Source organism: Arvicola amphibius, chromosome 10 (assembly GCF_903992535.2).
Source record: "Arvicola amphibius chromosome 10, mArvAmp1.2, whole genome shotgun sequence".
Taxonomy (NCBI): Eukaryota; Metazoa; Chordata; class Mammalia; order Rodentia; family Cricetidae; genus Arvicola; species Arvicola amphibius.
Genome location: NC_052056.1, coordinates 64,278,593 through 64,420,758, shown reverse-complemented (window position 1 = coordinate 64,420,758; position 142,166 = coordinate 64,278,593). Strand labels below are relative to the sequence as shown.

Below are 142,166 nucleotides of genomic sequence, written 5' to 3'. Positions count from 1 at the left end.
GCTCAGCTACACAGGGGAAGCCAGAGACAGAGCAGATTCAGTAGGAAGGCACAGTTAGCATGCACTTCCATCGAGAGGGTACTACCCTAGCCATTCCATACAATGCCCACTGTGGCTGATACTATGCTGGTCATGCTCACTTGGCAGATGAGGAAACCTCGATGCAGAAAACAAGCAATGTGTTTAAATGACAACAATGATCCAGTGGTAAAAGGAGCTCTTGAACTCAACCAAAACGGTGCAGCTCTCTCAATCCATTTTCCTTGTGACTCGGACAGCACCATTTCTACAGTTTAGTTTAGCATATCCAAAGCGCTCAGCAAGGATGCTGGGCTTTTGTGACCTGTAGCGCCTCTCCATGGAGGGAACATTTGAGAAAGAGCTATAAAGTGGACAGAAAATTATTGAGTAGATGGAGATATGGGGTCCAGGGCAGGGAGAGAGGTCATGGGAAAGGGCCCTTGAAGCAAGACATGCATGGTAACCAAGAAACACAGATTCTTTGTGCAGAGTCGTTGTCTCCTCCTTTGCTGCCCATACACAGGATGTACGGGGAGCAAGATGTGACTAGAAGCACAGAGAAAGTCATCCTATGCAGGTTTTTGAATCCTGGACCTGGGTCTGGACTTAACACGATGAACAACGATAACAAAAATAAGTGTAGTTTGTTCTGTCAGCCTGTGTGGTCGGCATGGCTACAATTGCATATGTAATCTTTTTACAACCTGTGACTGATGAAGAACAAAGCTTCTTCTGGAACATCACGATGATGCTCATCACTTTGTGTAATTCATATTGCTGTTTGTCTTTAAATATGTAAGGGAAAAATGACCTTCAATAGTTAAGTCTCCTGTGGAAGCGAGACCAACACCAAAATCCCAAATCATACACAAGGTTTCTAAGAGTGGCAGAGGAATCACAAGGAGAGAGGGAGGTCTGGGGGGGGGGGAGGTTGTGAAGGAAGGGAGTTAGTCGGATGTTGTCCTGAATAAATTGAGATGGCTACCAAAGATACTGTTTACCAGGGAGGCTGAAAGCAGGTCTGCCACACCCATTCTAGAAACTAAGAGTTGTGTCGATAACTGGGATCTGAGAAGAATGCCCAAGAGGGCAAGATGCTTCCACTATTCTCTGATTATTCTCTGATTCCCTCTCAGCACTCATTTCTTCTCAAATATTCTGTGCCAAGTAGGACAGAAAAGTGTAAGGAGAAAAGGGGTGGGGGAGTAAATAGCCACCTCTTGGCCGATCCGGTATCTCCTGCCTCGCCTTCCTTTATCCCGCGAGGAGTCTTCAGCCTCTGGAAGCCTCTACTAGCTGGTAAGTAGGGATAATGGTGGCACTGGTTTCCCTGCCAGGTTGTGAGGTATTTCACTCGCCTGGCCCATGCAGACGGTGTGAAGATAAGTCCCTGTCACGTTTCGTCATATGCTAATTTCCATCTTTCGTCTGAGAACCTCACAGAATATTACAACATTCGTCCTTGCAACACCTCTGTGAGGCAGGGCGGTGAGTAATATATATCATTGCCCCCGTTTGAAAGCTATAGGAACTGACTCAGAAAGAGGTCACAAAGAACTGTTCAAGGTCACGCGGCCTCAGCATGCCGCAGAACAGGAAAGAGGAGCACCAATTCTGTCCGGTCATCACTGGTGTTCAGCTGGCTCAGGCTTCCTCCTCAGTCCTCGGTGCACAAACCTGGCATGTGCAAAGCTTCACAACAGGGTCTAAACTCAAAGGTTTATTGTTGTTATTAATTATCCTAATCTGCACTAATATATACTTGGTACACAATACTGTAACAAGCAAAGATGAGATGTCCCAGGGAGGAATTACCTGCCTCAAGGTGGTGGTGGGAAGTTTAATTGAATTAATTAATGTTTGTAAAACATTCAGCAACGCTAGGATTAAAGGGTTTAATACAAAGATTCAAGGCCTCCCCATTAATTACTGAAGAAAAGAGCAAGCTAATGGTTCTGCTTCTAGAAGAATTGCTCTCAACTTTCTGGGCTCAGGGTTGACCCCTGACCTTCATGACAGCTTGAGGAGGCCTGTCCCATAGTCATAAAAATGTCCCTTGCTAGTTGTTATTTTAAAAAAATTAACATAAAAAACTGCTCTCTGGAGGCAAGAAAATTTCCTTCTGTAAACACTGTCTTGGTAGGTGACTGTTAGGACAATTAATTCCAGGTCACTAAACACGGTCTTTATAAACAGAAACCAAGACTGGATCTTTCTGAAGAATCGCCATAATGACAGTGTATTTAATTTTGAGAATTTTTGAAAATCTGGATATAGAAAGCAGTATGGGTTAGAATATGTCTCGTAAGTTTCAGAAGCCATTACAACTTGCTTGGGCCTCCCCATTGCTCAGGTGGAGCAAGAGCTCCAGGGAAACTGGAAAATGGTTTGTCCTGCTCTCTGCAAGAGCCAAGTCATACACAAAGGCTCTCACTTTCCATAGTGGGCTCACCCCAGCCACATGACTGCTTGGCTTTTTTAAAGGGACTAGCATAAAAATATTTTGGGGAAAATCTTGTTTGAATATTTAAAAAAAAAAAACCTTCTCGTTTGCAAAGCAGAGATTTAAGCAGAATATTCCAGAACCAAACAATTGATTATAGTAAAGGCAATATTATAAAATTCTGTGCCAATTCCAATTATTCATGTAGCATGCAGAGGGCTTAGAACATGGCATTCCCTCATCTCTGGGTTAAAAATGTCCAGTTGGGGAGCTAAGAAAACTTAGGGTGTTAACAAAGAAGTCAACCAACCAGGCAATTGGGGCATGTGGTAGTTTTTACTTCACTGCGAGTAGAGCACGTGACCAATGAAGAAGGAGTAAAGAAGCTGACGTGTACAGACTGCAGGAATGGGACTGGCGGTACTTGGAAATACACCCAGGAAGTTAACTCCACAGTCACGTTCTGCTAGGAGCTAAGCTCCAGTGAGAAACTTTTGGCCTGGGGTAATGCTCCAATTTGGGGTGGTAGCCCAGCAAGACGAAGGTGATTGTCTTCTCATAAGGGTCTGGGTTCAAACTGTCAGTCAGAGGCTGGGGAACAGTAGTCCCCACAATGAACCTTAGGTTTGGGATGTGTAAAGCCGGACAGAAGCCAATTAACACAGCATTAAATCTGATGGGGTTCCTTCCATTTCTCTGCCACAAGTCTGGAGTGACTAGGAAGGAAACAGAACAAGCGAGCGAGCTGTGAACAGGAGAATGAAGAATAAGCCCTTGCTGGGGATGGAAATAAAGCAAGGGCTGAGGGTGCCCTGGATCTCTGTGTTTGCTGTCTTTTCAACAGTCTACTTTCAGGTGCTGGCTCCTCTTTTCCAAGTCGTCAGCAAGTGGGATGATGTCAGAGAGATGTCAAGTAGATAAATTCATGATATTTTCGGGAGAAATAACTTAAATTACCGATGAACACAACTCAGTTTTTGTTTCTATATGACACGTCTTTCTATGCCCTAAGTAAGTCAATAATGGGAGATGTTATTTCCGACCCGAGTAAGGGAAAGTGAACTCTGTTGGTCAAGCCATCCCCCGGTTAGTATGGCATCAAAGGGAAGCTGTCCCCAAGCTCTCCAATAACTCTGACAAAGCACCTCAATTAAACAGGTCATTTAAGGGGGCTGGAGCAATGGCACCACTGTTAAGAGTGCTTCCTGCTCTCCCATAGAACCCAAGTTTGGTTTCCAGAACCTAGATGTGAGATGGGGTGGGCTCACAACAGCGCATTACTCCACCTCCAGGGGATCCGAACCCCTCTGACCTCCTTGGACACCAGCACAAACACGGCACACACACACACACACACACACACGCACACGCACACGCACACGCACACGCACACGCACACGCGCGCATATAAATAATTAATTAAAAATTAATCATATGCAGATAACTTTGAAATGTACTTTCAAGGCAAGTGCAACTTTAAAGCAACAACTCGACTCCCAGCACCTCCTTCTGTCAGAAGCATGTGTGGCTGTGGCTGACTCAGCACATGCTGGCCTGCATTCCCCTTTCCTACCTGAATCTGCTACCGAGTGAAGCTATATACTTCCCCACCCCTGGGAATGGAGCCAACTTCTCCTCATCCCCAACCAGTCTCTCTGGCACCAGGAGTCTTGTTCTAGGCAGGTCACATGCTCTGTTGTTTGTTCGGCTTGTTTTTTACCTTATTCATCCCACAGGAGATGGCAGAAAACAGTTCTTTACTAGTGGGGTGTGTCAATGACCCTAAGGCTTTTAGAGATCCTGCATCTGGTTTTTGTACAGTGATAAATACATCTTGGTGTGTGATGTGGTACATATAAAAATATTTAGACAAAAGAGTTTTTGCACTTGGGATTGTAGCCAGCGCTCCCTGTTCTCTCTGCCATTCATTTTCCAAAGCTTCGCTACAATGAGACTGAGTCTGCCCTAAGAGTCAAACATCTTATGACAGAACCACCAGTCCATGACCATGGAAAATTTGGCAAGATACTTGATTACCCTCGATTTGCACTTTCTGACCTATGAAATGAAATAATACTGTAACAGTATCCTGTGGGATAATTGTGGGGGTAAATAAAATAACACAAACATGTCCAGTGCAATGTCCAATCCTGTGGAATAGTCACACTATTCAAAAATCAACTCAAAATGAATGAGAAACACCAATATAATACCTAAACTTGGAAACTATTGGTGGGAAAATTGTGGTGGAAACACTTCAAGATCTGAGCATACAATATTTTCCAAACAGAGCTCTGATAACTCAGAAAATCATTGCAAACCTTAACTAATGGGATTCCCTTGTATTAAACACTACTGCACAAGAAAACACTAAAACATATAATCAGCAAAGTGGAGAGGCACCTAAAGCAAATTTTGGCCAGATATTCACCTTGTTAAGAATTTATATTTAAAAGACATGAAGAACTCAAAAATTAAACAAGTGAGCAAATAAACAAGTCAATAAGGTAGGATTTGAAATAAATGGATTTTTAAAATCCATTCATGTTTTTAAAATGTGTATGTGTGTGTGTGTTTAAGTCAGAGGATAATCTTTGAGAGTCACTGCTATGGGAACTCCTTCAGCCAATAGCCTTTAAGATACCAGCCCACTTGGGCATGGTCTCTTGTACTATAACAGCTGACATAAAGCTTGTGTGGCCTTTTAGCTGTTCGATTTGGTTTCTCATACAAATGACTGTGATCTATGAGTATATCCCTAAATAAAGAACCCTTTACTATACTCAATTCTAAGCTAGTGTGGGACTACTTTATAGTGTCCATCTACCTCTGGCACCCAACGTGGGGCAACTGTGTCCACATAAAACCTGAGAGAGCTTGGAAGGAGCAGTCTCCACCTACAAGTCAGTTTTTACCTGCCGTCCTGTTGATTCCTCAAACACTCTCCATCTAATTTTTGACACAGGGCCTCTCATTGAACTTGGAATTTACCAATGCAACTAAATTGGCTGGATGGTTTGATGGTGGATGGAAGGATGGATGAAAGGGTAGATGGATGGATGAGTGGATGGAAGGATGGAAGGATGGGTGGATGAATGAATGTGTCAGTAGGTAGATGCTAGTAAGCTCTAGGGATCTATGTGACTCTCCCTCCCCAACCTTGGTATTTCAGGCATTCATGACTATACACAGTTTTTTATTCATAATCAGCTTTGTTCAGTTTTTAATTCAGTTTTATCAAAAAATGGGCTTTTCCCCTTATTTGTTCAAAAATCCTGCTAAGCCAAGCCATTTTAATAGATATATGCATAAGTATGATCTTCTTTACTACATCCTACTGGCTTTTGTTATGGTTTTGAGACAGAGTCTCCTGTGACCTAGGCAAGCCTTGCCAGGATGTATCTTCCCAGAATATTCAGTGAGGAAAATAAAGCCTTTGCTGTATAGAATCATCCTGCTCCCCCTCCTGAATGTTGGGATTATAGGTATATACAACTATGCACAGTTCCTTCTATTGTCTGGGAATCTGAAATCAGGTCCCTGTTTGTATAAGCACTTTACCAACTAAACTCTCCCAGTCTCCCAGTCTCCCAGTCCTCTCTCTCTCTCTCTCTCTCTCTCTCTCTCTCTCTCTCTCTCTCTGTGTGTGTGTGTGTGTGTGTGTGTGTGTGTGTGTGTCCACACCTGTGTGAAAAACTAATTTTGACGGGCTAGAGAATCATCCAGATCTTCGTCAAAAATCCCAGAGTGAGATGAACAAGCTGACAGTGAAGTTCACCTTGGTATTGTGAAATGCAAATGTAGGAACTTATGAAAGCACTTGTCTGGAGGAACGGGAGATGCGCAGCACAGGCTGGTCATCTCCAGGTATGCTGACTTCTCAGCACCTAAGACACTGATGGTTTGTTCTCAAGAGCAAATCTAGGATTAACAGATGGAAGCTGCTGTGTTCATTATGGTCATGATTACACAGATGCGTCTGTGGTATGTGTCATAGCTGCTGTGTGAGCATGTTACTACATTTCTATCTTTTTTTCTTTGGGTTTGTTTTTCAAGACAAGCTTTCTTTGGGTAGCTCTGGCTGTCCTGGAACACATTCTGTAGACTGGGCTGGCCTCAAACTCACAGAGATCTGCCCGTCTCTGCCTCCCTAGGGCTGGAATTAAAGACATGAGCAATTACTGCCTGGCTTGTTGTATTTCTAGTATACTTCTTCTTCTTCTTCTTTTTTTTTTTTTTGGTTTTTCGAGACAGGGTTTCCCTGTAGTTTCTAGAGCCTGTCCTGGAACTAGCTCTTGTAGACCAGGCTGACCTCGAACTCAAGAGATCCCCCTGCCTCTGCCTCCTGAGTGCTGGGATTAAAGGCGTGCGCCACCACCACCTGGCTTCTAGTATACTTCTATGAAATGTCAGATCATTTTGGTCTCAGTTACTGCTTTGTCTTACTATATGATCCTAGACAAATTTCTTAGCCTCAAAATAAGCCCTTTGGGGTCACTATGAGGTGAGTTGATAATATATATGGGTGGAAAAACGGACTGTGACCACTAGGTACTCGGGCTTCTGTGATGTTCTTAACTTTTGGATGGCTTAAGCCTACTGAACCTAGGAGGGAAATCTTAGAGCCCCGAGTTTCTGCTACCATGGAAAGGGCACTAGAGAGTATCAGAAAAGGGGAGAATCATGGCCCTCTTCTAGAAGCTTTCCTGCCTGAATTGAGGCAACCCTCACTGAGCAAATGAAAAAACCTGAGAGCAAAATGAACTGGGCCTTAAAAGAGACGTTAGAGACTGGCTGCTCCTATTCCCAGCCACGTTACCCACTCTGTCCACAAGAGATTCCCACAGTCTTCCTCTTTTTAGTTAGCATCAGGAAGTTGGGAGCTTGCATAAATCATACCTTATTTAGAGGGTCAAGTATTTAGGGATGGACAGTAGGACACACCCCCTGTCCTTATGTCCCATTGTGAGATCCACAACAGGTCACTTCACTGTCTGAGCAACAGCTGAGTGAGAATGGATGGAGATGATGTTATTCGCTCCACTCCCGAGACATTATAAAGCTTGAGTCCTGCTCAGTACAGGGGCACATACCCCTTGGATGCCCAGGTATACACTGTCATGAGCATTGTGGGAGTTGGTAGTGGTACAATCAGTAGATGTAGAGCAGAGTGTCCATGTTCTCAGCTCACAAACCTGTGTAGCAGCTGAAAGAGACCGGGGAGGGTGGTTCCCCCTGGGTTGTAGCCATGCATTTCATTTCAGGGTTTTTTTTAATTTTTGAAATTATAATTACAACATCCTTCATTTACTCCCTCTAACCACCCCCCCATATGCCCCTGCTGTCTACCCTTCAAATTCATGGCCTCTTTTTTCACTAATTGTTATACTGAGGTTCATGCATGTGTGTGTGTGTGTGTGTGTGTGTGTGTACTTATTCTTAAATGTAATCTATCCAGTCCTTATAATATTACTTGTATGTATGTTTTCAACGCTGACCATTCAGCACTGGACAACTGATTGGTATGCTCTTCCCTGGGAAAGACCACCTCCTCTCCTGCTCCCAGCTTTCTCAGATGCCTGTAGTTCTTTGGATAGCTGAGGCCTCCTGAGCTTTTCCCCATCTGCTCTGGCATGTCTTTTAGTGTTGTCCTTGTTCAGCTCACAAACACACCTTAGCAGGAGGCTTCCTGGAAGTAGTCTACTCACCTTTTTTTCTCTCAACCTACTCTTTTTGCTCATCCTTTATTCTGATTTCTCTTACTGAAACTTAATAGCTCAGGGATTATCCTTAATTACAACTCACTAGGCTTTCCTTTGATCTTTTTAATGATTATAATGCGACAGATGATCTTCTGCCTATATATTCTTCATACCTGAATAATTAACACATGAGACTACTAACTGCCTTGCCTCCTTATGCACTATAAATGTAACTTACGGGTCTTATACTCTGTCTTCAATAGTATGTAATCTTGTCTGGTGGTCCAGCCCAGAACATTTCATGCCAGGGTCTAAAAGCCTATAAAAGATGTCGAGCATCATCTGAGCTTCGTTCCGTTCCTCTTTCTTCTCCAAGCCTAGGTACTAACACACTAGGCTGAGACTGGATCACCCATGACCTGCTATCTTGCCTCAAAGTCACTCACAAAGCTGACTATTGTGAGTCACAGAATTGTCATTTTAAAATATTTGATTCTTAAAATATTTGCTGTTAGACCTTTGTTAAAAACAAAAATGAATGTTCTGAAATATTATTTGCTAGTGTTTATCATGTAGTGTACACTGCAATTATTGCATCTACTAGGAACATCTGGCATCACCCCACACTGCTGTAAGTTACCACAACTCACTGTCATGACATCAGCTCGGTGAAGCATACACTGTTATTATAGGCACTTGATTTTACTTCTAGAGATTGCTCCTAAGGAAACCTTCTTTGGTACATTTAAAATCTATGTATATAAAAATGTATCAAAGCATTGTTCAAATTAAATATATCCATATGTCAGAATATTATAGTCACCAAGCATAAAGGTTTTCTGTAATACCAAATAATGAGATGATAACATATTAAATGTAAAATGATGTATGTAAATTATCATATGCAACATCAATTTTATTGAAAACATGAATCCAATGGGAGACAGAAATAGCAGACATCCTAACAATGACTGAAATTGGGAGGAGTTGTTTGTTTGTTTGTTTGAACATGTCATCTAATCTTCTGTAAAAATTTTGCTTTCCAACTTATTATCAGACAAAGTAATATATTAAAAATGTATTTCACAGCTGGAGAGATGGCTCAGTGGTTAAAAGCACTGGCCACTCTTCCAGAGGTTCTGAGTTCAATGCCCAACAACCACATGATGGCTCACAAACCATCTGTAATGACATCTGGCACCCTCTGCTGGCTTGCAGGCATGCATGCAGACAGAACACTGTACACATAATAAATTTTTTAAATATACCAATATTTCACTGTAATAAAATGTCTTTAAATTGCAGTGAATGACCACTAGAGCCTAAGTCTTTTGTCTTGATGAGGCATATCACAGACTCTTTGACAGAGCCCATGAACTACACATTCATATTATTCCCAAAGACAGTAAGACTAAAATGTAACAAAGTTTATTCTAATTATATAAGAAATATCAAACTGAAAAAAAAAACTGTGTGTGGTTGATATTCCAACTTGAGAAGTGGGAATTTTTCTACCAAAGCACCATCTCCCAAGATTTCTCATCTAAGTGTTCACCTTTGATTGTTTCTTTCCAGCTGGACCCTCTGCCTCCCAAACATGATTGATTGACCCTGGTTCTATTTGAAGTCAGCCTGGCAGTTTGTTCTAATAGACTTCCCACTTCTTATCTTGTGAGTCTGGATAGAGTGGCAGCACCATGTAAGGTTGATGGTGGCACCCTAACTTAAACAGAGACCCTTGAAATGCCTTGCCCACTAAGTTTTGACTGCCAAAGAGCTTCAGGGAACTGCTGATTTTTGGAGAAAAGCTAGTTCTTTCTTTGGGAGGTGAGAAATGAGACTAGACACAAAACCTGTCAGCAAACTACAGATAACAATGACATCTTCCACATTAGCTAGTATTTTGTACATAATGTCACATGGCACCCCAAATCTTTGCTTGAAGGCCAGGTTCCACACCTACCTAGGGGACATGGAAGGCTGACCAAACCACAGAGGTTTCTACCAAACAGGGTTCGTAACTGACAGGTCTCACACAAGAATGAAAGGTGTGTTCAAGTGTGTGCATAAGTGTATGTAAACCTGGCATCTGGCTCTTTCTCACACCTTACTCCAAGAAGGGCAGCTGAGGGAAATGGTTCCCTCCAGGAATAAGATGTAGCTGTAATCGATGAGCCTGGGGCCTCTTACGGAAGTCAAGTACTAAAAACTTGGTGGTGCATGCTAGTGGGTACAGGAGTGACAGGGAGAGCTTTAGAAGGCCAACGCTGGAGCACTTTGAGCCACAAATTTATAAGTAGTCATACTGAATTGCAATTCAAAGTTGAAAATAAATGCTCATTGTCCTCCCTCCTAGGGATGAAATACAGAATAAGTGAATATATGAGGGAGAGGAGACAATTTCTCATGGAGAATCCAAATAGTGTGTGCAATACTGACCCCTGAAGGAGGGTCACACACTTCCCATCCTTAAGTGTAGACTTTTTGTGGTAGTTTCCTTACAAACAGTACATCACAGAAAATTAAAATAGTATGCTTTGAATAGGAAATGTCCCCCCACAAGCTTACATGTTAGAGCCTTAGTGAAGGAAATGAGAAATGATTCAATCATGAGTTCATTGCCAAATGGACCTGCTGGGGGGTGGTGGAGCCTTGTGGGAGGACACGGGCCACTGCAGCAATGCCTTTGAAGGGTATGTCTTGTTCCTGCACAGACTGCTTCCCCCACACCCTCTCCTTTCCCCTCTTTTTTTTCTGGCTGCCATAAGGTGAGCATCTTCCTCCTTCTACCACAAGACTTTGCCTCAACACAGTCCATAGCAATAAAACCAGCCCATCACAGGCTGAGATCTCCAAAACTGGGAGCCAAAATCATTTAAGATGATTTGATCGAGGTTTTTTTTTTTATTATTTTTTAACCCATAGAAATATAAGGTAGCTAATCGTGGGGTAGGGAAGATTTGCAGTCAGGAAATTTGAGCAAGCCCATTCTACTCAGGTAAGTAGATTAAGTCAATGCCCAAAATAGCCAGCCATGCCAAGTGTGCATCCTCATCCTCAATACATGAAGAGGAGCATGGCACCTCTGAGATCTGCCCCCATTAACCCAGCATTCCCATTTGAGCATGTAAGAAGCATTGTTTGGGACAATGGTCTATAACCTGTCACTTGTATTTTAAATAAACGCTCATTGGCCAGTAGCCAGGCAGGAAATATAGGTGGGGTGTCCAGGCAAAAAGTAGAGGCAGGGCAACAAGAATTCTGGGAAAAGGGAAGTTTCAGTCGGCAGTTGTCACTGAGGCACAGAGGAAGCCAAACACAGAGCAAGCAAGATGTGATTGTCTTGCCGACAAAGGTACCTAGCCACGTGGCTAACACAGACAAGTATTATGGGCTAATATAAGTTATAAGAGTTAATAAGAAGCCTGAGCTACTAGGCCAATCAGAGCATAATTAATGTAGACCTCTGTGTGATTTCCGTGGGACTTAGCAACTGCAAAAACCAGGCAGGACAGAAACCTCAGTCAACGGCTTAAAGCTTAAAAGCACATGCTAACAGTTTTGTAATTTACACATGTGTGTTTGTCTGTGTAACTATATGTTGTGTGTATGCTAGTATCCCTAGAAGCCAGAAGAGCGTGCTGGATTCCCTTGAATTACATGCACTTGTGAGCTACCTGGTGTGGGTGCTAGACACCAAACTCAAGTCCCTTGGAAGAGACCAGATCAACCCCTCCAAACTGCCAAAGGCCTCAAAAGCAAGTAAAGTTTGAGAAATGTCAGAGCCAGGAAGACAATAAGGATATATGACAGTTTAATGCAATGTGATATCATCATGAGATCCTGGAACACACAGAGAATAATAAAGTAAGAAATATAAATAAATTACAGACTTTAGTTAAAACTAATTACCAACATCAGTTTAATCAACTGTGTTAATAACATGACATGAATATTATATATTGTCTTCACATGTTTTCCTTAAACTTTAAACTATTCCATAAAAAAATATTTACTGTAAAAAAAGAGGGGATACTTTAAAAAACGCTTCATGGGCTGGAGAGATGGTTCAGTTGGCCTGGAGAGATGGTTCAGTTGGTAAAAGTTTTTTCTGCACAAGTTCAATGACTTGATTTAGATTCCCAGAACCCATATGAAAGGTCAGATGTGATGCACATCTGTAGTCCCCAGCAAGACGGGAGGGAGCAGGAGTAGGTGAGCTAGTCTGGAGAACACAATGCAGTCTCAGAAACAAGAAAGACACAGGTTCAAACTCAAGGTAGAAGGAAAGAACCAACTCCTGAAAAGTTGTCCTCCAATGTCTGCATGGCATACACATGCCTCCTCTCTCACACACATACATACACACTCATGTACATAAACACCACACACACATTCACCACACCACACACACACACACACACACACACACACACACACACCATCCCACAACATACACACAATCATTTCAATGTTTTATAGACAATGGAACATAATTTTTCCTCATTTTCTCTCTCCTGAGATAGATTATTTATAGACTATTATTACAGAAAATGTATTTCTTATCATATATCAACTCATTATAAAAATATATAAAATCAATACAGTTCTATTGATTTTTTGCTCTTTATTTTTTTTAACTTTTTATTGATTCTCTGTGGCTTTCACACCATATATCATGAGTCTGTCCCTTGATCCACCTCACTGTTCCCTTGCATCTGCCCTCCACCCCTGCAACCTCCCCCCAAAATAAAATGAAGTAAAATTTAAGAAAAAAAAGGACAAAAATAAAAGGAAAAGGGAAATCTCATCATGGAAGCTGTAGTGTGACACGGTGAGTCACATAGTAAACCCTTTAGTCCATGTATCTTTATTTGCAAGTGTTCATTACAATGAGTCATTGGTCTAGTTCAAGGCCTCTGCCGTCTGCTACACTATCAATACTGGGACCTCATTAGGACTCCTCTTGGATATCCTGTTGTTGCCCTGTGGTCCTGGAGATCCTGCAGTTTGGGATCTGCAGTACAGGCCCCTTCACATGCTCCAGCAGATCATAGATGAGGTGGATGTTGGGATGGGCCAACTCACAGTCCTGGTTCTGGGCCTGGGTGTGCAGGATTGGTCAGCCTGCCAGCTCTCCCTATCTTCACCATTAGGGTGCGGCAAGCCCTGCCCCAGCTAGTTCACTCCAGGCAGCAAGCAGCAAGGGGCGTGTCCACTTCTGCTTTCATTCCCTTGGTGCTGCTCACTCCTACACCACCAGAGTCAGCTCTACTATGCTGCCCAGGAGACGTGCCAAGGTTCAGGGACCACTCTCCCCAGTGCTGCAGCTCTCCTGTTCTCATGACCTCAGGGCCTGCTCTCCCACCTGCCACAGGCAGGGGGCAGGGGGTATCTCTTCCTCACCCACGCCACCATACGGCAGATGAGGGACAAGGCCAGATCTCACATGATTACCTTCTCAGGGCTCACCTGTCCCCCACCCCCCTCCCAACCCCCCATCTGCTCAACCCCATCAACAAGGTCAGCTCTATTACTGCCCAATAGAAGTGCAGGGCCCACTTTCCCAAGTGCTGCAGCTGGTGAGGGGCCGAGTCAACTCTCACCTGCCACAGGTGGCGAGGGGCAAGCGGGGGGGGTTGGGAGGGGCATTTTTCATGATTTTTGAAATGTTTATATCTGACAAATCAAAACAGTAAATTAATAAGGTGTTAATGAAGAGATGTAAGAAGAAAAGATTGGGTTCCAGGCCTCAAACAAGCATAGCCTTCAGCTATCTTACAATCCTTAACCTTAACTCAATCTCTTCGCACATCCTGTTCTCTAACAAAGGCTGTGAAAGGTGCAGGCTTTGACCTTTCTCCAAGCAGGGCTTGTACCCAGGTTAGCAGTGGCAGGGCCAGAGGAAATCATTTGCCCCTATCAACTTCAAGCTTTTCATTTGCAACTAAAACAGCAATTCTCAACCTGTGAGTCCAACCCCTTCCGGGAGTGGAGGGACCATTTCACAGAGATTGCATATCAGATATTTACAATTCATGTCAGTAGCAAAATTACAGTTATGAAATAGAAATGAAAATAATATCATGGTTGAGGGTCACCATAACATGAGGAACTGTACTAAAGTGTCCAATATTAGAAAGGTTGAGAACCACTGGACTAAAGGATATGTCTTCCCTCGGGATTGTTGCTGAATTAAATGAGATAGTGTTTATAGAATGGCTCCTGGCACAGGAACAGCCATATCTCTAAACTCTCTGCTGTGGTAGCTATTATCACTAAAAGTGCATTAAACTTTGCCAGACAGACACAGTAGAAAAAACAAAGTACAAAATATATCCATAGGTCCGTAGTGGTTAAATAATAGAGCAAGTAAATAGGTGAGAATAGATAAGTCTGTACAGAAGATTCCAGATAAGCCGTGCAGCGCCCCTGCAAGAGCAGCACAACTCTATTTCTTGGTGTGAGCTCTGCATAACGACTTCCTTCCAAAGAGTATAAAATATAGGTCAGCGGCGAAGCCTGACAGGCATTTCTCAGTGAGGCAATCAAGGTTAAAAATCAAAATTGTTATGTCATGCGGATAAGTTATAAGAATAGCCCTTTCTTTCTTTGTGATCCATGTTCCATGTCCCAGAATGCCATGGAAATGTGAGTAATAACATCAGACAATGTGAACTGAAAGACAGTGCATAAAGTATCTCATCAATGTCGTTAAGGTCAGCAGAAACGGGTTCTGAGAAAATGCTAGTCTCGAGGAAGTGTGGGCAACGCAACATGGTGTGGTATGCTGGATGCACATTTGCTTTAAAAGGCCAAACTAAGGGGTTTAGTTAGTACTACCATATCAGGACTGGTCCCTTACGTGTGTTTACTGTGCTGTGCTGATATAAGATAACACCAGGCCAAATCTGGTTTGGAGCCCATGGGAACTCCCTGGACTATGTTTATAATTTTTTTTTAGAAAGCGTAAAACTATTCTTTAAAAGTGTAGTCAAATGCATTGTGAATAGAATGTGTTATTACAGTAACTTATTTTATCAACTTATTAAGACAATCAAAGAAGCCTGGAGGCCAAAGTAAGACCTTAGATTTAGATTTGCTATAAACTGACTCAGGGTTTTAACTAAATAAACCTTGGTTTACTGAGACAACTTTGCCTCCTAGTGGCGTAATGATCTATCTACATTTTGTGGCCAAGAACTTCCTTTTTTTCTAAGAATCAAGATGGGAACAGGGAAGGGGGATTGGAGGGAGTGAGGATAGAGAGAGAGAGTACTGGGAGAGACAGGTGGAATCTGAGGCATCGCTGAGGTGAGCTAGGAACCTAGAGCAATGGAAATGCTCAGGAATCTAGGAGGGTGACCCTAGCTAAAACTCCCAGCAATGAGGGAAACAGCCTGACCTGACCATCTCCTGTAACCAGACTAGACTACAAGGGGCGGGATTGGGACACCAACCCAGCCACAGACCTTCTCCATTAAAGTGTTTTGGTGTTTTTTAATCATGAACCAGCTAACTGTATGTATAGTTACTTTTAGCTGTTATCAAAATATTTACTTTGAGATTTATTTGATCTCAGGATATCTATGGCCTTGACTGGCATAGCATACATAGTGCCTAGAGCATATAGAGTAGGAAGGACATTTACCTCCTGGTGTGTAGCAGGCTTTTTCTTTTAGGCCACCACCCAATTCCCAAATCATGATATGGAGACTTCTTATGAGTTATAAATGCTTTGCCTAGCTTAGGCTCATTTCTGGCTAGTTCTTTTAACTTAAATTAAGCGGTTTCTCTTTGTCTACCTTGTACCTCAGAGCTTTTTACTTTTTCTTCCTTCTGTATATCTTACTTTCACTGCTTCTCCAGTCTGGCTGGCAGCTGCCTGACTTCCTGCCCCAGGCGTCGCCCTCGTTCTCTCCTCCTCCTTCTCTCATCTTTCTTCTCTGAGCCTAGATTTCTCCCCTACTTATTCTCTCTCCCTGCCAGCCCTGCCTATCCTTTCTCTGCCTAGCTATTGTCCATTCAGCTCTTTATTAGACCACACAGGTGCCTTAGGCAGGCAAGGTGAAACAAATGCAACACATCTTTCCATAATTAAACAAACGCAGCACAAACAAGTGTAACACATCCTTACATCATGAAACAAATGCAGCAAAAACAAAAGTAACACACCTTTACACAGTTAAAGCAATAGTCCCTAGCATAAACAAAAGTAACACACCTTTACACAGTTAAAGCAATAGTCCCTAGCATAAACAAAAGTAACACACCTTTACACAGTTAAAGCAATAGTCCCTAGCATAAACAAAAGTAACACACCTTTACACAGTTAAAGCAATAGTCCCTAGCATAAACAAAAGTAACACACCTTTACACAGTTAAAGCAATAGTCCCTAGCATAAACAAAAGTAACACACCTTTAAACAGTTAAAGCAATAGTCTCCGGCATAAACAAATATAACACATCTTTGCCTACTTAAAATGATATTCTACAGCACTAGTGTACGGGAAGCGGAGTGGAACAGTAACAAGACGAGGAGAGGGCAATGATCCCAATGATTCTACATGCTCCACCATCTTCCACAGCTATACCACTTCCTAAACGTCTCTTCAAATACCGAAATCCATCAAAGAGTTAAACTGATCATTAGGTCAGACCCCTTTTTATCTCGGTGTGCCCAGAAACACACAGATATACTCAGGGGTAATTTATTGTCTTCTATGCATTTCTTAGTGCAATCAGATTGTTAAGATTAGCCATCATGCTGTGGGAGCTCCTTCAGTCAATAGCCTTTAAGATACCAGCCCACTTGGGCATGGTTTCTCAAAGTATAAATACAGCTGTAAAGCATGCGCTGGCTCTCTTGCTTCCTGCTCTCCTTCTGGCTGCTAGATTCAGTTCCTTTTCCCTATTTGTTCAGAGGCCTGTGATCTGTGAGTCTCCCCCTAAATAAATAGCCCTTTATTACACGTAATTCTGAACTAGTGTGATATTATTTTGTAACTTTCGGCATCACCATCACACCATACAATTTGAAATCTATTTCTGAATCCTCTATTCTTGTCCATGGGTGTATTGATCCTTATACCTACCACACTGTCTTCTTCCCAGTTGTTCTATAGTAAGTTTTTAGGTCAGATAGTCATATATGCTCCATCCTCAAATATGTTTTTATAACATTTTTTTTCTATTTCTAATTAAATTTTAGAATATTACAACTTCCTATAAAGATAATAAACACATGGGTGAGGGCTAGAGAGATGTCTCAGTAGTTACCAGAGCTTGCTGCTCTTGCAGAAGAGCTGAATTTGTTCTTAGCATCGACGCTCAGAAGTTCTCAACTGCCTGTAACTCCAACTCCAAGGCTGCCCTCTGCCGTCATGCTCGGGAAGCTGAACATACATAAAATACAGACATGGACACAAAGCATGCTTATAAAGAAGAGTAAAATCAATCTTTTTTTAAAGAGACTAATTTGAGGAAGGGCACCATCCTAACAATTTCAAGTCTTTTCATACATGCATGCAATACTGATGAGAAGATGACATGTCTGCAGATGAGTGTAAAATGCTTTCCTGGGCACTGGGAGAGTTTGATCACGACGACCTGCAAATGCATTTGTCTTCGGATGCTTCTTTCTGCAGGAAACCACAGATGAAGAATGGAATGCCAGGGACCTTGAACACCTTCCAAGATGAACTCTGCAAAAAACAAACAAAGTTAATAAAACCTTAAATTCACACCCATGGACAAGCACAAATGTCTAGATTCCCAATAATATTTCTTTACTCTTTTTAAAGATCTCTGACTCACTGGATAACAGAACAGTATTGCCTTGCACAATAAGGTGAATGCTTTGAGGGTTTTAACTGCTTGACTGTTCACTTCCTAACTGGACCTGAAATCTTAGTTTAGTAGTAAAATTATTCCATGACTTCTAGACCAGAAGATATAGTTAACATCTTTGTTTGTATTAATAGTATACAAGTTAACAAATAAAAACAAGGATAGTTCTCTCTCCCACTAGGAAGCAATGAGTCCTTTCCTCTCTCTGTCTTTTACAAAGACTCATTAATCTAAATAATCCTTGGGTCGCGTGTGTAATGTGAACGAGTAACACATAAGTATTTGTTGTATATCACATTCAACTATATTCCTTGAACATGACATGGTTTACTTGTGTAGCTATGTTCTTCTCTGGGGGTAGGATTTTTGTTGCTTTAAAAAAAAACCAGTCCCTCTAAGTACATCAACTAATAATTTTTCGACATAAACAATGGTTTATATTTTAAAATTCTCTTGAGTTTTCTGAAAAAAAATAAAAAAATAAAACCACAATCACTTCCGATTGCCCGCAAGATGTAGAACTCTCAGCTACCTCTCCAGCACCATGTCTGCCTGTATGCCACCATGTCCCACCATGATGATAACGGGACTAAACCTCTGAAACTGTAAGCCACTGCCTCAATTAAATGTTTTCCTTTGTACGAGTTGCTGTGGTCATGGTGCCTCTTCACAACGATAGAATCCCTTACATGCTCACAATAAAAACACTAGTAGACAGGTGGCAAAAGTGTCTGACATAAGTACTATTTTATAGAGTGTTGAATAACACGTGTAATTATTATAGAATACTGAATATAGAAAAAAAGCTGTTAAACAATGACATCATGAAATTTGAAGACAAATACATGGGACCAGAAAAATTCATCTTGAGTAAGGTAACCCAGACCCAGAAAGACAAACATGTATGTACTCACTTGTGAGTGGATATTAGTTGTGAAGGATAATGGTGCTACAATCTGCAGACCTGAAAAGGCTAGGGAACAAGGAGGGCCCAAGCTGGGAACATGGATTTCCCTGGGAAGGGGAAATAGAAAAGATCTCGTGGGTGGACTAAGGGCAGGTGGGGACAGGAACATGAGGGATTAAGTTGCAGGGTGGGTGGAGGAGGAGAACACTAAGAGAGATATTGGAAAGAGGGGGTATTTCGGAGTCATTTAGAAACCTGGTGAAAGGAAAAATCCCAGGAATCTACAAGGATGAGCCCAGCTAAGACTCCTAGCAATCGCGGATAGTGTAGCCTGAACTGGCCATCTCCTGTGACCAGGCAAGACTTCCAGTGGAGAGATTGGGACACCAACTAGCCACATAACCTTTGACCTGTCCTGCCTGTGGACTGTGCTGGGATAAGAGTAACACAGAAATTGTGGGAGTGGCCAACCAATGATGGTACATCCTGAGTGAGACCCATGCCATGAGAATGAGCCCCCACCCACCCCCACACACACTACCTGGAGCGCTGGGACCCAGATTCTGGGCGGTCAAAGACCTAGGATAGAACCAAACAAGATTGGAGGGAAAAAATGTCAATGTAATGAAGCTAATGATACTCTGCTATACTCATAGATTGGTGATTACCCCAATTGTCATCAGAAAGCCTTCATCCAGTAACTGATGGAAACACATGCAGAGACCCATAGCCACGCATTGGGCTGAGCTTGGAGAAATATACTGAAGAGAGGGAGGATTATATGAGCCAGCCAGGGTAAAGACGTTACAAAAAAAAAAAAACCCACAGAAACAACTAACCTAGGCTCATAGGAGCTCATGGAGTCTGAACCAACAACCAGGGAGTCTGCATGGGACAGACCTAGGCTCTCTACATATATGTGACAGTTGTGTAGCTTGGTCTACTTGTGTACTCTTAACCATGGGAGCACGAGCTGTCTCTAATGTTTTGTCTGGCATTTGGAAACCTATTCCTCTTAATGGGTTGCCTGCTCAGTCTTAATACAAGGGGAGGTGCTTAGTTTTATTGCAACTTGATAAGCCATGTCTTGTTGATACCCATGGGAAGCTTCTGAACAGAGGAAGAGTAGATGGGGGAGGGGGATTGGGATGAAAGGAGGGAGTGGAAACTCTGATTGGGATGTAAAATAAACAAAATTAACTTTAAAAAAACAGAAAATAGACTAATCAAAACAAATACATGAAGCAGGGCTTCAATTGGAGCCACATTTCTTTGTTACCAGTATGAGGTTAAAAAACACCCTAGATTAAAGCCATTTCAAATTAGGAGCATCTATCTCAGATATTATTCTCTATTAGGATACAGAGAACTCACAGGTTTTTGTGGCTAGTGCGAGTGTAAAGCACTTCATTAGCTAACTACCCAGTGACTTTTAGGTTGATTCTCATATTTTGCTATTCCACATAACAGTAGACATCATCCACACGAAGGACTGGTTCAGCGGTCCCAGCCTACAGCTGGAATTACAAAGCAAGGGTTCTGTCAAATGCAAAGACAGTTACACATGGAAGCAGATCTTCTTGATTTCTCTCTCTTTTTTCCCAAACAAAAATTAGGAAGGAACAGTAACAAATACATTTTAGTACAACACTAGAAGTTATGGTTTATACTGGTCGTCATAGCAGGTGTCTATCTGGAACTATCATTGAAACAGTCACCACAGTGACTACATCCCATGGGTCCTGCAATAGAAAAGTTTACTGCCAGGCAGTTGTGTTTATGTTCTTGACGGTATTGTGAGTAGGTGGATCCAGATTTATGATTCTGACAATTAAGTGTAAAGGGATTTTATTTGGTCTGGTGGTGGTGATGGTGATGTGGGAGGGGCAGGGAGCATGAAGGGAACGTGTCCTTGAAGTGAGATGAAGTACAAGGCCTTTTGACTTTAGTTCCCACCAATACCACTAACTGGCTTTATAACCTTTCACAGGCAATATCCATTTTCTGAGCCCCAGTTCCCTTTTCAAAACACAAAATGGTTGAGTTGAAGTTGAAAGAGATATTTGGAGCAATGCAACTAATTCAGATTATTAAGGAGAAAATGTAGCTAGAGAAAGGAAGGATCCAAGGTGCCCAAAATCTAATTGGAACTTTTGAACATTAAGAAATAGTTGGGAGAAACAGATAGCTGAGCGACTAGGAAGCTCCTGTGTCTGAAGAGGGATGGTAGGGAGGAAATAGGGAAGGAAGGGTTACAAGGAAAGGGGAGGACGAATATGACGTTTTGAACGTCAAAAGAAGACTTAGAAGAGAACTTAGCTGAACGCTGCTGAAGGGCCGTTACTCGAGCTACGGAGCTGTCTTTAAGAGACCTTGACACTACTTCAATAAATCAGCGCCATTAAAATTCAGATGAAAGCCAGCTAAAGAGAGAATGAATAAAATCAACTGTGCCTTCATTAAACACAATATGTGTTTATTCCAAACCTAGAGTTTAACTGTCTGAAGGCCCTTTCGGATCTGATCGCAGACATTATAAACTAGCCGACCAGGACTCGACCTCCCGGCTCTAAGATTGTTCGGTTACGAAAATACTTTTAAACAGATCTCATTAACTTGGATGCTCCCAATAAACATTCATCGTGTGTATTTCATGTGTCCAGCCCGCTCAACCCTCTCGCACCGAACCCATAAACTGAGAAAGATCATTTTCAAAATTCCTACCGGGACACTTGGAGGGCGGGGCTAGGGGGGGGGTGCCTAAATGGGTTCCACCCACAGGCTTCCGGTGCGTGCGCACGTACTCCGCGGCCCGTTTGTGCAGCCTCCCTAGAGTTCCTGTAGGTGGTTATTTCGGTGACGGACTGACTACGGGTGCCCGGTGGGCTCTTGCGGAAGTCCTTTCGCCATTGGGAGGGACTCGGCGGCTGCTCTATGCCCTTGTTGCCGAGGGACTCTTCCCGGGTCATTGCGGGAGCAGGAGTCGGACTGGGGCCGACACGGAGCTCCCACGTGGCCGTCTCGGCGCCTGTGTGTGGTCTGCGCTGGCGGGATGTGGCGAGCACGCCGGGCGGCAGTGGCCTGGTAAGTGCGGCCTGCGACCTGGCCCCGTTATGTCATGGTCCGGGCCATTTGGACAGCGGGGTTGTCCCATCATTACTTCCTGAATGTGCAGGTGACCCTCAGGCCAGGCCGAGGCTCTTAAGAGAATGCTCATACATGTTTGAGCACCCGAAACTGACAGCACCTGATCGGTGACCACTCCTTGTTCAACTCGAAGATTTTGGACACCTTCGGTCTTGACCCGTCATTACTGTCCCTTTTGCCCCTGCCCTTGTGATCTCGCTGTTAGCTCTGTCCTGGTTGCTGCTTTTATTGTTGCCGTTCTCTCCCGGCCCGTCTCTTATATGTGCGTGTCACTGAACTGTCGTCTTCCAGCCGTAGGCCATGTTCACTTTGCTCTTGCATCCACTTTGGCTCTTCTGTATGAAAGGGATCTGTCTGTCTGCCTGCTTGCCTGACCCTCTGGCTGGAGTCAGATCTCGAGCAGTGACGCACATACAGAGATGCCCTCCTCAGAGGAGATCTTGTTGAGGTACACTTTCAGGTACAACGTGCTGCGTGCGAAGCCACTTCTCTAATCACGCTGCTGTTGTTGCCCTGGTCTGGTTTTGAAGTAGAAAAATCATAAAATATCTCGATTTGTGTGGATTGCTGTATGCACTTTAATGTTACCAAATTTGGTGTTATATATGTAATTCAAGCTTCACACATTGTTTCAGACGTTTGATGATAGCAAGTTATATGCAACAAGGAAGGTTGGGAAATGTAGTTCTCCTGAATTAACTTCACCTTTAGACATTGATCTTAAATTTTATTTAGAACTTTTAAAGGATTTGGGTTTAATTATGTGTATGGGAGGGGCGATCTGTGCATGAGTACAGGTGCCCTCTCTGGGTAGAGGGGTAGGATCCCCCTGCAGATGGAGTTACAGGCGATTGAGCTGCCTGAAATGGATCCTAGGGACCGAACTCAGGTCCTCTGCAGGTACAGCAAGCATTTCTAACCATCCCATCCATCTCTGCAGTCCCGGAACTTTTTTTTTAATGTGTATATCTGTTTTGCCAGCATGTATGTTTGTGTGCCACATATGTCTGCTGCCCATAGAGACCAGATCACAAGCATTTAGCACACTGGTTACTGGAGTGACAGACAGTAGTGAGTCGTCATGTGGATGCTGAGAAACCAACCTTGGTCTTCTGCAAGGGCAGCCCTTTTTCTTATCCAATAAGCTATCTCTCCAATAAACTATCTCTCCAGCCCTGCCCTCAGGAACTTTCTTTTTAATGGTGTAAACGATATTATTATACTTAAAGGAAAGGAACCCATTTGTTTGTCAGAGTTAATTAAGAGTCCAAAAGTGGAACCACCTTTGCTACAATGTGGTTCTTTTTAATCTTGTGGGATTTTAATTATGAGTAAACTCACAATCTTTGGTATTGAAATAAGCTATCGGCAACTTTTGCATTTTTACCATTTTGTAATTAATGTGGAGACATTTCTATTTTCTATAAAATAGAAAAAATGCTGAAGATAGCATATTCATTTTAAACAACAAGGTATGTAGGAAACACTTTAAATTGAGTTGACAAACAGATGTATAGTTTGAGTTGTTTATTTAATCAGTTGTGTACTGTGAGGCTGAATTGTTTCTGAAATTAGGGGTTCCACAGTCATGGCTTTAGCATGTCTCATGCCGAAGCAAAGCTTAGCTAATGGCAGAAATGGGTATAGGAAAGCCGGAAAGCCCCAAGCTCAGGAATTTGCCTTTTGCTGTAGTTCCTCTGCAAGTTATATCTGAAATATTGCAGCTTATTAACTACTCTAGTCATAAGATGGAAACAGACTTTTTATATACACATAAAAATACTCCTCCTGGACAAGTCAAAATGAAGACTGGTGGCCAACATTGTGGGGTGCAGTAAGTATTTGTTCTACATAGGTAAAAGATGTCATAGTTGAGCAAGAGATGACTCATGGCGATCTGCTTTGCATCACATTCGAATTTTGTTTTTAAGTTTCTTTAGATAAAGAAGTCTTTTTCTTTTCATACCCACTTTTAGGATCTTTCTTGACTTTGTCCTTTGTCTTGGATTTCTTAAGGCTTTGTTCAGCTGTGGGTTTTCTTTTTCCTCAGTCGTCTGATTTGACCTTTGATTTAAAAAAAAAAAATCTTTCTTCAGCTCTGCAGAATTTTTCTTCAGCTTTACTTTTCCCCTCCCATTGCATCTGTTCTTTTTCTTTCTAAATAATTTAAAAGAATATGAGGTTGCTTAGGTAGGTCCAGTATGTTCTTCATTTCCAAAATAAAGACATGGAGTCCCTTTTTCTCTCCACACGTTTTAAAAGATATAAGGTTACCTCTCTACAAGGATCCATTCATGTTTTCTCCAAGTTACACAGTTAACCATTGTGAAGGAGAAATGTTTGTAAGGTACCGAGTTGTCAGTCAAGTCATAAAACTACATGTTGTAAAGTCCTTTTATATTACAGTCCGTTTATGAGTATGCCCAAATCTACTGAAAAAAATAGCAGTCTCCAAGCCTACAAAGCACCCAGAGGTGCTCAGGCATATTCATAGTCAGTGCTTTATTTCCTGAGCCCAGTGGACCATTGCTGTGAACCCCGTGGGCTGCATTACTCCTCCCATTTCCCTACTTCTTTGCATCATAGCTTTTATGTTTTCTACATTTTCTCATTATTCTGCATCCTAGGCAATGTCCTTAATTATTTTCTGCTATTGATGTATATGCAAGTGCAGCTTTGCTTTCCATGAACTGCTTTTTTAATATTCACTAAGCTCTTTTTTAATGTTTAAATCTATAAATGCTATATTCTCTAATTTTTTTTATTTTTTTTTTTTATTTTTTTTTTTTTTTTTTGTTTTTCGAGACAGGGTTTCTCTGCAGCTTTTTTTTTTTTTTTTTTTTTTAAGAGCCTGTCCTGGAACTAGCTCTTGTAGACCAGGTTGGCCTCGAACTCACAGAGATCCGCCTGCCTCTGCCTCCCGAGTGCTGGGATTAAAGGCGTGCACCACCACCGCCCGGCATTCTCTAATATTTTTGAACATGCTCTTGTTTAAGTTTGCAGTATTTTCAGGAATCCTGTCAATACCAGTGATAGCATGCTAAGAGCTGCTGGTTTGCTGCGGGGGTCTGGTTTTCTGCTGACATTTAAACATGAAGGGCCAATGACCGATGCAGATGCTCTGTCCATTCTGCGTTTTCTTTACTGATTATTTCACCTAGCAACTTCCCTTTTTGGACTTTTATGCAATTGCACAGGCAGGTGATTCGAGCCTGTTACAAATGCCAGAACTGATGACAGCTCACCCTCGAAGCCTCCTCCACACATACACATGCACTTAAGATCCCCAGCTCTTCCCTGACAGATTGCTCAGCTTCCAGAGGCAATTTCTGGCTTCCTGCTTCTTTTACTCTCTTACCTATATATCATGAATACTTTGTTGTGGGGCTGGAGAGATGGCTGCTCCTCCAGGGGACCTGGGTCCAAATACTGTCACCCACATGACAACCCACAACCATCTGTAACTCCAGTTCCAGAAAGTACGATGCTTCATCTGACTTCTGCTGATACCATGTACACATGTGGTACCCCAACATACATGAAGGCAAAACACCAATAATAAACATAAGTAATAATAGCATTTTTTAAGACTTAAAAAAATAGGAAGCCTGATGAAGACTAGCTTTCCCCTGGGTGAGCTTTGTCTGCCTTTTGAACTGGAAGCTCTAGACAATGCTTGCCTTAGTACAGGGATTTGTTCTGAGTCCATTATTCCTCCAGAGGATATTGAAGACATTCTATATCTAACTACTGACCTGGGATATCCTGTCCCTGGCTCTCACGGTTATTGCTGTCACCATTGTGAAAATAGGAATAGTTGAGGATATGGAGAGAAATGAGGGAGAAAACAAAGACATAAATGCCCTAGGGCTGCACTTGGCCTTAAGAGTTCATCTAGGTGGGCTTATATTTAGGTTAGCCCCTTTCAGAAAAGGAGAAATCAGTCACTCTTTCACACGCTGGCAATACCAGTTAATACTGAAGTGACATTAAGCTCTTACTCTAAGCTCTTAACTTTGCCAACTTCTTTGCAGGCCCCAAGGTGAGAAGGAGGGTGGTGGCACAGTCAAAAATAAAAATAAAAAACAAAAAAACTGGATCACAGCAAAGGTGTGTCCTGCAGAATCCAGAGGAGACAGCAGGGCCTCCATAGTGTCCTCACAGCCCCATTTCCAGTGTTTCCTGAAGCACTGTTTAGTAAGAGGCTGCTTGTTTATTTCCGGCTGCTCAGCCCTGAGAAAAGTACACAGAAACCATATTACTTGCAATACTGTTTGGCCAATAGCTTAAGCATATTTCTGGCTCACTCACATCTTAAATTAACCCATTTCCATTAATCTGTGTATCACCACGAGGCTGTGGATTATCGGGTAAAGTTCCGGCATCTGTTGTCTGTCTCTAGAGGGGCTACATGGCTTGTCACTGATTCCACCTTCTTTCTCACAGCATTCAGTTTAGTTTTCCCTGCCTAGCTCTATTCTACCCTGTCACAGGCCCCAAACAGCTTCTTTATTAACCAATGATATTCACAGCATACAGAGGTGAATCCTACATCAGGTGTTGCTCTCCACACTTGCCCAGCATCATCTCTTGTGGAAGGAGCTCAGACTTTATTACAGAACTGAACCTGGTTTCAGACTCTCTTTCACTATTAGGCAAGACATCATTTTTAAACAGGCAGGTTTATAAAAGGAACTATTTATTCTTTCAAGTTTTCCCTTCTTGAGTTTGTGAAAGTACCTAGCAAATATCTGGGACATAGCTAGAAACAAGAGCTGAAGCCTGCGATGCCTTTTCTGTGTAACTGGACGAATGGACATTCTAGCACTACTTAGCATTGGGCCTCACCAGCAGGATGGAACCAGATGTGGTTGAATGAGATAGGGCTTGTAGGCTTCTTGTGCCAAAGGAGGGTAGAGTGGAACACAGGCCCTTAGTGTGTACATTGAAAGATCCTCATCTTTTGAAGGCTGCTTCAATATTTGCATTTTCCTAAGGAGCCAGGTTTTTGAGACAAGATTAATTTAGTTTCCATCTTTAGGCTAATTTAGGATTAGGAGGCAGAACAAGCAGATATTCTTGACTGCTAGAATTTTTGTCCTTAAAAGCAGAATTTTGCATGCCTTTTTGTTACCAGCTGTTACAGTGCACAGCTGTTGGTAAACTGGTGCTCACCTCTTCCTTTTTTGGTTTCAGTTCCTTGGACCAGTACTATTACAGCCCACATAAATAAATTAACATGTAGAGTCTGGAGTCCCCACGCCTGGACTTATAGTTTGCCTTTATTCCTGTATTATTGTCTTCTTGGACAAGTTGTGTTTATACCTCTGTGCCAGATTTTCCCTCATCTGTAGAATGGGGCTAGTGTAATTATTTCATGGTATGGATTGAATGAGTTGGCACACAGCAAATGCAGACTATCATGTGGTGGGACATGGTGTGTCAGTATACAGATGTGTTCTTTTCTCTCAGTTCCCAGGCATTGTTGCTTTCTCTGATGTGTCTCCCGCCCTTGTTTGTTTTTCAGTGAAGTCTGCCAATCACTAGTGAAACACAGCTCTACAATACCAAGAAACTTACGACTCCAGAAACTACATCTGGTTTCACGAAGTATTTATCATTCACATCATCCCGCTCTAAAGCTTCAAAGACCCCAACTAAGGACATCATTTCAGCAGTTCTCTTCTCTAACTAACCTTTCTTTGCATAAATTAAAACTTTCTCCCATTAAATATGGCTACCAGCCCCGCAGGAACTTTTGGCCAGCAAGGTTAGCTGCAAGGCTCTTAAAACTTCGATATATCATACTGGGATCTGCTGTTGGAGGTGGCTATACAGCAAAAAAAGTGAGTTTACTTTCTTAGTATAGTTCTAATTATTCCAAAGTATCATAAATTTGCATAGCATAGGAGAAAGAAGTTGTCATTTTTCTTTAGTGAGTAAAATATAATTAGCTGTTGAAACATTTACTGTGTATATTTACAATGTCTTATGTTGTTTCAATGGTGCTATTTAAATATTAACTATAATTATAAATGATCTGAAGATGGAGCCCTAGTCTGGGAGTAAGAAAACTTAAATTTGGCTCTGGACATTGCCACTTAGCAAAAGAGAGAAAGTTGGGTGCCATGTTCACAGGGCTACGTCTAAGAGCCCTGAGTCCAGAGGCAAGGTGACTTCTCATTGACCCAGCTTCCTTTTGCTTCATGGTGTTATTTAATGCCAACACGAGCCCTGTTTGAAATAGAATTTTGAACTTTACATTTCTCACATTTGATAGAAGAATATTTACTTTCATTCTATATACTCACCTACTGATTTGTTCTTAAAAGACCTGGACTTACATTGATCTGTTCCATAAGAGTTCTGTACATGATACAATTCCTAGTAGATTGTTCTCATCAACCTGATTTCTGTTTTTATTGGGTATGGCACTTAGAATATCTGATTAACATATGTTCTTGTCTTTTAGACCTTCGATGAATGGAAAGATATGATACCAGACCTTAGTGACTATAAGTGGATTGTGCCTGACTTTATATGGGAAATTGATGAGTATATTGATTTGGGTTTGTATCATCAACACTAAAAATAGCTTTTGCATTGTTTTAGGGGGGATGGGAGTAGAAATAAATGCATTGATAGTTTTAGCTTTTGAGTCTAATATGTGATAGTTTTATTTTAATAAAGTAAAAATCTATAAAAAATTTTATTACACTTATTTATATGTGTGTTGGGTGTGCATTCCCTTGTGTGCACATGTGTATGCATGTAAAGATCAGAAGACTTTTTTTGTAATTAAAAGGAATCCTATGGCTACAGGGACAAACTCAGGTTGACAGGCCTGGTAACAAGCACTTTTACCCCACTGAGCCATTCTGCCAACTCAGAGAATAAAAGTATGAGACTAAGTACCCAGCAGTCTGCTATTTTAACATGGCTGCCACCACTCTTGTGAAATATTTTCTTCTGGTTTTGCTTATTAGTTGAATGTGGCTAACATTTTGCTTTCTTATTTAAAAGTTACATGGTCATAGGCATATGTACCTTGAAATTTTGTATTTTGCTACCTAGCACATCCCCTCTGCATTTCCATGCTTCTAGCAGCCTTTCCAGACACCAGTTTAGTATTATGCAAAATTACCTGCATTTTACATACTAGGACCCTAACCAAACACCCCTCTCTTTGGTTAACTGCTTTGGTTATTTGTGCTTTCTGCAGACAAATTTCTTTAAAGTCTGTTAGTGTGGAAAGTGGCTTCATCCCTTAAAACCCCACCTCTCCCTTTGACAAGTAGGTGAGAACAGCAAGAGCTGATTGCAAGTAACTCATGATGAGCTTAAAAAGTTTGGCGTATTTTCTTCGGTCCCTTTTTGAGATTTATGGGGGTGGAATTAGTCTGCATAAATCTCCATCCTAGTACTTCTTAAAGGTAACCATGTAACAAAGGCATTTTTAGGAAGGGGACAGTTTCGCTTTTTAAAATAGAGTACATGTCAGTACTGTGCAATGCTGTGTTTGCCAGTTTCCTAGTGGAGTAACTGAGAGTCTGGATTTGGAGCTAGGCTGCCTGGTCTTGAACTCTGGCTCCCTCACTTCTGAGCTCCGTGCTCTAGATTTTCAACTCTTAAGCAGAGTTGACAGTAGGAAGTCTTTTGTAGGACTGGCTTGAGGTTTAAACAAATTGACACATTTATACCTAATATGTTTGCTGTTTCCTACTTTAAGACTGCTTGTGACTCCTGTTTTGATCTTCTCTAGACAAAATTAGAAAAGCCCTTCCCAGTTCAGAAGACCTTGCCAAGTTAGCACCCGACCTGGACAAGATTGCTGACAGCCTCAGCTTATTGAAGGACTTCTTCACCACAGGTAAGGGGAGACTTTTCAGCTAACTTCACAACTTAGGAACCTCGGGAAAAGACATGGACGGTCTTATTTGTTCTCATCTTTTAAATTAAAGCATTTTAAAACAACCCCAAAAGCATTTTGTTTTAACACAAGATAAACACAAAGTTTGCACAATACTTTTAATCATTAGCCTAATCAGATGAAAATTTGTAAGAATGTGTGCTTCCCTTTTAGTTGTGAGTAAGAAAATACTGCCTCTTGACAAGTGGATGAGACTACCTATGCATTTGCTTTTCATAACTGCTTAGAGCCAGTATTGCTGCTTTGAAACAAATTTAATAGTATAGGCCATATATGGTACAATTCATAAGGTTTATCCTCCCGTATTTGCCCAAGTATTGCCCTAATATGATATAAGTCTGAGATCTCAGACCTCCTTGCTTATTCTTATTAAATTTTTATTTCCCCTTCTGCTGATTTTTCACAGGTCACAAATTGGTTAGTGAAGTCATAGAAGCTTCTGGCCCACTTCTCTTGTTAGGTGTGTAACCAGACATTTTTGCTGACCTTAACATGCCTTTGAAATGCTTCTAATATACTAGTCACAAATAAGATTGCAGACCAAATTTATAATCCTGCTTATATATGCTGATCTTTAAACCCAGAACTGTATTAGAAAAACTTATATCCTTTTGATGGAAATAGTAAAAAAAAATTACATTTATGACAAAATTAAAATTGCTAAATATATGACATAAAATTATTAAAAGAAAATTTGCTTAGGCAAAGTGATTTCTTGAAAAAAACTTATTTTTTGATAATTGAAATGAAAAGTAATTTTAGCTTGTCTCATCTGCCCTGTCATAGTGACATTAAATTTGCTTTGGATCATATACCTTGTCTGATGGCAGTGGTACTTGACTAAACTGTAAGTGGTCCCTTTAAAAAAAAAATCCTTACCAAAGACTTCTCATTTTTATCATAATTTTCACTTTTACTTTAAAAATGAGTTAATTTTGAACATTTTTGACATTGATTGCCAATAATTTTCTTAAAAATAAAAATGTATTCTTTGAACCTTGCTTGGTTTCTTTTGAACCACAACCTCACTGTTGAGCCCAGCCTCAGTCTCCTGAGCACAAAGTGCCGGGACTGCAGGCATGTCTGTTTTGATTTGGTTTCATTTCTCAGTGCCGGGGATCCAATGTATACTAGGCAAGCACTCTGCCACTGGGCTGTATCCTCGGTCTCCCCACCCCATTTACTTTTTAATTGCTTAGGTCAAATTTGGAATTTAGCTTGGGCTGTTGACATCACTGGGGAATGTAAAAAGCTGTGTTTCTCTTTCAGGTTCACCTGGAGAAACAGCATTTAGGGCAACAGACCACGGATCCGAAAGCGACAAGCATTATAGGAAGGTAAGTATGGAGTATTGAAAATTTGACTCTTCCTTTATTGTTGAGAGATTTGAAAATGTTGCTCCATTAATAGAAAATATAAAAAGTATGCTTACTAAGTGAGCACTGCAGGTGTTACTGCAACAGCTCTGGGATGGAATCAAGGATGCCCATTCCCTCTGGTTATGCTCTGTGAAGTAACCATTCAAGAGTTTGTTATAAAATGTATGTGGAGTGTAGACATTTAAGCAGTCTTCTCTCTCTTGGGACTTCACAGACCAACATATATTCATTCATACATGTTCATAGATCTCCAAAAGAACTCAGGATGTACAAAGAATACCACATTTATGCATAGAACCTACGTCCTCTTCTGGAGACTTACGTTGGGAAGTTTGGAGAAAGATATTAGAGACTAGAAAGTGTGTTATTAGCATAAGAATCAGTTCTCATATGTTGAGAACCTGCATGGTTGTGTATGAATGAGTCCATTGAGAATACAGTGGTTTTGGTACATCTCAGACAATCCATGTGGACGCTGTGAACAGGTGTCAGCACGAGTTACTCTGCATTTCCAGTCAGATGCTCTGCTATTGCTGCCTTAGTTTTTAACCTCCGTCACCTTTTTTAACTGGAAAAAGAAATAATTACATGTAAAGTTTTGTAAAAATAATGCCTGGATAAATAAATTTATAAGCAAAAGATTCTGTAAACATTATATTTAAATTAAATATTTAAGTTAAATATGGACTGTGTAGTTAATGCTGAATTTTAAAGCATCATAGGAAAGAAATAATTTTATGATTCTTAAAGCAGAAAGAAGAAATCTTTTCTGTATTTCCATTTCTTTCTACTTGAACCTTTTTTTAATGCTATTCGAAATTTTAAAGATATTTCCAAGAGTTATTTTCTGTCGGCTTTTAGGTAAAACATACTATAGAATACATATTTGTTTTCATTTTGACCTGTTTTTAGTACACATACTTTTAATTAAGAAACACTCATTATTTGTGCATCGAGGGATAGGGTTAGAAAATAGCTTATCAGATGTGGCTAATTTGAGCCAGGGAAAGTGTTGGCTAAGAAAGCCAATAAATTTAATGTGAAAAGTTAAGTCATCTGAGAAGAGTGTGGTCATGTGGACCCTTGAGCGGCCGCGATTTGCCTAACGCAGTAGCTATGTCTGTCTCCGCTCGCTCACTGACACTGTGTGGATTCGCTTTAGTAAATGGAGAGCTGATTTTAGACTCCACTCAGATTAAGTCCCCGAAGCTCTGCCAAGATGATAAGCGAATCATCTATAACTGATCTCTGCAGAATAGATGAAGCAAGAGACTATATCTTTGGGAATTTAATTATTCTTATTGATTTTGTTTTATTCAATTGGCTTGAAAATAAACTTGTTGCTTTTTTAAACAATGAATTTGTTTGACAGTAAATGTCCCTTGTAACTTCTTTCCTTTAAATTTTTTCTCAATTTATGGTAATTATTTTCCCTTATTAAAACTTACTAATTGGGGCTGGCGGTTTGACTCAGCTGTTGAGGGCACCTCCTGGACTTCAGAGCACCCACACCAGGTGTGTGAACTCCAGTGCCAGAGGACTTGTACCTTCTTCTGGAGTCCTTGAGTAGTGGACTTGCATGTTACATTTCCACAAGCAGATACATACGCTCACATATAATTTTAATTATTAAATGATTTAAGCTTACCAATTTCCAGTGATTTATTGTAAATATTAATTCTGTTAATATAGGATTATACCTATGCTGCTTTTAATACAGGTTAAATCAAGCTATAGAAAATACTAAAAGAGTCAAGCCATGTCCAAAACTTGTGCTGATAGTTTTCAGTTCTGTTGATGCAGTGTTATTTCTAATGTTTGACTCTTGCTTTTGTTACTTGAGAGTAATATAAGCCAAATAGACAAGATATAGATAGATTAGTGTGGTTTGATGGACCTTGCCTACAAAGTCATGTTTGAATATCGTCATGCAAGGAGACTTGAGCCAGTAGTCTTTTTGAGATCATTCAGACTGGGCTGGAGAGATGGCTCAACCGTTAAAGGCTATGCTCACAACCAAAAATATAAGAGATCATTCAGACCTCAGTTTCTATTTATTTATGTATTTTATTTGTGTGTGTGTTTTGCTGTTGCACCATCCGTATGCATGGTACCCACAAAGGCCAAAAAAAGGGTTGGGTCCCCTGGGATTGGAGTTATAGTGAATTGTGACCTGCTATGGGAATCAAACCTTTATTTTCTAGAAGAGCAGTCAGTTCTCTTAACCACTCAGCCTTCTCTCCAGCCCACTCAGATAGCAGTATTAAAGAGTTAAGTGAACGGCCTGGTATGGTGGTGCACTCCTTTAATCCCAACACTCGGGAGGCAGAGGTAGGTGGATCTCTGTGACTTTGAGACCAGCCTGGTCTACAAAGCAAGTTCCCATACAGCTAGCACTGTTACATGGAGAAACCCTGTCGAGAGAGAGAGAGAGATTTAAATGATCATCAGTAGTGCTGATGGATGACATCCAGTTTGTCTCTCTGGTTACCTTTTAGTTGATTTAGTCTTAGCTCTTAAGATGTCCTCATTAAAATCATATTCTGATAAACATCCATACCAGCCTAAATGTGCCTGATTTCACCTATGTTGTATTGAGGGTTCGAAGCAGTCATGCTTAAGTTTAATAGCTGTATGTTCATGGTTGTGGTTGGCAAGACTTCTCTACTAGAATAGTAGATGAAATGCAAAAACGATTGTTTAAAATAGTAGTAAATGGAATACATTTCTAGAACTGGAACTGAAAAGAAGAGCTGTCCTCTCTAATAAGAGAACACAAATGGAAAAGTCTTGGCAGTAGAGTTAGGAACACTCAGAGCCTGCTGAAAGGAGACTCAGATGTCAGATAGTGTGGCCTGAGTCATGAGCAACACGACAAGTGGTGGCTCGTGCTTCCTGTCTTGAGGTCACTTGTCTTTGTCTGGGGAATTAAAGTGGAGATCTTCAGAGAACAAAGAAACCACACGACACTGCACAGCTGAATGTTATCCCATTCCTTTGCTTCTACCTGAACCCTTACCTGTTTAGACTGTGGACACCATGCTACGTTGATCAGAAGTTCTGTTGTGGAATGACTAAGCATTCGGCCTTACTACATTGCCTAATAAGCATACTGCGTGTTTATGTCATTTAGAAAATACTATGAATATGTAGCAATAAATTAGACTCTTGTAGGTAGCCACTTAGAAATAAAAAAATGTAATGGAAATTATAATTGATAATTATTGATAGCCATTTTATTTATCTCTTAAAACTATATGTAGAAAATGTCCAAGTAGTAAAATATATAATGTGCTATTTCTGATTGAAAAGAATTAAATAACCCAAAGTGGGAAGACATTTCATTTTGGCAACCAATAACAAATTTTGTATTCATAAATATCTTGAGCAGGTATGTATTAGAAAACCAGTTGTTGGGCTGGATAAATGGCTCAGTGGTTAAGAGCACTGACTGCTCTTCTAGAAGACCTGGGTTCAATTCCCAGCACCCACATGGCAGCTTACAACTGTCTGTAACTCCAGGATCCAGCTTTATTTTAAAAAAATTAAAAAGAGAAAACCAGTTGTTTTTAGCTAAACATATTGCTGAATTATTCAAAGTTTGGAAAATAGTGCTTAGGAATATTGCCTAAAGTTCTTTTACTAAACCAAAATGTAGTTTGGTAAATGTTATCTTTTTGGTATCGATGCCAAATACTTTATTTAGGTTTGCAGACCATAATGTTTCTATCAGCTTCTTAGCCTGCCCACTGTATGCTGTCAACTCTGCTCTGCAGCGATCTAGATATACCGGCCATTGTGCTCTTTGAACTGCAGGTTGATTCTAATGGGTCACAGGCACTTTGAAAATAGCTGTGCACTATAACTGGGTGGAACTAACACAGACTTTGGAATCACTGGTCCCATTTTTCCTGTTTTCTAAACTGTAGCCTACAAATTATTTAGCTTCTCTGAGTTCCTCCTTTCCTCTGTTGGAAAAGGAGGCGTAAGTGTCAGTAACTGTAAAGCCGCTAGGAGGGAAGGGCAGTGAGTGGGCTGTGAGATCTCTGTGTAATGGGACATTGACATTTGATTAATTTCTTCTCCTTGCTTCGTTATGAAGTCTTGTGGAGATTGTGAAAATGGAAAAATGATCCATAGGACTAACCTTGTAGCTTCTAAAGAGTTTTTAAATTATCTTTAACTAGAAACTACAGGTGATCGATGAATAGGTAAAGTTCAGCTATGTTTTGACTCACTCAAGCAACAACATATGCCAAACCCTGTTCTACCTGGTTGTTAACACATCTCAGATGTGCCAGGCCTTATTTAAGGTGCTAGGTATTAAAATAAACAAAGTGGAGCATATCTATGGTTCCAGCCACTCGGGAGGCTGAGATAGGAGGCTTGCTGGAAGTCAGGCCTTTGCTACCTGTCTGGGTAACATAGCAAGTGAGGTAGTTATCTTAGCCTGTTCAAGCTTTATAAAAGAAGGTCCATAAAGAGGTGGATTATAAACTACAGAAATGTATTCCTCACGGTCCTAGAGCTGGGATATGAGAGTAAGGTGCCAGGTGTGATGTGTGGTGAACACTGTCTGTCTGCATGGCAGAAGGGACTAGGCAGGCAGCTCCTGGCATCTCTTTTACAAGAGCGCTTAACCTGGCGACCTTGTGACTTCATCACCATGCTGATGCCCTGGTTCTCTTACAACCACACTGAGGGTTAGGTTTCACTATGAATTTGGGGGAGCTCATAGTTAGACCATAGCACAATAATTCAAATTTATTAAAATCTTTTGTACCGAAGTCATTAAATTAAAGCTGGCATTTTCGTTGGTTTTTAGAGCTCTAGTTATAATCAATTTTTTGACCTAATGTTGTCATTTTTTTACAATTATAAATGTTATACCTGAAACATGAGACAAAACTATATTGTCAAATTACCAATGACCAAAGTATTGTTAAAGATTATACCTTTTAAACCAGGCATGGTGGTACACGCCTTTAATCCCAGCACTTGGGAGGCAGAGGCAAGTGCATCTCTGTGAGTTTGAGACCACCTGGTCTACATAGCCAGTCAGAGTTACATGGTTTTCTCTCCCTCTTTTTTTTTTTGATAAATTATTGAGGTTATCTTCTATAATTGTTAGTCATAGTCATTGTGATTTGTTACAGTTATTGTGATTAATATATAATATCTTTAAAATGATTTTTTCTTGAGAGAAAAGAGTTCAAGCTCAGGAGAGTGTTACTGGCAAAGGTAGGTTTTGTGCATCTGTGCATCTCGTCCATCTGTCTCTTGGCTGTTCTACATGCTCAGAGACTGGCAGCTGCACACCTTATTTGGTTCTTAAAGTTGGGGGAAGGTGCTTAAGATACATGATTCTAATTCTTGTTTTCTCCTACTTTTTTTTAGGAGGTAACAGTTAATTTCACCTACCTTCACATAGCAGTGCTTCAGTAACAGACTTGGAAGGAAAGTGAGGTGTCACTAGAAAGAGTATTTTCTGGTAGTCTAATAGATATTATCATGGTAACTATACAGCTGTGCTTAGATATAAACGGTGATTCAGGGTGGGGCAGTTAAGCTAAGTCAAAGTCACTTGACATTTTGTAAGTTAGAGTAGTAGTGGTATGTAAATATTAATAGGTAAACTACCAAGTATGTCCAGCCTTTTGACACTGACACTGGTTGTCATTTACAAAGTTCACACTGGAAAACTGCACAACTGACTTAAGAAATAAAAGTCAAACAAATATAATCTTCTAAGTAAGTTTGTGCTGCATGTGGCCCATGGGCCTGGGGATGACCCACTGCAGGCTAATATAGGAAGCCTTCTTCAAAGGCAGATGTCTGTCTGTGTCATCTAAACACTGGAGTGGTGAGAAGACATGACGACAAGATAAGAGCACTAGTGGATGGTAACACTGCCAGATTACTTTGTTGTTTCATGTATGGAGTGACAGGAATTATGGGAATAATGAAAATAATTGGCAGTGATTGATAAATTTGCCAATGATCATATATATATATGATATCATATATTATATATGTCTTAAAAGACAGCCCCACGTTTTATGAGTCCCTTTTATACTATTGAATCTGGAAACAAATGTTGGCATTTTGCTTGTCAGCTGCTTTCATCCTTTGATTTGCTGTAAATCATTCAGTTTTCTTCATTGTCTAATACTGACAATGATCATAGCATCAAAAGTGGGAATGAAACAAAAGTCCCCAAATTTTCTGTCAATTTTTCTATAACTTAGACTGTTTTTACTGTGTAATGCAACCCCCCCATGTTATTTTTAGGTTTTCTAATTTTTTTATTTTATGGTTTCCTAATTTCTTGGGTTATGTAAGGTAAATAAATGAGCCTTCTACAAACTAAAATTTGAATGTGCTGTCAACCAGCATTTTAAGAGACTTTCTAATAATACAAAACAGTATTTTTCATAATTATTTTTTGAAATCTGAAGTTTTGTAAAGTCCTGATTTAGATTGTTTTAGTAATTACTAGTTTTCTTGCCTGTAGTTTGACTTGGTAAGTCTGAGCCCATTGTTTTTGAACACATCACACTGTTAAATTGATTGTTGGAACTTCACCATTTTAGTTTTTCTAGTTGAGAAAACATCAGTCTAGTGTCACTGTTGGTTCTTAGTTGTCTTTTTCTTCACTTATCTCAAAGCTGACTTTCTCCTAGGCCAGCGGTTCACCACACAAAGGGCCCTTAGCTCAGTAGGCAGACAGAGGCCTTGTGTGTTTTAGTATTGTACTACGGGGGGCACAATGTACTTACAGTGTACCAGCTCAACTTTAATGATTGAGTAGAATCGATGTTAGGAATAAAATTTAGAAAGTAATACAGTCCAACTGGCTCTTATTTTTCAGTTTTCATAATAACTGTATTGTTTCTGTATCTTAATTATGTTTTTTAAGTAATTGGTATGGGCTGTTACTTTCTCAGAAGCTATTCTATTTTATGTCAAAACAGCTCATAAAAAGTGAAAATTCCATCAAGCTGGTTAGGTAATGTTTCAAGTGAACAGCATACATCGATTAGTAGTACACATTGGCGGTTTTATCAAGAGTTTTATCAGGAAATCCAGGGACCTGCCATGCCGTACTCCTTGCGCACACCCATAGTCTGGTTTCCCTCTGTGTTGACACTGTCTGACTGGCTGCTGAGTCAGTGGTCACTGCCCTCTCATGTTCACTTTTTAAGCCATGCTGCTTTATTTTGCTGAGGGAAATGGAAATGCAGTGTAGAGCCCATGTGTGGCTGGCACTGCGGGTGCATGAGTTTCCATTTTTGTTTTAAGCTATCCATTCCTCCCTGTCTTGCATCTGTTCTTCTGTTGTACCCTTTGGTTTAACATTGTTCTCCTCCCCAATTTTCCTCTTCTCCTCATTGTAAACTCATGGCAGGGTCTGCTTGGTGAGCTCATTCTCTTACAACAGCAAATTCAAGAGCACGAAGAGGAAGCACGCAGAACCGCTGGCCAGTATAGCACGAGCTATGCCCAACAGAAGCGCAAGGTGATGGATGGTTTACGGGGGCTGCTGATGCATCTCACTAATCAGTCATTTCTGCCAAGATCGTGTCGCCTTAGTCTGTTGATGGGCTCCAGTCATGGGAAATTATCTTTAACAAATTAAATTTAAAAGATACATCATACCCCCTAAAGTGGGTAGTGTAGACAAAACCCAAAATATAACTCCAGTGTAGAAATTTAGGTTTCGAAGATTAGGTCATCTGTGAGCATCCATAGATTTGTATTTAGGATGAAACTGGGAATTGTTGTTTATGTGATCCAGTTGAGTCACTCAAATACCTGGGTGTTGAAGCTCTTGTGAAGTTTTTAAAAACGGGCTTTTAATCATTAGATCAAAGCCCCATAGGGTCAATCCCTGTATTCTGTATAGACTTTTATCACAATGAAACAAGTATAATGATTATGCATTTGTATACAGATCTTAAACTAATTATCTCACTTCATTTAGATCAGAGAAGTTTTAAAGCTATATACAATCCTTACCCAGGCAAAAAGAATCAGTCATATATAGTTAGCTTCTTGTTTGCTCTTAGATCTAAATCAAGGAATATATAGATACAGACTCGATGCAGTGCTTCTCCTGGCTAATCTTGGTGGTGGTTAATGCTTGAGAGTGTTCATCCTAACTCCATGTTCACTCACTGTCACTTCCTGGCTTTTCCCAGTTCCATGGCTGTGCAACCAACAACTCACTGTATATTGTTCAGTTTTCAGTGGATGAATAAAATAAGTAGAAGAACAAGTTATTTCATCTTTGTGGTTAAAGTAGATATCCTGACTTGAGGAAGGACTTATTTTAAACATCTCTCATTCTGTATGTTGTGATTATATCATTTAAATGCTCTAAGAAGTTAGGTGCCGTCACTGAGCTATCCATACCATAGATTTGTTACAGAGAGAAGTGGGAGGAATGTGTGTTCTGGAATGTTAGAAATATGAACATAGTGCCAAGTGCATTTTGGTCTTTTTCATAGTGGTAAGATGAAAACGAGGCCCATCTTTCTGCCATCCTAAACTCTAAGATGCAGATTAAGATTATACCAACATGCTGCTAAATCTGACCTTTCCAGGGATTGCAGTAGTAAGTACTGGCTGATTTTCTGTGATAGCAGGCATGCCTGCTTTACAGGTCTTCAGACTTGAGACTGCCGTTCCTGTTCTATTTACTGGGTTATTTACTCAACCCTTTTGTTCCCCTCTTTGGGGTTGTGAAATAGAGTGACAGAACTATGCTTCTGTCTGGGTTTGCAAAGGAACACTTAGTGGGGCACCAGCCAGGGCATTGTTTATAAAGGAACACTTAGTGGGGCACCAGCCAGGGCATTGTTTATAAAGGAACACTTAGTGGGGCACCAGCCAGGGCATTGTTTATAAAGGAACACTTAGTGGGGCACCAGCCAGGGCATTGTGTATAAAGGAACACTTAGTGGGGCACCAGCCAGGGCATTGTGTATAAAGGAACACTTAGTGGGGCACCAGCCAGGGCATTGTGTATAAAGGAACACTTAGTGGGGCACCAGCCAGGGCATTGTTTATAAAGGAACACTTAGTGGGGCACCAGCCGGGGCATTGTTTATAAAGGAACACTTAGTGGGGCACCAGCCAGGGCATTGTTTATAAAGGAACACTTAGTGGGGCACCAGCCAGGGCATTGTTTATAAAGGAACACTTAGTGGGGCACCAGCCAGGGCATTGTTTATAAAGGAACACTTAGTGGGGCACCAGCCAGGGCATTGTTTATAAAGGAACACTTAGTGGGGCACCAGCCAGGGCATTGTGTATAAAGGAACACTTAGTGGGGCACCAGCCAGGGCATTGTGTATAAAGGAACACTTAGTGGGTCACCAGCCAGGGCATTGTTTATAAAGGAACACTTAGTGGGGCACCAGCCAGGGCATTGTTTATAAAGGAACACTTAGTGGGGCACCAGCCAGGGCATTGTGTATAAAGGAACACTTAGTGGGGCACCAGCCAGGGCATTGTTTATAAAGGAACACTTAGTGGGGCACCAGCCAGGGCATTGTGTATAAAGGAACACTTAGTGGGGCACCAGCCAGGGCATTGTTTATAAAGGAACACTTAGTGGGGCACCAGCCAGGGCATTGTGTATAAAGGAACACTTAGTGGGACACCAGCCAAGGATTGTCTCTGCCCACTGTGTAGTGACCTTGTGTGAAAGTTAATGGGGCATTAAAAAGAAGTTATGCTATCCCATAATGGACATTCTTCCTGTCCTGAAAGCCCAGTTCCATGCTGTGTCTACCTCTGCACCCCTACAGTTAGGACAGAGATGTCATTAGCTCTTCACCATCATGGTCAAAAGATTAGCATTCCAGGCATCTGAGGTTTGCAGGAGGCCTAAAGTAAGCCACAGGCACTTTTTAAATATTTATTTCTCTGTTCTTGAAGAGTCTAACTAGGTCCTCATTTTTCAGCATTTTGTTAGAATTAAAGTTTTTGCCTGTATTTTCTGAGCAAAAGAGATGAACTCAGGCCACAGGTGTTGGGCATTTCCTCCTATGAATATGTCCAGATATAATTTTCCAGAGATCCTCAGATGCACACTTGACTGTCTCAGAGCAGCCATGGTAACCTACTAGAACGAGTTCTAAAGCCAATGTTCTCATGAGGAGTCAGGTTCTCTTTCATCTGGGCTCGTTTGTGCACAAGAGCCTGTCCCTTCTCCCTCAGTTTCACAGCCTTGGGATTGTGGAAAAGCTCTGGCTCATGGTCATTGCTTTTGTTCTTGTCAGGATGACTTTAAAATTAATTTCATAATAAAAACTAAATATATTACACAACAGAATGTGAGTCTCATGTAAGCAGCTGAGTTTTACCAGTAAAACCATTTGGAAGATAGCATACCTAAGTTGTCTAAAGAGGTAGGGGGAAGTATAGGCTTCGCAAGCAAGAGAAATTGAGTTTGAGCCCAGAACCCATGTAAACATGTCAGGTATGGTGGCATCCTCCTGTAATCCCAGTGCTGGGGAGGTAGAAATGGGCTCCCTGGGGCTCACTGGCTAGCCAGCCAAGGCTAATTGGAAAACTCTAAAGCAGCAAGAGACACTGGCTCTAAGGAGGTGTGTAGTGTCCCTGAGGATGACACTAAGCTAGTCTTCTGTCTCCACACGCCTGTGCATGCATGCACATGCACATCTAATAAATAACTACAGTAAATGACAGAGTAGAATAGCCCGTGCTAGTCCCTTAAGGAAACGTGTAAAAGTTACCTTCTCACCAATCTTTAATACTTGGCTTTATAAACCTAAAATTTTTTATCCTAAATCTTAGAAAACAAGTGAGATCTTAGTTTTTACTCAGCTGCCTATCTTAAAAGATTAATTTTGATTCTTATTAAATGAAGCAGCTAGGAAGTGTGCCATTTTGTAATATTCTAATTAATTGTTTTGATTTCTTATGTCGCCTTTTTTTAACCCAACTACTAAGTTAACCTTTTGTAGCCCTTGGCTTATATCAACATTTTAGCTTTTTAATTTAGTTATTAGTCTCTTAATTATTATTCCACATGCTGAGCAACATTGAATTTTTTTATAGTAATTCGGGATATATTGCAAGAAATTGCTCAATTTACATTTAAAACTAAAACCAAACAAAACAGATCATGGTGGCAAAGAAAAACTTCAATTCCAGCACTGAGGCGACAGAAGCAGTCCATCTCAGCCTGGTCTGCATAATGAGACCATGTCTAGATGAAAAAAGTAAAGCAAAAACAATTGGAAGTATTAGTTTTTGTGTATTGTATTGTAAATTCACTACAGTTGGATAGCTATTTAGTGGAAGAAAGCCAATTCAAGGACCTCTGAAATGAGTGGGGAATTTAATCTGCATCACAAATCTCTATGCTCATACATTATAGGATGACAGCATGCCTTGTGATCGTAATAGAGAGTGGTCTGCTTCTTCATTGGTCATTTAGGCTTTGTTCTTTGGGTCATGGGCTCTTTGACTTGCCTGCCTCCTCATGCTTTAAGAGACTTAATAATTCTTGTCCAGTCTTCCTCAGCACACATAGTCAAAATGGAAAAATAGGTTACACCAACAAGTTTCCTCTTAGTTGCCACTCAAGGCTAGAAACAAAATTTGTGTCACAAAATCTCATACAAAATAACTTAAGGAGGTTTCAAATACAGACATTTAAGAAGGAAAATAAATGTACCTATCATTCCTAGCAAGTATTATTATCTATGAAAACGGGGAAATTCTGAAAAGTTATTTGAAATTAGGAGTTGAAAATCTAAAAACATTTTGTAGCATGGACAAGATTTATTAATGTCTACCTCAATTTTAAAAAAAGACTGTCATTTAAAATCTGATGAAGACTACTCTGCCCTGTCAAGAAGTCAGTACACACTTACATGAATTTGTCATATGTGACATTGTTTTCATTGTGTTTTCTGTTTATAACTGTATTGTGACTACTTTAAATTATATTATACAATCAAATTTGGAGACTTTAAAAAGTTTGTTTTAGAACTATTGATAACAATTTGAAGTAGTTTACACAATACTGTAAATTTTGATTTTTATGTTCAAATCAGTTTTAGTTGCTTAACTTGGTTTTACAGATATATTTGTTCTGTTGAGAGTTAGCTCATGTTACATTGGAATCAAACTTAAAAACGAGCCTCTGGCTCCGCTTAGCTCTCTGAAGAGCCAGTTAGTCTCTGTGTCCGGTGGTTGTGCACATCTCTACAGATAGTGAGAAAGTTGAAAGTTGTGCTTTAGAAGATCCACTGTGACCAGTGAGCTTTTGCGGTGGCTGTGAACCGCAACTTGTATCTGGAATGCCCGTGCTTGTTTTTGGAGACATGACAGTGCTTTAGATGTTAGGTTCCTGTGCCTTCATACAAAATAACTCTGATAGAGCAAACCTAGATCCACCTCTGCTGGACTATGACAAGACAATGACTCCTTGATGTTTCTATTTCATAAGATTTTGAAGAACTGTTATTATTGATGAGAATAACTTTATTATCTTAAATATTCACTTGATTTAAATTTTATTTAAAATATGCATATAGTCAGTGCTGCTTTCAAACTTTAGCTTATTGTGTAGTCTATGTAACCGTAACCCTACTCAACTAAAATTAATCTATTTTAAATATTTAGGTGTCAGACAAAGAAAAGATTGACCAACTTCAAGAGGAACTTCTGCATACTCAGGTAACTGTAGTCGGTAAGAGTGCCCAGTGCTCCCCTCCATGTGAGCTGCTGGAGGCCGAGCCCAGGGAGGGCATCATACCTGGGGGGCGAGCACTCAGACGCCGAGCAGCATCCTCAGCCCCAGGGACTTCTTTGGGATATGGACAGCGGGTTCTTTTTCCAGCAGAATAAAAGCTGAAATACTCAGTGACAGACATTTCCCAGTAAAAGTAATTTTTCTATCTACAAAGGCTGATTGAGAAACAGGGAATGAGAAGAAACCAAATGAATACCAGGTTAATTCATTATGTAGAGATTCCTGTCTTTGAGTGATTCTTGTCCTGATTTTAAAGATGAATTATTGTGAGAGGGGAATGGGTAAGAGTATTTGTCTTTATATAACCTAATGCTTATATTTTCACTTTGCTAGGCAAAATATAAAGAAATTTGAGTTGAGTTTCATGTATCTCTACTGAGTCCCCTAAAGCTTTTCTTTGTTTCCTTGAAACCTGAAATTAATACGATTTTTTTTACTAGGGATAACTCTGATGGTATAAGCCTATCTCTTAGGGTTAACAGTAGAAATGGTTGTTAAAAAACCAGTTCTGTATGATGTAGTGAGCACCCAGCTACCTTCCCATATAAGATTTGTCAGCAGCAGTTACTCTATATTCATAACATCTAATAATTAAGACTTATTCTGTAAGCCAGAAGACATAATTACCATCTGAGGTCTTTTTAGGGAAAACATAACAGAAGGGGCAGTCTAAATGAAATCAAGCAGCTATTACATTTCTGATACATGGTTTTCCTTGATCTGTTCCTGGAGTCTCATGTGTGATTTTCACTAAGAGCACCTGTGCTTTGGCTGGCACCTGTCTTTCTCGAGACTGTGAGTTACCACTGGTGTCTCCACTGCTCCCTTGTAGTGTACTCAATATGCTATTCTTTATTAAAAAAAAATTAGTGTTCTCTGAGAGGGTGTTCCCTAGAGCCATAACATTAATATTCCCTGGGAGTGTTTTAGAAATATAGGTTCTTGTTCATCCTAAACCCGCTGAGTTAGAATCTCTGGCAGTGGGACTCAGTGGTCTTTGGAGTTCTTTTTCATTTATGTGGTTTTCGTTAGGTAGCTGACCTGGAACACAAGTCCTCCCACCTTAGATTCCTAAATGCCTGCTCACTGTTAAACCCAGCTACAGTCTTTGTTTTTAATATGCTTAAGGTAATTATTATGATATGTCCTAAATTTGAGAATTCTTTGTTCTACGTAAGCATGCCCAACTTTCTGACTTTGTAACAAACATAGTTGTCTACAAGGTTCACACTGAAGAACCGCACAAACAAGTTACAAAACAGAATTACACTCCAAAGAATTTATAATGTTTGAAGTAGATTTACAGTTTTGTGTGCATCTCTATTTGCTGCTGTCCACAGGTTGGACACACCTGTCAGCCCATTTACGCTTCCAGAGGATGCCTGTAGGTTGACACTTGTATCTAAGAAAGGAAACAGATTCCCCAATTGATTTCATAGTTACAAAGAAATGTGCCGGGCACTGTACCCTGCAGTGGGGCAGTTCCAGCTCTGAGGCAGTTAGTGTTGATGCGCCGTGTGAGGAGTATGGAATATACTGGGCTGTGCAGTTATCCCCACCAGCGGTTCTCAAGTAAAAGAGATACACTGGCTGCATGTGCCAGTTTTCATTTTCATTTTAAAGGGGTAGCAGACGGGAATTAGTTTTAATCATATATGTTACTTAATGCACTGTGCCCCAAATTAGTATCATTTCACGTATTTGTTTTTATATCGGTATTTTAAATACAAACTTCTTCAGACATGAACATTTGACCAAACCTGGTGTTTAAGCCTCTCCCTCAGACAGACCTGTTGAAATGCTCTTTCCTCCAGGACCTTAGTTAGGACAAGCTAGCAGGTCTGCAAAACCTCTACTCCAGTGGGCTTTCTGAGAGGATCATCACATGGTACATGTGTAGGTGTTACACACTCATGTTGTATGTCATACTGAAATCTTTCTTAAAGGAATGTCCAAATGAGAATAATTTGAATTTTAGCCAAATAGCCTTATATTGGAGACTTTTATTTGGGGATTTTAGGAAATACTGTTTCTTGGGGTATAGTTCAGACTTCATTAAGTTTTTAAATTTTAGTATTTTAAAATTCTTTCTTTAACATAATCAAATTTTTAAGTTAAATGCTAAATTATAATGGAAAATTATGGATTTCACTGCTTGCTTTAAATAATCATAATTTTATTTTCTTCACATTGTCGTGGAACATTTCTAAGTGTAATAATTGAAGTGTAACCAATTAAGTCATATAACTTCAGAATTTTGGAAGATTTTAATTAGACTTAATATTTGCTTGTTAACCCATCTTTTTCTAACACAGTCATGTGTATTGTCTTGTTGCAGTTAAAGTATCAGAGGATCTTGGAGCGTTTAGAAAAGGAGAACAAGGAGCTGAGAAAATTGGTACTGCAGAAGGATGACAAAGGCATCCATCATAGGAAACTGAAGGTACTTTATCTTAATTTGGTAGTTCTCAGAACTTTGGCATTTGACATCATGTATTAAATAATAAATTTTTAGTTTATCTTCTTTTAAAAATATTGTTTGGGTGATTTGCCTGTATGCCTAAGTACCACTTGCATGCTTGGTGCCTATGGAGGCCAGAAGAGGGCGGATTCCTTGAAACTGCGGGTACAGGTGGTTGTATAAGCTGACGTGTGGGTGCTGGAAATTGAACCTGGGTTCTCTGGAAGAGCAACCAGTGTTCTTAACCAATGGGCCATCTCTCTATCCTCTAAGTGATAAAAAATTTAAATAACGAAGTGTTTTATTGCCTTTTCATCCTAGCCAGTGTAAATATTTCATAAAATACAGATTCTAAATTCATCATATAGCATGCCCATAAAATTTTCATATTTTAAGACTTTCTTATGAATCAATCTATTTTCATAAAATACCTAGTTTATCTTCAGACTTAATTTTCTATATCTATAAAATTGGGATTCTTTTAAAGGCTTTTTAAAAATTATTGTGTGTGTTTACAAATACACGTCTGTGCCAGTACCAGAGAGAGAGAGGGTGAATGCAGGACAGGGAGCAAATCTGTGAGGTGGCTCTTTCCCCTTCCCTGGACTCCAGGAATTGAGTTCAGGTCACCAGGTGTACATGGTATTTGCCCTTACTTGCCGAGCATCTTGGCTGCCCCAAATTAGGATCATTAGGTTGTTGACTTCTTAAGTAGTGCTCGCCACTGTTGCCTCGCTGGTATTTCCACTTCAGTTTGTCTTCAGTTTGGAAATTTAAGATTTATTCTCCAAGGTAATTTTCTACTACAACAACTAGAATAAATTTTTAAAAGTAAGTGTATTTTGGTATTATTGTCACCAGCATATTGTTAACTACCACTATCAATGAACAAAGTCATACTATCACCACAGACTCAGCCAGATGTATTAAATTGACATGATTCTTTTAACTTGAAGGTTTAATGCTATAATCACTGTCTGAGAAAAAGCGAACATGAGTTGCTGCAGCATAGAGAATCATGGCAAATGTTCTAGAACCAAGATCCAAAGATGTCATTCTAGTTTAATAAAATGGTTTAGTAGCTTTGGCTCTAAATCATCACCACCCAGTGCACGAAAGCCTGTCTTTTTTCTTTCTTTCTTTCTTTCTTTCTTTCTTTCTTTCTTTCTTTCTTTTTTTTTTTTTTTTTTGGATGTTTCGAATATAAAGATAGTGTTCCTCTGTGTAGCTTTGGAGCCAGTCTTGTAGACCAGGCTGGCCTTGAACTCACAGAAATCCTCCTGCCTCTGCCTCCCAAGTGCTGGGATTAAAGGTCCAGCAAGCCTGACTGTCTTTACATGTGCTGCTTGACCACTGAAAAGTCCTGCTCAAGTGTTAGGAAATACAGAGAGCTACCTTACAAATGGCATTTTTCCTTATAAGATACAATGATAATGAAAAATGTGCATTTTTAGGCAGATGTGAGAGCAGCTGTCTACATTTAGGTGTTTCTAGATATTAAGAGTCAAAAATATCCCTAAACTCTCATAATGCTCCAACCTTAGTAAATACTTGGTGGTTACCCTTTTTCTCCCTAAGATATTTTACTCAACACTGTGGCATCCAGAATGCCGTGCTCCATCCTGGTCTCCAGAGAAAAGCAATCCAGGAGTTTGTCCTTTATTCACATTGCAGCCCTTGCCATTCTCTGGGTGCTTAGATCCTCTGCTGCTTTACTGGCTTTCCTGACCCTCAGCCCCGCCTCTGCCTTGTCCTCTGGCTCTCGTGTTGTGTCCATGCTTCCTGACCTCTCTCTCCACTCTGTTGTGTTGTTTTTTGAGACAGGTTTCTCTGTAGCTTTGGAGCCTGTCCTGGAACTACCCCTTGTAGACCAGACTGGCCTCGAACTCACAAAGATCTGCCTGCCTCTGCCTCCAGAGCACTGGGATTAAAGGTGTGCGCCACCACCGCCCGGCTTCTCTCTCCGCTGTGTCATGGGCTTTCCCCTCTGCTGTCATTCTCATACACCCTAGACTGACAGACGGTAGTTTCTCTGTCACCTGACCCCTTATTTGACATTTATGGTGTTAGTAGTTAACTTGTTAATGTTAATGAGCTTTCCCTTTTACGATCTAATTAGGTTATGTAATCCTAAATTAATGAACTTTTTATTAAGTCGGTATATTTCCAAATAAAATGAAGAAGTGGAATTTTTATTCTTATACTGCTTTTACTGTGAAAATATATTTATGTAATTAGAAAAAGCAGTGCAAATTTGAATTTTTCCATGTTTTCTCTTGATATATATGTAGTATATTTATTGTTTGATTCTTTCACTGGATTTTATTAATTTTAATTGCAGAAATCTTTGATTGACATGTATTCTGAAGTTCTTGATGTTCTCTCCGATTATGATGCCAGTTATAATACACAAGATCATCTGCCACGGGTAAGGGGAAAATAAACAGGGACCTGCTGTCACCAGGAAAGTGTTCTCCCCATGTCTCCCTAACTCCTGCGTTCCCGAGATGTCATAAACACTAAGCATGGCTTGGCTCCTCGTTTGAGGGACTATAATAGTAAATATGTATTTTGAAAGATAGCTGTCAGATATTTACCCTTATACATTCTTTATAATGTTAAAATATCTAGGCAAAAAATTAAACATGTGGATGAAATTTAGTCTGATAGGATCCAAAGTGTGTTAGTAAAATGTAAACTGGCTATGAAAAATATTTGTGGAAAGTTAATGATCTATTTTAGAAATAACTCTTAATTAGCATAGTTTTCAAAAATAAAAATTTGACTATAATTAATGGATCCAGTCAATGCTTCTGCTATGTGTGTCTTCAGAGTGCCTACATGTGTCAACCCTTGTTCTTTTTACAAAAAAAAAAAAAAAATCACTTCTTTTGGCTATAAATATGTAAGCTATTGGTTTAGGTGATGGTGTCTGAAAAATACTAAGAACTGCCGTTTGTCTTGTGATTAGGTTGTTGTGGTTGGAGATCAGAGTGCTGGAAAAACCAGTGTGCTGGAAATGATTGCTCAAGCACGGATATTCCCTCGAGGGTCCGGGGAGATGATGACACGGTCTCCCGTGAAGGTAGGAGAGGAGGCCTCAGAGAAGGTGCCGCTCGGTGTTAAAGTGAAGATGTAGCTTCCTCACTTCACTTACGTAAGAGGGCTTCTTAGCATTTGACATCATTCCCACTGTAGGAATTAGTGGAGGCAGAGCCAGGGGCACACGTGTGCAGAGCTGCGAGAGTAAGTGACCAGAGGGTGGTGGGAAAGGACATCCGAGGCGCAGTGGCTGTCTAGGTGATGCTGTGAGTCCTCTTGAAGGTATTTGGAATAGGGCACAGAGGCAAGAAAGAGAATGTGAATAGGAAGTGAAATCAACAAATATAGATAATTTCCTATAGTATTTATATGCTGATTATCATGATCTGTTAAGCTAGAAAAAATAATAGCAGGAAACATTGCAAGAACATAGTCACTGAAGTAAAGGAGGCTTGTATCTGTGTGTGTGTGTGTGTGTGTGCTCATGCACACGTGTGCGTGAGCTCATTGCCCATATACAAAACTACTAACAACTCACCAGTGGAGACAAAAAGAAAGTAAATACTGTTTTATTAAGCAAATATTTGTAGCACGAATAATAAAAACCCAGAGACAGATATTGGGGTTCGATCTGAAGATGAGAAAAGCAAAGCAGCCAGGCACTGGCCCTTACCTCTACCTCAGACTGAAAATGGGTGATCATGCCTCCAGGAATCCTCAGAATGAGACTGAACATGAGACCTGTCTCCTCCCATTTTATATTCCTCTCTAGTGCTTGGATTGAAGGCATGTACCACCACAGCCTGGCCTCTATGGCTAACTAGTGTGGCTGCTGGCTTAAACGTGTGTGCCACCACTGCCTGCCATGTTTGGCTGACTAGTCTGGATGCTTTGCAGTGATCTTCAATTAAGCTTTATTTATTAAAGCACAAATAATATACCACTATAAATATTTATTCGACTCTTAATATATGCCAGCATTGACGTACCAGGCATGTGCAACCTCTTGACATTGTGGTATTATATACAAAACACTTGAGACCCGTGTTACCAAATTAGTAAATAAATAAGCATCTCAATGTTTAGTTAAGTTTATGGTTTGATCTTGGGCCACATTCATAGTTATTCTAGGGTACATGTAGCCCATGGGCCACAGTTCGGATAGACCTGGCTTTAGAAAGGTGTATAGTAAATTAAAGAAGATTCTTGTCATAAGCATAATAAATATCTAAATATTACACTGTTTAGAACGTTAGAAATGGTGCCAGTGGGGGTGACAGGATGCTTGTAGGTGGTATAGCTAAGGTGGCATTTGAACCAAGGTTTACAGAAAGTTAGGGAAGTAGTCATGCTGCAAACCGGTACAGTTACGTTCCAAGCAGAGACTAGCTGGTGCACAGCTCCTGCTGTGGTTGGGGGGGTAATCCTGTTTGAGGAATAGGAAGGGCCACAGTGAAGAATCCTCAGTACAGTCGGAGAGATGATAGATGGCAGGGAGAAGCAGATCATTAGGGCCTGCCATACCTGTTTAGAGAGTGTGGTTTTTTTATCTAAAATAAAGTGAGAAGCCAGTGAAGTCCTGAGCAGAGTTCTAGTACCTTTTGAAAGGCTCTGGCTGCTGTGTTGAAAAGAGATGTTGGTAAGTGGGTCACATCACAGAGGTCAGATGAAGGGCAGTTGGATTAGATGATACTTTGATGCAGGAAGTATTAATGAGGGTGAAAAGAATTGATGGGCTCATGAAACAGTTTTTAGAATAGAACCAACAATACTTCTTGACAGATTGATAAGAGACCAATCATCGAGGACTTGGGTTTCGACCTGAACAGATTAGAGGATGCTAGAGTTTGCATAGAAACATGTAGATAGGCCCAGTTTGGGAAAGATGTTCCAGGGTTGGATATTTTTGCTAAAGGGAGATAATAAATAGGTATCTGGATGTACAAATTTGGGAAATGGTCTGGACTGGAGACATAAATTTCAGAACTAAAATGAAATATCTACTAGATAAGATCTCAAAGGAGTGAGTGGACGTAAAGACACAGGACCTGCTAGGTTAAAGTTTGGAACATGAGAGGGTCAGCCAGTGTCATGGAAGTAGAACCAGAACCATGGCATCAACTAGGAGCCAGGAAAGAAGTATCAAAGAGGAAGGGACCTGAGGAGCAAGGGAAGGCTGAGCATCAGTCATTTAGTTTACCATGGGGCCAACTCAAGTGGTGGGTGCTATGAAGGCCTTTTGCTTGCTGCTACCTCATGGTGAAATAAATCACAAGGTTTTCAACTGTTAAGAGAAAGGGCGAAGATCTTTTCCCATTCTGTAGGCTGTCATTTTGTCTTGTCGACCATGTCCTTTGCTTTACAGAAGCTTTTCAGTTTCAAGAGGTCCCATTTATTAAATGTTTCTCTCAGTGTCTGTGCTGTGGGGTTATATTTAAGAAGTGGTCTCCTGTACCAATGTGTTCAAGTGTACTTCCCACTTTCTCTTCTATGAGGTTCAGTATGGCTGGCTTTATGTGGAGGTCTTTGATCCATTTGAACTTGAGTTTTGTGCATGGTGATAGATATTGATCTATTTTCATTCTTCTGCATGTTGATATCCAGTTATGCCAGCATTTTTTGTTAAATATGCTTTCTTTTTTCCATTTTATATTTTTAGCTTCTTTGTGAAAAATCAGGTGTTCGTAGGTGTGTGGATAATATCGTGTCTTCGATTTGATTCCATTGGTCCTCCTGTCTATTTTTATGCCAATACCAGGCTGTTTTCAGTACTGTAGCTCTGTAGTAGAGTTTGAAGTCAGGGATTGTGATGCCTCTAGAAGTTCCTTTATTGTACAGGATTGTTTTGACTATACTGGGTTTTTTGCTTTTCCATATGAAGTTGAGTACTGTTCTTTTGAGGTCTGTGAAGAATTTTGCTGATTTTGATGGGCATTGCATTGAATCTGTAGATTTTGGTAAGATTGCCATTTTTACTATGTTAATTCTACCTACCAAAGAGCATGGGAGATCTTTCCACTTTCTGGTGTCTTCTTCAGTTTCTTTCTTCAAAGATTTAAAGTTCTTGTCATAAAGGTCTTCCACTTGTTTGGTTAGAGTTACTCCAAGATATTTTATGCTATTTGTGGCGATTGTGAAGGGTGATATTTCTCTGATTTCTTTCTCAGCCCATTTATCATCTGTGTACAGGAAGGCTACTGATTTTTTTGAGTTAATCTTTTATACTGCTACATTACTGAAAGTGTTTATGAGTTGTAGAAGTTCCTTGGTAGAATTTTTGGGGTCATTTGTAAGAACACATTGGCATAAGAGACCACTTTCTAAATATAACCCCAGTAGCACAGACACTGAGAAAAACAATTAATAAATGGGACCTCCTGAAACTGAAAAGCTTCTGTAAAGCAAAGGACATGGTCAACAAGACAAAACAGCAGCCTACAGAATGGGAAAAGATCTTTACCAACCCCACAGAAGACTAATCTCCAAAATATACAAAGAATTCAAGAAATTGATCATTGAAAGAACAAATACTCTAATTGAAAAATGGGGTACAGACCTAAACAGAGAACTCTCAACAGAGGAATCTAAAATGGCTGAAAAACTCTTAAGGAAATGCTCAACATCCTTAGCCATCAGAGAAATGCAAATCAAAACAACTCTGAGATTCTATTTGACACCTGTAAGAATGGCCAAGATCAAAAACACTGATGACAACTTATGTTGGAGAGGATGTGGGGTAAAGGGAACACTCCTACACTGTTGGTAGGAGTGCAAGCTGGTACAGCCTCTTTGGATTTCAGTATGGCGATTTCTCAGAAAATTAGGAAACAACCTTCCTCACGACCCAGTAATACCACTTTTGGGTACATATCCAAAGGATGCTCAATCATGCCACAAGGACATGTGCTCAACTATGTTCATGACAGCTTTGTTTGTCATAGCCAGAACCTAGAAACAACCTAAATGCCCCTCAACTGAAGAATGGATAAGGAAAATGTGGTACATTTACGCAATGGAGGACTGCATAGGCAATTATCACATGTACTCACTCATAAGTGTTTTTAAACATAAAGCAAAGAAAACCAGCCTGCAAACCACAATCCCAGAGAACATAGACAACAGTAAAGACCCTAAGAGAGACTTACATGGATCTAATCTACATGGGAAGTAGAAAAAGACAAGATCTTCTGAGTAAATTGGGAGCATGGGGACCATGGGAGATGGTTGAAGAGGAGGGGAGAGGTAGGGAGGGAAGCAGAGAAAAATGTGTAGCTCAATAAAATCAATATTTTAAAAAAAGTAAGAAAGGAGGAGATTGAGGCAGAAGAACAAAAGCAAAGTCTTTCTAAGAGATTGTGTTAACTCTACTGATAAAGTTGAGTAATATGAAGATGGATTAGTCAGACTGAAGTCACCAGTAAGGCTATGGGCATAAGTTTAAAGTGAATTTGTGGTTGGGAGATTGGTTATTGTTTTTCTTTCACATTCCTCTGATAGAGGTCAAGATAAAGTAATTCAGAATAGAAAATTGAAATCACCAAGAAGTATGCTCAGAATTGTGATAGAAAGTGAGTACATTCAATCTACTGTCTTGTACCAGGGAAAACTAAGGCTCAGTGAAATTACCTGCTCAAAGTTAGGACTATAGAAAAAAAAATTCATTTCATTTTTTGCCTTCTCTGAAGTCTGGAGCCTGGAACATATTCATGGGAGAAAGGGGAGTGATGGGTTAGGGAGGCATTTTTCTGTGGATCTCAGCAGAGTGGGATTTGGACAAGGCTTAGTGCTTCTGGGGAACAAAGGAGGAACTATTCTGAGATGAGGAGACAATGATTGTGTACTTGTGAGTGGTGTGTGTGTGTGTATGTCTGTTCCCTGGTGGGAATAGGAGAGGTCCACCCATTAGGCATTAATTTACAGCTGCGCATACCCTTCCCGGTGCTCAGCAAGGTAGCACTTTTGCTATTCCTACTATGTCAATCACAAGCAGTAAGTACCTTGGAAAGTCATTTGCTACATAGTAGGTATAAAAAATAGCACTGCTTCTCTGGGTTATTATAACAATTGAGTGGCTTAAATTTTGCAAAGCACGCATGAGTCTATTCCATAGCTACACCCTACAATAATAGCCATAATGATCATTGTTTTTATTTTTATTGATTCTTCATACTTTATTTTACATTCTTACTATTTCAAGAAATGTTTGTAAACTCTCTGATTATCTGAAGCATGTCAGCTCTTAAATGTTCCTCCCATTGAGCAATGGAGTCTGTGTTTCCTGAATTTAAGCATGACCAAGTCATGATGGCTTCAATAAAGTATAACATAAATGAAAAAAAAAAAGAAAGTGAGACAGTGAGGCTGGTATTAAAGTCTCCAGGTGATATCTGAGTGGAACTGCAATCAGGTGGAGTGTCGGGCAGCTGGTGTGATTCACAGTATTCCTTGGGGTCTGACTGTGAGTTGGACCATATTTTGTCTTAGTGGTTCCTCCTTCATCGATTGGCAGTATTTGGTGAACATCCATTATACATCAATGGGAGTCTACTGTACTTCATGCAGGGGAAGCCCAGGGTGGACTTGTGCTTATATCAAGCTCAGTAATCATTGTAAAGACACTGGGAGTTCATCTTTTACTCTGATACAAGTACCATAATTATAGTGTCATTTTTAACAAAATCTCAGCCATTCCGTTTTAACAATAAAGACTCAGAAGCCAGATGCTGGGGTGAAAGCCTGCTGGCTCAGAGAGACAGAGAAAGCACCCAGCTGACCTTCGTCCTCTGCTGATATTCCAGAAAAAGACTTTCCTCCTACACCATCTCAAGCAAGACTCCTCCGACTCAATGTCCCTCTCTTCTACTTCCTGTGTGTCTCTCTCTCTATATCCTCTTGACTCCCTCTTACCCTCTATGGTTTTCTCATATTTACTTCCTGTCATCTGGTTACTTTTTCCACCTCTTGACCTATGGTTAATTTTATTTAATTCTGTTTACAACAAGCAGAAAGCTCTTGGATTAAAGGTGTGTGTGAAGGCTGAGCCATACCACAACTAGAAACAGGATTTTTCAGTAAATAAGGCAATCTCGGGGTTGACAATGTGATCAAATATTCTTCTCCAGTAGGAGAGCTTCAGAAAAGTAATGGTTCTGGAAGGAGACTCCTTCAAATAGAAAAGGCCACTGGCCTTCTGTTCACCAGGACTCTTACTTCTTGATATAGGAGTCCTATTTATGTCTCCTTAGCAGTGAAATTGGCAAATCTGGACTTAGCATTTCGGCTTCTTTACCCCAGCTTTCTGCTTGGTTTCTAAATAACCCTGTCTTGAAGGGACATTACACATAAGATAAGGGATTCATTTTAAGTGATTCATTTCTGTAGCTCATTTTTTGCTAAGATCTTGGCACCTGAGGTCACAGTTGTGTTTAAAAGCCTGAATTCCATTTATTTGTTTGTTTCTTTGTTTGTTTGTTTTGTTCTGTTTGACAGTGCAGTTGCTATAGAGTTTGAGATTTTCACTTAGCCCTTTGCACCACAAATAAGCAAGTACTCAAGGAAAAGTAGCTGCGGCACAATCACCTAAGGCCTCTGGGATGGGATGCTTAGACCAAGCCACCATAATCGCTTTCAGCATTGGTCTTTGTTTTCTTGTGTAACTAGCTCGCTTTATTTCAGGGAAACAAATACATTTTCAAAGTAAAGCAGTATAATTTTGATACCCTGAAATGTGTAAACTAAAGATTAAGGAATACTGAGTTTAGACACGTGTAAAATGACTCACTGTCACTGCATATTGTTAAATAGTCCATCCTGATCCTCCCCTAAGAAGCCTGGAGTGGATCCGGCAAGCCAGGGTCAGTCTGTGGTTCCAGACCTTCCACCACACTCTTCCTCTCTGTGTGGAGTGAGCCCTGAAGCAGAGACTATCAGGCCTGTGTGTCCCCATCTCTAATACTGCTGTATAGCTCATGTATTGAGGAGTGGTATCCAAATGAACTATCCTCCCCCTGAATTCATCTCAAGTCAACCCTTGGCTTCTCTTTGAATTCTTCAAGTTGTAGAGGGGCAGTTTCTCTGCTTGGTGGTCTGCAGAGCATTGCCTGGCTGGGGAGGCCAGCAGCACCCTAGGTCATAAAAGACAGAGAACCCACCAGTCTCACTGCCCAGTGTCAGCATGGCAGCACACACAGCGCAGAGCAGCCGTGCTGACAGCACCTGAGTATAGCATAAAGGTGCCGTGATTGACCCTGTCTGGACTGTGCAGGTGCCGTGAATTAATGTTAGCTGTGAATGCATCTTATGTTTCTGTCCTTTCAGGTGACTCTCAGTGAAGGTCCTCACCATGTGGCCTTATTTAAAGATAGCTCTCGGGAGTTTGATCTTACCAAGGAGGAAGATGTAAGTAGAATTCCAGTCAGGTTCATCTCTGTGGCTTTATGACCCCTGTGTGCTCTAAGACAAAGAAATGAAATATTTGCCATTAAGATGGTCTTAGGACTTTGTTCTTCTCCATTAATAGCTTGCGGCATTAAGACATGAAATCGAACTCCGAATGCGGAAAAATGTGAAAGAAGGTTGTACTGTTAGCCCTGAGGTAAGAGAAGCAGACATTTCAACCATGATGTGGGATAGGGAGGTTTATGGATAGTGATGATTAATATGGATGTAGTGTTTAGTTTGTAGCTGTTCCAAGATAGGTATAGGTAGATAGATTGATTGATTGATTTTAATTTTTTGTTTGTTTTTCTCTTTATGAGGCAGGGTCTCACTATGCATGCCTGGCTGGCCTGGTACTCACTCTGTAGACCAAGCTAGCTTTGAACTCACAGAGATCCACCTGCCTCACAAATGCTGGAATTAAATGCTTATGCCATCATACTCAACATATTTTTGATGTTCTAAATAAATGTATCAATGTATCATTATAGGGGAAGTTTTCTAGAATAATTACTTGGGTATCAAAAGAAAATAACTTTTTTGAAGTAAATATTTAAACGAACAAGAATTTTCAGGATATTTATCACCACAAATATTGATTCTCCCCACCCCCAATAGACCATATCTTTAAATGTCAAAGGCCCTGGACTCCAGAGGATGGTGCTTGTGGACTTGCCCGGTGTGATCAATGTAAGTGAATGTGAATATGTGTTCATTTTATTCCTCCTGGGAAGCCATCTGTAATGACACTTAATCCTTTCTCTTCCAGACTGTGACATCAGGCATGGCTCCTGACACAAAGGAGACGATTTTCAGTATCAGCAAAGCTTACATGCAGAATCCCAACGCCATCATCCTGTGTATTCAAGGTGAGTCCCACAGGTGCTCCTGCATGCCGTCCTCTCCTCTAGAATTTGAGGCATTGATACAATGCCTGCCATGGAAGCACACATGCAAATGTGTCTCCACTACCCTTGTCATTTTATAATAAATAGAGTTTAAGCTGGGAAGGTTTTGATAGTTTTCACTTTTGACATCATTGGAATTTTTATTGGCCACATCCCTAAAGTAAATGTATTAGGACTAAATTTTTACAATCAACTTTGTAATTATTACATTGTTATTTCTTCTTTTTGCAGATGGATCTGTAGATGCTGAGCGCAGCATTGTTACAGACTTGGTCAGTCAAATGGATCCTCATGGAAGAAGAACCATATTTGTTTTGACCAAAGTAGACCTGGCAGAAAAAAATGTAGCCAGTCCAAGCAGGGTGAGGGCCGTGTGTGTGTGTGTGTGTGTGTGTGTGTGTGTGTGTGTGTGTGTGTGTGTGTGTGTGTGTCAGTGCTTTAGGCTTCTCATCTAGTGGGAATGAAGACATTTATGATATGATCGCATAGGTTTTGATGAATTACTACTCAAATAATACGCAGTGGTTAAATGGCTCTCGGGTACCAGGTGTTATATAACTGGTGACTGACTTGTTTACAAATGATAAATTCCTATTCTGTTGTCCTCTGTATAACAATGGCATTAAGTCCTCCACTGCTACTGCATAGACTGTCTCTCTTTCCCACCTTAATCCTGTGGGACTTTGCCTCTGTGTTAGAATCCCCAGACATACCAACCTCAGGTGCAGTGATTCTTTCAAAGGACCCACAGGGTCACCACATAGTCATAGTTGCCTCAAAGACACATTACAGAGCCGTGAAGGAGAAGATGCATGGGATGCAGTCAGAGGCACCCTGCTCATGTTTCCAGAGACCTTCCCTCAGAGGCTGCTCAGAGAGGCAGTACCAAAATTCCAAATTCTCAGAAAGAAACTGTCAGCACATACCTCATTACTTGCCTGGGAATGCCAGACAGAGGCAAGCAGAGCTTTTGTAGGGTCCTGTTGGGCCTGCTGTGGCGACGTGTCCTTGAGCCTCTGCGCCACTGTCTTATTTTATTTTGGTTGTGAGCCAGCCTTTAGCAGCGAGCCGTCTCTCCGGCCCTCTCTGGCTTGTTTATAAGAGCAAGGCGGTGTTGTTGTGACACTGTTGGGGCTCATGTGGAGAAGGAGAAGCAAGGTGGGAACAATGTCCGTAGCCTCCATTTCTCCCCTAATGCTCGCGTTCCTTCTCTGGGGAAGTCACATTGGATTTCACTGGGGAGCCAGTTGAAGCTTACTTCAGGCCTTCCTATGGCAAAGTCTCGGCACAGTGTTCATCTGAATGGGCCTCTGGAAGCAGAAATCCTCCATCGTGTGTGAATGATAGATGTATGTAGATATGCATTTCCTGTGCCCAGACTCCATAGTTTTTATCACACACAGAAAAAGGATTTTTATCCTTAAAAGAATTGAAAGCCAGTCTAAAATATATTGTTTCAAGTAGGGATAAGAAGAGAAATGAGTAAAAGATAATCCAACGTGGTGAGAATCAAGATAATCAGGGCCCACATGATGTATCAGCAGGTAAAGGTGTGGCCAAATCTGAGTTTGATGCCTGAAACCCACAGAGTCGGAGAGAGCTGACTTCTACAGATTGTCTTCTGACCTATATTTATATGCATGCCCACACATACATATACAAATAAACAAATGCCATTTTTTAATTTAATAGAATAATTTAAATTTTTAAATATTCAAAGAAAGTATAAGGAAAAAGTAACAAAACTATTTATTGAGTGCTTCTCTGTGCTAAGTGCCATTATCTCATAAGCTCAGTACCTTTTACTAAAATTAAGTCATTTACTCAAGGCCACACAGCTAGTAAATAGCAGGGCAAGAACTCCAACCAAGGTCTGACTCAGACTTATGAATTGTTCCAGGTTCTGATATTGGTATATACATTTTAATAAGACATTTAAAATATAGTAAAGTGCATTTTCCTCAAATAGCAATCAATGCATTTATATGCTTTTGAACATATAAACGTTCAAAATAAATATATCTGCTGATAAGTATATACATGTATAGAGTTTTTTAATATTTTGCTTTCTAAATTGCATGTTGTGCTTTTAAAAATTAAGTGAATCTATCTTTTACATTTATTTTTCCAATTTATTAAAATAGATACAACAGATAATTGAAGGCAAGCTCTTCCCAATGAAAGCTCTGGGTTATTTTGCTGTTGTAACAGGAAAAGGTATGCTAAGATGGGTTGTTGCTACTAATTTTTAGCTTTTCTTGTTTTCAGATAATAAAAATTAATTTTCTTGGTGAAAATTTTGTCACCATCTTTCCTAGGAAACAGCTCTGAAAGCATTGAAGCTATAAGAGAATATGAAGAAGAATTTTTTCAGAATTCAAAACTCCTAAAGTAGGTGTCATGTTACAATATTCAGAGACTTTTCAGGGAGGACTCAGCCCCACTGCACTCTTCAGCTGTACTGCTCATGTCTGGCAGCAGTCGGCCTCCTGGCGTCTGTCCACGTGCTGGGCTGTATCATGAGGCTGTCCTGGAGCACTCTGGAGTCAATGTGAAAGCAGCTTATGTGGTGCAGCAGATGGCAGGACAGACGGCCTCTGCAGATGTGGACTGAGGGACCACCCTCACACCTCTTATGCTGTTTCCCCTAGACAGTGATTTTTTAAATTAATTTTCCTTTTTTAAATATGTGTGCACATTTCTCTTGCAATAATAGAAAAAGTTGGAGTGGGGGTTGGCAGCAGGATATTCCTAAATAGATACTGGAAGAAGTTGACAGAAAATAAGACACAGAACTGCAACTCTAATTAGAATCACACTGAAAGTTTCTACATAGTTCCTGGAAGTAGACAGGCATGTTTGCCTCCTTATTGGTACAGAAGTAAGGAAAGTTCCTGCAGTCATAGCCAAGCATTCTCTTTTTATTGGGAAGGAAGCAAGGAACCTGTAGAACTGTGGTGCTCACTGGTCATGTGCATACCCCAGACTGGCCAGTGTTTGGTAAAACAAAAGCCATCCCTCAGCTCACTAACCATGTGCTTGAAGAGCTCGGTATTGCATGTGGCCAGTGCTTGCCGTGCTGGACAGGGTAGCTAGCTCATTTCCTGAGTGCAGGGAGTTTTACTGGGCAGTATTAGTGCGGAGTAAAGGCTCCTTTGTCATTCTGACACACTTTAGCTCTGGTCTCCTGCAGGACAAGTATGCTGAAGGCACACCAGGTCACCACGAGAAATCTAAGCCTTGCTGTGTCCGACTGCTTTTGGAAAATGGTTCGAGAGTCAGTTGAACAACAGGCTGATAGCTTCAAAGGTAAGCTGGCTTCTAACAGCAAGTCCGCATATCCAGGCATGTGACTTACTATGTGACAGTGGAAAACTGGAGAGATGCAAGCCTTCTATTATATAAGAACTGATTGTCCCTTTCAGGGGCAGCATCACAGAGTTCTCAGAAGCAGCAGGTTTGCAGTAGTGTTTACAGCATGCTTGACGGCCTGTAGAGAACATGGATACTCCCTTACAGGAAGAAGGGAGACGCTGGGAGCCCTGCATTGTACCATTTCCCCAGGCCCATGTTCGTCTACACCAAGTCTTTGCTTCCAGAGCTTCAATCAGGGAGAGCAGCTAATCCTCCCCTCCTACCATTTTGAAAGTTTACTTAATATTTATCCCACTTAGTACTACAGCAATTTCGTGTTATCTTTATTTCCATTTTACAGATGAGGGAAAAGGTGCAGAGTAACCCAGGATCTGAGTTACCACCAGAGTCCATTTCCTTAGCAGCTACACTGCACTGCTACAGCTGTGGCTTCGTGAAATGAACATGGAGAAAGTAGAAGTAAGGAGAATAGTTTAGACAGCTGTGACAGTAATAGCATTCAGAATATCAGGGCTCCAGGTTTACTCAGACACCCAGCTAATACAGAAGGTAGAGAGGAAGCCTTCAACAGTCAGACTGGAGCATCTTCCTTTCTCCACAGCAACACGTTTTAACCTGGAGACGGAGTGGAAGAATAACTACCCTCGCCTGCGAGAGCTCGACAGGGTAATAATACCAGAGTGCCCCACGGGTCTTGTATATGCTTTAATTTACCTTGTCCTTACAGAGTTGTTGATCTGGTGAGCAGAATTGCTGTGATCTTAATGATAATTACCAATTACCTGAGAGTAGTTGTCTTTTCTACAATAATTTAAACTATTATAACATTTTAAAATAATCAGGAATCATAGAATGTAAAACAAAATGATGTCCAAAAAATTACAAATATTCTTTAGTAGTCTTATTGATGTATACCTATGTAATCTAATTTTTATTTTTAGTTATACATTATCTCCTTACTTTTTGGTATTTACATTGGAGATGTAGAGTTTAAAGGGAGCTACATATGTTTCTCTTTGATTTTAAAATAGCAATAGTTTGGCCAGGCAGTGGTGGCGCACACCTTTAATCCCAACACTCAGGAAGCAGAAGCAGGCAGATCTCTGAGTTCAAGACAAGCCTGGTCTACAAGAGCTAGTTCCAGGATAGGCTCCAAAGCTACAGAGAAACCCTGTCTTGAAAAACCAAAAAGAAAAAAAGAAAAAGCAGTAGTTGTAAGACTAGCATTATCTTACTATTACTGATCACTAAATCGTGTGGTTGGCTCCTTAGCATTTGTTATGTTATCTGAGTGGTGACATTCCCTAAGGAGACCAGAAGGTCGTTTACTAGTCTTCCGTCTTCCATCCAAACTTACCCGACCACACCCTGTCCATGTCCACCTTTTGGTTATCTCTGAAGATCGGAACAGGACAGTCCTAACTTGTCTCTGTGTTGCCTAGAATGAACTGTTTGAAAAAGCTAAAAATGAGATCCTTGATGAAGTTATCAGCCTGAGCCAGGTTACTCCAAAGCACTGGTGAGTATTAATCCGTGTCTCGGTGTCTTTTACTTTAAAGTAGAAGAAAGCAGTGGTTTCTGTTGCCTGGGTTCATCCCTCAAAATGAAGTAGGCCGAAGAGTAAAGTGCCTCCCTTTAAAACAGCTGCAGCCGCAGCCTGTCAGCTCACTGTGGAATCTGCTGTGACCTTCGGTTTATCTTCACCTTGTTCTTAAGAAGTGCAGGTTTGCTATTTCTGTAGAATCACTGACACATAATTCCTTAAAATTGTCAGAAAGTAACCTATCAGGACTGGTTTTTACTCACTGGAGAATAGCACCACAGAGAACACTGATCTGTAAAGGAAGGATGATGTCTCCTTTTTAGATGTCATGCAAGACCAGAAGTAACTGGTGTTTTCTGTGACATGTATGTAGTATGCTGTGCACAATAACATTTTTTTAAATTTTTGTGTGAGTGTTTTACCTGCATGTGCCTGTGTACCACATGCATAACTGTTGCCCACAGAGGCCAGAAGAGGATGCTGGGTCCCCTGGACCTGGAGTTGTTGTTGGTTGTGAGCTGTGGTGCTGGGAATAGAACCTGTATCCTCTAATACAGCCGCCAGTACTTCTAATCACTAAGCTATCTCTGCAGACCCACTATTTTTCATATTTTTATTGCTTCCTACTTGTTTTTTTAAGAAGTAAATTTGGGGACTGGAGAGGTGGCTCAGGGGTTAAGAATGCTGACTGCTCTTCCAGAGGTCCTGAGTTCAGTTCCCAGCGACCTCATGGTGGTTCACAAGCCATCTGTGATGAGATCTGGTGCCCTTTTCTGGCTTGCAGGCACTGTATACATAATAAATAAATAGATTTTTTTAAAAAAGTAAATCCATCCTTTTGAAAAATTGCCATATGAATCTTAGGCCATGCCTAAACTATCTTCCAATAAGCCTGTGGTATTTAAGAATGTATCACTCTTGGCACAAAACGATCCTTACACCACTCATGATACATATTTTCAGTATTTATATTTGCTCAGTCAACAGATTATCACACTGAGTCAACACCAGCATCTCGTCCCGCAGTCTGGATTTGTTCTCACTTGTTTACCCATCCCGGGCCCTTCCTCAGTGATACCCTCCCCTTTCTTTAAGTCATCGTATTTGCCAAGTTTTTTAGTCTCCTTGTTTAAAAAACAGTAGCTGCTCTTATTTTTTACTGTTGACTGATTAATCAAATATATAATGACACAAGCTGTTGTATTTCTTATTTGTATTTTTTTTATATTTCTTTTTTATGTATACAATATTCTGTCTGTGTGTGTGCCTGCAGGCCGGAAGAGGGCACCAGACCCCATTACAGATGGTTGTGAGCCACCATGTGGTTGCTGGGAATTGAACTCAGGACCTTTGGGAGAGCAGGCAATGCTCTTAACCTCTGAGCCATCTCTCCAGCCCGCTTATTTGTATTTTAAACCAGTCCTGTGACTTTATATAACTGAGTTAGCTCATAAAATTGCAAGACAAACACAGACATGTAGATGTGTGCATAAGTAAATTTTAAATGTATGTAAGTATAATTAATTAATATAATCTGGTTTCCTTCCTAGATTATATGGGGATAATTTACATACAAGGTGATTTGTAATCCATAACTAATGGACCAAGGCTGCAGCTCAGGGGTAAAGTGCCTGCTTAGCAAGCCAAGGCCCTAGGTTCTCCTCAGTCCCACCATAAAGGGGGAAGCCTATAACTAATAGTATTATTTGTGGTAAGAAAAGAATGTGGTCCTACTACAAATTAATTTATTGCCATAAGTATGATTCGTTTTGTTTAGGTAGAGCAATGCTAAAATATTACACTATACCCTCACTGAAATAAGCCTAAAAGGTAAATCTGTTTTGTTTACTACACAAGGCACTTAACAGAGTTGTGAAGAGACAAGAAATGAGAGTTCCAGTGGAGAAGACACAGCTGAGAGCTAGAACATTTGGTAGCTGAAAATTCTTAGCTGCCTGATCAAATGACCTCTAGCGAGTTTTCTTGATCAGCTTCTGTTTTTAGACTCTAGAATTTGACATAAAGATCAGAATACCCAGTCCCAGCCTTAACTGCATTACACCAGAGAATTCCAGTAGCATAGCTGGGGCTACCTTAGAAGTTTTTGTTGGTGTTATTTATTGGCATAATGGCATTATAATACCTTAGTCTGAATTATTAACATCTTAGGAGTGTGTAGTAAGTACTGTATTCCTAATGGGATAATTTGTTATTTACTTACAGACATTCTGCATGCTTTAGTCATGTTTTAATAAAGGAATCCCAGGGATTTCAAACTAACATATAATGTGTTACAGTACTAAAAACACCCATGGCATTTGTACAATAATGTGTATGATCCTAAAGATATCCCTGCTGACAGTAAATGAGATACTGGTATGCTGTTTGCATGTAGGCATCTTTTCTAGCACAGTAATTGACTGGCTTTATAGAAATATACTTTGTGAAATCCAGTATTATGATATTGTGCAACTTTTGTGAAAGTATATGTTTACTTTGATTAGTTTAACAGACTAAAATACAAATGGGGAAAACATACAGTTGAATCCCCTAGCGCAGATGTGAGGAGTCTGAGAATTTGTGGTATTATAATGTAATAATAAGAAATGATTGTCTTTTCTTATTTAGAGATCTTAAAGAATACTTCAAAAGGCAGAATTTCCAGTTTTTGTATGCGTCCTTTATATAATCCCCTTAGCTGTGAATTGCTGGAAAATTTTATATGATGATATCCCATGTCTCTATGCTTTGTGATAGTTTGTTAAACTGTAAAAATTATAACAGAAACTTTTTGCCTTGAACTCCAGTAAACACATAGTGTATGTGAGGACTGAATTAATGAGCTCACGAAAATACACTTTTTTAAGTGTCCTCAAAAAGAAAATTTTTGATGATTACTAGAGACCTGTAGCCAGAGTGAGGTGGCACTGAAAACCCACTCAACAGCCAGAGCTGGGACAGCGCCGTGAGTGGAGAGTGTCTGGGACCCGCCTTCTCTGCTAATAGGAATGTAAACCACTGAGGCACTTTAGAAAAGAATGGTATCTTTAAAAACTAAACCCGAGGGCTGGAGAGATGGCTCAGCCTGCTCTTCCAAAGGTCCTGAGTTCAATTCCCGGCAACCACATGGTGGCTCACAACCATCTGTAATGAGGTCTGGTGTCCTCTTCTGGCCTGCAGACATACACACAGACAGAATATTGTATGCATAATAAATAAATAAATAAATATAAAAACTAAACCCAAAACTGCCATATATTCACCCTCCCACTCTTAGATGTGTACCCACGGAAAGGAAAGTCATGCATCCTTCCAAAGATTTGTGACAATCTGCCCACAGTGATTTTGTTTGTAATAGCCAACAGTGAGAAATAATACATGTCCAGTAACGGGGGATTGTACACAGTCAGTGGTGCTTAGCAGTAAAAAGAAGTGAAATAGTAATACATATACCACAGATTTCAAAAGAAGTATGTTGGGTGAGTGAAGATAGGTAGAAGAGTACATGATACATTCATGTAAAGTTCTAGGAAATACAAGTAGTTATATTAACAGCAAATAGAGTGGTTATAGATCCAATGAGAGTGTTTCTCTTTATCTTGATTCCTGTGATTCACCGATATACATATCCCAAATTTGTCAACCTTTCAAGTACGTGTAGTTTATTACTGCGATTAGTGATACTTCAGTCAAGCTATTTTAAATTGTTTAATGCCATATTGCCATTAATTTTAGGGAGGAAATCCTTCAGCAGTCTCTGTGGGAAAGAGTGTCAACTCATGTGATTGAGAACATCTACCTTCCTGCTGCACAGACCATGAATTCAGGAACATTTAACACCACAGTGGACATCAAGCTTAAACAGTGGACTGACAAGCAGCTTCCTAATAAAGCAGTAGAGGTTAGGATATAATTTAATTAAATGGGTAAGAAGCATTGTGTGGAGGAAATAGGTGCTTTGGATTGAGGGTCTCAACTTAGCACTTCATGTACGCTCTGCGCCTGCCTCTGTTAGCTAACCTTGATATTGTTCTCAGTTGCTGCTAACATAAAAGTTTACTAATCAGGATACTGTTTGCCTAAAGGCATTGCTTCTCCTTCCAAAGATAACATTAATAAAACCAGCAAAACTGGCCTGAAGGTGAAATATTTTAAACGTCTGTGAATTGAGCTTCTGTAAGGAGTATCTTCAAATGGACTAAATGTTACCGTTCTTACATTTTCTTCAAGACCCTATAGCACTTGCATTGAGTTATGGTCTTGCTAGTTTTGAGTAGAAATTATTTACAAAATTAAAGTACTTCAAAGAATACATTTCTGTCCCGAGACATCTTGGCCCAACCATGTGAAAACTGATAGCTGCCCTACTTGCTCAGTCTTCCTGCAGCTTCTTCCAAGAAGCTGGGGTGACAATATTGCCCACCTGGGCTGTGGTCAGGATTAGGTGAGTTAATAATATGTAACATACTTAGGTAACACCTGACCCATTCATAATAGCCACCCAGGGTTTTATCACCATTATCTACCTTTCTCCTGCACTCCAGCTGAGAGTCAGTGTGCCCTGGACTCTATGAAAGGTGCTCAACAGCCTGTGGTCAATGCTAGATGTGATTTTATTCTGCATACCTGCCTTGAAAATGGCTTCGCTCCTTCTGTCCTGCCCTTCCTGGGCCCATGTCCAGCAGCTGCAGCTCATACAGCCTCTGCCTATGCTGCATGCTGCTGAACTCTGGCCATTTCTTGACCCACTTACTATGGAAATAAATGGAGAGCTGCTGCTTCCCAGTCACTAGTTCTGGTGTGTCCTGGGCTGGAACATTTGCATAGCCAAAGCTTTCACCAGTGAAACTAGTCCTTGTGACACTAGTAATTCTGCCTTTCTGCTTTCTGCCCTGGGCTTTATCTTGGGGGAAGAGTGGAGCTGATAAGAAGCTAGTAGGTTCATTCCCATCCCATGCAGGCATGGAGATACACTCTGGTAATCCTAGTTCTAGGGACACTAAATAAAGCAAGGGATTGCCCACAAGTTCACAACAGAACAAAACGAAAACCACCTTACCCCACCTTCTACGTGTTTATTTGGTTCTTCATCACTTTTGCCCTGCGCTCTTCCTTTCACAGTTGAGATTGGGTAAAAGTTAGCTGAGTAATAACTTGAAGCTTTTAATATGAATCTTTGATGGCAGGCAAAACTGTAAAGATGATTGGCTTAGTGAGTAAGAACTTAAACTTGAACTGGGTGGTGGTGGTGTACGCCTTTAATCCCAGCACAGGGGATTCAGAGGAAGGATCCCTATGAGTTCGAGGTTTGCAGACCAGCCTGGTCTGCAAAGCTAATTTCAGGACAGCCAGCACTGTTACACAGAGAAACCCTGTCTCAGAAAAAGGGGGGGGGGAGGGGGACTTAAATTTGGTTTGGTGTGGAAGCAGCGTGCAGACCCAGGCATGTAATTGACTGAAATAAGTAAAGTAAATGTATTTGCAGACTTGGGGTGTAGGGCTCGCCTAAAGGAGCCAACCCTGCTCAGCTCAGTGAGCGCATCCTGTGGGGGGATATGAGTTGATTATCTCCCTGAACTGTAGGTGCAGATTTGTTAATGAAGTCTTGGTTTTTAAAATTGGCAGCTTTAAGAAAGGAAAAAAAAACGGCATCTATATGTCACCCTGCCATCCTGGAACTCACTGTGTAACCCATGCTGGCCTTAAACTCACAGAGATCCACCTACCTCTGCCTGCTGAATGATAGGACTAAAGCCCTATGATGCCCAGCTGTGCTGTCCTTTTATTAGTGTTCGTGCATTTATCAATGAACTTGCATTTCCTGATCAGCTGCTGTACCACATGTTTGGTTTCATGCTGTTTTTTCATGTTGCAGTCTAAATACAGCTTTTTTTTTGTATCCAGGTTGCTTGGGAGACACTCCAAGAGGAATTTTCCCGCTTCATGACAGAACCCAAAGGGAAGGAGCACGATGACATATTTGACAAGCTTAAAGAGGCTGTGAAGGAGGAGAGTATCAAGCGGCACAAGTGGAACGACTTTGCAGAAGACAGCTTGGTACGTCCTCAGCTGGTTAGAGCCTGGTGTGCCCTCTGTCTAATCAGAATGCCAGCATCATTTTCACAGGGTGCCTCAAACTGATTCTTTCATGGAGTTTTTATACGGCTGCAGGGTGAAGTCATAGATGTATGATTTATAACCTGCCCTTCAACATTCCTCTGGCTCTTCTAAAATAACCCTTTGTCCTTTTTACTTGACTTCCGTCCCAGAAGAAAAGTCAAATTTTGCAGTAAGTAGGTTCCCATGTGTTTCCATGACTTACCATCCATTAGTTGTTGGGGCCTGTCTATATGTACCTTGGCGTAAAATCATAGCAGTATGTATTGAATAACTGCTGTGTGCCAGGAACAACTCTTAAGTATTTTTGTTTGGTTTTGTTTTTTGTGGTTTTGTTTGTTTGATTGATTGTTTTTGCTTTTGTTTTTTGAGACAGAGTTTCTTTATAGCCTTGGAGGCTGTCCTTGAACTAGCTTATGTAGACCAGGCTGGCCTCAAACTCAGGGAGATTCACCTGCCTCTGCCTCCCGAGTGCTGGAATTAAAGGTGTGTGTCACCACCGCCCAGCTCTCTTAAGTATTTTATAAGCATCATTTGGTTGAATTTTTTTTCAGAGTGTGGGACCTCATATGTGCCTCTGTCCCCAAGCTATATCCTCAGATTCTTTTTCTTTAAATAGGATCTTACTAAGTTCTCCAGGCTGACCTTGAATCTGTAACCCAGGTAATCCTTGAACTGTCAGTCCTGCCTACATCTCCTAAATAGCTGGGGTGATGGACTTGACCCATCAGGCCCAAAGCTTGATTGAATTCTGAAGCAGCTGTGTTAGTGAGGTTTTGTCATTGTGTAAAAACACCTGAGCTTGACAAGAGGGAGGGGTTTACTTGGGCTTATGGTTTCCAAGGTTTCCAGCTGTGGGTTGCTTGGTTCCATTGCTGTTAGGCCTGTAGAGCGAGGATCTGATAGGCAGGCATGGTGGAGAAAAGCTGCTTGGTTTGTACTAACCAACCCCAGAGGTGAGGGGACAAGGGACAAGAGACAGCCTTCAGAGGAAGTCCCACAGCCACCTGCTATCCTCAGGCCCCACTATCCAGCAATGCCTTTGATATTTATTCATCAGTGGGTTCATTCATTGATGAAGTTAGCGCCCTCATGATCCAGTCACCTCTCAGTAGTACCAGCATCAGGAGACCAAGCCTTTGGTGGACAGGACAGCCACAGTCCTGTCATGCTCACTGGCAGAGTGGCTATTCTCCACCTTCTCTAGCTCCTGACCTCTCCGCCTGCTGCCCCTTTCTTAGCAGCGCATTCTCCTACCACCATAGTCAAGCCTTGTTAGTCACCTCTTCTGCTAGCAGGGCCAGGTCACAAGAGGAACTGTTGAAAGGACTGGGCAATTTTCTAGAAAAGCACAGATCTCCCTGTGTGCAGTTTGTAATCATAATTTCATTTTGAAGAAATATTTGTCTGCATATTTGAAACCATAGCCTTATTTCCCTGCGTGGAAGGCTGGTTTTCTAAAAGAACTGCCAGTTTCATTCGTTCACTCAAAAGTTATCAAATTTAGAAACCATAATAGCTAATGTTTATGATTGGCAAAGTGTTTGAGCCCTTGCTCTGCCGCTGTATTTCTGTTAACAACAAGAAAGTGGTTAATGATTTCTTTCTTCTGTCCTGTTTTAAAATATTTCTTCATAATTCATATGGGAGTAAATAAATACAGAAGGGAAGTGACCCTCTGAATATTATGGTTCTACTTCTTATGATTTATAGTCAGATGTGCTGTTTGCTTCCCTTGAGCGTCCCCTCAGTCAGCTCTTTAGCTTCAGCCACACAAGACTCCACTTTATTTTTCAGATAGGAAACTGGCAGGTTTGGCCATTGAAAGGAGCTCCTGCACTGCTGTGGGAATAACTTGCTGTTATGTGTTTATTTGTTATGTTCAATATTTACTAAGTTACCAGCTCAAATAAAATTACTGACATGTAGGAACATACATTAAATTAGCCTTTTCTGCTCTGTTTCAGAGGGTCATTCAGCACAATGCTTTGGAAGACCGGTCCATATCAGATAAGCAGCAGTGGGATGCAGCCATTTACTTTATGGAGGAGGCCCTTCAAGCCCGTCTCAAGGATAGTAAGTAGGGACATGAGCTCTTGAGTTGTAAGCATTGGAAAATAGAATCACCACTGGGCCAGGGAGATAATTTGGTGGGTAAAGCAATTGCCATGAAAGCCTGAGAACCTGGGTTGGGTCCCCAGAGCCCACGGAGGAGACAGAGAAGACGCCTGCAAGTCGTCCTCTGGCCTCCGCTCATGCACTGTGGCACATGCACTTCCAAACTCACAAATGTGCCCTATATACACATACAGAATAAAGTAATTTTCAATACAGTTAACACTTCAAAGTCTTTGTCCTGAATACAGATAAATATTTTTTTTATGTGTGAGTTGCTTTGTGGCTAATAAAGAGAATAATTAGTTTGGACCCAAGATGCTTACATTTATTCCTTACACATAGAAATTCTGTAAACAATTATACTTTTCATATATTTTAAGCACATACATAATTTTTCTACTTTTGCCATACCAATAATATGTTCCTGAATTTTAATTAATTTCAAATTAATACAGCATTTAGAAATAATTAAAAATTCATGAGCATTGTTAGCTATAATTTATAGCCTTGGTAAGTGGTAAAAATTCCTACTTAATTAATTTTTATCTTTCCTCTAGCTGAAAATGCTATTGAAAACATGATAGGCCCAGACTGGAAAAAGAGGTGGTTGTACTGGAAGAATCGGACCCAAGAACAGGTAGGAACAAAGATATCTCTGTTCTTATGTTGGAATGAAATGAAATAAAGTTTTGGTTTTCTGTAGCCCAGGCTGGGCTTGAACTCACAGAAATTCTCCTCAGCCTCTTACTTGCTGAGGTTATAGGCATGTGCCACCACATCTGCCTTCGTTTTGCTCATTTCAGTTCAAGCATTAATACAGTCTTGGGACTAAAGATGCCTCAGTAGGTTCTTGCTATGGAGGCATGGAACTTGAGTCCAGATCCTGGTACCCAAAAAAGCCCAGCATGGCTGCCTGAGCACAGTGCTCTAGGGGTGGAAACAGGAGGAGCCTCTGGGGACACTGGCTGCCTGCCTAGTTCCAGGTTCACTGGGAAAGCCTGTGTGAGGGAATAAGGTGAAGAGTGGCAGCCAGGGCACCTGATGTCCTCCTCTGACCTCTTTATGTGCCCACAGGTGCCAGCAACCACAAATGTGCACATACATCACACATGCATATACCAGGTCTACACTCAAACATACATGTGTATATATGTGTGAATGTGCGCACACATGCATGCACATGTTTATATGCATATACCTTCTTCTCATGGCTCTAGAAGATTCTTTAGAATTTTAGTTACATAAACCTATCTAAAATATAATGAACTGTTTTATTAAAAGATTACAAAAATAAATAAAATGTGGTTCCTTTGTGGTTGACTACTTTGTTCATTTCAGTTCTCTGACTGAGTTTCAAAGGAGAGTAGTTGGGCTAGAAAGATGGTTTTGTGGTTAAGAGCACTTGCTGCTCTTATGGAAGACATGGCTTTGGTCAGTTCCCAACACTCACAGGACAGCTTACCACCAACCTGGAACTCTAGTTCCAGAGGATCTGACGTCCTCTTCTAGCCTTTGTGGGCACCAGACATACACGTGGTGCACGTACATATGTGCAGGCAAAACAACCATACATAAAGTAAAATAAATAAAATTTCTTTAAATAAAGAGTAGTTGTAAGCAAAAGACATGAGACAGAATCAAAGGATATGTGGCAATTGTGCTTAGGAAGAATACAGACTTTCTGTATATATAGTTTATTATCTCTGAGTTTTACTGTTGGAAGTTCATTCAAAGTATTTTACCTTTTTGTAGTAACTTTTGTTAAAATGCAGACAAAGTAAATATGAAAATTCAGATGGAAAGTATGATAGAACTCATCCTTTGTAGTAAGGGGCCGCTTGTTTGTTCCTGGCTGCTCAGCCCCAAAATAACCACACAGAAACTGTATTAATTAAATTACTGTTTGGCCCATTAGCTCTAGCTTTTTATTGACTAATCCTTACATCTTAATTTAACCCATTCTATTAATCAGTGTATCACCATGTGGCTGTAGCTTACCGGCAAGGTTCCAGGGTATCTATTCTCAACAACAGCTACATGGCGTCTCTCAACTCCACCTCCTTTCTCCCAGCATTCAGTTTAGTTTTCCCCTCACATAGCTCTCCTCTACCCTATCACAGACTTAAGACAGTTTCTTAATTAACCAGTGGTATTCACGGCATACAGAAGGGAATTCCATATCAATCCTTTAGTAAATATTGAAGGAGCACTTCAGAACAAAATGTCAAAGTTAAATATAAACATCTTTAAAAATGGGTAAATTGCAGAAAAGTGTATGTCACTCCCATACCAACCCCTTTTCATTCCTTTGAACTCTTTGTTGTTGTTGTTGTTGTCATTGTTGTTGTTGTTGTTGTTTGAGACAGAGTTTTTCTGTATAGCTTTGGCTGCCCTGGAACTCACACTGTAGCCCAGGATGGTCTTGAACTCACAAAGATCACCCTGCTTCTGCCTCTCAAGTGCTGGATTAAAGGTGTGTGCCACCACCACCCAGGTCCTTCGAATTCTTCTAGCTTCTTTTCTGTGAACATCAGTCTCATCCTTCAGTTCAGTTCTTAAAGGGAAGAGCATAAATAGAATATAGAATCAAAATAGATAAATGAATGAAAAGTAGGTGGTATCTAGTCCACTTGCTGTTGCTTCCTGTGTTCACTGAATTTACTTAATTAGCAAAAGGGATGCTAAAACATGGGGAAATTCAGAGGTAAAGAGAATAAAAATACTCCCAAAGAGCATAACCTTATTTCCTTGTTTTTATTTGCATTTTGAATAAAGTTAATGACATACATGATCAGTATCCTGTTTCTTTTCCAATGCCCCACCCTCCTTGATTTATAAGCTCCCTAGGTTAAGTGATTTGCACCTAAGTGAGCAGCGCATGTGTTCTCACTGCCACACAGATGGGCTGAGAAAAGGCCTGTCTAAAAGACTTGTGGGACTGTCCATCAGAGGTCTGACTCAGACACAGGAAGAGACATTGATTAGAAACGGCTGGTATATGGCAGCTAAACTCAGTATAGTGCTGAAAGCCTCCAAAGCAATCAGTGACCACAGTACTAGCCTCAGCAGCTACTGGTAAATAAACTAACCAGAGCTCCTGCTCACACGTTGTTTTTCTCCAGAATCCATTTAAGAGCAGTAACAAATGCATTTTATGGTCATTGCAAAGGATCTGTACTCCTATAAGAGGAATCTGGAAGCCTTCCCTAAATGAGCCTTCACCCCATTCCAAGACCAGGGTAGCATATGTAAGATTCAGACTGACGATTTAGATTTAAGAGAAAGGACACCACAATCACCTGGGAGGTGTTTGTGTATCAGTTTTGCTTTTTCCTTTATAAAAGGAACTTGAGTTCTCCTCCCCTAATCCTTCTGTCCTTCCACTTCAGTTGAAAACTGCTCATGTGTTCTGACCTAGAAGATAGAGTGGGGAGCATACTTAGAGGGGCAGAAGGTGTCCCCTTGTTAGTTTAGATAGCTGTATAGTTCCTCCTGCCTTTGTGAGTGGCCAGATTTAGCAAGAACAGAAACACCAGACTTTGTTAAAGATGAGAAACCCAGGGCTTAGCGGTTAAGAGTGCCTGCTACTCTTCCAGAGTTCTGTGCCCAGAACACCTGCCCCTCTTCTGGCCCTGATTTTCACAAGTGCCAAGCTTGCACTGTCTAAACAGCCTTCTTTAACTTGTTACAGAGTGTTCACAATGAAACCAAGAATGAACTGGAGAAGATGCTGAAGTGTAATGAGGAGCACCCAGCTTATCTTGCAAGTGATGAGATTACCACCGTTCGGAAGAATCTGGAATCTCGGGGAGTTGAAGTAGATCCAAGCTTGGTAAGAAATACTGTACAGTTGGGTACTTAGCTCAGTGGTAGATTGCTCGCATAGCAAGCACAAGGCCCTGGGTTCGACCCTCAGCTCCTGGAGTGGGGGGACTACCATTGAAAGTCAGCTAAGGTGATGGATACAGTTCTTGGAATGTGGAAACAGGAGTTCAAGGTCATCCTCAGCTACAAAGTGAGGCTGAGATAGCCCAGACTAAGAGGGACTGTTTAGAAAAAGAAAAGGAGTGGGATCTGCTTTCTAAATCAGTATGGCTTATAGTACAGTATCCCTTCCTCTAAGGAGCTTCATAAGATCTAGGCTGAAATCTACTTGACCATGTGCATATTTACTGTGCGCTGCTTACAGTACAGTATCCCTTCCTCCAAGGAACTTCATAAGATCTAGGCTGAATTCTGCTTGACCATGTACATATTTACTGGGATAATTATAGTCATTTTGATTATATAAAGAGTAGCATTTTTTATTTTACTTCACTTTTTAAAGGGTAACTAGAGAAATTAAGATTTAGAAAATTGTACTTGGATCATTATGGCAATTCCTACAGAAGGGGTAAAGGGCATCTAGACCTTGTGTCAGTGCTGTTTTATATTTTTGGAGTACAGCTAACTTATGTAAATATGGCCATTTCTATAGACAGCTCTCAGCTCGTTCCACTGTATGACTGGTACTGCTCCCTTTAGTGATTGGTAACTCAGGTCCCACTTTCTTCATCTGTCCAACTGCTAGCATTATTGTTATTAGATGTGATGAACATTAAACACGCCGAGAAACTATAGTACCACAGTGGTGGGATACTATTGTGTGACAGTGTGACAATAAAAAGGATTGCTTTCTGACTGTTGGTATTGGTGGCCATAGTCTGAGACCAGCTTCCAGATCCTAATGCTGTCCATAGACCAGGCTTTCAAACTCTTGCCTTGGTTTCCCCACTGCTAGCTATGCAGAGATCATCCCTTACCAGCCTACTCTACAGTGAGTGTGTGGCTGATTGGTAGATGTGGGAGTCTGAAAACGAGTAAGTCTGATAACTGACTGAACAGGGACGGAAGTCGTTTAAAAAGGCGGCACAATGCGAGCATTGCTGTTGCTTCCGTGAACTTCGGAAAGTCAGTTGTGTGCGCGAGTTCTCAGTGCTCAGCCACGGCCGTCGTAACGCTTCACTTTTCCTTGTCTCGTTTCAGATTAAGGATACTTGGCATCAAGTTTACAGAAGACATTTCTTAAAAACAGCTCTAAATCATTGTAACCTTTGTAGAAGAGGTTTTTATTACTACCAGAGGCATTTTGTAGATTCTGAGGTGAGGTTTCACAAAGCAAAAGAAGTCATTTTTAGCAACAGTTGTTGAAAGATGGTGAAAATCAAACTTCAGCTTTACTATTAACTTTAAGCCCCTGAGCTTCTGGGAGAAAAGCATGTGTAACTTGTAAAGAACAACCTTTTATCTTTTCAGAGATTCACTAATTTAGGAATAACTTGACTTCCATGTGTATCATCAGGGGCCAAGGAAAGGGGGGGCAGTCGTGTGTACCGCAGAGTTTTCTATAAGGAGAGGATGTGTGTAGAGCATAGCCAGCCACATGTGTGGTGGGGACCTGTAGCAAGACCACATGTGTGGTGAGGACCTGTAGCAAGACTTCTTCATTATGCACTTTTGTGTGTCACAGTTTTCTCACATCACTGGAATCTTCTTTTTCTAGAAGAACCAAGTTCTTGTAATGGATAGCTCGCACACCTTTTAAAGGAGCCCCTAGGTGGCAGCAGACTGATGCTTTTCAAGCATTTTCTTACAGACAAAAATGCTTTAATATAGCCCTTGAAAAGCTCTGCTAATCTGTGTTGTTATTAAATTGAAGCTGCTGAGTGCTTTTCTGGTTTATTTCGGCTCAAAGGAAACATGTATGCATTATTAGATAAGCGCTGGTATATTTACTAAAGCTTAGGAAATAAGTTCTATGTGTTCAATAAAGGTTTTATTTTTAAATTTGCGTCTGATCTTAACTGTTTACTACTTCAGCTGGAATGCAATGATGTGGTCCTGTTTTGGCGAATACAGCGCATGCTGGCTATCACTGCCAATACATTAAGGCAGCAGCTTACAAACACTGAAGGTAAGGTAACTCCTAAAAAAACTGACTGATCAGAAAAACCTCAGAATCGTACTCTGCTTTAGAATATTAGTTAAAAAATTACAATTAGAAAATGATAGGGATAAGAGATGCTATATGTCTACTTCCATTAGATAAAAATTATGGTAAAGAGAGTGGCGTACTGAACTTGCTTTGTGTATTTGGAATCTGTGTGCTGTGTGTCTGTTACATGTTGGCTTAAAAACATGTGGTCCTCAGAATATGGGTTAGATTTTTTGATGAATGTACTAGAAAATGAGAAATGTGAATTCAAGTGTAGAGCTAACATGGTGATACATCATTTTCATTGCACGTGGAAATCTTTCATTCTGTACATTCATGAAAACTGTTCTTCTGGATTTTGTTTTTAACTTTGAACAGTGAGGCGACTAGAGAAAAACGTTAAAGAGGTCCTAGAAGATTTTGCTGAAGACGGTGAGAAGAAGATTAAATTGCTTACGGGCAAACGGGTTCAGCTGGCTGAAGATCTCAGTAAGTACTTCCTCCCATCCCAACTTCCTGGATCCCTTCCGCATACCCTTGTCTCTGCGCCCATTTAATCTCAAGCTTAAAGGAAAGTTACAGCTACCTAGGAAGAACTTGTTTTCTTCTGAAGGGTTGAAATACGACATTGACCTAAAATCTTATCACTTCTAAATACTTGAATGTGTGTTTCCTAGGAATAAAGGTTTTTCTCTTAGCAACTCCCAAAGTCTGAATGTACTTAGACTCATTCATCTCTTATTCAGTGTTGCCCTACCGTATGACACAATGGTCCAGACTCATTCTTTCTTTCTTCTTTTAAAAGAATGGTATTTAGAAATCAAGTTCTGAGAACTAGATATGCTTGCTGTTAGTGACATATGAGTTCCTAGGCCTTCTCAATAAAAAGGGCATATGTGCGTGCGTGTATGGTGTGTGTGTTTGTGTGTGTGTGTGCTGCTCACATATCCACTCCTAACTGTGTCTGTTAACCAAAGACTGAGTGCTGGTACTTCCAACTTGTATCCAATTCTGTCAAGTTTGATATTAGCTTTGCTCTTTCCTGTGCTTGTAACTCCTTCTGACAGTGAGAACCCAGTCTCTAGACTCCTTAGCATAGTTACTTATTTTGATCTTAATGTATAGCCAAGCTTTTTGCTGCCCCCTTCATTACAAAAATGGTCTTTTCATCCCACTTGGACTCTTGGCCGTCCTATACCAGGTCACCACCACAGTCCCTCACTTTGTGTCGATGTGCTTCTTGCCTTGCAGGCTGGGGCATCCTGTTAGAGGCTACTCTTCCTCATGGAGTTCTGTCACCAGCCCATGCTCTGACCTTGTGTCCAGGAACTCCCCATCTCATCTTTCCAATGTTCTCTCTCCCCCATCTCCTGAGTCCTCTCCCCCGAAGCCAGAACAGGCTTCGTCCTGCTGGTAGTCCTGCACCCTACGTCACGTTACTCCACAGGTCTGCATCATGGGACCAGTCTGTCAGCACCCCACTACCTCCAGCTGGACTTTTGCACCTGTCATCCCACCCCAACCTTACTTGTTTGGAACACGTTTGGTTTTTAAATGCTGGTGAGTTCCTAGCATGGAGACTTGCTTGGATCTTTGCGAGCCCGAGGCGACCACAGAGGCATCACCATTGTTAGTCAGCGCCCCATCAGAGTCTTCTAGTTATAAGTGTCCCTTTGAGCCAATGAAACTGCTTTTCCTTTCAGAGTGTACTTAGATCCGTGTGCTTTCTGGCATGAAAGAAAGCACACACTGAATAGGAAGAAGCTTTTCAAGTTTGGGTACAGTCTGTAAACTGAGTTTGTAGTTTGCAGTCAGTCATGAAAATGTCCAGAAGAAGCAGGCAAGGGGTCCCTGGTTCTGTGCCCCTGCCTCCACGCTGCTCTCCTTTTCTCGTCTGCCCCACCTCATCTTATTTTCTCTTTCTGGCTATCTGAGCTTCCATTGCTTTCTCTTGCTACTCTTGCTTTATTCTTTTTTATTTTATTTTTTAAATATATCTCATTGTATTTATTTCCATTTCTGTCATGTTTGCCTGTTTCATGCCTCTGTGGCAGTGTAGTTAAGTTTGTGCTCGGCAGAAGCCCTGTGTGCAGGCCTGGCCTGTTTGACTGTTGTATTGTACAAAGGAGTCCTCAGAACCCTTCTTTACTGGTAAAATACGAGTATTTAGAAAACCCTCTCATGATTCCATACTGTTTGTACTGTTACAGGCAAAGGCTTGCCATTGTCACGGTGTGTACAATTCCTGTGTCCCTCAGGACATAACTATTAGACTGAATTACTTTGCTGAAATTTTCCAGCTTCTGCATTTTAAAGTGACAGAAATATGATGTGCTTTTTCATGACCTAGAATAGAGTTATTCTATACAGTTACTATTACTCGCTGGTTGTAATTTGATTATTTAAACAAAGTATGCTAGTAACTCAGATATGTGCTATGCCAAGCCAAGTTCCCTGTTCTGGTAGTTTTCCTAAGAAAACAATCATATGACCCCTTGAAATGATTTGTGACATTTGTGCAAACAGAGTTATGATGTTAATGTTCCAAATAATGTTCTTAAAAGCAGGGGTTTCACCCATGACTCAGCTTCATCAGTCACACTAAGGGAGATGAGCCTTGACTGCCTGGAGTTTGAAGAGTTCTGAAAGTGCCTTTTCCTTACTGTGGCTCTTCAGTCCAAGGCCTGGGAATTCAGTCATAGGTGCTTCCAACCAGGCTACCCTCTAGGTTTGTTAGTCACGGCTGTATTGTAGGGAACAGGGTATCTAATATTGCAGATGCATTTAGGATATAGTATGGTGTTACAAGGAGCAGGGCCCCTTGTTTGGCCCGGCCGCCCAGCTAGCTTACACCCAAAATAACCACACAGAAACTGTATTAATTAAAACACTGCTTGGCCATTAGCTCTAACTTCTTATTGACTAACTCTTACATATTAGTTTAACCCATCTCCATTAATCTGTGTATCGCCACGTGGCTTACCAGAGATTCTAACCAGCATCCATCTGAGGCAGAGGATCCACGTCTTCCCCCTGACTCTGCTTTCTTCCTCCCAGCATACAGTTCTGTCTTCTCCGCCTGCCTAAGTTCCGCCCTATCAACTAGGTCAAGGCAGTTTCTTTATTCATTTACCAATGAAAGCAACACACAAACAGAAGGACCTCCTACACCAGTATGGGGCAATTGAGAGATTTAGGTAAGTTCAAAATTGTAAAAAGTGCTGTCACATAAGATTTAGTAAAATGTTGGTAGCATTCATGTCTCACCAGTCATAAATTTACCTGTCTTTCAATTTTTCATCACTTTGGATATTCATCAACTGATTGTTTATTGGTAGGTAGTACATTATTCTCCTAGGATTTGTTATCATTCTCCACCAAAGTAAAGCAATGAAACATAGTTAGGAAGAACGAAGACATGGGAAGAAAGCCCACTTCTTGTGTGAGAAGGTTTGTTAGAGATGTCAAGACTCTTTGGACGCAGAGTGGTTTCTATAGCTGGAGCATGGGAAGGACAAGACAGCTTGGAACACTTAGAATAAGAAGGAAGGATGTGTCTGAAGTGTGATATGCCTGTGTCACCTGACACAGCTGGCTAGACTTCAGGATACTGAGACAGTGGCAGATTGTAGCTTATTGAATGAAACACGGGACTGGGAGGCTGGGGGGGGGGTGGTGCTCATAAGCTGTGGTGAAGAATAGAATGGTTTATCTTACCCAAAAAAAAATCTCAACAGAAAATACCTGTTAAAAAATTGTATTCAAAGAAAATACCTATGAATTTTTAAAGTGAAAGGTAACTGTCATAGAACCTAAGCAGTTACCATCTGAATCATATGATCAAACCAAAATCCTATACCATCTTATGGAATGCACTGAGAAGAGACCATTCTTCTTAAAGATATATAACTTTAGTGTGAGAGTACAACACATAAACCCAGAAGAGTCCTCTACAGACAAACCCAGGGTAGAGCGTCCTCTACAGACAAACCCAGGGTAGAACATCCTCTACAGACAAACCCAGGGTAGAGCATCCTCTACAGACAAACCCAGGGTAGAGAGTCCTCTACAGACAAACCAGGGTAGAGCGTCCTCTACAGACAAACCCAGGGTAGAGCGTCCTCTACAGACAAACCAGGGTAGAGCGTCCTCTACAGACAAACCAGGGTAGAGCGTCTTCTACAGACAAACCAGGGTAGAGCATCCTCTACAGGCAAACCAGGGTAGAGCATCCTCTACAGGCCTGCAGTGCTCAAATTCATCAAAGACAAGGCAATACAAAAGATGTAGTTCACATGGAGAGCAACTAGAGGACCTAAAATACCAAATCTGTTCCAAGGGCATCAGCAGGGCACTCAGAAGTCAGGCTGGTGTTTCTTGGAAGTGCTATACCAGTGTTGGTTTGTTTCTAATCTAAGGTTTCATTGGTTGGTTGTGATCATTTAAGAGAATATTCTTGCTTCCAACTCGTTTGCAATAACATTCAGATGTGATGCAGCCTGGTGACAGTAGTGTTTCTGGAGGGATAAGCTGTTTATAGTGTTGTTGCAGCTTTCTGTGAGCTGGGTGGCTTACTTTGTTTTTTGATGAAACAGGAAAAAAAGTTTATGTTTTTAGCTAATAGAAGATCAGTGTCACATGAAAATACAGAAAATGAGACTCATAGATGTGATCTGTGGAGATATCAAAAGACTGAGTACCTCATGGACCATTGAGTGAGATACACAGCTCATCTTCCTACCTCAATTCTTATTCACAGTACCTCCCACTGTGTGTGAACAGCCCACTGTGAGGAAGTTCAACAGTGTCTAAATGTGGTACCAACTGTGAGGATGGATGTTTGGATTACCTATCAGATTTTCAGTAATTGTCACCATTGGAAATAAGGGTACTTGCAGTCTGAGATTTGTTGTCTTGTTTTCCATACCTTGGAAACTGAATATCTGGGCAATAGTAATAATGGATAAGTTTCATCAGTACATAGTGAAATTCTCTTTTTAAAATTATTTATTTATTAAGTGCACAGTGTTCCGCCTGCTACATGTACACCTGCTGGCCAGAATAGGGCGCCATATCTCATTACAGATGGTTGTGAGCCACCATGTGGTTGCTGGGAATTGAACCAGGACCTCTGGAAGAGCAGCCAGTGCTCTTAACCTCTGAGCCATCTCTCCAGCTCCCCATAGTGAAATTCTTTTACTTAACTACTGTCCACTAAAACCCAACTTATTGTTTGCTTGTTTGTTGTTTTGGTGGGTTTTGTTTTGTTTCTTGATGATGGTGTTTGTTTTTTTCTTTTTGAGACACTGATTTCTCTGTGCAGCCCTGGCTGTCCTGGAACTCACTCTGTAGGTTGGACTGTCCTCAAACTCAGAGATCCACTGCCTCTGCTTCCCAGTGCTGGGATTAAGGGCGTGCACTGTCACTACCAGGCTCCAAGTTATTCTTTTCATTCCTTGTGTCATCAGAGTCAGCCAGGAATTAAAGGGACATTTGCAATCATTTAGACAGCTTACTCTGAGAAATAATTCTTTTCCCATTTTTGTTGTTTTTTTCCTAGCACTCTGTCAACATATTAAGTTGTTCATGTGTGTGAACTGATACTTGCTCACTTGTCTTGAGCCAGAAAACTGCTTTCCATAAGTTCTCGCTGGGGTCTCCACTGCAGCCTTTTGAAGTAGCTGTAGCTATTTTTGTCATCTTACAGATTAAAAAATGGAGACTTAGAAATACGTAGTATCTGATCCCAGTTTTTTAATTTATTAGAAGGAAAAATTCCCAGCTTTGGAAAGTATACACACATATATTTACCCTTTTGTATTGGGATGTGTACCTAGTGGCATGTCTTCCATCCTTCCTGCCTTGTAAGAAGCTTTGGGACTAAGACTTCACTCTTTGAAAACATCTGGTTAAAGAAACACCAGCATGCTTATGAAGTCAACAGGTGAACTGAAGGAATGCATCTTCTTTATATGGCTGTAACCTGTCTCAAGACTGCCAGATCCCACTTTAATCAGAGTTGCCAAAACCTAGATATTCCCCATATGCTAGTCTCAGCCTCACTCTGTATCTAGAATGAGTTTGAACTTCATACTTGACTTGCTCTTTGCTCCTACCTTCTGAGTATGTGATTAAGTATTCCAGGCCCAAAACACCAGGGCTTCTCCCATGCTCATCAGACTCTTCCCATCTGAACCGCAGCCCCAGGCCCCAAGCTAAGAGCTCTTCAGTGAGGCTGTGTTCCTGAGCTATGAGATACACCAACCCTTTCGACTTTAACTGGCTGTCATTCTAGCTTTATGGTTTTTGTTGAGCAGGATTGAGAGTGTTAAAATGTTCTCTACCAAATTTCTGTGCGTTCCTTCACATTAACCAATATAAACATAAAATAAAGAAAAATACATGAAATATAAAACAGTAATGAACTCTGACTGTTATTGTGCAGGCTTATTGTAATGTATAGTTGAATGGCCTTCATGTTAAAAGCAGTAAAATCAAAGTCAGTGTTAATTTAGAATTTTGCAATATCCTGTCTCCCTGCCCCCAGTTAATCTGCTCTGCTGACTGCCTGCATCCTACGAGGTGGCAACAGCTGGCCTTTGTACCCGAGCTCAGAGGGATTAGAGAGCAGGAGAGCAGCAGCGTGCTCGGCCTCTTGCCTCTGTTGACTGTTCTTTATTGTTTGATGCCTGAGCATCTCCCAGACAGCAAGCAATTGTTACTGGAAACTTAGAGTTTGTTTCTCTTGAGCGTATACAATGCTACTCGGACTCCTCTTTGTGTTCCTTCACGTTCCCACTCTCCTCTTATCCGCCATCCTGTGCTTTCTCTTGATAATTAGAAAGGCACAAAGATACAACCTTTGTATCTTAGGCTGCGTGACATTCACTTGTGACGCTAATACTTGGCCATAGAGACTACAGACAGATACAAGGGGTTTTGTCTCTGAATTACCAGAATTCAGCAACGTGAGTCATGTTTACTATGAGAACTTTGTTCATTGTGGTTAATATTATTTAATGACAGAAAACAGATATACTTGTTCGTTTTTAAATTATGATGACAAAAAAGAAAGCAACAAAAGAATTACCAAAGACTTCATTTGCAAACCCATGGTTAGAACTTTATCAAAACCGCCAAAGTCCATAAAGACACTTTCAGTTACTCAAACACCATCCTAATTTATAGGCTAGTCTTAAGAATTTCTTCATGCTCTCATAAAATGTGAATTAAAAAGCAGGTAGGATATAACTAATAGAACCTAAGTTACCTGGAATGTTTTTATTCTGCTGTATCTAGAAAGGGAAATTATCAGGAGAGTCTGAGATTTAGTTTCTGTTGATTGCTTTGTATTTTTAGTCTTCTCCGGTGCCTGCTGCTATCATAGATGAGATCCTGAAAGATGTGGGACTAAGCACCACCCCACGAGGGTCACTTTATTCTGAACATGGAACCTAAATGGCATGAAAGCAAAGTTCTCTGTGGTCAGTCACCACCATCACTTACTTCCCCACCCTGTTTATTCTGGAGAATTCTTCTGTTCACAGCAAGGCAGTTTTCTCTCCATTAGTCAGGGCAGTGTGTGACTGTCACAAATTTGTTAAGTTGTTTGAACTCCAAATGCGGTAGCATGTCACGTTCGTCTGTGTAGACTTAACAAAGGAGATCGGTTTTAACAAGTTTTAAAGAAAAAGGATAGCACTGAGTTTAGGTACCTAGGTCCAAAGAAGAAAAGTGGGGACTGGAGAGGTGGCTCTGATTCCTCTTGCAAAGGCCCAGGTTCAGTTCCCAGGACTCACAGCAAGCAGCGCACACCTGCCTGTAACTCGAGCTCCAGGGGATCCAACACCTCATTCTGGCCTCTGTAGACACCAGACACACAAGTGACGTGCACACAAATATGCAGGCACTCACACATACACATAAAACAAAAAGAAATAAATCTTTTGAAAAGGAAAAAGTAAAGTGCAATCAGAATACTGGAGAAGAAAGCATGAGAGCAGGACTGAGACCTCTTGGCCTCATTTCTCTCTCGGTCCTCTTGCTTTTTCATAGGTCCCAGTACCATTTCATCTTTCCTTCTAGGTCATTATCATTTGACCTAAGCCAATATTTTTCCTCTTGCCTGCTTACTTGCCTTCGCTCAGTTTTAAAAGCATACTCAGCTACTGCCACGGTTGTGTAATTGAGCAGAAAGAATACTGCCTTTCCACTACCCAATGTAAATCAGCCGAAATAACCATTTAAAGAAAATGCTCTGATGTCTGTTATGATTGACTCATGCTAGCAGAAGGATCTGGTTCATTTCTGAATACTGTAGCTTGTGCAATATATCATACATGGTCAGTGAATGCTCGATCACTATCTTAATACTGACTTTCATTAGCCTTCTCTGGACTTCAAAGTGGGGAGGGGGACTGGAGGTGCCAGAGACCTTTCTTCTCTGTCTCGCCAGAAGCTCCGGTTTCATCCCTTGTGAGCAGCTCACATTTGCTGTATTGGCTCTGGAACCTATACCTCCCTTACTGACTTCTCGTAGTCTGGCTTGCACTATATGGAAGCCACTGATTTATGGGCCCCCAGTGATTTCCTAATAGCTAGTCCATCCACTTCACACACACACCAAAAAAAATTAATAATTGCTAATACTAAGAATTTAAGCTTATTGGAACACATTTCCCTTGGATTCAAGTATTTTGAAATGGTAATTTCTAGATATATGTATGTTTGTAAAAAGGAAAGAGTAAACATTTCTGTTCTGTGTTACTAGTAACTCTTTAAGCCATCTTTCTTGAATAATAGTTTATACTTTTGCAAGTTCTGCCACTGTGAAGGTATTTTTCACACTGACATGAGATAGAGCAACTAAGGGAAAGTGAAGGATTATTTTTACCTGCAGTCTCCATGCGCAAGGCAGACTCTGCTTTGTGTTATAGCCAAAAAAGGATGGAGCTGACCAAAGACTGAAGCAACCCTTAGGGAGAGACCTCTGTTCCAGAAGTCAGTATTTCCACACAGAATTCCCTGGGACGAGGCCTCAGTAGTGTGTTTTCCTATTGTTGATGAGGAATACAGGCCTTTGGATGAAAGTACATTTTACATGGCTCAAATCTGTTTTAAAGTCATGATTGAGGAATAAATTGGTATAAAATTAAAAGAATACTTACTTTATATTATACAGGCTGCTATATTCAATACTTTGCTAGCAAATATCTTCTTTTTTATTGACTTTTATTGAGCTCTACATTTTTCTCTGTTCCCCTCTCTTCCTCTCCCCTCCCCTTCAACCCTCTCCCAAGGTCCCCATGCTCCCAATTTACTCAGGAGATCTTGTCTTTTTCTACAAATATATAGATATCCCGCAAATATCTTCTTTTTTTGTTGTTGCATTTTTTATTTAAACCTTTTTGCATGTTATTGGTCCTCAGACTTTTTCTGCTAGTTACTAAATTTCTTTCTCCATACCACTGAATCAAATATTAAATCAGGCTCTTCCCCTCCAATAGTTGACATAGTTGAAAATAATTCTATTCCATTTACACAATTTGTAAGAACAGGAACACTTTAATTAAGCCAAGCGAGCAGGCCTCGAATTCTAACAAAGTAATCCACCTCAAGAGCATAGTTATAAAAACAATATAATTCAAGTTCAGAACTATATTCTTATAACTATGTAGTGATATTTTTAAACACTCTCTGTTTTAGACATCACAGGACATAATATATTTTAAATTGTCAATTTCTAGACATAAAAATAATTGTGCACTAAAAAAATAAAAGACAGTGACAGAACCTGCAGTCGCTGATCCATTAGCCTTTCAGAAGACAGGTGATAGGGTGACTGCTAACTTCCCTCTTAAAATGACATCCTAGAAGGGAGGGAAAGCAAAGTGTTTTCATGTGTAGGTATCTTCGTTGTTTTCTAAGGTGAAGTGATAATTTTAAATTTTCAGTTTTTACCTCTCTGTGAATAAGGTTGGGCTTGTTTTTAAGAACATCACCAAGACTCCTGCTAGATTCTCCCCTGTAACTGTTGGGAGAACTTGTAGCGCAGCACAGAGACTGTACACACTTTTATAATGTGGTTCTTTCTAGGTGGCTCATGAGTCTTCCACACAGCTTATGTCACCCCTCGGGTGATAACTTCTAAATCTTTGTGTGAGTGTGGATGTATATTATATTTAATTGGGGTGGTATTATGAAAAAGTTTTCTAGGCTTCTTCTGATAAGGGGAGACACTTGAAGAACATGCTTATAAGTTAATCTATTTATCACATGCATTTTATCTGACCACCATTACTATGCAAGTAAAATACCATGTGGAATTATGATAGCTATAGATTTTATGAGAAGAGTTTATTTCTAGAAACATGCTCCAAGAGTAAGCTGACACTTGTCATTAATTCTGAATATAAAATATAGTATATGAAATTATAAAAGCCTTAAAAATTGTCACCAAGTTAGTAAATCAAGTGCAGTTTTAATTATTATAAATCATAAATTATGATTTATAATTCATTATTATAAATGAGATTATGATTCTAAATGTGTGTATTTGTTTTGTCTTGAGACAGTCACTGTGTAGCTTTGTCTGGCCTGTAACTCACTATGTAGACCAGGCTGACCTGGAACTCAGAAGTCTGCCTGCCTCTGTTCTCCACCCCCAAGTGATGGGATTAAAGGTGTGCATAACCATATCAGCATTCTTTATCACTTTAGAGCAGTGGTTCCTAACCTTCCTTATGCTGGGACCCTTAAATATGATTCCTCATTTTGTGGTGACCCCCAAACATAAAATTATTTTCATTGCTACTTTATAACTCTAATTTTGCTACTATTATGAGTCATAATGTAAATATTTTTGGAGGTGGAGGTTTTCCAAAGGGGTCACGACCTGTAAGTTGAGAACCATTACTTTAAAGTAAGTTCATTTATATACTATTATAGAAGCCAGAGTACATATTTAAAACTAGAAATTTGAGTTCTCCCCACTCCTAGTAATACTTACCATTTCCTTAATGAGCAATAGATAATGAAATAATAAATTTGAAGTTGGGGGTTAAACTTTCTCAGAATTTCTTTTGAAGTTTTTTATCTTATTTAATGTCTATAAATGTTTTGACTGCATGTATGTAAGTGCAGTGTATGCATGCCTCATGTCAGAGGAGCACAGAGAGGGCCCTGGATCCTCTGGAAGGGCAGCCAGTGCTCCTAAGCTTTAAGCCACTTCTCCAGCCCTGCCTTTTTAATTTTATGTTTTTGTGTGTTCTCTCCAATTCTAGAATAGGAAAAACAACCTAGTAGTGGGGATGCAAGTCTAATCACAATATAATCTGCTGGTTTATGAAAGTATATTTAAAAATATAAGCAAAGCAAGAACAGATACTGTGGGGGGGGAAAAAAAAACCTTGATGGGTTCCAGACCCACTACAGACTCCCTACACCAGTGTATGGGAAATACACTTTCTTTTTTTTTTTTTTTTAACTTTTAGTTTTTTGAGACAGGCTTTTACTATGTGGCCTTGGCCGGCCTGGAATTTATAGAGATCCACCTGTCTCTGCCTCTTGAGTGCTGGGATTAAAGGCCTGCATCACCATGCTCACTGTGAAGCACACCTCTTAGGGTAGGTGGAGATATCAGTTAAGGTCAAAGGAATTTTGATATTTTACTATTATATATTTCTGAATTTTCCCTCCCAATGAGTACAGTACAAAATTCCCTAGAGATTTCATCACTTGAATTACCCTGTCATGGGAGTGATGAAACCTATACATGATATGTATAGGTCTTAAAAATAAATTGATATTTTTTCCAAATAATATTTCCGTGTAGCATTCCCAGGAGACATTGCATAGGCCTACATGATGACGGCGCACCTCCATTTTGGAAGTCAGTGTGCATTTCTTCTACCATCTTGAGTAGTCTGTGGAAACACAGTGAAGCATGGCGTGGACTAGTGAAATTTTCAAGCTGTGATAGTTTGTTTTAGGGAGATTTTTCTTTCACTGTTAGTTTCCATGTACAAGTTCTCCATTTTAATTGTGTCTTACACATCTCTTCCGGTTTTAGTACTTTGAATTGTAGTAGAAGAATTCTTTTCCACATTCTGGGACAGGAATTCAAGGTTGGTTTGTTTTGTTTTTAATCTTTTACCTCTTTTTGCACAACTTCTGACTCCGAGCTGTGTACACGGCTTTTATACAGATCTAGCAGGCACACTGCAAGGATTTAGGTTTTAATTTTTAAAGTCTTCTTTTATTATCAAAAAAGCTAGTACATATACATTATGAAAACTGCTTCAACCAGAGATTATTACCCTTAACATTGTAGCTTAATAGACTATTGAAGTGGCCTCGGGGCAGTTTCTAGAGCCATTCTCTTGAGGGCTGTGGGTTGGCCTCTTCTACTTTCTTCTTTGAGCTCACTGTGAGTGCACTTGTATTCAGCTTCTGATCTGGCAGGTGGGCTATAGTTCCCGTCCTTTTCCTTGTACAAACTTGGTTTTAAATACTCGGTCAAAGAACAAGCAGCATCAATACAACTGAAACCTCTGGAGAAGTTGTTTTATAGCCTGTGTGACCCAGAGGCCATGACCCAGCATACCATGTACTAATAGTCACTCCTTGAGAGTCGATCCACTTGTTCAGGTCCCTGGCTCTCCTGCGTGTGCTTGTGCCTTCATCATGTCTTCCTACTCCAAGATGCCCAAACTGTTTTCATCTTAAAATTAATGCATCGGCCTTTCCATATAGACTAACCACCCTTTTACCTTGATTCTCTTATGTTCGGGGGGAGGAGGGAGGAAGGAATGTTTGCCTGCTGCCCGGCTTCTCACGATCTACTTGTTTCTTCCTAATATTTTATCCTCATCTCTACTAAACATCAAGAGAAAGTAGTGAAAGAGAAATGAGATATATTCTGTTCAGAAATAGAGAATATCTCCATGTAACTGCATCATTTCTTATTTTGAATTACATGTCCTGCTTCAAACTTATCTATCCCTCATGCTTATTTAGTTCATAGACCATCTTTTAAAATTGCAGGGCTTGAGAGGTGGTCCTTCCATTGCTCATAGTTAGAAATTGATGCTCATTGAATTAATAACTTAGCCATTTACATAAGTGTTTATGGCAAAGCTGAGGCTAGCTCTGCTAGCAGTGGTGCCTTTTTAGAATTGCTTGGTGGTCCTGTTCATCTTGAGTCTTTGGTTTCTGTTTGTGAGTGACTGTAGACAACAGTCCCTGTAATTTGGCTTCTTAGTTTGTATTGTTAATAAGTGTTTCAGAGCCTGTTTTCTTAGTGAAACAAAGCGTCAAAAATCTAGAGTTTGTGCCAGACGGTGGTGGCGCACGCCTTTAATCCCAGCACTTAGGAGGCAGAGGTAGACGGATCTCTATGAATTTGAGGCCAACATGGTCTACAGAGTGAGTTCCATGACAACAAGGGCTACACAGAGAAACCCTGTCTCAAAAAACAAAGACAAAACCAAACAAAAAAGAAACTAAGAGTCTGTACATGCATATATGCTCAACACACACACACATACACACACACACACACACACCTGTTACTTTTTAATTAAAATATAAATTGTTTCTTTAAAAAAGAATCTAGAATTTGGGGCTAAAGAGATGGCTTAGGAGTTAAGAGTATATACTGTTCTCAGGGGGGACCCGAGCTTGATTCCAGCACCATGTCAGGCAGCTGAGCAAAAGAAAGTGTAATTAAAGTTTTGAGGATGATTTCTAATTTACTAAATATGTGACATCAGTTCAGTGATTGGCCTGTCTCTTGCTCTTGCTGCACCTGCATGGGTCAGGCCCTTCTAATTCAAAGGCTGTAAGGTCTGAACTTGAGTACTCCCATGATGCTCTCTGGCTCTCGGATGCTGGCACATTGTAGATTTGAGACTTTTAGATTTAGGGAATTCAGCTATAAAAGCAGAAGTCTATAAAATTTCTGGTCCCAAGCATTTCTAATTGGGAAGAGTTGGCTTGTATTAGTAACTAGACCCCCTTGCAGGCCCGATGCTTCTGACAGGCTAGGCAGTACTTTGCCTAATGGAGCATCTGATTTAAGAGCTATAAGTCGCATTACATTTTTTTATTTATTCTCGGCCTAAGCTTGACTAAAGCTTTCAATTCATAAATCGGAATTACACTCTATGAGCTTATATTTGTTCTTCCTCTTTTAAAATTACGGTAATGAGCTGTCTGAGACTCACTCCCAGGCTTCGTTTGTCTGCTACAACTCCTTTCTCAGGCTTCAGTCCTGAAGGTCTTTTGACAAACCAATATTTATAACAGTTTGACAGCAGGACGAGGACAGCTTGAAGAAAGACCCTCTCCAGGACCCGGTCATGCAGTTCCAATCTTGGCCTCCTTTCTTCTGCTGGGAACGTGCATACAGCAGCACCTCCCGTGCGCTTTCTTGTCCAAGGGACTGCCCATTCACTTCCCATCTGTTTGCGGTCTTAAAGGAACAGAAGGGGCCCTCTTCTTATAAATCTGTCTTTGCAAGTGATAAATGATGCCCTACCTCTTTAAGGGCTGCCTGGGTGGTTTTTCTTTTTCTTTTTTTTTTTTTTAAATGTTTCAGCTTACTGCTCAACAAAATTTAAAGTAAAATGTGCTTTTAAAAAATAGGAGAAAAGTAGAAAAGACAAACTAAAAGATTTTTAAAGTCATATTTAATTGGTTGGAACAGAATAATTTACTGACCTTATCCATTGTCTCAAATATTTGTCTATGTTAGTATTTCTTTGAAATATAATATTTAGATTTTCTATTCTGGCAATACACGGGCAAATGAAATGATTCGTTTTTGACAAAGTATATTTTAACTTATTAGAGGAAAAACAATGTAACACTAATGAATTAGAATATCAAATAATTTTAAATTTTTGTTATCGTAATGTGAACGGATATAATTTGAAATATTTTGTGTGCCAGACACAAAATAAAATGACTCACACTAGACAGTTGTAGCCTCATGGTAGACTCTGTGGTCCTTACTGGAAGACGATTGTCCTGAATGCCATCAAATCTCATTATATCTGTTATTTCTGGCCCTGAAAGTAAATGCTGCAGACACTTCCAGTGCCGGCTTTTCTATGAATTGAGCGCAGCAAAAGCATGGTGGACATACATGTAGTCCCACTACTCAAGAAGCGGAGACAGGAGGATTGCCATGTGTTCAAGGCCAACCTGAGCTACATAGCGAAGCCTTTTCTCAAAGTTTTAAAATAAAGAAAAAGAAAAGAATTCAATATAAGTCATTTTTCCTTCCATAAAAAAGAATTCCCTAAAGGTTAAATGTGACAAATACCATCATTTCCACCATTACCCTACAGGATGCTTTAAAGTTATGGTTTTAAAAGCATCACTAATATAAAAAGACTGAGTCAGCAGGCTATGCATGTCTTCTACACAAGTGTGACTTGATTAGGGCTGGTCACACTTCAAGTACATGCTCCAGAAGTGTCTGTGTACTCCTAGACATCAAATGGCCGGTACCCATGGAAAGGAAGGTTGAATGAAAAGCTGGTTCTTGTGGCCACTAGACCACCACACAGCAGCTGGATTAGGAGTAGGATGCATCTGCTAACACACCTGATCGAAATGTCTCTTAGTGGGCCTCTCAGAGTGGAATCTCGGTTTCTAGGAGTGTGTTGCTGTTATTATTGCTGTTGCTGTTGTTGTAAGTCTCCGGTAGCCCAGGTAACTTTGAATTTGTTCTGTAGCCCAAGATCAAACGTGGCTTGCACTTCTGATGCTCCCTGCCCTCCGTCTCCACCTCCCACCTGGTTTATGCAGTGTTGGAAACTAAAGCCAGGGCTTCATACGGGCTCAGGCAGCACTCTAGCAGCTGAGCTATGGTCTCAGCCCTGGGTCTTAAGTATATGTCCTCGGTGTGAGCCAGTAATATAAGCACTCCTGGAGAAGCCACAAGATTGTCCAAATACACAGTTATTTAATTTGACTTGTCTAAAGATAAATGTATCTCCAGAAGTAGATGAATTTTCCATCCCACATATAACTGCTTTCATTGAGCAGCTCAACCTTTTAGTGAGTATGATATAACCAAAAGTTATAACTTAGTCAGTACCTTGAATGACACTGTTCTTTGTTGTTAAATAAGACAGACCCATAGTCATTCATAGGTAGCTGAGCTGAAATTAGTGGTAATCGACTAGGAAGATTCCAGAATCTAACAGCTATAAAGACCTAAATGTTACAGGGTAACTGTTACGTGGTTTGAAACTTTGGGTGTATGGTTTCTTAACGCGCATTGTGTTAGTTCTTCAGCTGATTTCTTCATGCTTTCTTTAAAGACATCAAACGCGACTAAGGTTTATTTTAGCACATGAGGTAGTGTTTTGTGGGTGGCTCTTTGTTCATGTTCTAAACTAATACTACCACTGAAGTGAACCCTCTCCCAGGTTGAGCCTTTTGGCAGTCGCAGTGTATTCAAAACCTAATTACAGATTAGTCTGTATTTGGGACTTTTAGAGCAAGTATCAGAGGACTCAAAGCGCTGAGAGGAACAGTGCCATTTCATGTGGGGATAAAGAGACCTAAAATGTGAATGGGTGTCAAGTCATCTGAAGAGAAGAAAAAAGAGAAGGAACGTCATTCACTGAGGCTGGTGGTTTATGAGTTGAGGATTATGGGAATATTCATGACTCAATCAAGATGCACAATGAATCGATGTTTGAAATGGCTCATCTTTTAAGTAAACATTGGGTAAATGGGAATGAGCCTTTGTATTCACTACATGTAGAATACTATTCTGTAGAACAGAATAGTTTAAGCCCTTCCTGAGTTGATTTATCAAAGAGACCACAGATTTTATAAGAATTTTCTATGTGAATATTTAACCCAAATTTTTGAGAGAAACAGGAGTTTGCTTTACAACTAACCATGCTGATTTGTGCTCATTTCTGATTTTTACCAGATGTATTCTGTTTTACAGAAAAGGTAGCACTGCAGTGCATTCGCTCTGTTGCTCTTCTGCTGTGGCATGAGCAGCAGCCCGCCTGTGGGTTTCTAATCAGAGGAAGGCGACCAGGGCTCATCCTTAGCAGGGATGCCTACAGCACTGAAAGAGACAACAAAATGTCAAATGTGCAATCGCTTCAAAGAGTAGACATTCCTCAATTGACAGGAAAAGAATAAGCAAGGAATGCATTTTGTTTGGTTGGTTGGATTGGGTTTTTGTTTGTTTCATTTTGGCTTTGTTTGGTTTGGTTTTAGGGTTTTGGTTTTTTGAGACAGGATTTCTGTGTGTAACCCTGGCTTTCCTGGAGCTAGCTCTCTAGACCAGACTCTCCTCTGTCTCAGAGATGCACCTGCCTTTGCTGGGATTAAACACCAAGGAATGTTTCTTAAAGGTGGAAAGCAGCTGAGCAGGGAAGAGCAGGACCACAGAGCGGCTCACAGCCACACTTAGCAGTTCATATACCCACACAGCACAGGCACACGTATGCATAATTACAAGTAAACCTTTTCTAAAAGGGGAAAGGTTAGGGTTTCTTCATGTCCCAGAAGACTCCATCTAGTTCCTTACAGGTGAAAAAGACAGCTGAATTTCTTCAGGGTGAAAGTGGTGCTTATTGACAACTTCTTATTTCCTTGTATCCGCCCATCCTCCCTTCTCCTCATACCGCCCATCCTCCTTACCTCTAGTACTTATTTGAATGCTCTTTGTGGCATCCCTAAGGTTTTGTGGCAAGGCAGTACCGTCAATTGTAAAATTTATGATAAAAGGGAAAGTTTTTAAGAAGTTTAGAATTTTCTTATTTTTGTGTTAAACAGTCCTTTAACTTTTCATTTAGAAAAAAAATATTGCTTAACCTCTTCATTGTCTAAAAATTGGATTTCCCTTTAGACCTTCCAGATTAGATACTGCCTCAGCGGGGCTTTGTCTCTTCACACAGATAGCTCCTGCTCCGACCTGTCCCCCTGTGGGTGACACCACTGTGCTGTAGGTGACACCTACAGTCTGCCCCTCGGAGGATGGCGACCTGTGATAGGGCAAAGGTTGGCAAATTGACCTTGTGGCTGCTTATGTATGGAATAGAATTGGATTATTCTTTCTGAATATGGCTGACACTCCCAGGTAGCCTGCCCACCAGGGAGTGATAGGGGCTGTGGGGCTGGAGACGCCTCTCTGGGATTTCACTTGTGCTGTGCTTTTCAGGCTCGCCAGGGGCTTCGCTGGGGTCGTTCTTGTTTGTTTTGGCTTTTATGAAAACTATGGTCATCTCGAGAACTGCTGTGAGATAATTGAAAAGCTTTCTCTTCTCTTAAAGAACTGAAATGTAGGGGCTGGAGAGATGGCTCAGAGGTTAAGAGCATTGCCTGCTCTTCCAAAGGTCCTGAGTTCGATTCCCAGCAACCACATGGTGGCTCACAACCATCTGTAATGGGGTCTGGTGCCCTCTTCTGCCGTGCAGGCATATACACAGACAGAATATTGTATACATAATAAATAAATAAATAAATAAATAAATATTAAAAAAAAAAGAACTGAAATGTATATGAAACTCGGAAAATACTCATTTTTTTAAAAAATCACCTGTTTTTAAACAACTAAATGAACTTGTCTTAAAACTAAGACTGGCTTCATTTGGAGAAGCAAATGTATTTGCTAATTTGACTGCTGATTAAGAAATGGAAGCTAGCCTGCCAGAAAAGTGTAGGTTGAAGTTCTAAGGCCCTGCACAAAGGCTCAGGGAGTGTTGTTTGCTTCTCTGTTTCAGTGCTAAAACACTGAGCAAAGCAAACTGTAAGAAAAGTTCAGTTTGCTTCTTCGAGGCAGAGGCTTAGGTAGAAAGTGGCTCACTGGCGTACTGCTGTCTGACTTCCTCAGCAGCTCATGTTCAGCTTGCTTTCTTTTACAGCTCAGGCCGATCTAAGTAGGGATGGTGCCACCCACAGTAGGCTGCCCCCCTCCACATCAATTATCAATCAAAGAAATCTCCCGCAAACCGGTCCAATCAAGGCAGTTCTTCAATTGGCATTACCTCTTCCCACATGATTCTAGGTTGTGTCAAACTGACAACCAAGATTAGCCATCACAAGTCTTTCTTCATCAACTTGACACCCAACACATCCCTATATATCATCCTTGAAGACAATAACACGGTTATAATTCTACCTAGCATGATGTAACTCTCCCACATACAACCAGTTATGTTTCTCTTAAAATAGTTGGCAAAGTCACCTTGAGGAATGCTTAGTCTTTGAGCACCTTCTAACTTAAATATGAAAATACAGATTGATAACCGTAGCCACTGATATCTCCGTTGCTGTTGTAGTACACTTAACCACTGATATCATCTACCTCAATTGATGTTGTATTACAAGATAAAAGAAGAAGAAAGCACGAGTGTCTGCTTAACATGTACACATATATGCAGTTGTTTCCTAACAAAACGGTACAGAAACATGAATGCCAATTGCAGCTTCATTTTTGTGTCTTGTCACATGACTTTATCTGGTATTTATTACTACCTTCCCCTACTACTCATTCTTTATTTCTTCAACCCCCGGCAAACACAGTTGGTCTGGTTCTTTCCCTGGAAAAAGGACCAATACCTTCATCCCAAAGGCTCTGGGTCATTTGTCATCTGCTTGGATTGGGTTATTGTAGTTTCCCATTGTTACTCAGAGGACATGGTAACACCAAGGTGTCCTAAAGGCTCTCCTGTATCCTAGATATAATCTTCCTTACCTCCATTGTGGAGAAGCAGTCCACTTTCCCAATGGAAGTTCAGATCGATCACCCCTCCTAACACTGTTCCTACCTTAGCCTGTTGTCCTAAGGGCATCAGAAGCCCAAAGTGGCCCATGGGAACACTGAGCTTTAGTTCAATGGAGCATTTGTTGTGTCTTCTGGCTAAAGCTCTTCCTACCAGACTGCACACATGTGTGCGCGCGCACACACACACAAACACACACACACACAAGTGTGCATGCACACACACATATATGTAGTTTAAAATTGTAAGAGATAGATTGATATTGTCTTAGCTTCTCTGGTTTACTCATCTGTAGGAGGAAATGCCACCCTTGCTTAACTGATATCAGATTTTCTCTGTGGTTTGATCAAAACAATAGAGTTTCATCTCCACGTGCTTTTTTATTCTTAATCTAATACCAAGAATTAGAAGTATTAAATTACAGAGCATCTGCAGATGTGGCTGTAGTAGCCGCCATTGGAGTCCTACAACGCTGTGCAAGGGACAGAAGGATGGTTCTTCTTTTGGCTGGGCAGTCATCACCAGGGCACACTACTAGCAGAATTTGTATCTTCCAGCACAGATGGTTTAACTACAGAAGATATAAGTGTTAACCTCTGAAGACACTGTCAATGATCTTTCCTCTGAGTAGAGAGTAGAGTACATTCCAGTCTCATGTCTAAGTCACTAGCCTTGACTCGTTGGCTCCCATCCACTGGTGATTCCTGCTTCTGTGTTACATTGTGTGTGGAAGCATTTCCCACACTGCATGGTGTAACTGGTATTCCAAGGCAGGAGGCGCATGACTGAATCCGCAGCAGTAGCATGCAATGGAGACAGTTTACAGATCTGCAGAGAGGAATCAGAGATTTTACATGAAGTCAATTAACATGGAAAAGTAAAAATTCAAATAAATAGAAATCTACTTTCAGTGGTTCTTTATATTTTTTTTAACTTTCCACATTCACACCTAGTTAAAAATATTTCCTACTTTCCTTTGCCTTTATTTCCTGGCATTTTGAAATATGATCGATGTATGTATGCATTTTACCATGGTGGTTTTACCTGACCTTCCTGGTGACTTCACCCTCTACTCTATATTTTAAAAGGTCGTTTTCCAGATGATGGACAGTTTTGTCCATTGTTAAGATAGGGTCTGGATGGTCCCACTCATCCAGCCTCCCACGAGCTGGGTTACAGCATAAGCCACCATTTCCGCTTATTCCTAAAAACAGCCTCATCGTTTTTCAGTAGAACTTCAAGGAATCTAAGAGTGCAGTAAAGCACATCTATGGATGGGCACACAAGCCTTGCTGTGTGTAAGAGTCCACAGCTCTGTTTAATAGTTTCCCAGAGGGGTCTGTCTGTCAAGCATTTCTCCTCCTTCACTTCCCAAAAACGGCTGCTTGTGGCTCTTCTGACCCGCTTGGACATGGACCACAGGACGTTTAGTGAGGATGATTTTCTCCCTTTTCCTCAAATAGCTAAAGAAGTTTTGTAGATGATTTAATTATAAGGATTCTCACTAATGTATGCTGCCTTTGAAAAGTAAATATGTTTATCTTTTTTTATCACCATAGAGAAAGTCAGAGAAATTCAAGAAAAGCTTGATGCTTTCATTGAAGCTCTTCACCAGGAGAAGTAGACTGTATTAAGTGAGTAATTCTGAAACTGGGGCGCACTGAGCACAAAGCATGGACTTAAAGCCTCTCCTAATAATTCATGGTTCTGCATGACAGCATCCGGCTTGTTTTCTATAATGTGATCCTTTTGATAACATGGCTTTCAGAACCAGCTTCCTTTGTATTGGGCCATGCTTTTAAGTCTTTTGATTACCTTCTGGCTAAACTAAAACTATTCTCTAGAACCCATTTTGGACAGAACCAAGGTTAATAAAAAGTATTTAATAATGATTTTCTAACATGTAGGTGACTCGTTCTCTACATTGAACTTGAAGATATAGTTGATCTTGTCTTTTTCTTACCCTCGTGCTGAGTACGTAGTTATGTGTGTTAAACAATTCAGCATACAGAGCTTCCCTGTCATTTCCACTGAAGCCCCACCAGAAGTAGACTGTATTTGCCCTTGATGCCAGCCTGTGTGGCTTGCCTCAGGGCAGTTTTGCCTTTCTGTGCTCTAGTTCTGTTTCAGAACGAATCTAGAATGTGAGTGTGGTGGCACACTCAGGAAGTAGAAACGCGAACTTCTCTGTGAGTTAGTTCCAGGGCTACAGGAGAAAAATCCTGTTTCAAAAGAAGAAAAAGAAATGGATTCTGGGGCTGACAAGGCGGGTCAGCAGGTAAAGGCGCTTGCCATCAAGCCTGACTACCTGATTTCGATGCCCACCCACAGATAGAAGCGAAGAACTGAGTCCTGCTGTCCTCTGGCTTTTACACCCATGCTTTGTACAAACACAGACACACAAATAAATGTTAGGAAAGAAAAGAATTCTATTATATGTTTGTTTACATAATACACCTGGTAAAATTGTACTACAATTGTATTATTTTAATAAATCTAGCAGATTTGAACAGTTAAGCTTTACTTTTTAGTCAAGCTATGATTAAGTTGCTTAAGTCTTTTCATTTGTCTTGCCAAATCTGAGTTTATCAAATGGGTTTATTTTTACAGAATCTGCTCATAATCACCTCTGCATACATTGGAAGAATGAAAACTTCAGTCTTTTGTCCTGCCTCCTTTCTCCTGTTCTGCCTTTTCAGTGCAAAATAAAGTCATAGGGTGAAATTAACCTATGTGTGTTACAGGCACCTCAACCCCCAGCTGCCTTTTGAGCAGAAGAACAGTAAAAACATCATCCCCAGTCTATGTGCTTGTACTGACGTGACAAACTGACCAGTAGGCTTAGCCCTCAAAGATAAGGAAGTTATCTCTCAAGTCTTATTTGTGGTGGCACCAATGGGATTCATTATGGATGTCTTCAGACATATAATGGTAGTTGCTTTGGAATAAAACTTACGGTAATTTTTTAAAAGGCATCAATTATGTATATGGTGATAGTTACCTGCTAAGCCGTCATCTGTCTGCAGTGTTCTGTATCCAGGACTGTTTGACTGTAATAATCCAGTTTATGTTCACCCCATGAAAGGGAGCTGGTTTACCAAAGGATACTTCAGACAGGGTAACTCGTGTTGGACGGTTCAGTGTGTTCTCAGTGACAGAAGCATCAGCCTTCCGTTGCCAGTGTGGAAACTCACCTTGGCAGCCAGTAGCAGCAGCTTATATGGTTGCTGTTCTTGCAGTCTCTGTATCCATTTACAATTAATTCTTTTTGAATGTTGGTTGCTTTACGTCAGGCTTTCTGGTGGTAGTAGTGGGGTCTCTCCTGTTGACAGCCATTGGATTATGACTCAAGATGGAGGAGAGTCAAGGTGATCAGCTGACGAGTTTCACCTAGAGTGCTGTCAGACACTAAAGTGAGCACCAGGGTCAGGCTGCCGCACAGCCTTCAGGCACTGTTTTAAATGAAATTATTCTAACAAGTGGGAGGATGGTGACCCACCCCCTTAAAGCTGAGAATTCCATTTAATTCATTGCAATTACAGTAGCAACCCTCCCAATATTTTCATGTTCTTTATTTAGAATTGTATTGGTTAAGAGACTGCAAAGCAAACAAATGCACCATATTTTATTCAAACGTCCCTTTCATCTACTACTTTTTTTTAAATTAAGGCTTTACTGTGCTGGTAAAAATGCCAGTGTTGCAGGTTGCAGTTTTTATTTCAGTTAATTTTATAAAAAGTTTTCTTGGAATTGTTTTTTGTAAGAATTCTCTACCACACACACACAATATATATATATTATGATTCTCTGAAAATATGGCAGTATGGAAGGCAAAATATTTCAGAAACTATAAATTCAGTAAGCATTTTATTTAAATTCGGAGATAAGAAATTTAGGTACTATCCTCACCAAGCAAAGCAGCATCCATCATTTCCTAGGATGCAAGTGCTCCGGTGCCTTGTGTCCCATAGGTGTGGGACAGTGCTGAACGGAAGCTAGGTAGAGAGAGCCCTGTGCTGATTGACACACGGGTTAGGAAAGGGTCCCCTATACCCTGCTAATCTAACTGGGTGGAAGCCCTGCCCAAGGTCAGCAGGGGAGAGCTGCAGTTTTCTCCTAAGGAAAAGCTGAAGTTAGGCATCATATCCCTTTGTATAATTTTTTTTCATGGAAGAGAACTTTTATTTCTTTGTGGGGATCAATATTTGTAACTTCAACCAAAAATCCTTGTCATTCCTCACGTCCCCACGGGTTATTTTAACCTGGTTTCCTGCTAACCATGTCTTTCCGCACCCCTCGAAGGCTGGTATTTGTCAGATGCGGAAGCTGTAGACAGGAGATAAAAGTCAGTCCAGCAGTTGGCCCTGTGTGTCGAGTCTGTAGTTTAGGTGCTTGATCTACAGAAGGTAAAGTCTAACTGGACCAGAAATCATTTGTTTTTCACATCCAAATTTGCAAACAATGGAGTGTACAGAATTCTATTTGGAGAACTAAGGGATTTTTAGTAGATGATAAGCAAAACGAACTGTGGGGACGTCGGCTATAACAACATGAACCAGAGGACGCAAGTGTGCTGCTTTACGCACACAGCGGCCAAGCTGCAGTTGCAGGCGGAGCTGCCAGCCTTTCGGGGGTCTTACTCCTACTCTCTTACAGCCCCACTTCCTAGGCCATATCCAGGGGACTCTCACAGATTACCTGGTACCCAAATGGAATCAGCAGTGTGAATGTGCACAGGGTGCACAACAGGTGGGACTTCCTAACCGCAATTTTGGAATGTCACATGAGGATTCTGGTGGCACACGGCAATAATCCCAGCCCTCAAGTGGCAGAAGCAGGACTATCATGAGTTAAAGGCAATCCAGAGCTATGCAGGGAGGCCCTGTCTCAAAACAAAAATCATACAGTTAAGAGTGTAGACTTAATGGACAAATTTCTAGTTAATTTTGTATTTATTTCAGATGTATTTATGTGATAAAAAGAAACATGGTATCTTTTTCTTTGCAGTAATGAGATCACGGTGCAGGTATCTCCATCTTCTACGCTGATGTATGGTAGACTGTTGTTGCTATAGCAAATGGAAATGTGCTTGGAAATATGCTTACCTTCTAAACAATCATGGCTATTGGATATCTAAATATTTAAACTTAACCATGTCTTCATGTGCACTGTGAATGAACTTTGTATTATTTTTTTAAACCTTACACTTGATGTAAATGTTACTATGACTTTATTTGCCTGTGCTTGATCTAAGGTCATTTGTGTAGATGGGTAATTAAAAGATACTGAAGTGACATTATAGTTCTATTATGGAGAGCAACTTTTTACGTTGTCTTTGTTTTAATGAGGAAGAGATGCCTCGTGATTTGACCCCATAATATAGCCAAACCCATGACCTAAGGAGCTTTCAAAGTGGCTTTTCTCAGAAGGCTGAATGTTCTAGACCTTGCACATCACACTTGTAATCCATGTCCAGCTGATGCTGCTTTTTCTGCCTTGATATTTGTCAAAACACTTTGGTATTTTCTTCAGTAAAATATGAAAAAGAACAGTATTCTAGCTACGCTGAGCTGCTGTGATCATCGCTTCCATTAATGGAGCTGATGTGTTCAGTCCCACAGGATGCTTGCTAAGGGCTGTTAACTAATGCCGAGGCCTGGAAGGGACTGTAAGCATCACATATATCCATTCTGATTAAAATGTCCTATTCTCACGTTTTATTGCCACCACACTTTGCTCCTGAGTGATGCTCATAAAGTAACTGGCGTTTTTTTTTTTGTTTGTTTGTTTTTTTTGTGACTTTGTGTGCTCGGCACAGTCAACACTGGGAGAAGATACAGAGGACAGATTTCTGGTCAATGAACGTAAGATCCTTTGTTGTGATTCAAGCTTTCGTCCATTCTGTGTTTCAAGTTCCAGATCTTCATCCAAAAAAGTGAAGAATTTAGTTACTAAAGACTCAATAGAACAATTTGTTTTCTTTTAGTATATTTATTCAGTTAAGGAATTAATATAGTTACAATGTGCTAAAGACAACATAAGTGCGTTTCCTTAGGAAAATTTATAAGTAATTAAGTAACCAGCTTGAGATAGCTATGCTGTCACTGACCCTACACTAATCAGACTAAGTAGACGTTTACAGAGAACTGGAAGGTTACGACAAGAACTACAGAACTGTTAGAGGCTTACAGTAACATTATAAAGACTAATTAGGTGAGCTTTATGCTGAGGAGTACAGTTCATAAAATTATGGGTAAGAAAGATCTTCCTCATAAGTCATTATATTAGATTGCTTTCCTAAAATGACAGAATTGAGTTACCACCTCAAAAATCGGAAACGTGGCCAGATGTGGTAGTACCTTCTGGAATCCCAGCACTCGGGAGGCAGAGGCAAGCAGACCTCTGAGTCTGAGGCAGCCTGGTCTGCAGAGTGAGTTCCAGGACAGCTAGGGCTACTCAGAGAAACCCTAGCTCAAAAGAGGAGTTCAAAGCCAACCTGAGCTACATGGCAGCCTGTTTCAAATCAAACGGTAGCAAACATGTACGTGATTCCTCCTGGAAAGACTTCAGTGAGTGACACATGTTCTTAAAACCAGGGTTAGGGTTCTTTTGGAAGGCGGTAACTATTCTTAAGCATGTTTAAATCAGCTCTTCCGTACCTCTTTGTGGTAAAGAATCGCTGCTATTTTTATTAGTAGTATAAACTAATACGGATGTAAACAGATTCCTGTGCAAATATTTGAGACCAAGGGGCTGGAGAGATGGCTCAGCGGTTAAGAGCATTGCCTGTTCTTCCAAAGGTCCTGAGTTCAATTCCCAGCAACCACATGGTGGCTTACAACCATCTGTAATGAGGTCTGGTGCCCTCTTCTGGCCTTCAGGCATACACACAGAAAGAATATTGTATACATAAATAAATAAATAAATAAATATTTAAAAAAAAATATTTGAGACCAAAAGCTTGGAAGGAGAGACCAGAGACCCCACTAAAGACCCAGTCACCACACAGGATTGCTGGCCATAGTCTCCCAGGGCCAAGTCCCCTGCTCACTCCTGGGGACAGGTCTACCCTTGGTCTTGCATGACTGAGTCACAGGGCAGCAACCTGGAAGTCAGGATTAATCCACTGTAGCATGTACCAAACACTCATGAGACCTTTGAAGGTTTTGTGACGGAATTTGAAAGGAATAGGTTAGCTCCCTCTTCCTACAGTCTGGACGACTCACCTTCCTCCACGGTGGTAGGCCCTGGCTTTCATAATGCCTTTGTTCAAAAAAGGTAGTGGTATCTTTCGCAAAAGTCTAGTGATTGTCACTGTTACCCTAAAATTAATCGATAATTTTGAGCCTTGAAAGCTTCCATTAGAGACAACGAATATTCTGTTGTTTTGGACAGAACTCAGATTTTACTGGGCTTGCTTCAGCCTCTAGAAAGTTCTGCAAATCCTTGACCTTTCAACTTGAAGAGTGAGCATGCCCATTTTTTGCTGCCCAGTCTATTCTCCCTCTTTTGTTGAATTCTTTTTTTCTGTGCCCCTCTCTCTTCTTCCTCTCCCCCCCCCTTCTCTCTTCCGTGGTACTGGAGACTGAAGACTCCTCACTCAACCACTGAGCCACACCCAATCAGAACTGTAGGGCTTACTTGTTACTTGGTTAAGAACATGTTTGTCTAGTGAATGTAAATTGGAAGGTCCACACAGACAATAATGAACCTACCAGCCAGACCCCCTGGAATGCAAATACATGATTTTTTTCCTGTTTTGTATAGATAGCAATAACCACAAGTCACCATACTAATCTCTCAACAACAAAGTGCACACACTCAGAGACAATAGTAGACCTGCCTCCTTACTGAACAGCACTAGAGTAAGAGGTGCCGGAAGTGTGTTGGCAAGGAGGCCTGTGAAAGATCTGAGCTGTGCTCAGCACTGGAAAGAACTAGCCTTGAACAAAGAGATCCATCCAGAGCTCGCCAGAAGCACTAATGGTCAGCGTGTTGTCTTGCCAGAAGATTGTGCCTGTGAATTGAGAAAACTCGAATCCGAAGCAAGAAATCCAGTATGCCTTGTGTTTTTATCACTAGCAGAACTGTCTATGGCTGTGAGTGCCTTTGACAAAGCCACCGTGGTGGCAAAGTCAGGCTTTGGAAGCCAGTCTGGTCACAAACCACTTTGCACAGTAACCTCCTCTACAAAGTGCTTTGAGGACAGCATGCATGTGCGTGGTATTGGGGCCCACTGGCACACCATACATGAGAAAGTCAAGATGAGCTCATCATTCAAACAAGTGGGAAGTTCGTGAGGCTGTGCTGCAGGAACGGCTCTGAGCAGAGTGTGCCCGGCTGCAGTGGCACGGCTCGGGGCCTGAGCTCCTGTCAGCCCTCCTGTGCCATTTCCCTTCAGCTTGGGAATTTCCACCTCAGTATTTTGTGGATACTGATCTTTTTTGGTTAACTTCTAAAGATGCAGAGTTATTTTTTTTATCCCAGTTTTTAAAACTTTAATGTTTTTTTCTTTCTTCTGTGGTACCAAATTTAGTTTTCCTAAGTTTCTCCTTTGGCTGTCTTTTTGTTACTTAAAAAACCTAACACTTTTGAAAGGAAAGGTGTTAAGAGAAGCCTGTACAATTTCAACTAAGTTTATTTCCAGAAATCTCATATACACCCCTTGGTTCTCTTGCTTTGAGGCACGTCAAGCTTCTCAAGCCTTAATATGGAAAAGGCAACTTTTCCTGCCAAGACTTTCCAGAGTATGTCTGTCTTTCAGACACTTTCAGAGGGTCTCAGCATCAACACAAAGCCACTCCCATTTTTATGCATCCAGACTCCTCTTTCCAAACATCTTGATAATTTACATTCCCGCTAATTATACTAATTACTATGGCCATGGCTGGATGGCGACCATAGAGTGCAGTGTTCTTCATGTGGCGGGAGGCACTGGGACCGGGATGTTCTCCCCATGAGCGCCCCCCTTCGGTGCCATTCGCCAGCTGTGCACTCGATGATTGGCTGGCCTTTTGATGTGCAGATAGTACAAGTTGGTCACAAACTTGTGTACAATGAGGCTGTTCTGGTTCATGTGAAAATCAACATCCTTTTTTGTGTAAGCGGGTGACAGGATGCTGCAATACCATTAGCATTTGCAAAGAGGGTGCTCGGTGCTGGGGCGGCACCATGGATCGTGGCTGCTCAGTTTGTGTCGCTCCATTATGTGAAAGGATACAAAGAAGTTGAAGGCTGGCAAAGGCCTGTCAAATCTTGTAATGTAGTGCTACCCCCAAACTCTACTTGGCCTCCAAGCAGCTCTTGTTCCCTGTCCCACCCCTTTCTGTGAATGGGCACTGAGGTAGGTAAATGAATTCAGTGCCTGGTGGGTGGGGGATTCCTTTCTGACCTCATTCCTGTACTATTTGTTTGCAGGCTTGTAGGGGGAGAGGAGGACATTTTGGAATCCTTTGTGTCAAATCATTTTCTTGCAGGTTGGGGAGTTAATGGTAACTTTGTCTGAGGCCAGCCAAGCAGAAAGTCTGTGCAGATGAGGCGTGGCATGTTTAACCTCCTCAGGAAAAAAAAAGCAAGATGAGAGTATGGAAATGGGGAACCTTCTAGAGCAGATGGATATACCACACATCGGCATGTTCAACATCTGCTGCCAGGAAGCTCAAGCCTTGCTCAGTGTGCTTCTGCGTAGGGGAGTTCTTCACTCCTGAGTCATCGTGCCCTTTATACTGATGTCTACGGATAGGATAATCGTGTGTGTGTGTGTGTGTGTGTGTGTGTGTGTGTGTGTGTGTGTGTCCTAGTGCCTGACTAAGTGGCTATAGTGTGGTGTGATGGAAGAATTCTTAAAAACAAACAAAAAAAGAAGATTTTCTTTTTATACCTAAAAGATGAACTACAGCATTAGAGCCCTATACTAGAGCTCCTATTTTGCAGAGAGAGGCGGGGAGGGAGGAAGGGAAGGAGCCCAAAGAAGCTGTTACTTCAGCTAGTGCTACAGCAAGAACCAGTTCCTGATTCCAGAAAATTCTGTTCCATGGAGATTCAGGCACAAGGGCACAGTACAGCGCCTCCACAAGCAGGCACCTGTAAGGGAAGGTGGAGCTTGGGATGGTCATATGACATCTTATTTTTAGATGCTTGAAGCTAAGTTTTGAGATCCAGACACCCGTGAGTCAGAAGCATCTACACTCAGCGTGCTGCCCACCCGTGAGTGGCTGTCTGAGGCCTTCGGCTCCAGCAGTCTGTCCATCTGTGGACTTGGGTGCTTCTGAGGCCTGAAAAGAACACAACCTCTGGGAAATAGCTTTCTGGTTGTTCTTGGAGGTGCAGCTTTATGATGAGGCTGGCCTGCAGGGTGATTATTCATTACACAACTGCTGTATTCCAGATGCTTCAAACATACTGCCCTGCTTATTTTTACAGCTTCTTGGTGTAGGCGCTATTGGTGTAGGTGCTATCAGCATCTGACCAGCATACCCTGACAGGGGCTATATGAAGTCCATGCTAGCTAGCTGACAGGGCCTCTATGGGAGCCCATGTAAGTGTAGCTGCAAAGCCCTGGAAACAGAACTGCAGAAAGGACTGGGCCTTGGCTTGGAGCTTCCTTATCTGTTCTATCCTGAGGCATCAGTGCCTTCATGATGCAGACCATTAGATTTAGAAACACAGGAATCCATATATTCCTATGTTTGGTGCGCTGGCACCCAGTTTATGAGATTCGGGCAAGGTGCAGGAGGTTAAAATACACAAACACAGACAGACAGAAAGACAGCGACACGGGTCATCCTTAAATTCCCCAAGAATGCCCCCTTTATTGTGTTCAGGGGCAGATTATATAGAGATAGCCATGCCCCAGCCAAACCCACCAGAAACCACTCTCCTGCCATCAGGAAGGACTCCTGAAGGTCTCATGCTCAAAGCAGCTGTAGGCACTCAGATCAGGGGATTACAAAGAAATTCAAGATCTGGGGTCTCATTGCTCCCAACAATGCAGACCATTAGATTTAGAAACATAGGAATCCATATATTCTGAAGGTCGGTGTGCAAAGTGGTTTTGGACTCCCAGTGCCCTGGAAAAAGCCAGCTGCAACCACTCCCAGTTTCTAACCCTCGCACTTGGGGAGGGGCAGAAGCAGAAAGGCCCTGGGGCCTTGCTGGCATCCAGCTCCAGGTTCACAGAAAGATGCCATGGCAGGTGCTGAAGAGATAGTTCAGTTGATGAAGCACGCACTGCGAAGAGCAATAGAGGAGGGCATCCACAGGTCCTCACCAGTCCCTGACCTCCGCACACAGGTTTGGGTGGGCACTCACACACCTCTTTTCAAGTGCACGCATTTGCAGGCATATGTTGCTGCTGATGCGTCCAGCATAACATCAGTATGTACTAAGGGAAAGCTTCATTGGATGAGTTGCACACAGATGTATAAAAACCTTTGTGCTCTCAGTGTCCGGTGTGTTCAGTTTCTGAAAGGCACACTGGTGAGCTTCCGGAGGGTGAAGTGGCGCTTACCGTGCCAGTTCATTCATTTTGACAGATTCTGCCAAGAGGCAATTGCATTTTTGCAAGTTACCATAAAAGAGGCATTCCAAATATATAATTGATGCACCGCTTACCTAAAACCACCCCACAAAAAAAGCCAGTCTGTACAGTGGGTGGGTGCATTAGATCCCAGCTGCTGTTTGAGTCTTGATCATCTGCAGCTGGAACAGTTGATTGATTCTGCACACAGACCTCAGGCTAACAAACTCCAAACAATCCGAGTTACCTGCAGTACACCTGTGTGGTGTATACACATTAGCCAAATGGCTACACACGCACCCTTAAAGTCACACTCCTGCAAATGCAAGACACACACATGCCTGCCACCCTATTCCCTGGAATGAGAAACAACCCTACCATGGACCACCCATGAATCGCATGGAGTAGAACCTCCTGAAACCTCTAAGAAGTGACCCCCACTCAGCTCCATGGGCCTGAAGTCTCAGAGCCCCCACTGTTCTCTCTGTCCATTTGTCAGTGGGGTCAATAGCTCTACTAATCTCTTTCCCAAAGGACAGCCCTCTTCAGTGTGCCCCTTAAACCACCAAGAATGTAGCTATGGAATCAAGACTCACAACAGAGTTCATCCCTTGTTCTAAAAAGCACAAGCCCACCTGGCAGTAGGCTAGGAGAGGCTGCTGCTGAGCGGGGAGAGGCAACGCCATGGGCACATAGAGTTCTGACTCGTGTGTCAAAAGGGGAACAGATCACAGGAGACAACATAAAAAATGTCTGTTCTGGGACTCCACCATCTGCTTAGGCCCAGGAGAGCCCTTCCTCCTGCATCAAAAATGAGAAGGAACAAGAACTGATGGCTGTGACCAAATATCTAACAAGAAGCCACTTACAGGAAGAAGATTTCATTCTGCCTCGAGTTTGAGAAGATATGCAGTCCATCACGGCAAGGGGGAGTTGGCAGCAGGAGCATGGCGTGGCTGGACATAAGACATCTTTAGTCAGGAAGTAGGGAGTAGAGAAGCAGGGCTGCTGTGAAATCCCGAGGCCCAGTCCTGAGGACCGTTTCCCCCCAGGGAGGCTCCACCTCCTAGAGATTCAACCACCTCCTCTAATCCTGCCAGGCTCTGCCTTTCAAACAGGCGAGCCTAGGGGAAAGCTTTTACATCAGCTTTGTTAGGGCTGCTATTGCCGTAATGAAGCACCATCACCAAAAACGGTTTGGGGAGGACTTACAGTTCCACACTGCTTGTCATCCTCAGAGGAACCTGGAGACACTTAATCAAAGACAAGAGGAAGAAGCTGTGATTGGCACAGGGTGTGTCCGGAAGGGTAAAGCGAGATCAGGAGTTCAGAAGGTAGGCACATGGAACTGGGGATAGGCCCCTAAGGCCACTGAAGCAGCAGTGGCTTCACCTACCCCCTGGCATACCTTTTCTGAACCCAATGCTAAGAACTGAGCCCCGATTCCCTCATGAACGTCTAACTCAGAGATGGCAAGTCCTCCCCTCAAGGGAAAATCATGAGAGCCCTGGCTCAGCTGTCTGCACTAGAAAAGGGTGAAACGGCCAGAAACCAAGGGAAGTTTCTGAGGAGCCATGGATTAGCAGCCTGAAGATACAGCAGGCCTTGAGAGCAGATACTGTTTGAGGTGTGGGTAAACTTAATTCATGGTCAAGAAGCGGGAGATTGCCCTTCTATACAAACAGCCTTGGTATTGGTCCAGCCCTTGTCTTTCAGGGCCACTTGAGAACTCAGTAGAGCTGTTACACTAGCTATTTTTATTTTACTTTTTTTCATGCGGATGGGCTCTTTATCATGACTTTAACTTTCTCTGTCCTGGATACTGTGAACGCAGTTACCCAGAAGTAAGAAAAATTGAACTTTTAAAATGTCATTGAATCCGCACATCTGAAAATCAATCGGCCGCTTCTGTAAACCCTGTATTTGTGCCACCACCCCTTCCTGGGTTTCTTTCTAAATGACAAAGTGGCTGCCGACACACAGTGCTGTCTGTAGGTGCCCCTGGGATGGTAATCCTCTCCCGGACTGGTCCCCTCCGTGTGCCAGCTCCAGGCTCTCACCTATCTGTCCCCTTCTCTCCATCTTCCTACCCTCATCTCCAGCAGGCTGCTTGCATATGGCACAGACGGTTTCTAACCCAGCCAAAGAGCAGCCAGTCCTCCCTCCATGACACTGCCCCTTCTCTGACGTGTGCTGTTTAGAGGCAGGTGCTGTGCTGTGCACCAGACAGAAACGTGATAGTGCCCCCCCTCAGTACAATCAACGAGCCCGTCACCGGTTTCTACAGTTTTTCTTCATTATCTTTGGAATCCACACAATCCTTCCCAGTCTCCTGTCTCGACACACTCACTGCGGCCCATCTATGTCACCTCTGTGATTGCCATAAGCCTTTGTGTTTATCACCCGCCCCCAGCCTGTTAAAATCTGATTCTGTGTAGCTGTATTTCTCTGTTGATGGAAATCAGAGTCTTGCTGATCTCACTGAAGCCTTGATCAGCTTCCTGTGAAACTGCCTTTTGTAAACGAAACCACCGTTAACTGGCAGGTGCCCTTCATGGCTGTTACCTCAGGGAATCTTCAAGATATATCAACCAGGTGGATAAGGCAGTCATTGTGGGCAATGAGTAGATTCAGTTCTCTTATTAAGCCTCGAATGAAATAGTTAAACTTTCATCAATCAGTTCGATTCTGACAATAAAGCTTCTTGAGACGGTTCAACCTGTATCATGGCATGCATTTCTGGTTCTGTGCACTATCAACTAGACTCAGCATAGGAAATGTGTCAAGAAGAAAATTGTGCCTTCATTTTTTTCTTTTAGTTTTTTTGACTAGCTAAGCCTCATAACAGTGATTTTCATTAATCAAACAAACAAATAACCCCGTGTTGAAAATAACTGTAGAACTGTACTCCCCATGAAACCCCCCCCCTTGGTCTATTAACCTAAAGTCAGGGTCTCTTTTTTGAATGACAAGTACCAGAAGCAGCATAGCAAACGTCCTAGAATGGGCTGCATTCAGGTCCTCGGACAACTCCTCCTGGACTGCTCTGTCCCTTGAGGTTCCAGTGGTTTCCCGTCCTTGCACTCAGGGGTCTGTCTTCAGACTATATCTCATTTGACCCACCACTGCATTCCACACTGTTGACCAGTCCCGCCTTGGAATCTGGCCACCTCTCTGTTATATCCATGCTGATTTTCCTCCTCTTCTGCTAGAATGTCTAATATCTGCATTGCCCACTTTTCCTTCCCTATTCAACCACTGAGAATTCTGTCCAGCCTGCTCTCAGTCTATGCGCTCTTGCTAAATTTCATCTGTTCCCAAAGCCAGCTATGTCATCAACAATGGTCCCCAGCACCTCAGTACTTCCACGTATATTTCTCAAGGATACTTCAAGGCTGATCTTACTACTGCCCTCCACGACCCCGTTTCTTTCTATTTCACTAAGCGATAGGGTATCATGTAGCCCAGGCTGGCCTTGAACTTGCAGCTGACATTTCAGAACTTCCAGCCTCCACTTCCTGAATGATGGGATCCAAACCATTTCCAACCAGGTCTGGTTCTAGCGATGGTACCCAGAACTTCATGCACGGTAGGTGAACTGAGGTGGTTTGGGAGTGACCCCCATAGGCTCAGATATTTGAATACTTGGTCCTCAGTTGGTGGAATGGTTTGGGAAGGGTTAGGAGGCCTTGATGGAGGAGGTGTGTCATTAGGAGTAGGATATGAGGTTTCAAAAGCCCATGTCATTCCCAGTGTCTATCTCTCTCCTGTAGTGCCATTTCAATTGTATTTTAATAAATAAGACTGCCTGAAGATCTGAGAGTAAAACAGCCCCACTGGTCAGCTTTACAGACCAGGTTATGGTAACACACACCTTTAATCCCAGTATCCACGGTGACATGCACCTTTAATCCCAGAAGCCATACTAGTAGCCAGAAAAACTGGGCAGTGCATGCCTTTAAACGATGGTGGCGCACACCTTTAATCCCAGCCCTAGAGAGGATAAAACGTGGGAGGAGACAGCTCTCAGACACCGTCTCCTTCTGAGATTCCTGGAGGCAGGATCACCATTTCCGACTGAGGTCAAGATAAGAGCCAGTGGCTGGCTGTTTCACTTTTCAGATCTTCAGGTTGAACCCCAATTTCTCTCTCTGAGTTTTTATTATTCGTGCCTCACTCTGCCTTGTCCTTGTGGGTCAGATGTAAGCTCTCAGCTAGTGCTCTAAAGCCCTGCCTGCTGCCATGCTCCCCATGGTAATAGTCATAGACTCTAAAGCTCTGGAGCCATGAGCTCCCGAATTAAATACTTTCTTTTATAAATTGCCTTGGTGATGGTGTTTGTCACGGCAATAGAAAAGTAACTAAGACATAAGCACTACCTCAGCTGAGCTGTATCCCCCTGCATGCCCTACATTTTATATAACTAGAACAAATTATCTTCAGCCTCAAGGACAAGAGTGTTCTGACCATTGGTGGCTACAACAATATAGCTGTGATGTTTTTTTCCTTTCTTTTTAAAATTTGCATGCACTGATACTTTGTCTGCCTATAAATCTGTATGAGGGTGTTGGGTACCCCGGAACTGGAGTTACAAACAGTTGTGAGCTGCCATGTGGGTGCTGGGAATTGAACCTGGGTCCTCCAGAAGAACAATCAGTGCCCTTAAACCACTGAACCATCTCTCCAGTCCCACACTGTGGTATCTGAATGCTTTTTCAGACGGTTCAAGCTCCCATGATTGAACCCATGACTGCCTTTTAGGACATCTTGTTTTTGTAACTGAACTTTTATCGTGAAAACTGGGGTCAGGATTTACATTTTTCAAGAACATGTCCTGGACTGTCTTCTGAGAGCTGCTTCTTGGTCACTCATATCTGTCTGATATGGCGTTTGATGATAGCCCGAGACCCCTGATTTCCTAAACACAATGGCAGGCTCAGTAAATTATTATTGAATGAATGTGCTTATCAGCATGTGGAAACTATAAAAAAAATTTAGAAATTAATATCTGCTCAAAAAAGGAATTTCCAAAGAATAGAGCAATGCTCTTTTGTTACAGCTCTGGTCTCTGAACCATACTACCAGGCTTCCTGGTGTCTGGTATCACCACCACTCCCAAGAGTGTAATGAGCAAACTGTGGGTGCTGCCAGAAAATTCGACAGGGTTAGCATTCTGGGAAGCCACTTCTTCTCTAGGTAGTATCAAATTCTTGAGTTCTCATTTCACTAAAAAATAAAATAAAAATAGAACTCTGTGTGTGTGTATGTGTAGTGTCCGTGAATGTATCGTGTGTGTGTGTGTGTGTGTGTGAATCTCAGGTTGTTGTTGTTGCAATGGTGGTGTTGTAATCAAAGCCAGGTGATGTGCAACTTTCCAGGTGTCCAGCATGTGTTCAAAAGCATTAGCTAGGATTATGATACTATATCTGTCTAAATTAAGGGCCAGCCAATAGGTGTTTTCAAACCAAACAAGAATGGTGTCAGAAACATTAATGGAATCTTGCCTACCTCCTGTAGCGCCCGCTCAGGCACACTGAATGCCACTTATTTTCCCAAGATACTTCTTCCACTGGGCCAAGCCAAAGACCAGCAGCCAAGGACCCGCCTGACCTTTGAGCGCCTTGCTTCCTGGAGCCAGCCTGGGTGAGGCTACACCGCAGCTGTGGCCCCTGCTGGGCTGTGTGGCTCCCCTCTGGCTGCACCTGTGCTGTGCTTAGGGGCTGGGAGGCTTAGCCCAAGAGTGAACAAAACAGTTCTCACACACACTGTGTCCAGGATGGACGCTAAAGATGCTGTTTAGCTCTAGCCCAGAGACTGCAGTTATGGATTCTGAAGAAACCTTGGGCTGCCCCACATCTGTGTTTGGTTTTCATGAGGATATGCAGAGAATCTAGATTCAGGCTGTTTTATCTGCCCCCCCCCAAAAAAAACCCTTGTTTTTAGTGCAGAGATGTTCAGATTAACACTTTTAATGCAGAACACGATTGTTTTTGTTTGTTTGTTTTTGTTTGGTTTGGTTTGGTGGGGGCAGGTGTTGTTTTGTTTTGGAAGTCCTCAGATGAGTAAAGGTGCCTCCGACCTCCGTCTAGGGGAGAACTGCTTGCTGCCCCTCCCTTCGACTGACTGTTGTTCAATTTAGCTTTCATATAGAATCATACGTTGCTATATAGTATTAAGTCGTTCCCTGGCATGACTTCACACTGCCACTCCAAAATCTCCCCTGTGTCTATTCACCCCTGGAGGCAGCTTGGGAGCGTAGCTGGGAACAGGTTCCAAAAAGGGACAAGGCAAGTCGGCTCGGGCTCAGAGCCACCCTGTGAACATCAGTTTGCAAGTCGGTGAGGTCCTAGTCACTTCCTTTCATTTGCTTATAAAATTGGAACATGAAATAGTGACAGAGACCAGCATAGCAGGTCTGGTGAAATCCTGATTCTCCAGCCATGCCAGGGCCAGAAGGCAGCCGCCACAGGAAGCAGAAGGACGCAGGGAAGCCGGGGAAAGCAGGCTGCGGAACAGAAACGGAAAGCAGAGGAAGCTGAGCTGGTGGAGGAGGTGGCGATGCTCACGGCCTCCTGGACAGACCCCTCTAATGAAAGCCCCTTCTTCCTCGGGGATTATAAGAATATTCATGACCCTTGAGATCAGCAGGTGAGGCTCAGGCCTCCCTGCTCATCCTTTGGGCAAACAGTCCAGAAAGCCGAGGTTGCCCAGAGGAGAAAGGAACAGTGGGAGCGGGCCACTTCCCTTGCTTCTCTCGCTCCCCGGCCTTCTTTTATGTTCCCGGGTGGAGGGGAGGGCACTTGTCTCGAGGTGAATCAAGGACTGTGTCTTTCATTTCTAAAGAGCAGGCAGCGAGGCCGAGGCAGAAGTCCCGTGACATGACTTGAGACACAAAATGGTATCTTAGCATCGAAGATCCCCTTTGACGACAAGAAGAAAAGCCCCATTCTTCCCAGCCCGGATTAGGCAAGGAGGGAATTCTCCGGAACATGTGTGCATTGTTTGGCGGAGGGCAGCCAGGCCGGCCAGGGGCTTGCCTCCCAAAGTCAGCCCAAGGAAGCTTGTCCCTAAGTAATTAAAAGGGAATGGAAACAGCAGGGAGTCTTGTTCCAGTGCTGCCCACCAAAGTGGGGTCCCTGGGGGATGGTGTGGCCCAGGAAATTGGCTAAATTAATGGTTGTGGAGGGCTTACTGGCTGTGTGGGCCCCCGGAGGCACAGAGAGGGCAAGACAAGGAGTCTCCTCAAAGCTCTTTTGATGAAAGAGGGCAAAAGGAAACACCCTCAGAGCAAGCATGTGGCAGCCCCTTGCCACCTGACTGGGCATCCAAGATGCCCTGGGGACACAGCACCTGCAGTGAGGGGCCAGTCCCTCACCCAAAGCAGAGCCCCCAAGACAGTGTGTCCAGGCCTTCATTTGTCGGCTGGTGCAAGCTGGGCCCCTCACTTTCTCCAGCTGATGTTGAGGGGGGGGTCACAGGTCGTGGCCGGGCCTGAGGACCCTGGAGCTTACAAAGGGGCACAGCTACTTCCCTTGACAACAGAGTGTGTGGAAAAGCAATCTCTTGTACTTGTCAGTGGTTGAGTGTCTCACTCAGAAACAACAGGAGAATGTAAGAAGCTCCCAACTGAATGCTAACATTGCCTGCCATTTATGAAAAAGAAACTTTTTTCCGTACCAAAAAAAAAAAAAAATGTTTTCCCGAATCAGAACTTACAGAACTTGGTGATGTTCTAGGAACTTCAAGAAGGCAGACATGCTGCAGTTTCCCAGCTCTCTTTGGCAGGTTGCACTACTGGGGACTGCGGGCAACCTTCAGCAGCAGTGGGGGAGGTTCCTGACCTCCAGGAAGTCGTAGGCAAGATAACAAGACAACAGCTATGGCGCCCGATAGTTAGACTGGCGTTCCCAAAGGCCAGAGCACGTGAGCAAGCCTGGGCACTGACTTCCTTTGGAGAGTAATGAATCTAAGTCAATACTGCAGAGTAGACATGCCTTCTCTGGCTGCGTAAATATTGGGCCAGAGACTCGAGGGCCTCCGTGCTGTTGACGACGACGAGATGGTGGCATTGTTGTCTTTGTTACGGTGAAGTGCGGCTCGCAGAGGCTGGCCTAACACCCTGTGTACACAGAAGGGATGCTGTGTGAGGAAGCCCATGTGTTTGCTCTGCCAATACATGCCAGCAGCCAGCCCTCAAACATTCTCCCCTCCATGGTTACAGCTGGGGCTGCTGGAAGCCTCTGCCCCATGGGGCTGCTGAACGGTGGCTAAGCCACACGCATCTTTTCCTCTCTCTGGTTTAGTTTTGAATAGAGATGTTTTTTATTAACATGTAATATACACAAGCCACTAGTACAACCTGGCAATTCTTCACAAACTACCATATCTCATTGAGCACTAAACCCCCAGGCCCAGGACATGGGCCTTCCCAGCGCTCCCCAGGCCCACTGGTACACCTGTTTTATCTCGAGCAAGAATGGCTTCTGTCGGGAATATTGTAGCGTTGTTTCTGGGTTTTTTTTTTCTTGTTATTAGTGAGCTATAAGTTTTTCTCTACTCCTCTCCCTTCCCCTTCTACCCTCTCCTGAATTGTTTCTGTTTTAAGCTCCAAGATTTGGATATTTTTTTTCCTTGGTGTTGGAGGCAAATACAGGGTATGTTTGTCCAGAAGGGCATGGTTACTGCACTGCCAGCCAGACGCCAATGCAATTCAGTCTCTAGTGTGAGCAAGGCCTCTCTGATCTCTCACAACAAAGACCCACTCTGATAAAGGACAAAACTTGTCTCTCTGCCACGCCCGGCCCCCCAGGGCCAACATATAGTGGCCTCTATCTCATTTTCAGCATGAGAGATGCAGAGGGGCTGGACCACGTAGGATTGTGTCAGAGTCCATGCTGACATACACATACAACATAGCCTCAGGAGTCATGTTAAAACGGTGACCTCCACCTTTCTCATCATGCCCTGTCTGCCTCTTTCTTCCATACCACTTTCCATCCTTAGACAACACAAGACAGCCTCATCATGGGAGGGGATCAGACGGGCTCAATTCTGAGTCTGTTAAAAGTGTCTCAGGTGGAATTCGAGAAGGAAGTCCTCCTGAACACTATTGCCTTCCCTCTGTCTCCCTTAGTCAATAGCCTTTTCTATGCTTGCGTAGGGGCAGGAGAGTGGAACATCTGACCACAAGTAGGCACAGTCAAGGGTTCAGGCTCCTTACAGTGTGTGTGTAGTGTGTGTGTGTGTGTGTGTGTGTGTGTGTGTGTGTAGGGGAGCGGGGCCTCCGAGGGCAGGGAGTTACTCAAGGGCAAGCCTACCTCATCACCACACCCAACTTAGAAGGTGTTTAGAGGACTTACTGACTCAGTGGTACAGGACTTGTCTAGAGTGCGTGAGGCCCGAGTTCCATCATCAGCAACACAATAAACTAAGGACCTGATGGCTCTTGTCAAAGGACAAAAGTAATCTTTCTCTATGAAGGACACTTTATCTATTATCTTTTCATCTACCTATCTACCTACCTATTTATTCTATCTATCTATCTATCTATCTATCTATCTATCATCTCATAAGACTCTCCCATCTCATCTAATTCTCCCTTTGTATCCCCTTAATACCCCCAGGCTGCTGTAGAACTCATCCCGCTCCAGGATAACAGCCACCTCACATTCTGTGATCATGATCTCCACTTTAGGCTTGCATTTGAACTATGTGTCAGTGCTATGGCTTAGCTCAGTCCCTGACTTAGAGGTGCTGAGGCCCTGGAGACATCTGTTCTGCACTTGGAGGTCATGGGTGCTCCCTTCAGCTTTTCCGCTCACTAGACCCAGAGCCTTTCCCTGAGCGTACACTCTGGTGCTGGTCCTCAAGTACCAAGAGGCTCCACCCCCTAGAGATGGAGAGCCAAGCTTGCCCCCACTGCAGGCTTTCACATGTGGTACCAGATGCCAAGCAGCCTTTTAATCATGGGAAAAAAAATCATAAATTATCTTGTCCTGAGGTCTTTTATTCACTTCCTTTCATACCATGGAGCTGCAACGTCATAGGCCTAGTCACGAAAGCAGGGGTTCTCAACCTTGGGTCAAAACCTCTTGTGGGAAGGGTGTCAAATGACTTTTCCACAGGGGTCACCTAAGACCATCAGAAAACACAGTTCTTGACATTATGATTCATAACAATAGCAAAATTACAGTTATGAAGTTGTAATGAAAATAATTTTATGATTGTGGGGTCACTGCGCTATGAGGAACTGTTGCAGTGGTAGGAAGGCTAAGAACCACTGCACCAGAGGTTCTGGAGGTTTGCAGCTGGGGACCCACAGAGGCCTGGGAAGATCTCAACACAGATGGAAGGCAGGTGGCACACTGGCATATAAAATGGTGCTTCAACATCATGTGCCACAAGAAAACTGCTGAGATGCCCCCCAGAAGGAAACCAGGCAAGGGAGTGAACCACTTACTGTTGGCACAGGCCTTTGTGTGGGGAGCAACTTATAGAAGGTGTCTCTGTAAGAATGGAAGCCGGCCGTCCTCTTACCAGCCTGGGTAGTTATAGGGCAGAGAGGAGATCATGCAGAAGGCAGATAAAAGGTTTCCTTTTGTGGCCCACAGTTGGTCATTGCCAAGGGTAACTAATGAGTCAGTTCAAGAATGCTGGGTGACCCATAAACATCTCTCCTGGAGGCCATCTCTGGAGTCCCTGGGGTAGGCAGTCAAGAATCTGGAGAAACAAGTTAGTCTAGTTCTAGAAAACAAACTGTAGTTACTGGGATCGCGACAGTTCAGCCAAGGGAGGAGTTTTACAAAATGGTTTGATTCTTGGTAGCAATCGCAAGTTAAATGCAATGAGATACTAAGAGCAGCGATGGTTGAGCCTCTGAAGGTGCTGGGTCAGACCCCCACTAGAAATAAGACGCCAACAACAGCCAGGCCAACCTTTGGACCTAGAAGGGGTAGAAGAGGAAAGAAAAGGAGAGGGGAATTTAAGTCGGCTCTCAAAGCGGTGTCCAAGCAGAGACCTTCCCTCTCACACTAAGAGAATACACAGACGAACTACACAGGATGCCCTGGAAGAGATTCAAAAGCATGGCTTCAGGGGGGAGTCAGAAGAGAGAGGAAACTGCTGTGGGGTGGGCGGGGGGGGGGGGAGAAGGGGATGACAGGAATCGTCCAACCCAAGAACATACAGCTCCCACTAAACATGGCATTCAAAAAAAGTCAGACTATAGAGACAACAAAAGAACCGCAGATTTAGGGATGAGCTAGTAACGGGTGGGAGAGCACAGAGGGCGCTGAGGGCAGTCAAGTCACTGTGTGTGATGTTGCCACGGTGAATACATACATGCCTGTGTACGCTCATCACCAAGGGTGAACTCTCGCGTTACCCTGTCTTTAACTGGTAATGATGCACCCATGTAGACTTTAGCAACACATCACTCATGAGGATGTTGCTAAGACGGCTATACACGCACAGGGATAGGAGCTGCGTTGAAATCTACGACCCTCATTTTCTGTGAAATTGCTCGTAGAAACTGTACTAAAAACCATGGCAGCATCGTTTTTGCCATCGGATGAAGACAAAAATCGTTTTGGGGATGAGGAGGCAGGTCCTGGACTGACACTGTGGTGACACTGTGTGGGGTGCCACCCCTGACACAGATGGCCCTGGGTTGTTTAAGAGAGTACGCTGAGCAAGTCAGCAAGCAGCCCTTTCTCCATGCCCGCTACGTCAGCTCCCGCTTCAGTTCCCGCCTTGACGTCCTTCAGTGACAGACTATGGCGTGGAAGTGGAAGCCAAATAAATCCTTTCTTCCTCCGAGATGGTTCTAGTCAGTGTTCCATCACAGAAACAGAAGAAGTCGGACACCGTGCAAGCATGGGGATGTAAAGCCGATACCCAGGGGCTGGAGAGATGGCTCAGCGGTTAAGAGCATCGCCTGCTCTTCCAAAGGTCCTGAGTTCAATTCCCAGCAACCACATGGTGGCTCACAACCATCTGTAACAAAACCTTGAGGCCTCTTCTGTCACGCAGGCATGCATGCAGGCAGAACACTGTGTACACAAGAAATAAATAAGTCTTAACAGAAAAGAGAATTAAGAAATTTTGCCTGGTGTGTATTGCATCTAAAAAGATAGATACAGGCCGGGCGGTGGTGGCGCACGCCTTTAATCCCAGCACTCGGGAGGCAGAGGCAGGCGGATCTCTGAGTTCGAGGCCAGCCTGGTCTACAAGAGCTAGCTCCAGGACAGGCTCTAGAAACTACAGGGAAACCCTGTCTCGAAAAACCAAAAAAAAAATATATATATATAATATATATATATATATATATATAAATAAATACAATGGCCAGGTGGTAGTGGCACACGCCTTTAATCCCAGCACTTGGGAGGCAGAGGAAGAGGGGGGGCATCTCTGTGAGTTCAAGGCCACCCTGGTCTATAGAGTGAGTCCCAGGACAGGCTCCAAAGCTACAGAGAAACCCTGTCTCGAAAAACAAACAAACAAACAAACAAAATAAAAGAAACGAAAAGAAAAGAAAAAGAGAAAAACCAAAAACCTGAAGCAAGGTGCTTTAAAAAGATATAAGCTCTAAACAAACAAACAAACAAATATAAAGTACCACGATGTGATGATTGGCAGCACAAACTATGGCTGACCTGGGTTCAAGTTTCATTGTCATTAGTGAGATTCTATAACCTGCATGAGACTTGGTTTCTTCATCTGAACAACAAAAAATGTTAAGAATAATGACTAAACCTTAGATTTGTGATAAGGGTTAAATATGACAGCACGTAAAATGTGATCGAAAATGCTGGGGTCCTCACCATCTCCAGGTGTGTTTGGAGGGGGTGCGCGTACAGTTAAGCAGGGTCTCTGCTTGACAGACCAGCCTTGGCTCCGCATTTGACCGATGGTGCATTTGAGTTTACCATCCTCTTGTCTCTAGCTCCCCAACAACGCTGGGATTACAGTTCACAGCGACAGGATTTATGTGGAGATGTGAGTCAAACCCAGGGGTGTGTGTGTGTGTGTGTGTGTGTGTGTGTGTGTGTGTTAGGCAAGCACACTACTGACCAAGCTGCTAGCCCAGTTCTCGAACGTTTATAAAAAGAAACATGGGGTTTCTTTTTTTAAAGTTTCCGTAAAAAGAAATCTGACTCTAAAATCCATAATTCTTCAAAAGATGTAGAAACTTAAATAAAATTTCCTAAAAAGAACAAGACCAATACTATCTGATATCAGGACTGATTATAAAGCTAACATAATCAATAAATGGTAATTTGACATGATGATAGATAACATAAGTCAACTAAACAGCATGACAAAGCTTGCAAATAGACCCACGGATACAAGGTTACTTGACTATTTTGACAAAAAATGTGGAGGCAATTCAGAGACTTCCTTTCCAAGACGCCAAAGCATTTGCACAGCGTGGCACATTTCGCTATAGGCCATGGCGAACTGGGTCTGAAACTAATGAGTAGAAAATCTCAAAAGTAAACAAGTTTTAAATTGTGCACTGTTCTGAGCAGTATGGTGAAAGCGTTTGCTGTTTGGCTCAACAGTGTAATAAATCATTGTTTTGTCCAGAATATTCGCACTGTGTTTCCTGTCTCGTTAATCGGAACCGCTGCCGTGGTATCACACGGCCTGTTTTAAAGCAGCTTTACCGGAGTCCCAAACTGAATGAAAGGTGGGAAACAAGACAGTCTGGGGAGCCTGAACATTCTCTTACACCTCCTTCTTGACTACGGACACAATGTGACCAGCTAAACTGCCTTGCGTTCCTGCCACTCTGCTTCCCCCACCACGATTGCTTGTACCTGCAAATCACGAGCCAGAAGAAGCCCCTCATTCGCTTAAGTTGGCCCTTGCCAGATAGTTCAGTTATAACCAGAAACAATGTAATTACAGCATAAACTCTGTACCAGGAGTGAGGCGATTGTTCTGAGAAACCTGACCCAAAGTTCTGAGGCCTTCTGGTCATCGCAGGGATGGACTTGCAGCGCTTAGTGCGCCTTGCTAGTGGGATTCAGAAACAGAATGTGGTTAGAAATTCAGGAAGTAAGGACTGTGTTCTTAAGGCTTCAGGGGCACAAGGACTCCATCAGAAGCCAGGTTAGAGGCCACATCCTGAAAATATAAGTGAGACTGAATTTAAAGGTAAAGGACATGAGGCAGGAGAGATGGCAGAGGTTAAGGGCACTGATTGCTCTTCTAGAAGACCCAGGTTCGATTCCCAGCATCCACATGATGGCTCATTAACCTCTGTAACTCCAGTCCCAGGGGATTGATGCCATCTCTGGCCTCCACTGGGGCTGTACACCCATGGTGCACAGACACATGTACATGCAAAACATCTATACACATAAAATAAAAATAAATTTAAAAAATTAGAATTGGACAAAGTTGTTTAGAAAATGAAATCTCAATATACACATATACACACATACACATATATATGTATGTATGTGTATATATGTAATATATATGTATATAGCCCAGTATAATATCTGACTACAGTACAATTATTGCTAAAAATCTGTTCATACAAAATCAAGTGATCTGAACAAACATTTCATGAAGGAAGAAGATGCACAGTAGTGAATAAAACCAGGAAAGTTAAGCTACTCTACTGTACGCCTTCAGGGTGGTTGGGATGAAGCTGACGGAACCAGTGTCCACACACATGTGGAGCAATGGGCTTCTTCATGCACTGCCAGTCGAAGGTATGATGACAATCATTTTAGACAACAATGGTTTGATCCAGTCATTTTATTCCTAAGTGTCTTCCCACGAGAAACAAAGGCATGCATCTGTACAGAGATGTATACCCAGGGCTCCTGGCAGCTTCACTTGTAGTAGCCCCAAATTTGGCAGAACCCGAATTTGCGTACCAAGAGAAAAAGCAAGAAACACATATTTCTTTTCTATCCTCCTCCCAGAGTACCAGCAGGCAGTCTTTAATAATGGACCAGTGATGTCCACAGCATGGATGAGTCTCAGAATGATTGGGAAAAAAACAAGCCAGAGTTTAGTCAATTATTTATTTAGTTAGTTTGTTGTTTGTTTCTTGAGACAGGGTCTCTGTGTAGCTCTGATTATCCTGGGACTTTCTAATGTGGCCCAGACTGGTCTTGAAACTATAAAGATCTCCCTCCCTCTGCCTCCTAAGTACTGAAATTAAAGGTGTGCACCCACATGACCACCACGAAGCCAGATTTATGTTATCATCACTGGCCACTCTTGTCTTGAACCAGGAACGCTAATGTATCAGTGAAAAATTAAGTGAAAAATTATTCTTAAAATCTGGATCTTTTGTTCTCTGAGAAGAGAGCCATTCTGAGGAAAGCAGTTAGCTAGGGGTTTAATCTGTATGCATCATAGACTTCCTCCTAACCCCTCACAGTCCTGTGGAGAGTCCTACCTCAGAAGGTCAGCCCAGGTCACTCTCATTGTTATGGTGGGGTCAATGTCTGTACTTAGACATGCATAGACTGTGCCTTAGTCCAGGAGAGTACAATGTATCTTCCTTCCAGCTGCTTCTTCCTGCCAAGTTCAGGACTGCTTACACAGAGTCTTGAGTTCTAGGATCTAGTAATCCTCCCACAAGAACATCATTTTTCACAAGCCGTGACAAAAGATAAGGAATTCTAAGACTGGGGAAAGATTATCATCTGGGGAGCAGAACACCAAGTGGTTTCTAAAAACTAAACAAAATGCAACCTAATCAATTACATGCCAAAGAAAAACATAAATACAAACAGGGTTTTTAAAAGATTTATTTATATTTATTTCATTTGTATGGATGTTTGCCTGCATGTATGTGTACCAGAGTGTGCAGTACCGATGGAAGCCAGAAGAGGGTGTCAGATCCCCCTGGGCCTGGCATTGCAATAGTTGTGAGAGGTCAGGTGAGTGCTGAGAATCAAACCCAGATCCTCTAGAAGAGCAGCCAGTGCTCTTAACTTCTGAGCCATCTCTCCAGCTCCAAGAACAAGTTCTGACAATAAAAAAGAGTACATATTATATGGTACTTGGTGCTACAAATATTAAAAACTGCAAGCTAGGGGCTGGAGAAATGGCTCAGAGGTTAAGAGCATTGGCTGCTCTTCCAAAGGTCCTGAGTTCAATTCCCGGCAACCACATGGTGACTCACAACCATTTGTAATGAGGTCTGTTGCCCTTTTCTGGCCTACAGACATACACACAGACAGAATATTGTATACATAATAAATAAATAAATAAATAAATATTTTTTAAAAACTGCAAGCTAATACATATTGATTACAGACCTTAGGGGTTCCTGACTGTGGAAAGAAGATATTACATGGAGTACAAAGGAATTTGGGGGTTGAAGTGTTATCTTCATACTGACTTCCTGTGTGCTGAAACTTATCAATGCTTTAAATATATGTCGTGTGTTATATGTCATTTATATTTCGGCTAAAAGGATGGTGTTCTGTGTCACACAGACATGTATTTAAATTCTATGTTTACATTTCCCTTATACACTGTGACCTTAGGCCAGTCACTTCCCCTTGGAAACCTCGGAATCCAGTAACAGGAACACTTCTGAGACTGTAAGGAATGGAGGGTGACCTAACACACACAAAGTGACAAACATGAAGCATGGGACGCAATACACATGCCACAAATGGTAACCCCTATTGCGGTGCTTCCTGCAGCTCCTGTGCTCAGAAAAACACTCAGTAAAGTTGCAGGTTTCCTCCACCTTCCCTTCCCTGATCGAATCCCCTGTTGGTAGAAAAGCCAGAACCCCAGAGGAAATAGCTATCAACTATAACAAACAGAAAACTCTGGGTTCCATGTATGGCACGTGGTTCAGCAGCATCTTGGTTTCTTCTTGTCCCACCCGAGTATGTGTGGCTGATGACAACCAGGGAAGGGCTGGGGCAGTCCCTTCTGAGTCAGCACTGGCCCAAGCACAGACTGGAGCCTCTTTCTCCCATAGGGAACTTTCCCAGCTACAAACGCTTAACAGCTGGGGTTTGGAGCCGGTTTTCCCTCCAGAGTGGAGCAAGCACTTTGGAGGAGGGCAGCCCTATTGTCACAGAGTTTTCTTTGACCACAAAGGCTCTGCTGATGCCCCTGCGGTCCTGAAACAAAACTTGACCGGAACTTTCACGACAGAACAAGGCCTGCTCTGTGAGGCCAGAGCGGCTGAAACCTTAGTAGTGTGTCCGTCAGCGTGACTTACTCTTCCCGGTCCCTCAGAGATAGAGAAATGGTCAAGGAAGAGTCAGTGGTGTGGCCGCTGGGGGGACTTTGTGGGAGGGGGCAGTGGCAGGCTCCATGTGAGTGCTGTTCATCTGGTACCCATTTTTCTGGTGACAGAGCTGTTTCCACGGGGCAGATCTGGCTCTCACAAATGAGCTCTGGCGGGCTGTGAGCTGAGTTCTGCTGATGCCTGTAAGCGCAGCATCCTGGCGATCCAGGACTTCTAGAAGGAAGAGAGAGGGTTTCCCAAGTGGACAAAGGCGGTCTGCACTGTTTCCACTTTTTGGAGGCAGCAGAATCTTCTATAAAAAGCATTAAGTTGCCCTGGGGCTACCGTGAGATGTGAGTAGAGACTGAGATTGCACTTGCATGGAGCTCGCAGTGTTGGGGAAGGGTCTGAAAAGTCACTGAGCTTGTCTGGGCCTCCGTTCCTGCCACTGACAGATTGCAACGTTAGTCCTATCACCAGGGGCTCCTACAGCATCCATCTTGCAGTTCCTACTGGCTCACAGTACCTAGAGAAGTCAAGGCAGAGCCACAGGACCCTGGGGACACATATTTCCAGGGATGGGGACAGCCAGGAGCCATTAACTTCACTCTGGGGACCCAGGACACACCTGGTATTTTCAAAGAGCTGGAGGTCCAGGCTGCCTCAGCCTTAGATTCCCCCCTCCGAGACTGTGCATTTGCATTCCCGGCCTGTGTTTTGGGCACCCTTCTCAAGGCAAGGAATCACACCAGGAATCTACACTCAACAGAATACCCAACACCCCATTTCTTTCTTCAAAACTTCAAATACGTAGTTGGTCACTTCAAAACTTCAAACTTGTACATTTTTAAAAATATTTTTATGGTTTATTTAACTTTATTTTACGTGCATTGGTGTGAAGGTGTCAGATCCCCTGCAACTGGATCTTCAGACAGTTGTGAGCTGCCATGTGGGTGCTGGTAATTGAACCCAGATCCTCTGGAAGAGCAGTCAGTACTCTTAACCACTGAGCCATCTCTCCAGCCCCTTATATGTACATTTTTATAGGATCTGATTATGTAGCTAGCCCTGGCTGACCTGGAACTCACTCTGTAGACCAGGCTGACCTGGAACTCACAGAGATCCACCTGCCTCTACCGCCCAGAGTGCTGGGATCAAAGGCATGCATCACCACATCCAGCTCTGTATCTACATGTTTTTGAGACAAGGCCTTCCTATGCAGCCCAGACTGGCCTTGAATTCATCATCTTCCTGTCTCTGCCTTCCAAAGGCAGGGATTGCTAGTGCATCCTACCATGGCTCATTGTAATTTTAATGTTCTCCACAGACGAGCCCTCCTCACAGACCCTCAGGAGAAGCAGCACACACGGCGGGAAAGGGGCATGCCCAGAGACACACAGGTTCAGTGAACACACAGGTTTGGGGTCTGCAGCTCCCACCTGCAGTGCCCGGCCCAGCACATGCCACGCATGCTCAGCTGAGAACAAGGGTTGGGGAGGCTCATGTTATTAAGGCTGAGAAAAGCCGGAAAAGCCTTCAGGGAACTTCCCAGGTATCCCAGCCAGCCACAGTCCTAGAAAATATGGGGTGGCAGCTAGCCAGGCTTATCCTGCCTAATGACAGCCTCGAATCTTACCATGTTATTACGCTCTGGTACAGGAGAGGGCAGAGGCATCTCAGATCCCACCCCTGGGGGATATGGGGTTTCTTAGGGCAGCGGTTCTCAACCTGTGGGTCGCAAGACCATCGGAAAACAGAGATATCACCATATATATATATATACACACACAACAGTAGAAAAATTACATTTATGAAGTAATTTTATAGTTGGGGCTCACCACAACATGAGGAGCTGTATTAAAGAGGGTTGCAGCATTAGAAGGCTGAGAACCACTGCCTCAGGGAATGAATGGGCAGGTTAACCCAACTGGCAAAACACCACATTAGAGAACACAACAACAACAACAACAAAAAAAAAAAAAAAAAAAACGGCAGAGACAGAGAGAGAGGAAGGGACAACGAGATGGGGGCAGAGAAATATTGTAGCGGTAGTAAGACTAGATGGACTCTCGGGAGAGGGAGCTGCTGATGAGTGGCAGGGGTCAGTGAGCCCAGTGAAGGCTACCTGGAGGGGGCCCTGAGCACAGGGAGGAAATGAGGGAACCCAAGGGGAGAGGCCAGAAACCTTGCCCTCCCCTACTTATCTGGATTCTGCTCAACAAAGCACTTCAGGTTTAAGATGCTCATCTGTTACTGAATTCTACACTTGTAATTTTATTAAAGAGGTATTCTGGAATTTAGGATTTCCTAGACGGAAAACGTGTGTAGAATATACAGAGTTCCTATTGGATCCATCCGTTGAAGAGGAATTCCCCGCTCCTGCTGTAAACCAATTTCGCGCTTGCAATGAACTCATTGTAACCACAAAAACAAGCAAGTGGAGCTGGCAGTCGGTTTCCTCCGCATTCTTTATGGCCAGACAGGTTTTTCATGGCTGGAGACCAAGTCACTTCCTGCCAGGCTGGGGGGGCTCCCCTGCTGCTGGGAACAACTCAGACCTGGAAGGAGTCTGTATGGTTAGGTGCTGCCGGAAGGAGCTGCAGGGGATAGTGTGACCTAACAAGACTGCTGTGGAGAGCCAAGTCACTCTGCACGCCACAGGGACCCTCCTTATGAGGCAGTCACAATCCTCACAAAGCCCAGGAAGAAGCTATTGAGATTTAATTGTGCAAACCCACGTGGCTGATGGGAAGGACTGGAAAGGGGGCTCGAGGGGCTTTTTTCTCCTTGCTTTCCTTTCTCTCTCTCTCTCTCTCTCTCTCTCTCTCTCTCTCTCTCTCTCTCTCTCTCTCTCTCTTTCTCTCTCTCTCTCTCTTTTTTACTCTTCCCCCCCTGAGTGATAGAATAAAAAGAAACGATGTGTCTGTCTGCTTCAGCCTGGGGACTTTCTTAGGGTTCTCTGTGTAGTGTTATTTGAAAAAAGACAAAACGCCCCAAACAAAACACAGTTGTATTAACACAAAAGTGTAACTCCACGGTTGAAATCTCCCTTTCCATTCCCAGGGACGGTTTCCCAAATGAACCCCGGCTTGTCCCTGCAGACAATGGGGTCCCCTGGGAGCTGCACGTGATCAGACCAGTGAGTGAGAGGCCAGCAGGTCAGTGGCCTCGGCTCTGCGGCCTCTCTTCTCTGTGAGTGGGGGAAGCTGGCTTTCTGTTTTGAGGCGGTGTCTCTTGTGATCAGCTGCGATGCCAAAGGCTCCGTGCTGAGGACGGGGGTATGATGGTGCCACCAAACTCCGGCATAATTTTCTGTGTGTCTGTCTTTTCTCTATCCCCATGAGACGCTGCCCTGGCACCCAGTACAGACGCGGGAGGGATGGGGTGGGGTGGAAAGAGGGGCGGACACGAACCAGTGTGTGCACCTTTTTATGTGTGTGTGTCCTCGTGTATTTTTGGTTGATTTAGCCAGCTCTAAAACAAACGAAAAGATCTCTCAGCTCAGAAAACAGAGCTTGGCTCCAGGATGTGGAATTGGTATTTTCAGATCCCTAGGATCTCTGAGGTACTCCCCCAACACAGGTGCATTGTGGGAGTTCTTGCCCAGGAGTAAATGAACCAGGGAACAGATTCAGAGGCTTGGGGTGGGGGGCATGAGAGGGTGACAGCACCCACCAGAGGCCATCTTCCACGCTGTGGAGTCCTTTATGAGGGCAAATCACTCTATCGAATCTCACTTCTGTCCCCCTGCAGCTGCTGCTCAAGGGTACAGGAAGTTAAGATGTAGCAAGGCTGACAGGTTGCAGAGAAACAGAGAACAAATCAGAAGCTCCTCAAGTCCTCACATATAGAGCTGTCAAGAAGGAGCAAGGCCTGAATGAAACCATGCTGAGGAGAACAGACTGGGACATGCCACCTGAGAGCTGCACTGGAAGGTGCTTCCTGCCTCCTCGCCTCTGCTTCGTCTGTAAAACAGGCCTTCTGTGTGTAAGTTTTAATGAGAGAATGACCCAGCTGTCGCCTTGTATAGTCTTGTGGCCCAGATCAGCAGGTTCCTAGGGGCAATGAAGCCATGTTAACAGGCAACATGAGCCTTCTCCTAAAGTTATAAAGTGGGTGCTGAAAACTAGCTCACACCCTCCCTGCCTCAGGTTAGTGGTTGCGAAAAGAAAACCTGAGTTCCCTAGTAGCTGGGGAGGGTATCTAGGCCACCACCTGAAGGTGATAACATATACTATATCAGACTATTGGAATGATCTAAATGAGAGTATGACAGACAGACAGATAGACAGACAGACAGACACACACACGCTCACTCACTCACACACACACACACACACACACACACACACACACACGGTGTTTTAGGTAACACTGTTGGCCAGCTTATAAGGGTTTAGGAAATTTTGTAAGTGACAGATTTGACAATCTCCATCAATTTGGGATCCTGAATTTCATTCCCAAAATGATCTAAACTGTTTGGATTTTTTTTAAGTCAGTGAGATTTCCTTTAATCAAACTCTGATACCTGACCCTATCTGAGAACAAATTAGCAGGCAGCTGGTACTCAGTTATCAGGAACTGCCTCACATAAGCCCTCCACTATTCCCACCTTTCCCACCAGCCCACCTAGCTGCCTGAATGCCACCATGGGAGGACAATGCCTCTGGCCACCGCTGGAAGCCAATCAGCCCAAGACTGAGCCCAGTATCTGAGACAGTCACTAGATGATGCCTCAAGCCGAGCAGGGCAAATCCCATTTAAAGCCTGAAGCCGGATTTTCACTCAGTATGTGTTGAAAAGCCTTCTCTTGGTGGGTACTTTAGTAGGCTTCCCGTGTAAAGCCTTTAGTTGCTGCGTACAGAAGGACCACCCAATAGTCAGAGTTTTCTAGCAATAGTACTGAGGCCTTAGGAGAAAGTGTGGCCTCTCTGTCACCAGAAGTGGCGAAGCAGACACTGCCAGGCACTAGTCAGAGGAAGGATTGCCGCGCTCTGGGCTCACAGGTTATAGTAGCAATAGGCAGTTAACAGCGAACAATTTCCGTCTCTCAGGACCATTTCAAATAACGTTACACAGTTTGCCTCACAGTGTTGAGGAAGCCTACCAAGTAGGTATTGTGATTTCCATTCTTAAAGAGAAAAAGAGAAGGGCCTAGATTCGTACTTCAGGAAGAAGGCTCTGGGGTGCTCTCACCCAACCTAAACACATCAAAAAACCACCCGAGGGGCTCATTGGTTAGGAGCTTTTGCTGTTCTTGCTGAGGACCCACTTTCAGTTCCCAGCACCGCACAGGGGCTCACTATCATCTTTAACTCTATTTCCAGGGGTATCTGACACCCTCTTCTGGCCTTCATGGGTACCAGGTACACATGGTACAGAGACATACATGCAGGCAAACACTCATACATAAAAAATAAAAATAAATTCATCTTAAACACACACACACACACACACACACACCTGAATAGGACATCTCCAAGCAGACACTCTTACCTTTCCATATTAATGGGATCCCTACCTTGGCATTACATTGTCAAGTCTGACATGATGACCAGTACCTTCCCTTCCTCAGAGCATCAAGAGATGTGTGTCTTTGAGGAACGATAGCTCTCTCTTGGTGTAAGGAGACAGTAGTAATGTCTTCTCTGGGTCATGGCTAGCTTAGGAGTGACAGGAAACAACCATCAGAGCACTGTCTTCATTTGACACCCAAGGACTGACTGGCTTCAAGCACAGCAGAGACCTCCCTCTTCCAGGGCCTTTTTCATTCCTTCAGGGCCAGAACTAGCATTGGTATTCTTACCTGGTTTTGTCTGTTCATAGTTTCAGGTCTTCAGAAAAGATCAGCTAGAACTGGCTTAGCACATCTGTTCCTAGCAGCAGACTACCTAGGAACCAGCTGATACAGGGACTCCTGGGTAGGAGAAAACTAGTCCTCCGAGGTCAAAATGCCTTCAGTAGCTCCACAAGAATCAGAGCCTGTGTCTACTCTCTCCATATCTATTCAATATTGTACTCAAAGTTCTAGTTAAAGCAATAAGATAACAAAAGGAGATCAAGGAGATACAAATCGGAAACTAAGAAGTCAAACTATCACTTTTCACAGATGATATGATAGTATACATATGTGACCCCAAAAACTCTACCCAGGAACTCCTAAAACTGATAAACACCTTCAGTAATGTAGGAGGATACAAGATTAACTTCAAAACATCAATAGCCCACCTATACACACATGATAAATGGGCAGAGAAAGAAATCAGAGAAATATCACCCTTAACAAGAGCCACAAATATAAAATATCTTGGGGTAACTCTAACCAAACAAGTGCAAGATTTGCATGACAAGAGCTTTAAGTCTTTAAAGAAAGAAATGGAAGAAGACATCAAAAAATGGAAAGATCTCTAATGCTCATGGATAGATAGGATCAACATAATTAAAATGTCAATCTTACCAAAAGCAATCTACAGATTTAATGCACTACCCATCAAAATTCCAATACAACTTTCAAAGACATGGAAAGAACAATACTCAACTTCATATGGATAAAAAAAACCCAGAAAAGCTAAAACAACCTTGTACAATAAAGGAACTTCTGGAGGCAACACCATCCCTGACCTCAAGCTCTATTATAGAACTATAGTAATAAAAACAGCTTGGTATTGGCATAAAAACAGACACGTGGATCAATGGAATAGAACTGAAGACCCTGACATTAATCCATGCACATATGAACACCTGATTTTTGACTAAGAAGCCAAAAAGGTGCAATGGAAAAAGGAAAACATCTTTAACAAATGGTTCTGGTATACTTGATGTCAAAATGTAGAAGATTGCAAATAGATAGATCCATATCTATCGCTTTGCACAAAACTCAAGTCTAAGTGGATCAAAGACCTCAACATAAAGCCAGTTACATTGAACCTGCTAGAAGAGCAAGTGGGAAATAACCTTGAACACATTGGCACAGGAGACCACGTTCTAAATATAATACCAGTAACACAGACACTGAGAGCAACAGTCAATAAATGGGACTGATACTGAGAAGCATCTGATAGGCAAAAGACACAGTCAATAAGACTAAATGGCAGCCTACAGAATGGGAAAGATCTTCAGCAACCCCACATCGGACAGAGGGCTGATCTCCAAAATATATAAAGAACTCAAGAAACGAGACAAAAATACCAAATAATTCAATTAAAGAATGGGGTGGAGAGCTAAACAGAAAATTCTCAACAGAAGAAACTCAAATGGCCAAAAGACATTTAAGGAATTGCTCAACATTCTTAATCATCAGGGAAATGCAGATCAAAACAACTCTGAGATACCATCTTACACCTGTCAGAATGACTAAGATCAAAAATACTGATGAAAACTTATGCTGGAGAGGATGAGGAGTAAGGGGAACACTCCTCCATTGCTGGTGAGAATGCAATCTTATACAGCCGCTTTGGAAATCAGTATGGCGGCTTCTCAGAAAATTGGGACTCAATCTACCTCAAGATCCAGTGATACCACTTTTGGGTATATACCCAAAGGATACTCAATCATCCACAAGGACACTTTCTCAACAATATTCATAGCAGCATTATTCACGATAGCCAGAACCTGGAAACAACCTAGATGCCCCTCAGCTGAAGAATGGATAAAGAAAATGTGGTACATTTGCACAATGGAGTACTACTCAGACGTAGAAAAAAAAATAACATCATGAAATTTGAAGGCAAATGGATGGGACTAGAAAAAAACATTCTGAGTGAGGTAACTCATACTCAGGAAGACAAACACGATATGGGCTCACTCATAATTGGGTAGAAGATAGAAAACAAAGCAAAGGATAACCAGACATCTACATCTCCAGAGAATTGGAAGCGTTGGGGGCAGGGGGTGGGTATGGGGGAGAAGGGAGGAAGGAAGGGGAGTGGGAAAAAATGTACATAGCTCAAAAAAATTTTAAAGAAAAGAAGCAAAGCCTGCTGATTCAACTTCCAGAAGACCCCTTCTACCAAAAAGCTGGGAATGAAATTCCTCTTTCCTCAGGGTAGCACAGCTCTACAAGCTACCATTGATTGAGTACCTGCTCCAAGCCAAGGCCTGAATACCACGTGACCACTCCAGCTACATTGGCTGCAGGTGGCCCTCACAGAAGGCGACAGATATGGGGCTCCTTTGTCAGCCGATGCTTCACTGGAAGCATTGGCTAAAGCCAGTACAATGGGTACTGGTGACCCAGTGACCAGTGGGTACCAGTGGGTATCCAGTCTGTCCTGGATAGCTCTCCAGCTTCTCATTGTGACGTCGGGCATTGTGCTAAACTTCCTGTCCCTTCCTTTTATCTAATCTATAGTATAAAAAGAAGAAGGGAACATTTTCAGAGATTAAATGAATGAAAATCTTTAACACATGGTACCTGACACTAAAACATTATCCTATATTTTTGTAGCATCTCTGTTTCAGAGATGGAAAAAACAAGCCACAGGAAGGTTCACTAAATTTCCCAAAATGATTCAGCTAAGCAATTGCAGTAAGAGTTTTTATCCTCAGGCTTTTCTTGCCTCCAAACCCTCCTGCATACCCATCAGCAGCCTCTAGGGACCTTTCAGGACTGTCACTGCCATTCAGGAGTTCCTGAGCTGTTTCTAATCACTGACGTGATGCTGCAATGTCAGAGTTTTCCACTGCCAGGGATAAGCAGCTCAACTGGTGGGAATACTTCAGCTGGTCAAAAGGCCCAGACCCTTCCACAAGGGATTTAAATGATGAATCTGCCTTCACAGATGAAAATGTAGCCGATGAGAATCCAAATACAGCACAGCCTGCTGGGGAGGACTCTAGAGGCAGGAGGCTAGCTCCCTGCTCTGTCACTAGCGTAGTGTGATCGCAAAGCTCTTAGCTCTAAGTGCCATAGAGGTTGAGAGTCACCATCCTTGTAAAGGCTTTCTGAGTAACTAAGTTTTTCACTTGTTTATTCATTCAGCACATTTTCCCATCCACCTGCTGGGCACCAGGAAATGCAGCTGGGAACAGACACAAGCCCAGCAGTTGAAGGGAGGGAGAACCTAGTGCTGTGGGCCACAGTTTCAATGCTCAGAGGCCCTGGGGCAGCAGCATCCCCAAAGAAGGGTCCTGGTCTAGCTCATGCTTTCCTGAAAAAGAGATATTTCTGCTGAGAGCCAAAGTCTATCAGAAGATGGTGAAGGTAGAGGGCACTGGTCGTGAAGAGCAGGATACTGGTTCGTGCATTTGAGAACTTGGTACATCTGAAGAAGCAAGCCAACTGCAGCGTGGCCATGTTCAAGGGAGAGGGGATGGGAGCTGAGCAGAGGAGGCCAAGGAGGCAGCAGGACACTGACTTTATGGTAGATCTAACTAAGCCAGCTAAGAAAAGATGGCTCAGTGGTTAAAAGCACTGACTGCTGCTCTTCCAGAGGTCCTGAGTTCAATTCCCAGCAACCACATGGTGGCTCACAGCCATCTCTAAAGAGATCTGGTTCCCTCTTCTGACTTGCAGGCACACATGCATGCAGAACACTTTATATATAATAAATAAATCATTTTTTTAAAAAAGGAATTTTGAGTTTTAAATTTTTCAGAGTAGGCATAGTGAGATGGTTCAGAGGTTGTAGGTCCTTGTCACCAAGCCTGATGACTTCAGTTTGATTCCCACAGCTCATCTGGTAGAAGGAGAGAACCAACCTTAGAGCTGTCCTCTGACCTCCACACAAACAGGCACCCAAACCATCCTCCAAATGTTTTGAAAAATGTGTTGAGTTGCTGTTGTATTTTGTTTTATTTTTGACTATTCGGGAGTACCTTAAGAGTTTAGGCTGGGGCTGGAGAGATGGCTCAGTGGTTAAGAGCATTGCCTGCTCTTCCAAAGGTCCTGAGTTCAATTCCCGGCAACCACATGGTGGCTCACAAACATCTGTAATGAGGTCTGGTGTCCTCTTCTGGCCTGCAGACATACACATAGACAGAATATTGTATGCATAATAAATAAATAATTTAAAAAAAGAGTTTAGGCTGATTTGCAAAGTCAGAGGGCCATCCTGGCCTGTGTGGACACCAAATCAAAGATGGCCAGTAGCTGCTATTACTGAAGTGAAAGACAGAAAGCCTGCCAGATACAGCAGGCCCCATAGAGGACAAGCAGTGAGAACAGTCTGGAGATAGACTAGGTCATCAGGGCTAGTGAACCTCAGGGTGTGGGGTGGAGGTCCAGGGCTGTGACCTCAAGCTTGGCCACCTCAGAGTCCCTGGTGAAGTCTTCTTTACTCCGAACATACATGCTCTTGGATGGCCTCAACACATGCCCTTGTCACAGCACAGTGTAGGTCCCTACCTCTTGTTTAGTCCAGAGCTTGTGTCCAGCCCATCAGCAAGTGATTGCTTTATCCTTGTCATCTGAACACCACCACCATTTCAGTGGCACGCGGATCTCTGAGAGTTCGAGACCTGCCTGGTCTACAGAGCGAGTTCCAGAAGAGGCTCCAAAGCTACAGAGATAGATACCTTGTCTCAATAAACCAACCAACCAACCAACCAAACAACCAACCAAACAACCAACCAACAAATAAATAAATAAAATAAAAAGAGGCCCATTTGTCTCTTCCAGCCCACCGTCCTCACTTCTCTGGGGCTCCCTTCTCTGCCCACAGTTCCACTCTCCCACTAATCTGCTGTCACACACCTCCTGCCCACTACTACAGGGAGCAAGACGCGCCAGCCTGCAACATCACAGCGCATCCCTGAGAGACTTTGGGTTTGGCTTAGCTGGTTGTAGCGAAAGGAGGGAGCGAGAGCAATTATGGCCTCCAGGACTCTGCCTGCGCTGCTGGCAGTAATGTTTTTTTCCCTGGGTGTCAATACAAGCCCAGGGTCATTTTTCAGCGCTTGCCAATGGCTGTAATTGCATAGGCCTGAGAGGCTCTCTAGAGAATCCCCGCTGCTCCCCATTCTCTCCTCCTGGACAGTGCTCTATAGACGAACCCCAGGCTATGGATCATGTTTTTCACATAACCCGTTAATTACTAAATAAAACAACCCAGCTTTCAACCTGATTAGCCCAGATTAATAGCCAGCAGCGGGTTTCATACGCCTGCACAATTTATCACTGGAAAGAACTGTGTCTTTAATGATTTAGCTACCTGGCCTAGCAGGGCCTGCTCCGGGGCTGTGGGCCTCTGAGAGGAGTTAATTGCTGTTCTTAGTTTCTGACCTGGAAGGGCCCAGGTGACAGTTCCTATTAGCCAGGCTTGGCCTGGCTGATGACAAAAGGGTGGCAGGAAGCCCTTCCTCCCACTTTGTTCAGGATATAAGGAGGTCAAGTGTCCCCAGCCCCAACAACCCAGCTGCCTGCTGAAACAGGTTGACTCAACCTGTAAATTTATATGCTGTGTCTCCTTTCTCCCTCAGTATACTGAAAGAGTAAATCACTTGCATCATTAATTGTCAACTTTCAAGAAGAATTCTAAGAACTTTTATAAAGGTGTGATGAAGCCAGACCCGTTCAGGGTGCAATAGCTAGAGACTGTAAAAACAAGGAAACAGATTTTCTGTTGTGGTTTTATTTGGGGGGGGGGGGCAGTACGGGGGAGGTACATACATGGTGGTTGTTTTTCTGTTTCCTTTTCTCCTGAATTTTAGCGTGGCTTGTGTTTCTAGCATGCAGACAGAGCAACCAGATACATGCATCATTTATCATCGGAAAATGCTTTGGTGAACAGGCCCTTTAGCTACCGGAACTATTTGCTGGTACCAGGTCCATTTCCTGTGTTTTTCTGACGAGGATGCTGTGGCTCCAGGGGAGGAAGCTAGTGAGTGTTCACCCTGAGGCTTATCAGGCCACGGAGCTTCCCAGCCGCCACACAAATAAAGGTAACCAGAGATTCCCCCATTACAGCTAAACTAATGGGCAGTTATTCCCGAAGCCTTGCTGTGTCCAGATCTTTTGTTCACTAAACAGGCACCATGCCTAGTTATCTGGTGAAGTGACTGATTCTGTTAAAGCAGACCAATCCTATACAACTTCTGCAGTTGAGAGAGTGTCAGATATCCGTACTGTCCCAGGTTCCATGGTGGCCACAACTTCCTTATTTGAATTACGATCACAGAGACTAAATTTTCAAGTTGTTCATTACTGCTACACGGGTGTACGGTTAGTTCTTGCGGGTAGACCCCTATACCCTTTCTGAACTCGCCCATTGTGAATTTTGTCAATTAATAGGATCTATTTGGGGAGTAGCTTTAGGATTGTAGAAAAATAGCTCAGGAAGCAGAGTGGTCCCCATGAATCTGTGGTTTCTGCATCTACAGATTCAACCAAGAAAAGATCAAAAGAAAAATTGAAAAAAATGTACATGTGCAAATATTTTTCTAAATAATACAACAGAACAGCACTGTGTACAGTACTTACACTGTCTGGGTGTTACAAAGAATCTAAAGACAACTTAAGGAATAATAGAGGACCTGATTCCATTATATTTAAATACTACACCATGTAATGGAAGGGCTCAGGGTTGCACAGGTTTTTGTGCTGGGAAGTGACCTACAACCAATCTATGACTAGATGACAAGAGATGTTGTAGGATATTTGGACACTTTGTAAAGGTGTATTGCTGTGATTGGTGTAATAAAAAGCTGAACAGCCAATAGTTAGGAGGTGAGTATAGATGGGATTTACAGGCGAAGAGAGAACTCTGGGAAGAAGAAAGGTGGAGTCACCAGCCAGACATGGAGAAAGCAGAATGGGCAATACAGAGATGAGGTAATGTGCCTCATGGAAAAACGTAAATTAAAGCATATGGGCTAATTTAAGTTAAAAGAACTACTTAGGAACAAGCCTAAGCTAAGGCCGAGCTTTTCAAATTACTAGTGAGCCTCCATGTACTTATTTGCAGACAGGAGGTCCTGCTGAGAAAGTACAACCTACAAAGAGAGAGCTGCAGAGAGGCTTCCCCGTCCCTTCATCCCAGCTCACACCCAGTCTCCCTTGACATCTTACCTGGGCATGGTCTCCCTAGAGTGGCTGGGCTGTGTTGATATGTCATCAATAGCTAAGCTCTTAGGTTAGGAGCATGAGTTTGGTTGCTGCTGTGAAAGACCCGTAACATTATGATCGACCGCGGTAGTGCCCTCAATAGCCTGGTTTCTCATCGTCTTTGTAGCTTTGTCCTTTCCAGAATGTTATATAGGACACACCATAGGGTGTCTTTGCCCTTATGGGGTAACTACCCTTTATCAGAATTAACTTTCGTAAATATTATCTTTCAGGGTGTGGTTCTTGGTTTTCTTGGCAATGGCTCCTGATGATCACCCTCTGTCAGCTCTGTATAAAAGCCTGTGCTGGAGTCTGGATCTGGCATTTACCCAAGGGCCCATCTGGTAAAGGCTTGTTCTCCAGAGACACTACTGGGAACCTAAAGTCACTGAGAGCATAGAATCTTTGTTTGTTTCTCTGTTTCTCTCTCTCTTCCTAGGACAGGGTTTCTCTGTGTATCTCTGGCTGGCCTTGAACTCACAGAGATCCACCTGCCTTGGTCCCCTGAGTTCTGGGACTAAAGCTGTGCAGCATCACACCTGGATTCCCCTCCCTCCAGATGAAGTTTTAGGCTTTGACTGTTTGTCAGAAATACAACCGCACATGTTCCTTTCAGAAAGCAGACACTTTTTAGCCAGTATTAAATATCACCACTACTCTGAAAGGGTAGGCTATGTATAATGTTCAGTATATTGGAAATATCTTGGCCGGGAGTAGTAGCTTTTAATCCCAGCACTCACTTGGGAGGCAGAGGCAGGTGGATCTCTGTGAATTTGAAGCCAGCCTGGTCTACAAAGTAAGTTCCAGGACAGCCAGGGCTACACAGAGAAATTCTGTCTCAAAAAAAAAAAAAAAAAAAAAAAAGGAAAAAAAGGAAGGAAGGAAGGAAGGAAGGAAGGAAGGAAGGAAGGAAGGAAAAAATATCAGTCATGCCACTGGAAGCCACTGGAAGTGACTTACTGCATATAGAAAAGAACAGAAATTTTAGAATTTGCTTTTTTTGTAAGAGAAAAAACATACACACACCACATTTTAAAGTGTTTTCACATGATATAACTAGCGGTCTCCTTGTGTTCCTTCTACCTTCCACTTAAAACAACCCTAAGTTCACCTAACGGACACGTGAATGGTGACTCCTTGCAATAAGATGGGAGAGAACAAGGGAGTTCCCCTGAGGACTGCCTGAAGTATGGCCATCTCACTGACTGGTCTTGGCTTCTACCACCTTGTTAACTTAAATTATACATGTTATAATCCAACAGAAAAAAAAATGGAAGTCCTTCCTAATCCTTTCTTCCCTTCACCCCCAGTGACAAAGTTCACGTTTCCTCTACGAAACAGGGGTCCGTCTCCCTCTGGAAACACTTTGGGACATCACACGTGGGAGGAGGGTACAGTTGGCATCTAGCGGTCAGAAGGCAGGGATGCCAGCTGCACATTCTGTACTGTGCAGGGCAGCGCCTCGGCAAAGACAGTTCAGTTGAAAACATCACGAAGTTTCAGACGGAGAAACTCTGAATTAACAGGAATTCCTCACTGGGGCAATTTTAGCGTCTGGCTTTCCTTTCCACAGGCTCCCTCTGGGCTCCTCCTGATTCTTCTGCATGTGTCTGTGCTCCTATCACCAAGTTATCCACAGCTTGTTCGTGGCTGTCCTTTCCTGGACTCGACACACTTAGCGGGCTTGGTGGGCAAACTGTTCTCCAGCTGCAGGTTGCTGGTTTTATCTCTGCCTCTGAACTGGCTGATGCCATGGGGGCTCGAGAGAAAGAAACCAGGTCTCAAAAGTTACTTAGGCTGTTATTCTAAACCATAGATCCCAACACACACAGTGGTGGTGTTGACTTCCCTGAAAAGCAAACCTGGAGTAATCACCCTGCGGGTCTCAAGGGGTCTGGTTCTAAAAGCGCAAAGGTACACGGCAGGGGAGTGATGCTGAGGAGAGGTTTTCCAAAGTTCTCTTTTGATGAGCCGTTTGGTGAGCTACCCAACTGTCCAGGCAGGGTATGCGGGCCAGAAGTGGAAGAAAAAACTCAAGTCACTTATTGGAGAGGCTTGGAAGGTTGTGTTCTAGCTGTTGGAGGAGAGTTTTGTTCACAAGTCTTCGGTTCAGTAGTGCACTGCAGTTCAGTCATGAAACCCACCCAGACTTGATCACAGAGTAAGGGGCGTCAGCAGATATGCTACAGGAAGCCTCCATCACTGAGGCGCATGCCCAAGATGCCTCAGACACGAAACCCAGTGACTGTTCATTCCCCTGGTGACTTCACGCAGAATGAGTTCGACCTGCATCCAGATGCAGTGTGGCTCATCACAGCCCTCCATTTCACAGGACATCTGTCTTGGTAAGCCCCCAGAATGCACTTCTCCATCCTCCCTGCGCTTTTGTGAAGGAGGAATTCCAGCAAACAAACCTCCAGCTCTTTCTTCAAGGCATCTTCTTTGTGAGGGCCCTTCCTTTAGTTCAGGGTCTAAGAACAGGCACTTATGCTGACTTCACAAGTTGGGAAAAGGAAACCGGATGGGTAAAAGCAAGTCCGGGACCTCTGCTGGCTCTGCGGGCTCTCAATCCAGTGGTGCCTAGAGGGACAGTAGTCCCAAGTGGAACCCAGTCGTCAGCCTATAGACACAGATGCAGAGCAGCTTCCTCCGCCCAGATCAATGCCTTTCCCCACAATGAGTGAGAAAAATCAAATCCATGTTGAATTCTATCACTCCTAATGAAAAAGCGGCAGGGCTGGGAGAATAGGGGGACTCAGTCAGGGAGGGTGAGGGAGGCGTTCTTCATTGAGCTTTTTCTGTTTATGCAATAGATCTTCATTATCTACACTGTCTTGTGGCTCCACTGGTCCCCAGGGAGATGCTTCACGCCATAACTACTTAATAAGCGACGGCTGGGGCTCCCAAAAAACTGACTGACGAGCAAGTCAGGAGCCTCCCGTCTCCGGGTTCAGTGTTTCCTCCCTCTCAGCTGATCTCTGAGATGCTGGCCAGGTGGAAGGAAAGCCTCTGGCTCACACAGGCTCTGTTGGAAGGTCATCAGCAGGAACCACAGTCGCTTGCCTGCCTAGAGGGGAACAAGGCCTTGGGTTTGCATGGGCTTCAGAAGAGATGTTCTGTTAGGCAGCCCTCCCCCATTATGCTCCGCCCTGTAGTCACACTGCTTTTATTTTAGCCACCAAATGTGTGAGGAGTGCTTGCTTTGTGCCAGCTGAGAAGAGACTGCACAGGCTGTGCCATCATAGCTGCCACGGGCTCACTGCCTGTCTCACGGGCTCACTGCTCTGACTGGAGCACATCTCTCCCAGGAACACGTTTCCAACTTCTTCACTGTTCAAAATTCTCTGCTGAGATAGGGAACAAGAAACAACATTGCTCTCTTGGTGTAGGAGAAGTCTGTAATCTGTCAATCATGTTTTAAATAAACACTGATTGGCCAGGCAGGAAGTATAGGCGGGAA

General features: G+C 42.2%; 1 protein-coding gene across 4 annotated transcripts; it reads left to right on the top strand.

The window, feature by feature from the left end:
• The first annotated feature begins 21,785 nt into the window (after positions 1 to 21,785).
• On the top strand, positions 21,786 to 102,210 carry Opa1 (OPA1 mitochondrial dynamin like GTPase). 4 transcript variants are annotated; one of them, XM_038344679.2, is made up of 31 exons: positions 21,786 to 22,007; positions 27,598 to 27,916; positions 28,543 to 28,639; positions 29,833 to 29,940; positions 30,407 to 30,460; positions 31,270 to 31,337; positions 38,788 to 38,898; positions 44,046 to 44,099; positions 46,514 to 46,618; positions 48,978 to 49,064; positions 49,608 to 49,721; positions 56,996 to 57,076; positions 57,198 to 57,272; positions 57,734 to 57,805; positions 57,885 to 57,984; positions 58,255 to 58,385; positions 60,168 to 60,240; positions 60,342 to 60,414; positions 61,217 to 61,332; positions 62,000 to 62,064; positions 62,841 to 62,917; positions 66,677 to 66,842; positions 68,846 to 68,998; positions 71,026 to 71,134; positions 71,734 to 71,813; positions 74,868 to 75,008; positions 76,202 to 76,318; positions 77,036 to 77,129; positions 77,529 to 77,639; positions 98,476 to 98,550; positions 99,527 to 102,210. In XM_038344679.2, exons 1-30 carry the CDS (start codon positions 21,976 to 21,978, stop codon positions 98,538 to 98,540), a joined length of 3,048 nt encoding a protein of 1,015 aa, XP_038200607.1. In that variant the 5' UTR covers positions 21,786 to 21,975; the 3' UTR covers positions 98,541 to 98,550; positions 99,527 to 102,210. The 4 variants fall into 4 exon arrangements, with proteins under 4 accessions (XP_038200607.1, XP_038200608.1, XP_038200609.1 ...); XM_038344680.2 differs by lacking the exon at positions 30,407 to 30,460 and having other exon boundaries at positions 21,787 to 22,007; XM_038344681.2 differs by lacking the exon at positions 38,788 to 38,898 and having other exon boundaries at positions 21,787 to 22,007.
• Positions 102,211 to 142,166: the final 39,956 nt, after the last annotated feature.

Coding starts and splice junctions, on each gene's coding strand:
- Opa1 (XM_038344679.2), top strand. CDS start 21,976: ATGTGGCGAGCACGCCGGGCGGCAGTGGCCTG. Junction 46,619..48,977: donor TCCATCATAGGAAACTGAAG/GTACTTTATCTT, acceptor TTTTAATTGCAG/AAATCTTTGATTGACATGTA. Junction 60,415..61,216: donor CAGAATTCAAAACTCCTAAA/GTAGGTGTCATG, acceptor GGTCTCCTGCAG/GACAAGTATGCTGAAGGCAC.